Raw genomic sequence first — 144,179 nt, 5'->3', positions numbered from 1 at the left:
CTTTTACAACAGAAAAGCTTTACCAGCATCCATTCCTGAGCTTAGGGACGGCACTACCCCCTTGGGGTGGAAAACCCCTCAGGTTCCTTGGTGAACGGAATGAAAGCAATGCATCTAAGGACTGAGAAACATCCTTGCGTCCTTGGTGAAATCCAATTGTCTCCAATTCCTGGTGCTCTACAAAATGAAGAAAGAACTAACTGAACTGGTAGATCATTAGAGCAGATTTTGAAGAAAGAGCATCTTGTTGTATTTTGGCATATCACTCAGAAGGAGTTCAAATCATTGCCAGATTTTGCTACAATAAAACTTCTTTCATTTCTATGTATGTATTTTTGTGAATAAGTTTTCTTAGCTTTTATATCAATAAAAATTGGGAGAAAATTGATGTTGAACTCTATCTCATTCTGGCAGCAAATAAGAACCATTCAAGGGGAAAAAAAGCTCCATCAACCCCCTGAAGACATGCATTTTTAATAAACTTTAGTTTGCTATGTCTAATCATTATTCAATAGCATTTGTAATGTGCTTATGTTATTTTAATCAATTGTGCGTTAGTAATTAATACTTAGTTGATGATATTATAATCAATTGTGTGTTAGTAATATGCTTATGTCATTGTAATCAATTGTGTATTATTGTAATTAATTATGCGTTAGAATTTCTGATAATTCAATCGGAAAAATACTCGTTAGAGGTTTTAGGAGCATAAGAATTTGAAAGAACAAATGCTAATTTTTACATGTATTTTTGATATGGAGAACATGTGAGGATAATCTATAAAAGAACTTCCACCATTAAAATATACTACATTAGGATAAAAATCTGTAGGGAAATGTAATGGAAAGCAGAATAAAAATATGAGTTAAAAGATAAAAAACACTGAGTTCTCTTGTGCCACAGCCAGTTAAGAATCTGGCATTGTCACCGAGGCAGGTTAGGTAGCTGCTGTGGGGCAGATTTGATCTCTGGCCTGGGAACTTCCACATGTCATGGGCCTGGCCAAAAAGAAAAAAAAAAGAAAAACAATAAAACAATTAACTATCATGCAAAAGCTTGCTAATATACTTTTTAAATGAATGTACACATTAAAGGCTATTTAATGTTATAGAATTTAGCTTCAACTTAGAGTTCCCATTGTGGCTCAGTGGAAGTGAATCCAACTAGTATCCACAAGGATGTGGGTTCGATCCCTGGCCTTGCTCTGTGGGTTAAGGATGCGGCGTTACCATGAGCTGTAGTGTAGGCTGCAGATGCAGCTTGGATCCCGGGTTGCAGTGGCTGTGGAGTAGGCTGGCAGCTATAGCTCCAATTTGACCTGGAACCTGGGAAATTCCATATCCTGCAGGTGTAGCCCTAAAAAGAAAAAAGGAAAAAAAAAAAAGAATTTAACTCAACTGAATGGCTTGAAAGGTGTGATATCTAACCATTTTATTTTAAATTGTCAATATTAAACAATTAAACAATATTAAATGAGCAGAAATCCCTTTTTGAGGTAACAGTGCTAAGGTTGAAAAATTTTAGATGTCAACTTAAAAATGTGGGAGAAAACTCATAATTTTTCAATGCCCTGCGTTAGGGTGAATAAGAGAAAAATGTTTGAAGACTACTTCCCTGTAAGAAAAAACCCTTGTCTGTTACATGTGCTTTTACAGTCTCCTCTCACTATTGTCTCTGATTCTGGGCTTCCCACTGCCAGTTCTTTCCTTGCCAATTGTCAGTTCTCCAGTCAGCAAAGTGTTGCTGTTTTTAAGGCTAAATCAGACGATGGTGCTTCCTCCACTTGCAAACTCTCAATGTCTGCCCATCAAATACAGACTTCTTCTCTTGGTCTACAACGCCCTTTGTAGCTTGGTATCTCTTATCTTTTTTTTTTTTTGGTCTTTTTGTGTTTTTAGGGCCACACTCACAGCATATGGAGGTTCCCAGACTAGCCACAGCCACGCCAGATCCAAGCCACATCTCACGGCAACACTGGATCCTTAACCCACTGAGCGAGGCCAGGGATTGAACCCGCAACCTCATGGTTCCTAGTCGGATTGGTTTCCACTGTGCCACGATGGGAACTCCCAGCATCCCTTATCTTCTAACTCCCTTCCCCTTATCCACTTGGCCCTAGCCATTTTGGACTGTCTGGGCCTGATACAAGCCAAGCTCATTTTGGTCTCTGTGCCTATGATCTGCCTTTCTCATCAGCCTTGAGCCTTGTTCGTTCTCGTCATTCGGCTGTCACTTACTCAGAGAGATTGTCTCTAGTACTTTCATCACTTCTAATACTTCTCTTTGAAATTGTTTCTTTACTCACTCCCTCTCCTGTTACTTGCTTAATTTTCCTTCATAGCACATGATATTATCTGAAATTATAATATATAATATTTCTTCCTAAGTTATTCATGTGTCTCCCTCTACAGAATATGAATGCCATGAATGGACTATTGTCTATCTTGTTACCTCTTTGTTCCCAGCTCTTGGAGTAGAACTTGGTACATACTAGGCACTCGATTAATATTCATTAATGAATGAATGTTAAGAAATAGTTTGAAATAATATCCACATAGAAGAGAACTATTTCTTCAATAGAATAATGTACAACCTTTAAAATCATGTTTTAAAGAATTTATAATAAGGGAAAAAAGGGGAAAACTTAATTTAATAACAATTTTCTTTCTTTCTTTCTTTCCTTCCTTCCTTCTTTCTTTCCTTCTTTCTTTCCTTCTTTCTTTCTTTCTTTCTTTCTTTCTTTCTTTCTTTCTTTCTTTCTTTCTTTCTTTCTTTCTTTCTTTCTTTCTTTCTTTCTTCTCTCTCTCTCTCTCTCTCTCTTTTTCTTTTTTTCATGGGCTGCAACCATGACATATAGATGTTCCCAGGTCAGGGGTCGAATCCCAGCCACAGCTGTGACCTACACCACAGCTATGACCTACACCACATCTGCAGCAATGCTGGATCCTTAGGCCATCGCACCTGTCTGAGGACTGAACCAGCGCCTCATCAGTAACCTGAGCCACTACAGAGACAATGCCAGATCCTTAACCTGTTGCACCACAGCAGGAACTCCCCAACAACAATTGACCATTTTCAGTAGGAAAAAGACAGGATTTAACTATTTATATCTAAATCTCTATATCATCTCACAGGAAAAAATAAGGTTCAATACCATAAAAGGGATAGTGGTAGTTTTGTGGGCTTGAGTATTTTTGTGGCAGTGTCAGAAAAGAGTATTAATATTATAGAAGGAGTTTTGAAATTTGAGAACATTAGAGAAAGGAAAAAGACACTATGTGGCAATAACTTGAAAAGAATCATATTAATGTGCAGGTACTCTTAGAAGTTCTAGCATCCATTGAACTCAGTTCCCAGGAAAGGGTATGAAGTCCACATATATCAGTCAGGATAGACCATAAGAGCCAACAATCTCCAGCTATCAGCAGTTTAAAATGGGTCAGCAAACTATGGTACATGGGGAAATCATTACGGGTTGACAGAGAACTGTTTTCATCTTTGCCTTCCTGAGATTCAGGCGGATGGGGAAGCTGCCATCTTGAATTTGTTGGTTACTGGACCAGAAGGAAGGAGGGAGACACAGGAGTCACGCCTCCAAGGAAGCCTTCAGCTCAGAAGGGACACATGTAATTTCTCCTCACAGTTCATTGACTTCAAGGAGTCATGTGGCCCCTCGAGCCATAAGAGGGCCAGGAGGCAGAGAATAATACCATAACCATGAGAGGAACCTTAAGACTCTTTGAGGGTCAGAGAGGTTAAACGACTCTTCAAGGCCTCACAGCCAGTTTTAGAGGCAGAGAGAGGAATTCTAAGTCTTATTCTATGGATTTCTGGAGAACATGACTATATGTCAGAGCATGGAATCAGGCAATTAATTATTGGAAATCACTTAAATCTCCACTGTTTCTTTAGCCACTTGGGAAACAGAGTCTTTAAATAATTAAAGCAAATGACAAACTGGGATCAGAACAGAAATCATAAACTCTAATATCTTCAGGGACCATCAGGGTAATAGGGATGATGGGAATTTGCAGCAATAGAGAGTGGTGGAGACTGCAGTGCTAGAGGGTCAAGCCTGGCTGAAGAGGGTGATTGATCATCTTCACCTGATTCTGGAGCTGGACTGCTTTTATTTTATTTTATTCTGCAAGGGAAAACATTAATCTGGATTTTTTTTTTTCTTTTTAGAGCCACTGCACCTGCAGCATATGGAAGCTCCCAGGGTCCAAGAGGAGCTGCAGCTGCCAGCCTACACCACAGCCTCAGCGACATCAGATCTGAGCCTTGCCTGTGACCTACACCAGCTCACAACACCAGATCCTTAACCCAATGAGCAAGGCCAGTGATCAAACCAGCATTCTCAAGGGTACTAGTCTGATTCATTACCACTGAGCCACAATGGAAACTCCCTAATTGGGATTTTTAAATGAGGGGGTGCAAAGTTTAAAATCGGGAACAGATTTTGAAAATTTACAAAAATGAATGGACTCAATCAAGCATGTCTGCGGGGGACCCTCCCGGCGTTCACATGGGTGCACAAGAATTATTCCTCAGGGGAATCTTTGACTCTTTGTGAGATGGGGCTATGGACTAACACTCCCTTCCTCAGTACCTCATGAAAGAAGGCTGAAGAAGATTCTAGAAGCTCCTCAGAGGCTCCTAGGGGGAATCAAGCCCTCAGTGGAAACCATTCTGATAGAGCACCTTCCTATCAGCCTTCCTTCTTTTTCTGCTGCTCTTTGCAGTCCCTCATTGTCGTTCCCTGAACTCAGGTCCCATAATAAATGAACCACACACAAGTCCTGTCTCAGGCTCCTCTTTCTTGGGTAAACCAATTTAAGACATAAGGCACTCAGTAAATGTTGAATAATTGAAAGATCCGTAAATAGAAATAAGGGCTTACAATTTGTCGTAACAGTCATTGATGGAAGCCCCCTCGTCTCAGTAGGGAGGCTGTGGTTAAACCCTTCAGGAAAATCTATAGATTATAATTCTAAATTACATAAAGAAAAACAGGCCTATCTGAGATTGTTCCACTAGGATAGATTCTCAGCTTTTTCAGTAGAATACGCTTCTCTTGTCTCTTAGCTCCATCAATCCAGGCGTCTATTTCTCTTTCTAACCAGTTAAATCCTCCGCTTCCTCCAACACATTCCTTATTGGCAGAAACCTGTGAAGTCAGCGGTAAAAAGTAAGGATCACCTCCAGTCTCCATTCCACTAGGTTGGTCATGGCAGCCTGGAGACCCGGACGGAAGCTCCTGGGCCTGTGTGTGGACTCAGGGAGGAGCGATCGGATTGCTTAGCTGTGTCTAGTCCACAAAGACCCAGGAGAGGGGTGGTGACAGTCCTGCCAGACGGCTTTCCATACCCAAGGCTGTCGGCTGAGTTTCTTAACTGCCGTGCATGCTCCTTATAAACACTCTCCTTGAAAGCAGAGTTTAAGATTATTTTTATCAAATCATATATTTTAAGTTCACTAAGGACAGCCTTAGACCTGCTCTGTCCTAGCATTTTGCCCTTTACCACTATCATTGCGACATCTCCCCCCCAGCTCTCTATTACCATTTGAACCCATTTTTTTTTTATATTCCCTAAAACAGACTGCTGAGCTTAAAGAATTACAGTATTTGGTCCAAATAACCCAGGAAGAAGCCACATGCATTTATGTGTTATAAAAACAGAGGTTCCTAGAATAGCATGCTCAGAAATTAGGGATGGCAGACATCTAACAGGTCATGGGTGGCCCTGTACAATTTAGTTAAATGCCTGGTATTTTTACAGAATTTCTTCTAACATTTCCTATTTTACTATTTCAGTCACATCTATTAGCAAACTGCATTTGCATCTTCTATGCAGACATTTAGAAGGCCACTGCGTCACTGAGCTGAAGCTGGCTCCTTGCCTTGACTTTAGTTCTCAGAACATTTTCTAAAGCATCACCAACTTATTCCTCTTGAAGAGCAACAAGAACACTTTTTGTTTGTTTGTTTTTGTCTTTTGTCTCTTTAGGGCTGCACCTGCGGCATATGAAGGTCCCTAGGCTAGGGGTCCGATTGGAGCTACAGCTGCCGGCCTACAGCACAGTCACAGCAACACAGGACCCAAGCCGTGTCTTCGACCTACACCACAGCTCATGGCAATGCCAGATCCTTACTTAACCCACTGAGAGAGGCCAGGGATGGAACTTGTGTCCTCATGAATACTAGTCAGGTTCGTTAACCACTGAGCCATGATATGGGAGCACCAGCAACAATAACGCTTGATGTAAATATTTGCCCAGAAGGTGGTTTACTGAAGCAGTTTACAACACATAAAAAAGATAGAAGCCATCTGAATGTCTTAAAAAAAAAAAGATTGATAAAATAAGCCTTTGTATATCTTTTGACCCAATAGGAGGCCACCATTAAAAATGATGTAGATGCAAATTTATCAATTGCAAGTAATGGCCACACTAAGGACTCAAAGATGACAAAAGTAGATGACAAAATAGTACGTATTCTTGCCCTGATTTTTGTTAGAAATGATTCGTGTGTTTGCTTTTCAAGTTTGCAGTGTCACGGACCACAGTGAACAGTAGCTAAGGCTGAGATGATGGATGCTTTGGGTTTTTCTTTTTCTATTATCTACACGTCCGAATTTGTTTATACGACATGTAGTGCTTTTTATAAACAGGAAATAAAAAAAATCTTTTGAACAGGGAAAAAAAAAAAACCTCCGTCTCTTTTTTCTTTAATTTTAATGCCTGGTTAAGAGGGGTCAATCCCCGTGAGTTCATTGAGAGACAGCCACTGAGATAGGAACTTTACAAATCAATATTTACCTTCCTGCTCACCTCAGCATGTGTTAATTGATTACCCCTCTGAAGAATTTTCTGGAGTTGAATTGCAAAGGCCCCTGTGGGGGGTCTTGCCTGCATCAGCAAAGGTGTCTTCTAGTTTTGTTAATTCTACCAGATACATATTCTGACTCTCTCAAGCCCTGGCGGGTTTGTATCCCATTGAAGTAACTGACATCCAGGTGCACACCAGGTAAATAACTGTCCCCAGAGCGCCCCAAAAGGCAGGGTTGCAGTCCTCAGGCTGCCTGCAAACCCAATCCCTCACTCCAAGGATAAAGGAGACAGTTTCCCCTATAAAGTTACCCTATGGGACTGCAAGATCGCTCCTCTGTTCCCCTAAGCTTTGTTTATATCCCTTTAAACAAAGGCACAGAAAGCCACCCTGGCAGAAAGGTGTGTCCAGCAGTGAGTGTTTCTCCCGAATCTCTGTGCTGGGTGTAAGGTAACTCTTTCCCCTGCCCTCACCCCCTCTTTTTAAAACCCAACTGATTACAAGTGTTGTTAAAGGTTACTGAACTAGAAAAACAAACCGCGCCATGGTTGGTGCATGGCTAATTACAGACGGGACTGCGTTGAAAACAATTGTTCTGGTACCTCTACATTTCTCTGAGCCTCCAACAGGAAGTGGGCTGTTTCTCTTTGGCCACTCTTAAGAAAGGATTACTGACAATCTAGAAACTGCTATCAGCTTTCTTTTCTATCCCGATCTAATACGAAACCATTTCTCCAGTATCGGCTTTCCCAACACAAGTCTTTAGCGGCTGACATTGCATCATAACAACTGACTCAACAGATTGGAGCCTGAGGTACCTGCTCTCTCCTGATCATATTCCAGCGAAGGATATTGTCTGGGGCTGATTGCGAGAGGAGGATGGAAGAAGGAGACCAGGGCTGTGCAGCATGGCCCCGACTCAGAGCAGAGCCTATAAGTTAGCACCTTGATTCTTCTCCTTGTCATTTTCCCTTGTGTGTTTCATGGTGACGCCACTTCGTGGGTTCTGCCTCATTGGGTCTGCTGCCATCTTCTGAAGTTTAAAATGAATGGGCTGAAGAAATCAAGCTGGTTTGACATAATTCATGGTGTGCCCCCCCCCCACCCCGCCGTGAGAGGAATCAGAAGTTATCTGTATTTTGTAACCTCTCTGAGGAAGCTCCGTTACCAAGAACAGCAGAACCACCCCTCACCTGCTTGGTGTCGCCCTGCCATATTTCACTTGTCCACGGATCCCCCAAGCTTTGAAAGTACCAGCTCACCCTTTCCGCAGCCGTCCTCAACCTCAGATGATTGTTAAAAGAGGACCAAAAAGAAAACGAAAGCCCCCTAGTCCTCCCACTAACCCTGGAGGTGACATGGAAAATGCGGGAACACCTGGCCTTGGGCTTGCTGCACGTTTGCTGTGGAAACAATCTGTTCGGATTTAACGAGAAATGATGTCATCAAGCCTTTGTGGCCATCCCTTTCAGCCGCTTGATCCCAGGGGTCGGACTTTCTCAGATCAGAATACAACTTCAAGTCTGACAAAGGACATTTTCTACACACCAGGAAATCGAGCTTATGGAGATAAAAATCGTCCCCAGAATAAGGCTGCTGACCACTGCAGCAGGGCCATCTGGTCATCGTGCCAAGCCCCCATACTTTCGGAACACCCCATTCTTGCCAAAGGGCCAACGCGCTATAAAATGCTTTAAAAACATTGTATTTTAACAATGCTGAGCAGCCAAAACGGTTTGCTTTTAATGGCCATCTGTAGAAAGTCTCTTTTTATTTAGGAAAAACTATTTTAAATTAAATATCATAAGCCCACGAGCCATAGCAAACAATATTTTGGACCATATGCTCTGAATTAATATGCCAAACATTGCAACCTCTATTTTCTTCGTAGAAAGGGGGCCCGCCCTGACGTGGGGATGGGGGAGCCCAGAGGGAAAGAGAGGAGGAATTTTCAATAAGGCCACGGAGGAGAAGATGATGGCAAGGAACCAGAGCCAGGCTTCACTAGAGTCATCTCTCTGCTGAATTATCTCAACACAGATCCACTTCCTTTTTAAAAAAGAAATTCCCTTTGGTCCATTTTTCTTCCTTGTCTGGAAACTTCATACCCGGGACTTCTAGCACTGTTGGCCATGCTTTCAATGACTTGGGAAAGTTGTGTAATTCTTTTCATCTGTTGCTGGCCTCCTTCCTGGGTGATAGGGTTTGGAAATGAGTTCCTTTCATCAGGTGCTGGGCAGAAATGGAAACTTGGAGACTGAAGTCTTCCTGTGGGTGACACTGCCCCCAGGGAATGTCCTTCCTGCCCTCCTCCAGTTCCTTCTGCAGCTCAGGGCAGCCAGGCTACCTTGGGAGGCTGAGCCCCATGGCCACCAAGAGTTCAGTGAGCAGGAGTTCCCGCTGGGGTTCAGTGGGTTCAGAACCTGCCAGAGTGTCCATAAGGATGTGGGATGGATCCCTGGCCTCTCTCAGTGGTCTAAGGATTTGGTGCTACTGCAAGCTACAGTGTAGGCCAGATGTGGTTCAGATCCGGTGTTGCTGTGCCTGTGGCATCGGCCAGCAGCTGCAGCTACAATTCAACCTCTAGCTTGGGAACATCCATATGCTGTAAAAGAATGGCCCTTAAAAAAAAAAAAAAGAAAAGAAAAAAAAGGACTCAGAGTGCTGTTGGCACTTGTAGGGGACTAAAGAGGATTCATTTAGGAGGGGGCATGCTGCCTTTTGTCTTGGCAAAGGGAGCATAGGATAGTTTGGGGACTGGTTTCATGGGGGCTACAGGGGCTCTAACCTCTAAGCAAGAATGGCTGATCCTTCACAAGGTCACAGGGCTGGGCTGCACGGGGCTGGCATCTCTCCTGCAGGGGCAGTGGCGCCAGGAGCTGCTTCAGGCTCCAGAGTAGCCTTCTGCATGGAGACTTCAAAATCATCCAGCATCAGACCTGATGTTCTTTGTGCCTGCTGCCCAAGCTCCCTCCCTCCAGCAGTTCCTTCTTTCTTGTGTCCCTTCTGCCCATTCTAGCAGGTTTCTTCTCCTTTTTCCCACTTTTCTTCCCCCTCCCCACTCTTTTGAGTCTCTGCAGCCTTGGGCGTTACTGTAATTATTCTTAAAATCTAGGATGATTGGTGACATTTTGATACCCACCAAGCACCATCCAATTTACAAGTACCATGGTCAAACCTTACAACAGAGACCTGGGGCTCCTCACCCCCCATTTTAGAGATGAGAAAATGGATTCTGAGGGATCTCAAGACTGAGATCACACATGTCATAGGAGTAATTTCTGAATCCAACCCGCATCAGTGGCCCTGGAAATTCCATATTCTTTCTCTTACCCTTTAATGTGGTCATATCCCACCCTTGAATGTGGTCTTTTTTTTGTAAAGTGAGTTTTAAGGCTCCATAATAGTATTGGGTCTTTCCAACGAGGCCATCCATGCATATCCCCCTTATCATTCTCCCTGTACTCTATTCTCTAAGTTGTAAATCTTCCACTGGCCACACAGCAGATGTGTTAGGAGGGCAAGCTTTGGAGGAAAATAGAGCTGGATCGAATTCCAGGTCAGCAGGAAACAGTGGTCCCTGAGTTTCAATTTTATTTTCCCTTAAATGGGTACTCTGTGTGTGTGGGGGGGGTGTGTGTGTGGAGGTGGCCAGTTGCTTAAGAATAGAACTTTCCTCTTATTGCTAATATGAGACGATATGAGACGTTATGTATTATGTGTTTGGCCTGGGCTTGGTGCACAATTAAGATTAATTTAGTCCCTCTCAACCTCACCTTGAGCCATGTGCCCATTCACTCACCACACTCCAGCCTCACTAACCATCCTAATTCTTTTCAAAGTCCAAGACTTGTCCTTGAACAAGAGGCTTTAGACTTATTGCTACATCTCGGTCGATGTTTGTCTTTCTAGCCTTTTCTGGGGCTATATGTCAAGGTTCTTTGGTGACAAGCAAAAGGAACAAATTTTGGTTAAATAAGAATGCATTAATCAAAAGGAAACCAAAAAGCTTATAAAACTGAAAAGAGACAAGGATCCAGGCCATGGAACAAAGGAAAATCAGACTGGTTGTTCCAGTATTCAAGCCAGGTAATGAACTGCCCCCAAACTTGATGGTACAAGGCAACAACCATCATTTATTTTGCTTATGAATCTTCAGCTTGGTCTGGGATGCCCCTCTGTTCCATGGGGTATCAGTTGGCATGGCCCCAATAGAGGTCAGAGGACTCACTTTCAATATGGTGCACTCACAAGGCTGTCAGCTAGGAACTTACCTGAATTGGGCAGCTAGAGCCTTGGTTCCTCTCCATGGGCTCTTGAGCTTCTTTACCGTATTGGACAAGCTTTGGGTACTGGCCTCATTGCGATGAGCCTGGAGTATGGAAGATAGGTAGTTACATTCCCTGGTGGCTGGATTCCAAGTATCCCAAGAGAGTCAGATGGATGTTGTATTGCCTTTTGGGATGGAGCCTCAGAGGTCACAGAGCATCATTTCCACCAGTCCTAAGGCCACTTAGGCTGCAGGGAAGGGAGCTGAGACCCTATATCTCAAATGGAGCAGAATCAAAGTCAGATCATTAGAAGGGCAGGTCGGATAGGAGATACTTTTGCAGCAATATTTGGAAAAAAATAAATCACAACTTCTCCCGGGCAGTTTCCTAGACAGTTCTGGGACCTGGGAAAGCTCAGCATCTATTGATACGGATCTTTTTGTTTGATTAAACTCAATTTCCAGGGGAGAAGAGTCTGATTAGCCTGGGTGGTGTCACGTAACTTCACATGGTCCTCTGATTGGATGTGTGATGGGGATCCTTTCTAGGATGGCAGGAAGGAAGAAAAGTCAGTTCTACAAAGGCAGGAGTACTGAGTAGATCAAAACAACTTAGGTCCGCTACCCCTACTTGATACTCAGTTTCAGGGTCACTTCTTTAAGGAGCCTGTCCCTGAATCCCCACTTTAACTTTGAGCCCATGGTTACTCTTATCACTCACTCTACTTTTCTCTCAAAGCACTTGAATAAGTTTAAATTTTAAATTGCATTTATTTAATCTCTCTCTCATCCACTAGACCAACACCTCTATGGGCAGTGCTCATGTTTATCTTGTTCTTCTCTCTGATTGGATACTAATGGTCGCCACTTGAAGAGCAACATGGGACCTGAGCCCCGTCTGCAACCTACACGACAGCTCATGGCAACGCTGAATCCTTAACCCACTAAGCAAGCCCAGGGATCGAACCCTTATCCTCCTAGATAATAGTTAGATTCGTTTCTGCTGCGCCACAATAGGAACTCCCTTAGAAATAATATTTTCATACTCACTCGGGCTAATGCCTATCTTTCCTTTCCTGTGAAACCATCCGTCAGAGCTGCATTTCTCACTTTTTCCTTCTCCAAATCCCTTTCCAGTTAAGGTCTCTCTTCAATCGTGTTGAGACTCCAGGCAGATTCCTGGTGTCCACACCAATGATGATAATTGTGCAAAGGACTAGTACATGTTTTTCTCCTAATTACATCATAAAGTTCAACACTTTTTAACACACTGGTTGTATGTTCCCAGGTTTTGTTAATAGATGAGTTATTAGGTTTCAGGACACATTTTTCCTGTAGAAACAGCCTTTTATAACAGAGTTGGTCAAACTTTAATGTGCATGCCAATCAACTGGGGGCCTGGTTGAACAGCAGATTTTGACTCACTAGGCCTGGGACGTGGCCTGTGGTTCTGCATTTCTAAGCAGAATGCCCATGGATCACAATTTGAGAAGCTGGGAGTTTCTCATCATGGCTCAGAGGAAGCAAATCTGACTAGTATCCATGAGAATGTGGGTTTGATCCCTGGCCTTGTTCAGTGAGTTAAGGATCCCACATTGCTGTGAGCTGTGCGGTAGGTGGAAGATGCGGATCGGATCCTGCGTTGCTGTGGCTGTGGCGTAGGTGGGCGGCTGCAGCTCTGATTCGATCCCTAGCCTGGGAACCTCCATATGCCCTGGGTGCGGCCCTGAAAAGACAAAAACAAAAAACAAAAACAAAAACCAATTTGAGAAGCTGAGTTCTGCATGGCTATTCACCATATAGAATGCCGTCCCGTGGGCAAAGGCAATAGGTCCTAATATGGGGAAAAGGGGTTCCTCAAATACCAGTTATAGGGACCACACGTGGGGAAAATGCTTCCAATTTCCATCAAAACTACAGGTCATCGGGAGTTCCCACTGTGGCGCAGCAGAAATGAATCTGACTAGGAACCATGAGGTGGCAGGTTTGATCCCTGGCCTTGCTCAGAGGGTTAAGGATCTGGCATTGCCATGAACTGTGGTGTAGGTTGCAGATACGGCTTGGCTCCTGTGTTGCTATGGCTGTGGTGTAGGCCGGCAGCTGTAGCTCCTGTTGCACCCCTAGCCTGGGAACCTCCATAGGCCACAGGTGCAGCCCTAAAAAAAAGCAAAAAACAAAAAACTACAGGTCACCTGTGTCAAAGGTTAAAAAAGCTTTTGTCCTCTAGGAGCCATCCCATCCAGCAAGACCTGTCTCCATGGGGAAATAGGCGGCATTCCGTGAGCACCATACTCACTCGCTGTTTAGGATCCCAGAACCTCCCACATGGTGCTAAGAGGGGCTGAATGTTGGCTGTTGCTTTAGTTCCCAAATGGGTATATCTGATGCCGATTGGCTTGATAGTGTAGTAAGCTCTCCAATGACCTTAGAATTAAATCCAAAGCCCTGCTCATAGCCTCATCCTGCATATCTGACCCCTGCCTGTCTCTCTGGCCTTCTTCCCCACCACTCCCTCCTTTGCTCATGGCACTCTGGCCACCTGGACTTTCATTCTGCTCAACTATCTTTTTTCTTTTTTGGCTGCCTCCCAGGGCCAAGGATGAGATTCGAGCTGCAGTTGTGACCTATGACAAAGCTGCAGCAACACCAGAGCCTTAACCCATGGAGCCCTGCTGGGGATTGAACCCCCATCCCAGCGCTCCAGAGATGCTGCTGATCCCAGCTGTGCCACAGTGGGAACTCCCACTCCTCAGATATCTTAACAGTCACCCTTAAAAAGCCCCATCCACTGGTGAGTTGCCCTTGCTGTTTCATGGCCTGGGGGGATAGTGCCTTAGACCTTCACCTTGCTGGCTTCTGCTTGTCATTCAGGTTTCAGCTCAGACGGCTTCTCCAGAGAAGCATTTCATGACCTGTCCATCTGCTACTGACTATCCTCTTATGCACAGCACTACGACTAACTCACAAGCCTGTATTTATGCATATAGTGGAAGTTGTGTGCTCTGATCAGATCACCATGCCTGGCTGCTAATAGCTCACACTGCATCCTTCTCCCAAAGATCACTCTTGGTCAACAGAAGCCACCCAGCCCAGGGATGCCTAGGCCACTATGACAGTGAACACTGGCCCCCACAAGGCAGCTTGCAACTGATGACTGACTCATCACCGAGCCCCAAAGCCCAGGTCCAGTGCAGTGCCTCAAGGGGGGTCACTCTTGGGGCCATTCATACTTCTAAGCTCTCCTGGGATCAGGTTGAGGTTCGACTGAGCTTTGCTGAGCCTTATCCCCTGCCCTCTTCTGCCACCCACACCTCCTTCTGTAAGGCTCCTTTTTTTTTTTTTTTGGTCTTTTTAGGGCCAAACCCGTGGCATATGTAAGTTCCCAGGCTAGGGGTCAAATCAGAGCTGCAACTGCAGGCCTACACCACTAGAAACAGGGTCTGAGATGGGGATTCTTGTGAAGGTGATATATTGAGGTCTTCCTAAAGGAGTCTTACAGGGGCTCCCCTCGTGGCTCAGCAGTAAGAAACCTGACTATGAGGATGTGGGTTCAACCCCTGGTCTCAATTGGTAGGTTAAGGATCTAGTGTTGCCATGAGCGGTGGTGTAGGTCACAGACGCGGCTTGGATCTGGCATTGCTGTGGTTCTGGCGTAGGCCGGTGGCTACAGCTCCGATTAGACCCCTACCCCGGGAACCTTCACATGCCACTGGAAGAGGCCCTAGAAAAGGCAAAAAGACAAAAAAAAAAAAAAACTCCCCCCTACCCCCTGGCCCAGAGTCTAAACTCTAATCCTGTTCCCTCCATGGGAGCAGAGATTTGGTTTATTTTATTCTCCACAATGCCTATTACATAGTAGATGCTCAATAAAGATGCACTGAGTAAACGCTGAATGAATAAATCTGGGTTTACATAATCAGCATCAGAGTAAGGGCAACTTGGTATTAAACATGAGGGGTACAATCCCCCCATCCACCCAACCCCCAAAACGGATATACCCTGCTGTATGAAATACATGTGTATGTGCTTTTACACGAAGAGCGCTGCAAGCTTGCTTCTCTTATTTTTATGCTTATGAAAGGCAAAGCCATAAAAAGCGGGGGGTGGGGTGGAGATGTCAAATCCCGCCCCCGAGTACGCCTCCTTCAAGTATCTGATTACACAAAGTCCTCAAAGAATATGATTAATGTAACTAAGCCATATTCACACTCTGACATTCTTCCCAGCCAAACACATATTTTAACCTCACCCAGTCCCTTTCAACAAATAAGCTGTTTTGAAAATGATTTCCAGGGCGATGTCTGTTGCCATAGGAATGACATTAAATGAAAAGGACAGAAAATATAGAGGGTGATAAACTGCATGCTTGGATGACACACTTGACTTGGAAGCCTGTGTTCAAATGAGGCACACATGCCAAGATTTTTATGAAAGACAAAATTAAAATGTATCACTATCAAGCTGTAACTGACAAGGTATTGTGTGGCGGGCTGTTAACATACTGCTCCATATATTTATTGTTTGTCATTTTACTGGCCCTGACAAAGGTCTCTCAGTGCTGTAAATCACACCATTAAATCTGCCACGAGCAACAGAGGCTGTTGGAAAGAAGAGAAAGAAAGCGTGGTGTTGAATCTCGGTTTCTGATACACGCTGGGCGAGTTAGCCTGTCCTCCAAGGAGACGGTCCCCTTTGGGCTTGACACTTTTATAAGTGTCAGATTGTTGGCTTTTGACCCCTTGGAAGGAAAAAAAAAATAACAAAAGCTTGGACCCTTCCCCCACCCCGCTTCCAATTGCATCTGCTTTTGCTATTTAAGAGCGATGCCCAGAAATGGCTCCCCACTCCAGTTCCTCCTATATGATGCTCTTTTGGGGTACAGGACCTCAGAGGTTCTAGGGTGCCCTGTGCATGGTTCCCTGCTGCAGCTGGCTTTTGCTGTTTTCTTGGAGATGTGCTGGGGTTACCACGAGACTTTTCTCTACACCAGTTAAGACTTGCTTGTTCTTGGACTGGTAAATTCAGAAAGTCTCTTTACACCTGCAGCTGCAGTCCCAAGTGGGATGTGTGAAACTGTTAACTGCAGGACAGGACGTCAGGCAGCTCGGTACTGCCTCTCCACCTCGCTGGGTCTCCAATGACTTGAACTTCCTGACCTGCCCCATCCCTACTTTCCAGATGTGGATGCTATGGAGACAACTTGCCTAGTCTGAGAGCTATGGTGGGGTTAACACTGAAAGGCAAATCAAGATCTGAGTTGGGATCGTGGCTTCTCTGTAATGAGATGTGTGATTTTGGCAAGTTTTTCAATTTTTGTTGGACCCTAGTTTCCTCATCTGTTTAGAGAAAGGGGGTGCTGGATTTCAATTACTTCTAAGTTGTCTTCCAGGACCAGTTTTAAATAAAATTAAGGGAGTATGAGAGGCTATCTGGGGCATTTTACTGCCTCTGGGAAAGGCTCGCCTATTTTATCCAGAATCCATCTCAATCAGAGGAGAGACTAAATGAAGAACAATCAGGCAATGTGGTGTTCTCTTAGGGGGGAAAAAAAAGGAAAAGAAAAAACACCACCTCCAGCATCTAAACTTGGGAGTGGGAAGATGAGAATTCAATCACTGGTTTGGAGTGGGGACACTGTTCTCAGGATTCATTAAATATGGGAGAGCTCCCTGCCAATGCTTGTCTGTAATGTCTGCATTTATTTTTATAACACAAATGGATGTTTTAGGCAACAGAGTTGAAAAGATCAGACAGCTTTCATCTACATACTGGGTGCAGAGTATCTTTTTCCTGAAACCTTCTATATTTAAGAACTATCTCTATACTATTTGAAGATCTTCCTGTGCAAAAATTAAGAAGTGGTTTTTAAACACTTTTTCAATGCTTAGACTGTGTTTTTTATTAAAGTATAGTTGATTTATATCTTAAACATTTTTCGAGGCACATGATTTTTGTATTGTTCAGTTACTGTCAGAATTCTGTACATGCATGCTTCAAAATTAGCAACCTATGTATTGAGTTCGCAATAATTCTATAATTACAGATTTGAGGGAACGTTAAAATTGCTTATAATTGGGAAGAGTCTGACCAATGAACCATGCCAGTCTTTCATTGACTGATTCTCTGTTATAAGCAAGCCCCGCCCTAGCCTTAGAACTGCTTGGAGAAGCTCTTTTAAGAGGCTCTTGTGATACCGAGAGGCAAACAACAAAGCTCTAAGTTGATGTTTGGAGTTGATCACCGGGCCTTGGTTCTGGTTCTGTATGCTAATACTGATTTGCCACTTTTCCAATAGAGTTAATTAGTGTTGCTTTAAGAAATTAGGCTCTAGGAGTTCCCATTGTGGCTCCATGGTTAACAAACCCGACTAGTATCCATGAGGATGCAAGCTTGATCCCTGGCCTCGCTCAGTGAGTTAAGGGTCTGGCGTTGCCATGAGCTGTGGTGTAGATCACAGATGTGGCTCAGATCCCACATTGCTGTGGCTGTGGTGTAGGCTGGTGGCTACAGCTCCAATTAGACCCTTAGTCTGGGAACCTCCATATGCCATGGATGTGGCCCTAAAAAGACAAAAGACCAAAAAAAAAAAAAAAGGAAGAAAGAAAAGAAATAGGGTTCTAGAATATACCAAGGTTGGGTTAAAGTCACAGCTCTACTAGCAGTGTGGCTTTAGAGAAGTGATTTCACCTCTCTGAGCTCCATTTTTCTCATCCCTGAAATACAGTTGTTATGAAACAATGAGATAAAGCATGTTATAACTGATTTATTGCATAACTGAGGCATGGTGAATCTTAAATACCATTAATTATTATACTATTATTATTCACAGCGATTCTAAAAAAAATCATGCAATGTTTCAAAACTTTAATCTGTCCCACCTATATAAAAAGTGATGATATATATGCTGTCATTATTATAAGATTGATATTAAATCAGCTGTGAAAACAGGACTCAAAGTAATTTGAGATTTATGAAGTATAGACAAAAATAAAGAAGTGATGATTATTTTGATTTTTATCCTGTCTTGTGTTCCAGACCAGGAAATCTTCAAGTGAGATAGAATGACAGCTTTAGTTATCTTTAGATTTCTTTAAACATTTTTCAAATGTCATTTAAAAGTATTAAGAATAAAAAAATTAAGCTGCATCTACTATCCACAGCATTGGTCAATTAACAAAAGCTTGAACCTATAGTCTTTTCTTTGCCAATTGTGAGCAATTTTACATAGAAAGTTCAATGAGATCTCCTGTGTTAAGAATAATAGGTATTGTTGGCTGAACTGAGCTCCCTGCAGTGGGAGAAGACCCAGATGTGTCTCATTTCTAATCCTTATGCAAATTCAACCAATTAATATTTTCCCAAGCTCAAAAAAGCTCTATAAGGAAGATTATCTAAATAAACCTATTTCACATTATTGAAATATTCAAATATATTTAGAAAACACACACATATAGAGAGAGAATATTCAATTTATTTTCTATTTAGAAAATCCAAATTCATATTCTATTTAGAACTTTTAAGGAACTGTTAAAAGATGAACATGCCAAAAGAAAAAAAAAGCGTGCAAAAGAAACATATATAATAAGCCAAAGGAGATACATATACCAATACTCACTGATAATCAAAAAGATAAAAGTTAACACAAGATGTGATGTTTTTCTCTTACCATGTTGGCAGATGATGAGGCCTTCCAGGATCAGTGGGGACTGATGGGAATAAGTATCTCATATGGTCTACTACTGGTGGAGTTGCCTCTGGGTGGTGAGATAATTTTTTTTTTATTACTCAAACGAATTTATCACATCTCTAGTTGTATAATGATCATCACAATCCAATTTCACAGGATTTCCATCTCATAACCCAAGCACATCCCCCCACCCCCCAAACTGTCTCCTCCTGAGACCATAAGTTTTTCAATGTCTGTGAGTCAGCATCTGTTCTGCAAAGAAATTCAGTTTGTCCTTTTTTCAGATTCCACATGTCAGTGAAAGCATTTGATGTTGGTGTCTCATTGTATGGCTGACTTCACTTGGCATGATAGTTTCTAGGTCCATCCATGTTACTAAAAATGCTGGTATTCTGTTCCTTTTCATGGCTGAGTAATATTCCATTCTGTATATGTACCACATCTTCTTGATCCACTCCTCTGTCAATGGATATTTAGGTTGTTTCCATGTCTTGGCTATTGCAAATGGTGCTGCAATGAACATCAGAGTACATGTGTCTTTGTGAGTCGTGGTTTTCTCTGGATAGATGCCCAGGAGTGGGATTGCTGGGTCAAATGGTAGTTCTATTTTTAGTTTTCTGAGGCATCTCCATACTGTTTTCCACAGTGGTTGCACCAATTTACAATCCACCAACAGTGTAATAGGGTTCCTTTTTCTCCACACCCTCTCTGGCATATGGAGGTTCCCCAGCCAGGGACTAAATCTGAATTGCAACTGCTACCTAAGCCACAGCTGCGGCAACACGGGATCCTTTAACTCACTGTGCTGGGCCAGGGAGGGAATCTGCACCTCTGTAGTGACCCAAGCCTCTGCAGTCAGATTCTTACCCCACTGTGCCTCAGCAGGAACTCCATCTTTTGTTTTTTAAATTTTGTGTATTCTCTAAATATTATTAAAGGATACATTCCTCTTGTGATGAGAAAAAAAAAATCATATAATTATTTTCATTTTCAAAAAGCATCCTAGGAGTTCCCATCGTGGCTCAGTGGTTAGTGAATCTGACTAGGAACCATGAGGTTGTGGGTTCAATCCCTGGTCTCACTTAGTGGGTTGAGGATCCGGCATTGCCGTGAACTGTGGTGTAGTTTGCAGACATAGGCTCAGATCCCCTGTTGCTGTGGCTCTGGCGCAGGCTGGCACCAACAGCTCCGATTGGACCCCTAGCCTGGGTACCTCCATATGCTGTGGGTGTGGCCCTGGAAAAGACGAAAAGGCAAAAAAAAAAGAAATCCTAAAATGTATTTGAAAATATTATATAAGTAGAATACTGATTCATAATTGTGTTTTCCAGTTTTTCTTGACAATCCTCTGTGTGAGTTTTTAGTTGGGATAGAGATGTTTGGATGAATGTGGACACCTCATATTGTCCCACTTCTCACTGCGGGTGGTCCTTTAATGTCCTAAGATTTATGGACCCCCATATACTTGCTTTGATGTTAATTTACTTAGAATTTCCTTGAGGATGAAGTTACCTCCATCAACGGAATTAATGAAATGCCAAGAACAATTTGCCTTGTTTACATTTTAAGGAAAAATAGAGCCAAAATGTAAAATATGCCTATTGAGTAAGGGCTGGATCACACACTGTACTTCAAAACAGACAAGTGAAAAAGTTTGAGGGCACCTTGGAGGCCTATCCTATTAGGATAATCTCATTTCAATGGTTTAACTTAATGCATGTTAATTTTCCACTCACATTAAGTCCAGCTGACATAGGAGCAGTTACAGTAATAGGAAGAGGCTGCTCCATACAGTCATTCAGGGGCCCAGGTGGATGGATGCTACACCATCTTTAGAGGCATCCAGGGGTGTCCACAACCAGGGCAGAGGATCATTCAGGCAGTTCCATGGCCCAAGCCTGGAAATGGAGCTCATCACTACTGCCCACCCTCCACCAGCTAATGAAATACTTATCTCCTGGTCACACTCCTCTACAGGGAGGCTGGTTAGGGCAGTATGGCCCCGTGCCAGGAGGCAAGGGAATTAAGGATGGTGAATAGCAAGCCACCCTGCCCCATCTCTAATAACTAGTAGGCTTCATTAAGCTATTCCATTCAAGACTTTGGTGACAGAGGATTCAAATCAGTTTCCCTTCCCACCCAGGGTTCTAGATGTCTTCTCCTAAAGTTTTGGATCATCTCCCACTTTCCTCCTCCCTGATCGGCCTTGGTCTTGTGTCACTGTTCACGATCGTTCATTTCATAGATGCATCCCCTTAACCTTTTCCCCCAGCTTGCCCTATCATTTTGGATACCCTTTATTGGAGCAGCACAACTCACAAGAGTAGCTCTTCTTTGTAAAAATACCTTCAGGTGCTACATTTGGACCCATTATATGCTATTCCATTGAGGACATCAGGACACGCTTATAAAATAAGTTGCAATAATATTTTTATGAATGAGGAACTAGGCGCAGAGATAATACACCAAATGACGAAGACCATACAACTCATAATGGGCTGAAATGGTAAATGAGCCTCGGACTTTCTCATTCCAAAGAATTTCCCCTCTGCCATTCTGCCTCCCAGCCCCTCTTCTCGTTTCTAGTTTCTGCAGCTTGGCTCTTTTCTCCACAGTTCCCCTCACTCTGCTCAGCTCAGCTCTCTTTATACCTGCCTTGAGTCAGCTGAAAAATATCCAAAGGCAAAATATCTTAGTGCTGCATAAAATGCCATGGCAGTCATTTTTGCAACCTCTGGCTTCTCTCCTGTCAGCCTTAGGAACTCAATTCTACAAATGTTTGCATGTACCACATCTTCTTTATCCATTCCTCTGCCAATGTATATTTAGGTTGCTTCCACGTCTTGGCTATTGTACATAGTGCTGCTATGAACACTGGATTGTATGTATCTTTTTGAATTATAGTCTTCTGCAGATATATACCCAGGAGTGGGATTACAGAATCATACAGTAGCTCTATTTTTAATTTTTTAAGGAACCTCCATACTGTTCTCCATAGTGACTGTACCAATTTACATTCCCACCAACTGTGTAGGAGGGTCCCTTTTACTCCACACCCTCTCTAGCATTTACGATTTGTGATACACACACACACTGGAACATTACTCAGCCATGAAAAAGAATGAAATAATGCCATTTGCAGCAACATGGATAGACCTAGAGATTAGCATACAAAGTGAAGTAAGCCAGACAGAGAAAGGCAAATATCATATGATATCACTCATACGTGGAACCTAAAAAAATGATACAATGAACAACATACAAGACAGAAATAAACTCACATAAATAGAAAACAAACATATACCAAGAGGAAAAGCAGGGGGAGGGATCAATTAGGAGTTTGGGATTAACATATATACACTGCTATATATAAAATAGATAACCACAAGTACCTACTGCATAGCACAGGGAACCCTACTTGACATTATATAATAACCTATAAGGGGAAAGAATCTGAAAAAGAATATATATATTCCTAGAATATAAATAGAATATTTTTATAAATATGAAACCGAATCACTGTGTTGTACACCTGAAATTAACACATTACAAATTAACTATACTTCAGTAAAAAATTAAATTAATTCAAAGAAAAAGAATCTATAAATGTTTATAAGTATTCCTGTTGCAATAGTTAATCCTGTTTATTGAGTTTATACCACATGCCAGGACTCGTATTTTTCACAAATTGTCTGAAATGATCTTTCAAACCACCCTGTGGGGGTAGCCACTATGCTCATCTCCATTTTACAGGTGGAAAAACTGAGGCTAGGGGAAGTTTTTTTCCCAGGCTTGTCAGTCACAAGCTAATTTTCAAATCGAGGCCTTTTCACCTTCAAAGCCTCTGATTTTCATGGTTTCCATATTCTGTAGGACCTGTGGCTAATGTTAGGATAGAAAAATTATTCAGCTGGATTAGCAGGGCACACTGGTGTTGGTGATTCATACAACATGTTTATACTTCTACAAAACTACTTGTTTTCCCCCCAAATGACATAAAGCCTGATTAGGAGGGATTCAGATATAGCGTCACGTGGCCTCTTGTTTTCATACGCAGTTGAATGCTCAAATTTGCTCAAAATTCTTTTTATGGAAAAGTGGGTTTTTTTGTATAGTATAATTTTCAATAGTTCTCAATGCAGTGGTGAAATTGGATCGGTACATCACCTGCATTTATTTTCTTTTCCCAGGCAATTTTGAAAGAGGTGTAAAAGATCTTTTTTTGCTTTTCTTTTTTTTAATGTTAATCTTCAAAATTCTTCTGGGGCATATAATCCTGAAGTCAGCTTAACTGCAACCAATACTGAGTTTTCATTTTTTCACAAGACCATGAAAACAACCAACAAAAAGATAATTGACCAGTGGAAATCCCTTTCTGCTGATCTCTTTTATTTGTAAACATATTTTGGGAAATCTTTTGCTTTTAGTTGGATGAAGTTTTAAGAGCTAAATTTTGAAGGGATCTAAGTTTTCTATACAACATAAAAAAATCACATAGAATGTGGTTTGGGAGCACGATTCCTTTTTTTCGGCGGGGGGGTGCGCACTTGAGGCATATGGAGGTTCCCAGGCTAGGGGTCCAATTGGAGCTACAGCTGCCAGCTTATGCCACAGCCACAGCAACGCCAGATCTGAGCTGCATCTGTGACCTACACCAGAGCTCCAGGCAATGGCAGAACCTTAACCTACTGAGCAAGGCCATGGATCAAACCTGAAACCTCATGGCTCCTAGTTGGATTCGTTTCTGCTGTGTCACGATGAGAACTCCAGCACCATTCCATTTTTAAGCAACTGTAATGTCTTATTAAATTTGTTGCATTTTTAAGCTTGTGCTTAAAGAAGGCACCCCACAAGGCCTTACTAGAAAGTATATCTAAATATAAGAGCAAACCTAATTATTTAATTTCTTTAAAAGAAAAAAAAAGAAGAAGCTGTCAAATGAGCACATTTGACAGCAACTTCCAAATTATCACATTTTAAGGGTGTCTTGAAAGCTCGGGTAACTTCCGGCATAAATATTACATAGATATTTCTCATTAATTTAAACCAGCCAATTTGTTATGATGCAAAATTCCATGAGCTTTCTTTCTTTTTTTTTTTTTGTCTTCCTACTGACTGAAAAAGTGAAATCTAATTATAGAAGCAATTAGAAGCTCTGAAATCATGCATTTCTCTTACCGGTATTCTTTAAAAATTTTCATTGAAAAGCAAACAGAAGCCTTGAAAACGTTGACTTAAAAATCATTAATGACCATTTGTTTCAGGATTTAAGCAGACTCTTGACCAAAATGTCAAGATTTTTATTCCTTTATTTTGTAGGGTTCTTATTTACGAGCCATCAGTGAAAGGTGGACATTTGTTAGGAAACACACCAAAAGAAACAAATATTGAGCAGACATTTTTGCCAGAAAAATCTCTCCTATCAGAAAAGTACCTCCTGCCAAAGAAACTGCACGAGAAACTCTTCCCTTGGCTCACTGATGCTAAAAGTAGAAACTTTCTTTCCCACAGGCAATTGCTCTCCCAGCTCCAAATGAGTCTTTTCCACATTGGCCAGGTATTCCCTACCATCTGGGAATTTTGTGGCCCAGATTTGCAAGAAAATCAGAGGATCTTAATCTAATCATTTAATGCCTCACTTTTCTTACCTAGTAGAGGTATTCTTTGGGATTTAAACATTCCATAGGTAACCTTTTAACAAACAGACCAAGAGAAAAGAAGCAAAAAAGACCACAAGGATCAAGATACTATTGAAAATAAAAAAGGAAGAATGTGGAGTTCCTGTCATGACTCAGCAGAAACGAATCTGACTCGTATCCGTGAGGATGCAGGTTCGATCCCTGGCCTCGCTCAGTGGGTTAAGGATCTGGTGTTGCCGTGAGCTGTGGCGTAGGTTGCAGACGCGACCTGGATCTGGTGTTGCTGTGGCTGTGGCGCAAGCTGGTGGCTACAGCTCCGATTGGACCCCTAGCCTGGGAACCTCCATATGCCTTGGGTGCGGCCCTAAAAAAAGACCAAAAAAAAAAAAGTAAGACTGTAAACATCATGAGTGTGTAGTCATCAATCCCACATGTTTGCTGATGATCATGTGTGACAAAGTCCACCTAACTCATGGGCTTTTTTCCCCCACTCTAGACATTACCAAAGGGTCTATTTTAATGGCGGGGACTTGCCAATAGAAATATCCATGGGATGACACTTGTGCTGTAGAAGTAACCGGATAGAAATGAGAATAGAGAGGAGGCAAGTCCTTGGACAGGCTGGCAACGTGTTTCTTGGCGACGGTGTATCCTGAAACTAGCAGTTTCAGAATGTGAGAGGAATTCAGTCCCTGGAAGACAGCCCTGAATGTTCTCAGCAAGAATCTCAGCAGGGCTACAACTCCGTGCGCTTTAGGCCCAGGAATGGCTGGTCCCGCTGAAAGGGCTTCTGAAATCTTGCCTCCTTTGTCGTCTAATTGGCTGCATCAGTAAATTGCTGGTGGCGAGCTTTAAAGGTTATAGAGCAGGAATGGGCTGCAGCTTTACAGGAAGGCAGGTGTGAGGCCATTAAACCCGCCCTGTATCCCAGCATTTTTAATCCCACTGACCAATTACTAGGACTTTAACTTGAAGCAAGTAACAGAAAACTGGGTTCCTACTGCGTCCGTGTGTCCATTTCAAATACATACGTGTAACATATACTATAATTGATCGTGAAAAGCCATTTATACATTTTATTTCTTTCTCCTTTCTTTTAACCCCTTTGTTTGCTTACAGTTTTTGCAGTGACGATGTATCTTATATTGGCGAATGCATGCTTCTTTCAAGAACTTCTTAGGAAAAGTCAGGAAGAATTCGAGATCGGATGGAGGTTTGTACCAGATGAGGCATTTTCAATTCTAGTGATTCGATGTCATTAAGTCAAGGACTCATGAGATGGTTTCACTTAAATGAATTGCTCTAGAAGTATCTGATTTTTCTTTTTACTTCCCCTTATCTGAGCTGTCCTATGAGAATACGTAGAATTCATGAAAACATTCATGACAGATACCCAATTTAGCCAGTGTTCATTGGCTATCTACTACACGGCCAGGATTCTTTTGAGAGTAAGAGTGACCACATGAAGAACGGAAGGAATGTAAGATTTGTTCTCAGTTTGGGGGACATCTACATGCTAAAAAATTCTTTAGAAATTAGCATAATGCATGATGTTATAGAATGACCAAAATGAAGAAAATGCATGCTCAAGACTCTGAGATGCATCCACTAGGTAATTCTGGCAAGATTTTTAGGGGGGAAGAGACTCGAAGGAAACCTAGAGGAATGCGTTTTGAATAGAAAGCACGAGATGAGCAGGAGCAGGAATGGGGGTTCCTGAAAGGGTATAAATAACCTGAGAAATGGCATCTCCTGAAATTTCCAGCCAAGAGAGAAGGTTTCTTTTCAAAGCCAAGCTCGAGAACAAATGAGGCACTGTGGCTTTTTCATCATGGAGAGAAAAAAATAAAAATAAAAAAGAAAGGTGGTTGGTTCATTTCTCTCATCAGCAGGGCTGTCTTGTGTTGTAAATCTTGGTAAAATTTTAGGGTAGGGAAATGTATGATTTGGAGGCCTGTGAATCTGCTGTAAAATAACTCTTGAAAGGATGGAAAAGAGAAGTCCATAGAAACTTGACGTTGGCTCGAGTTCCCTCCAGCATGTCTCGTTTGCTCCTTGTGTCTAAACTGGAGGCCAAAATAAGACTGGGGAGCGTGCCCAGTGGCAATCAGGGAGACCCAGCTAAAGTCAAACTGGTTGATCAAGATGAGGATCCTATAAGAAGGACTGGGGTCTCTGTAATTAAGGAGTCTTTTCCTCCCCAGTAGTTCATTCAAAAGAGGGGCTAAGAAGAACGGAAATACAAGGAGAATATTGTAAGCCTTCCTGGGCTTTAAAAGGAGAGGGCAGAGCTAGCAGGACTGGAGCAGCAAGCCTGGAAATTGCAGGAAAACATTCAACAAATTTTATGAGGACCTTTTCTCTATAAAAGAAATGTCCATCTACACATACAGGGTTTGGGGATGAAGAGCCCCCCTTCTGCCATGGAGTAACATCCAACGTTTGGGCTTCCCTGCAGCCCCTCCCCGCTTTCTAGAGTTCCTGTGTGGCTGGCTCATTAAAGAGCAGCAGTGGGAATGCATTATCAATCATTGGGTCAGAAGGCATGGATTTTGGATTTTTTAAAACATGGGTCTGAATTGAAGGGATTGATTGGATTTTTGTGTGTGTGTGTAGTTTGTTTGCTTGGTGTGTTTATTGAATCTGATATCAAAAGGACAAGAATGGGAGGGATCAAATCTTTCTAAAGCAAATAACAAACAGGAATTGGAGTTACCCAGCCAATATTCACTAAACTTTGGACCAAAATTACCCATAGAAAATTCAATTAAGATTTGAAGTTGGCTACCCGGGAGGGGAAGAATGCTCTCTTGTAGGATTCAGTGGTTAAACAACTGTGTGATAACTCCAGATTATTTTCAGTCAAAAAGAAAAGATCACAATTTCTTTTTTTTTTCCTCTTCTTATTTTCTTTTTATGGCTGCACCTGAGGCATATGTAAGTTGGTGGGCTAGGGGTCGAATCCGAGCTGCAGCCACAGCCACCACAACACCAGATCCAAGCTGCATCTATGACCTACTCTTCAAAACACCGGATCCTTAACCCCTTGAGCAAGCAAGGCCAGGGATCAAACTGGCACAGACACTATGTTGGGTTCTTAACCTGCTGAGCCACAATGGAAATTCCAAAGATCCCAATTTAAACATCATTTTAACTCCGTGTATCCTACAAAATATTGTTAAATTATGAGAAGCACCCAGAGATGACCTAGAATTTAAGATGAGTTTAGAAGCTATCATTTTTTTTTTTTTTTGGTCTTCTTAGGGCCACACTCATGGCATATGGAGGTTCTCAGGCTAGGGGTCAAATAGGAGCTGTAGCTGCTGGTCTACGCCACAGCCACAGCAATGTGGGATCTGAGCTGCATCTGCAACCTATACCACAGCTCATGGCAACACCAGATCCTTAACCCACTGAGCAAGGCCAGAGGTCAAACCTGCATCCTCATGGATCCTAGTCAGATTTGTTTCCTCTGAGCCACGACAGGAACTCCTAGAAGGTATAATTTTAACTAGAGATTTGGAGCCTGGGTTTTATTTTAAAACACCAGAATAAAAAAAAAAAAATTAGAACATGTAGTCCCAATACAACCTGGAAAGGTATATTTTGTACTTAGTCCAGTAATTATAATTTTCATTTCTTTGGTGTTCACTCTGTACCAGGTAACATTCCAGTGAGTGGTCCCAGCATTATATTATTTCCTACTCATTTTCTCTTACCTTGAGGGAGAAACTATTATCCTCATTTTTATGTAGAGATGCTGAGGAAGAGCAGATGGATAAGGTGGCCAGATCTTAACAAATAGCCCCTGAGTTGGCAAAGGAAGACAACCCAGGTCTATTTGATTCTTAATTGGGTATTTCTAACCATTGACCTTATCCTCCCAACTTCTTGACTCTGATTTAGAATTAAAAAAAAAATTCTAAGGTCAAAGAATAAGGAAGATGAATAAAAATTCCCAAGGATATGTAGACAGATAAGATATACAGTTAGTGGTAAAACACAACAAAAACAAACACACGAAGAAACAACTTTCAAGGAATGTTCAATCTTTCCAAATGACAGTGAAATGCCGATAACACCTGCACATGTGAACATCTAGATGGACCCTTGGAAGGATCCATTTGTCATCAATTTCATTACAGGACTTGTTTGAATGGAAATGTGTTCATAATCAAAGATAATGGCTCCCCACGGTTTGGGAATGAGCTGGTCTAGAAAAATGAATTTTCTACGTGGTTGATATTGATCCATCTGAATACTAAACCTAATCACTTATGAAAGAAATATTACTAAAATGTACTCTATATTATCCATGGCTTCTGAATAAGATTATGCTAAGTATTATTTAATTTCTCTGATGATTTGTGGTCTTAATTATGAACATAAGCTCCTGTCCTGGATGTAACTTAAGCAGGATGCACTCGGAGGCAATCCAGATGCATCAGATGACTGCTGCTGCACTACCCAGTACTTAATCACCATGATTTCTATTTCTCATGTTTGTTTCTTGGTAATTTTCTTCCATTTTCCTTTCTACGTTTCCCCCATCATTCATCTTCTTAATCTACACCTGCCCTTTCTACTTCTCTTTCTTTCTTTCTCCTTCCCATTCCTTATGCCAAAAATACATACTGGAAATATAAATTGGTACAGTCACTATGGAAAACAACATGGAGGTTCCTCCAAAAATTAAAATTAGAGCTACTGTATGACCCAGCAATCCCACTTCTGGGTCTATGTCCAAAGGAAATGAAAACAGGATATAAAGAGATATCCACACTCCCATGTTCACTTCAGCATTAGTCACAATAGCCAAGATATGGAAACAACCCAAGTATCTGCCAACAGAAGGAATGGATAAACAAGCTATGGTACACACACACACACACACACACACACACACACACACACACACAATGGAATATTATTCAGCCACCAGAAAGAAGGAAATCTTGCCATTCATAGCAACATGGATGGACCTTAAAGGCATTATGCTAACTGAAAGGCAGAGAAGGATGAATACTGCATGGTATCTCTCATATGCAGAATCAGAAAGAAAGAGAAAAGAAAGGAAAGAAGGAAGGAAGGAAGGGAGGGAGGGAGGGAGGAAGGAAAGAAGAAATGGAGGGAGGGAGGGGGAAAGAATCAAACTCTTAGAGAACAGAAAAATAGGGGCCAGGGTTAGAGGAAATAGGGAGAGGGTTATAAAAGGATGCAAAGTTTCAGCTATAAAAAAAGTAAGATCTGAGGAACTAATGACTATAGTTGGTACAAAAAAAAATTAAAACTTGGTTTTAAAATTAAAGTAAAACAAACAGTTATTGAGCCTATCATGGGCCAGCAATGACCTTAGCAGCAGGGCTGTAAGAGGGAACTGTGACATGCAGTTCCTGTCCATCAGTGGCTTGCAGTCTTACTTCGCTGGTTCTAGATGCCTGTCTGTGTGCCTCCAGAGTTAGCACCTTCATGTTCTGATTGACTGTTTAACCATGCTTCATGTAATTCTATCTAACATGAGAAGAGCCTCTAATGTGAAAGCTTGAGAGACCTACAGATATATGAATTTTATGGGATTTTATGAGAATCAGTAATTTAGGATGACTTTTAGCTTCAGTCACAATTTCACACTGGAATCAGCACCGCCGGATGAAGAGAATGGAGAAGTTTACTCTGTTGTTTACTACCTGTACGACCTTGGCCAAGTCACTTCACTTTTCTTTTTTTTTTTTTTCTTTTTTATTTTTGTCTTTTTGCCATTTCTTGGGCTGCTCCTGCGGCATATGGAGGTTCCCAGGCTAGGGGTCGAATCGGAGCTGTAGCTGCCAGCCTACGCCAGAGCCACAGCAACATGGGATCCGAGCCGCGTCTGCAACCTACACCACAGCTCACGGCAACGCCGGATCATTAACCCACTGAGCAAGAGCAGGGATCGAACCTGCAACCTCAAGGTTCCTAGTCAGATTCGTTAACCACTGCGCCACGACGGGAACTCCTCACTTCACTTTTCTAGGCTTTGATATTATCATCTGTAAACTGGGAGTGTGGTGAGGATTCAACAATAAACATCAATTTTCCAGTGTGATGCCTGGCATATAAGTATTACTATTTTCACAATGCTGAGGGGGAAGACCTTTTTTTGTTCTCTGCTTGTAAAATTAGATGTTAAAAATTGTTTTGTTTTGTCTTAATTTTTGGAATAATGAGAAGAAAGACATGGCTTCTTATGGAAAATCTGGCAACCACAGGCTGGTATAAAGAAAAAAACAGGGTGAAAAATTTCCTTCTGGTATTTGTCTCTCTATATATTTTTTTCACTTATAGGAAATATACTGTTCACTCAACTTCATTTTCTAGATTTTTTAAAAACAAATTTTAAAGATATTTGAGGTCAAATGTATAAATATTTCCCATTGTCAATGGTGTGCTGGTAAACCAAGTGTCAACAAAATAAAGAATAAAAAATAAATAAATAAATGCCCCAATTTGTAGCATTTGCCAATTAATATAGTATAACTAGCCTTACTACAGAGAATATTAAGATACCACCATTCTAATAACCAGCTATTAAAATTCTGAATATTTATCAAATTCAGCATGACCATAATATTACTGATTGTGGTATACATAATTTTTCTATATATTCAATATGGAGTGAAACCTTAAGAGTGTTTTTTCTAGTAGCTAACTTTTCATTTTAGTACCATGCTTTGAAAAATATTTTTATTATATTTTAAATGCCATTGATAGGGTTTGGGGCTTTTAAGATATACTACATGCTTATTTTTATTGGGATATGTTTCTAGACTTCCTATTCTATTTTTTATTCATCTGTTTCTCTTGAAATCCCAGGCTGTCTAAATTATTTTGGCTTTATAGTCTACTAAGTTCTTTGAGGATAGTGATTATATAGTTTTTTATCAATGTCACCCTTAGCTCAAAAGAGATTCCTTAGATGTAGTAGGCTCTCAGAAGATAGGCAAATAGGTGTTTTTGTTGGTATGTCTTACTTCCTGGCAAGATAAGTCCTGCAAGGACACTCAGTGTTCTAAGGCATATAAGCGATTGCTGGACTCAGATACTTAGTAAGAATTGTCTAGAATTTTAGCCTTAAAAGAAGACTTCAGACACATGTATCTGTCATCTATTGCTATGTAACAAGTCCTCTAAAACTTCGAGGCTTGAAATGAGGATCTGTTAATTCCCATTGCTTGGACTCACTCATGAAGCTGAAGAATCAGTGTGGGGCTGGGCTCAACAGGAAAAGCTATGAGTTGGGTCATTCTATGTGGTCTTTTATCGTCAGCGAAGCTGGACCTGGCTGTCTCACATGGTGGGAGCCACATTTCAAGAGGGCAAATCCTAATAGCTGTGATAGCTTATCGAGCATCTGCTTGAAGCATATTTGCCAATGTCCCAGTGGCTAAAGCAAAGTCACATGGCCGAACGCAGTGTTCACGTGAGAGGAAGCTACATAAGGATGTGGATACCGGAAAATGTGATTCATTGGTTCATTCATTCATGGGGGCCTTAGCTTATGAATCTACAACATAGATTCTTTTTCTGATCCAAGCAAGTTGCGTGGTTGGCCTCCATGTAAACGGAAAAAGTATCCAGTGGGCTATTCACAAATGTTATTTTTTTAAGGTAAATTAATACTTATGTTCTTGCCTTGTATTATTTTATGTATATGTGCTATTTACACACCAGTTCCAAAAGGACTAGAGGATGCTTGCAATAAAAAGTAGATATAAGATTAAGCATTAGAACTCTTCAAAAGTCTTAAAGGCTAACTTTGCTGAATCGAATGCTCAATTTAATGTTGAGCTTCCTAGGAATCAAGGCAGAAATGGAGAAACATGATGGATCAATTGCTCTTTATTACTTACTGAGAGAAAGCACATTGTTTTTAGGAGTGATCACCTTTCTCTTGTCTCTAAATACACAGAGCGTCCTAGAGAAAGAGGTGTTCCACAGAGCATTACTGAGAGTGGAGAAGCCTTCTCCCGACATCCTGGGACAGAAACCAAGGCACTAAAGTGAGATTCACTGAAGAGGTCTCTGACGTGGGACACACCATAGGATGAATGAATGCCGGTGTGTTGACGTAGCCTAGGTAGAGAACGTGGAGTACTTCAGATTATCAATACAACCTTCGACTACAGAGACACCGTCAGAGATCCCTGGGCCACACAGTTCCACTGTGGAGCCCCAATCCTTCCTGTTCGGTCACTCTAGAACAGTCCTCCAAAACATTTCATAGCTTTTCTCTGCCTCTGCTGATTCAGGTCTCTCCACAAACGCTCTCTCATCAGAATTCTTCCCTGACCACACAGTCAAAATCAGTGTCTCTTCCCAACCCGCTTTCCTGAAGATACGGCCTCCCATTCACTCACCCGGCTTTACGTTTCCTTGCCTTGGGTTGTCATCCTACTTGGCAGCCACCACTGCCACTGAATATTGCATGACTGCAAATATTACTGCACAGGGTCCCAGAATGACTTTTTTCTGGGTAGAGACTTAATGTCAGTTTTGTTGGATGCTGGTTGATGATTTTCAGGAAGGCACTAGATGCATGAAATTCAAAACAAGGTAAAAGTGAGTCCACAGCTCTTTTGCACAGAGCAGCTGCTGCCTGTGTAGACTGGGTCTGTTTGAGGGTAGGCGTAAGCAGTGAGGGAGATATTAGAGGAGCTGTGTTTCAACTGGATCAACGTGGATCCATTCCAAGCTCTGTCACTCACTCGCTGTGTGACTTCTGGTAACTTTGGCCCCACGTTTATTCAAAGGTGAGCCAGGGATGATGATCTTGCTTGTTCCCAACGGGGTTGCCACGATTTAGTAACAACCTCAACAGTGTTTAGCACAGACGGACCCACACTGTGCATTTTCTCTTTCTTGCCACATATATACAGAAGAGGCAAGCGTTGACGAAGGCTGTTTTTTTTTCTGAAGGCAATTTATTGGACTATCCCAGGGATGTTTATTTTCTTAACTAGAGGTCACAGGACTTGAAGACCACTAATGAAGGAGATGGTAGCTGGGGGAGCCGAGGAGTTTCCCCATTTCTTCCAAGTCTCTTCTTAGACTGAAAAAAAAAAAGTCCCCTGTAAATTTTATGACTGCAGTGTCAAAAGTCTTCTATCCAAATCGCAGTAAATATTCTAATGAAGTCTGGAAAGAAAGCCATTTGTAATGGCTTGGGGCAGAGTATTAAGATAGCCTGTTTCTCGTTAGTCAGTCATTAGAGAGATCTAACATGCATGGGAAATGGTTTCCTGTTGTAAGTGCTTTAAAACCAAGTTTTAGGAAACCCCATTTCCTGCCGGCTCATTTGGAGACAGCAATGTGCCAACTGGTCAGACTTTTTAGCTGGTCAAATGGTGGCCTCCTTGGCTGCAATTGAGTTCAGATGCAGCAGCCTCAGAGTGGGCTTCGCTGCTCGGGGGTCTTGGCAAGAAGTAGGCAGGTCCATGGCGTAAGGACATCTGGACTGGGCACCGCTGGGGGCATTTTGCCTCCTGTTTTAAGTGTTTTGATTCACGGCATGAATCAAATGCAGGAAGAGGAACTTCCAGCCTGGGCCTGGACACGGAGGTCTAGATCCTGCTGATGGAGCTGACGGGAAAATGGTGGATGTTTCTCTCTGGTTTGGGAGGGTTTGGACGGCCGATGGGAGAGCACATTCTTTTAACTACTGTGCTGTGTATTAAAACGGAATTTTCTGAAATGAGGAAGTCCCAGAGACGTCCATTAGGATGCAGATGCGAGTATTTGCTAATCAAATCCATTTGCTTCTTTTTATGTGTGAGATGAGGGTCGCTACTGTACGTGGAAGCCAGAAACTGATGGATGCGGGAAAACCACACAGGTCCTCACCTCCAGGAGACGCCTTCTGTAACAACTGCCCAAATCAACAAGGGAAACCCTCATTGCCGCTTAATCCACCATTGCTGCTTCACCCAGGAGAGGTCCCCAAGTATACCCACCTCTAGGTATACCCTGCTGTTCTAAGCGGGCACAGACAGCACAAATATATGCACTTTCTTAACCAACTGTCAGAAGGATGCAGTGAGAAAGTACTTTTACTGTCCTCTATGATAACTTTCTTGACTCCTTGCTTCCTCCACATTTCCTCCACACTCTTGCTATAGCCTCACTGGGGACAGAATTTACCCCTTGACTTGAGGTGTGGCCACATCCTTGTTTGGGCCAATGATAGACAGTTGGAAGTGCCAGTCTGAGCCCAGGTCTTGAGAAGTCACACATGTTTCCTCCGGCCCTGTTGACACTCCCACCATCATTCTAGAAAGAACCAGCTAGTCCGTTGGTCCCAGAAAGACACTGAGAGATAAAAAGAGCAGAGCCACCAGTACTCACCCACAGAAAGCAGTGGGAAGCAAAGCCACCACAGCTGACCCTGAGCCATGTGAAAATAAATAACTACTGTTTTAAGCCCCCGCATCTTGGGGCAGTTTGTTATAGCCCAATAGCTAACAGATACATCTCCATTTTACGAGTAAAGAAAGTATGACTCTGAGATCTTAGTATGGATTTTTCCAAGACACAGAGCTTTTAGCTGGTAGAGTCAAGAAACGAACCTGGAGCTATTCAATTCTTAACCAGTATGCTAAGCTGCCATTCCCAGGGACCATGTTACTGGGGCTAGCGATTTCCAGGAAGCATCTCATGATTTGATTTTTTTTTTCTTTTCTTTTAAGACAAACTCTATTGCCATTTTTTTTTATTGGAACAACTAAGGGGTAGAACTGATTTGCCAGAGAGGTTCTTACAGTCAGGGAGAGCCAGTGACCTAGGGAAAATCACTATCTTGAGACAAATTGAAGACTTTGTCTCTGTTCCCCTGATCAGCTTATTCCCACCAGGACTTGACCGTCTTTTCCCCTTTCCACCTAAGCTGATTTCAAGTGATGAAATGGGTACTTTCATTTTAACAAGGGAAACCTGATTTTTGAAAGCCTTCATAATCCAAAGTAACCGCACTCGAATGGTAGAATTCCAGGTCAGCTGTTAGGCTGTTGGGATGAAAGCCTTGGTTTGCCTAGAACACCTTACACCCAAATCCCTAAGTGGCCACTGGGCAGATAGGCCCTGGCAGGAAGATGCTTTGAAGACAGCATCACAGATTGGGAGAGCCTTGACCAAGAGATCAGGCAATGTTTGCTGAGGCCCGTTTGTGCTACAGACTCTCTGTGCAAACTTGAAAAGCTCACTCTTTCTCTGAACTTGAACTTCCCCAGTTGTCAGAAGAGAGGGTGTCAGGAAGGCACAATCTTTTTGGCCCCTTTCCCCTTTCATGTGCTCTGATTCTCTGTCACAACTCACGATGCCCAGAAGATCCAGGCAGTGTCATACGCACGGAGCTTGAGTCAAGTTTCCCTGCTTCCAGAAAAGCAGATCTGAACCTGTTATTTTCCTGATGGGCTTTGAACAACCCAAGATTTCATGTCACTGGGTAGAGCATAGATATAATTTGGAAAAGAAGAGATTTATAGAAGTACAATAACCGTCCCCATTATTTATTTTAAAAAATCTTATTTAAATAAAGATTGTGCATTTAAAGTTGCATTTGATTGAACAACTGTCCTTTTTTTTTAAAAAAAAATCCCCCTGACAAAAGCTATGAATTATTAATTTCTGTCATTGTATTCACTGAACAAATGTAATTGCAAGTAAATGTCTGAAGTTAATGAAAAAATTAAGAAAAAAAGATTTCTTTATAAGAATTAATGAAACATTTCCCCAAACCTCTTTGAAATCATGATTGTGAAGCCTGGCGACATTTCTTTGGAGCTGCGCATCCAGAGCAAAGGGGGTTGAGCTCTACTCTTTCTTTGGCAGGAAGGATGAAAACATTTTATTAGGATTGTACCAGCTGTGGAAATTAACACACACAACCATTCTAACCTTAACCCTCTCAGATCTTTCTGTTCTCTTTTACCTGTTTTTCATTCATTCTGGGCCACTGATGGGCAGTCATAAGAGTGGTCCATCTTGCTATCCTGGCTGATATTATCATTCATATTTTTATATTAATATGACATAATGAAACTTCTGCTGTAATTTCCTTTTTTTTTCTTCTTTTTTTTTGTCTTTTTGCCGTTTCTTGGGCTGCTCTCGCGGCATATGGAGGTTCCCAGGCTAGGGGTCGAATCAGAGCTGTAGCCGCCGGCCTACACCAGAGCCACAGCAACGAGGGATCCAAGCCGCATCTGCAACCTACACCACAGCTCATGGCAATGCCGGATCCTTAACCCACTGAGCGAGGCCAGGGATCAAGCCTGCAACCTTATGGTTCCTAGTTGGAATCATTAACCACTGAGCCACGATGGGAACTCCCCTCTGCTGTAATTTCTTAAAGCAAAGAAAGGAAGACCAGGGCAAACAGGGATCAGACCTCTGAATGAGGCTGGTGTTTAGCCTCGATGCAGAGAACGGAAATAATTTCTTGCCCTACCCCTCAAATATCCCACTAGTAAGTCTTAACCAACACTTAGATGGAACAAGACATTGTCGCTCCAGTCCATCTGGTTTCCAGCTCTCTTGAGATAATGCTGGCTTCCCACGGGCAAGGACCATTTATCCCTACAGTTTCAGTACAGGAATAAAAACTGCAAATTCAACACTTGGAAACCTGGGACCTGATGCACATTTTGTCTCTTAGGAGTTCTGTGACCTGAGGCACAGGCGAGTCCCTGCCCCACTCAGAACCCCATTTAAAAGCAGGGATAGCAAGACCCTCCTAGGATTGGTGTGAGAGCTAAATGAAATTAAGCCCATTGTCAATAAAGAAACACAAATGTCAACAGGGCTACTTTTGTTTTTGTTATTTATCTCAAGTCCTTTTGTCTCTGAGGAAATCCCAGAAGCCATCAACAGTGCAATACCATGCCTTCTGCAGCAGGAGAGAGCTTGGAGGGAGTTCCCATTATGGCTCAGCAGAAACGAACCCAACTAGCATCCATGAGGATGCCGGTTCAATCCCTGGCCTTGCTCAGTGGGTTGAGGATCCGGTGTTTTTGTGGGCTGTGGTGTAGGTCACAGATGTGGCCCAGATCCTGAGTTGCTGTGGCTGTGGCACAGGTGGCAGCTGTAGCTCTGATTTGTCCCCTAGCCTGGGAACTTCCATATGCTGCAGGTGTGGCCCTAAAAAAGCAAAAAAAAAAAAAAAAGAATAGACGTTGGAAACCAGCCATCTGCATTTCCCAGTATCCTTTGCAGATCCTTTGCAGTGATCCAGTGTGTCTAATGATGTATTCAGCCTTCCAAGTGGTTCTCCTGACTTCTCTCTCTCTCTTTCATTTTCCAGCTGAACACAGAGTATCTAGAAGACTCCAAGTTTTTGCAGATGGCAAAGTCACGAGATGGAAGGACATCAACTACTTGAGTCACCTTATAGAAGGCCCATTCTAAACATCCAAGCAGGCGACAGTACAAGCAACAAAGAAAGCTTGAGTGTGTTAAGCCACTGAGACTCGGGGCTGTGTGCTGTATAAGTGTGACTTACTCTTACTTATTCACCAGAGTGAGCAGACTTATAGGGAAGCTTGGATGTAATCTACAGCCAATAAATGTCAAAACTGAAGTGAGTCATTTTTCCTGGGACTACTTCCAAATCATTTTTCTGGGCTGATCAACCACCAACTTGTATGATAGGAAGAGACGTTTATGTTTAGAAAATTTAGTCCCTGGAGGATAACTGCTGCGACTGTGCGGATCCTACAGGCATTTGATAGGAAACCACCAGGATGCTCCATCTTTGCTTACTCCCTCTAACCAGCGCAACCCCTGTGCCACCAAGCGACGCATGGGAGGGGAGAGGGCCCCTGTGTGGTTTATGATGCTGAGGTTTGCGGTGCAGGATCTTTTCTTTTCTCTCTGCTATTGCCAGAGCAACATCAATGACCAAATAGGGGCAAAGGAGAACCATCTCCTGGATCCTCTCTCTCTTTCTCTCTTAGGTACGGGTCTCCCAGATCCGAAGAGTTTTTAAACATAAAAAAGAGATTAAGTGCAAAGGCATATTCCTATAATTTGCCCAAATGTGCACATTTCAATCTACGGATAACAGAGGCTGCAAATTACCCCCAGACCAACACACCATCCTTATTTAAGAAATCCTCTTAACTTTTACCCTGAAGTCTCCATAAATCTGCCTGATATATAGATGTCAGGCATTTTCTGGCTGTTGAAACATGAAACATGACATCAGCTGGGGATTAAGTTACAACTCATAAAGACCATGTTTATTTGCTGGTTCTGTTTAAAAATTTTTTCCAACTATCATTTTACTCAAATGGCCTCCTATTTTATGGGAAATAAAGTTAGAACTAATGAAGGAAACCCTTTCTGAGCTCAGATAGACATGCAGGCTGTGGCTGTCTTCATTGTAACCAAATATTTAAATTATTTAGAGCTCCTCGTGAACCATTACTGTTCAGTGTTTTGACAAAATGGTACCATGAGCTGATACAGAGAACTTCTAATGCAGACATGGGAAGAGCCATCCAAGAATCAAAGAGAGAGATGTTAAAAATTAGACGAAGAAGCCAAAATGCAAGCAAACAGCTAAGGGTGACAGCTTGCCAGCTCCTCCTCTTAGCAACCCTCCTTTCAGGGGATGCTCTGGGCTGTTGGAGGGTAACCTGTAGGCATGCGCACAGAGGAGGCTGCCTGCTGCACCCGCCTGTCCATTGCCTAGCTGGTGAGGCCTGAGCACCTGACCAGAGACCCCATGTCCAAACAGCTGTAGCCGGTATAAGAAGAAACTCTTATTGTTTAAGGAAAATGCCAGGGGATAGATACAACCATGGTAAGAACAAAGCTCTTACTGTTAGAAACGCTGATATTTATGCTGGTATTTATACACTGCAACCCATCTCCCAACCCCATTCCCTAAACAACAACAACAACAAACCCAAAACAAAACAAAACAAACAAAACAAAAAACAACTCAGAATGTGAGTTTCTCAAGACATTTGTATCCCCAGTGCTTAGTTCAAAGTCATGCTTAGCAAAATTTGTTGAGTAAATTCTGCTCATCCAACAAATCTGGGCAGTGCTGGGAAGCTCTCTTGCCTCTTTCCCCTTTTTAGGGCTGCACCCGTGGCATATGGAGGTTCCTAGGCTAGGGGTTGAATTGGAGCTGTAGCTGCCGGCCTATGCCACTGCCAGCAACGTCAGATGCAAACCGCATCTGTGACCTACACCACAGCTCATGGCAATGCCAGATCCTTAACTCACTGAGCGAGGCCAGGGATTGAACCCACAATCTCACGGTTCCTAGTTGGATTCATTTCTGCTGAGCCACAACGGGAACTCCCCAGAATCCTTTTTAAGACTGATGGGTATTCCGTTGTAGACCTATACCACTGGGCATCTTTATTTAGCCAGTGCTGTGCCATGTGGGGTGTGGTTTCTCCAGATTCTCAGATGTATGGCCTCGGTGGGATTCATAGATAAAGGCCATCATGCTCAGAGTGAGGTTAAGGGCAGGTCTGAAGGTGTCCATTTCTGGACATAAACACTTCCATCCACTTTGGGATAAGACCAGGTGGTTCACGGAATTCTTTGATCCAAGCACTCATTTCTCTACGTATGTTTATAATGCCTTAGGGAGTGAGGAGTTGATAGGGCTTTAAGGATTTTCCTAGTTGGGGAGAAAATACAGGAGCATCAGAGATTGCTTCTCATCACAAGAACTATCTAAGAAATCTCAGTAGAGATGACTTTTCACCAATGTCCTTTTTTTTTTATGCTGAATACTTTCTTCATTTCAAATTTTTGATTGTATGTCAAGGTTTGTGGGAATTTTTATAATTTTGATAGGTATTATAATCCTTTCCCTTGTATTTAATAATGCATAAACATTGTTAAAAATAAAATAGTACACAGTTTATTTATTGCAGAAAACAGTATTGCCATATTCAGTCTTATTTTCTAGACGTAATAATTTGTAAACATTGTGTTTTAAAATATAACCAGTTCCTCTGTTTTTAACTAAATAATATATTTATACAGTGAACTTTCACTTCGCTATTTACTATTTTATATAATCAATTACTTCTGTCAAAAGTGAAGATTTTTTTAGTGATATAGTCCTCACCTGTCCTTTCTTTTTTTTTTAATTATTCAAATGAATTTATCACATCTGTAGTTGTATAATGATCATAACACTCCAATTTCACAGGATATCCAATGTCCTCTTCTTAAGCCCACTGAGTAGGTGCAAGAAAATACATCGTGTTGGCAGGGACTAGATACATAGATGTATTATTTAATTCAAACATGGTCATATTTTGAATTCAAATGATCTAAGCAAGGAAAGTGTTAACCGGAGTTCCTGCTGTGACACAGTGGGTTAAGGATCCAGCATTGCCACAGCTGTGCCGTAGGTCAGAGCTATGGCTGGGATTCAATCCCTGGCTCAGGAATTTCCACATGCTAGAGGCATGCCCCCCCATCCCCCGCCCCCAGTTAAGAACACAAGAAAGGAAAAGTGCTAATAAAAAGCACCATTCCTTAAACAATGTCTGTTGACTACATGAATTACTGTGTTAGACATTGAGAATGTATGATGGACTACACAGATCCCATAATATTGAGAAATTTAAGTCCAGTGTCATGGTTACCAAACTGTGTGCCAGTGCACCCAGGGTGCCACAGTGAATCCACAGGGGCCCTGACCGATACTTTAACATTTTCAGGGAAACACAGCAATAATTCCGAGGCACCTTGCAAACTACTAGCTTGAGGTAGTTCACAGTCTCAACATTAGATCACACCCCCTTGCTTTCAATGACATCTTATCTCTGCGAAGCTGGATTCTCTGTGGTTGCTGTGCTAAAAAGCAAGACCCAAAGAAACATCAATGTAAAACAGGAAACGAAGGCGCCAGGGTCCAATCTGGTTCCAGGACTTGAGAAATCGTGCAGAGCCTCAGAGGCACAGACATCCCACTAGAAGTAATTGTGGGTAAAGAAAATAAAATAAACCTAACATGTTTTTCTTTCAATCCATGTTTTTTTTAAATATACTTACTAAGCTGTTAGGACATAAATACTTATTAAGTTGTTTGGACCTGACTAATAAGTGGAACTGTTAAGTATTCCTTTTAAAGTAGGAGCACCCTGGAAGAATTTTTGAGACATGAGAGCATGTGAATTAAGAAAGTTGGTATACTCTTGATCTTGTGAATCAGGTATGCCACTCATGATAAACATGAACATTTTTAAACAAAAACAAAAGACTATGTGGTATATAAACAATTTCAGCAACGAGCAACGTCACTGCTGTTATAATTCAAGGGTGATCAATGTGACGCCAGGGGCATTCATAACCCAGAGTCGATGTGCAGGAACGTCTAATATCAGCCTAATTATGAGTGTCTCTTTGCATGAAACTGAAAATATTGAAAATGTTGACATTGGGGAGGTGCCCTTGGATCAAAACTCCTGAAGAAGTCAATAATCTATTATGATTTTCATTTTGCAGAAGTAGCGCTATCATTTCCTAAGGTCTCAGAAATCAATTTGGCATTCAGTATATCTGTGTAATAATGACATCCTAATTAAAAATCCCAATCTGAGTAGTACAAAGGATGATGTTTAATCTCTAATCAATGAACACCAAGTGCAGAAGTTATAGATGCAATAACCTTTTCTAACGAACTTTCCTACTTTTCTCACAATGGGTCTGCCTTTCTCCCTGCAGTTTTAGGAGTCTTTTCTGTCTGGAATTGTATCTGAGGAAGCTGAGACAATTTGGTGCACTGAGAACATAAATTAAAGCAAGAAACTTCAAAGAAAAATATTCAGAATTGTGTGGGTTTCTTTTTAATTGGAATTTATAATTGCTCCTAATTATAGGACATATTTTAAATGTTACTTTGAAAGGCTGAGGGAGGAGGTGGAGCCCTGTCCACTCCAGCCATATGAGCTATAACCTTGACATTTTAATTAGGTATTATTTGGAAATATGTAAAAGGCATTAACGCACTCAGTAAAACATATCATTTATTGTGTAATTTGCCCAAGAAGACAAAATGATACACACTTTTAAAAAATAATCAACTACTCAGAGGGAGAGTAGAAATTCTTCGAGGGGTGGAAGCAATACAACATGTCACTACTGTGAACGCATTAGGGTTTTTGGATATTTTCTCTAGGCAGTCTTGCCATCCTGTGTCAGTGGCAGCATCAGACTAGATGAAGAGAGGTGGGTTCAGTTGATTTATGGGCCTCACCCACACACCCATCCTGCAGATAAAAAGAGAGGTCATGGAAGGTCAAGAATCTTCTCTTTGGAAGGATTTCTGGTGCCATATTACCTGGCTGCAGGAGGATGATTAAAACAATCCATTAAGTTGCCTTCTCATGAGATGCCTGGCACTTTGATGCTTCAATAAATTAACAACTTAGGATGGAAATTAGAGGACGGGTAAGACAAACTCATCTTCTAAGCTTTGCCATCATAGACTAGCTGGGGGCTGGATGAGATGAAATTTACTGCTGATATCCAGCAGTTGGGAAATTTTATTTATGGAACACTTCTAGGAGGGAAGGGACGGGACGAGGAGCGCCGTCAGTCTCCCCAAGTTTAAACCTCACTGTAATCTTGCGGAATCGTGGTCCTACTTGAGACTAATAAATGAAAGAAGCAATGAGCTTTGTAAAATAAAATCTCTGTGAGGTTTGGAAGAGAAGGCGGGGTAAGTGAAAGGGGAGCTTTGCCATTTGTGAGGACCTGGACGCCAGGCTCTGCCTCAGCCATTCTGGGCACTGTGCCCTGGAGACTCTATGAAAGAAGATGCCTACTTGGAGTTTGGATGTTCTGGCCAGAGTTGGAGGGAATTCCCTGGTTGTCAGCCTCCAATGCCCATTGAAGAACTTACTGCCAAGGTGTGGATCTAAACTGGAGGGTGTGGCCACAACTGGAGTAAGACACTCTACCTGGGCCCCCTTATTGGAATCCTGCAGGTACCACATGCACATGGCTGCACCAGGGGGAGGAAGATTTCTTTCTCCCATGTCAGGTGTGGGGCCCTAGCTTTGCTAGGCAATCCCACTTTCTGGGCATGTGTGTCAGTGGCATCCTCCAACCCCAAGGGGGCGCCCCTGGGTTATGTTACTGCATAGGGAGTGGCCCACATGGGAGATTCTTGGCATGTTCATGGGTGAGGTGATGGCAGGGAGGATAAGAATAAGAGAGAAATGGGATACAGATACTTTAGTGGACCCTTAAAGGAGATGTGACCACACTCTCTTGACTCCACATCCATAAAGCACATAAATCGCACTGGTCTAAAAATCCCAAATCTGCAACTCTAAGTAGCTGGGGCACTGGTTGAATGGAGGAAGGGTGACAATTGCCCTTCTGATGACATCTTATTGTCTATATTCGATTTGCCACACAGCCCTTGGAAAGGCAGGTGTTCCCCTAGTTAAGGGAGGAGAAGACCCGGGGGTACCTAGTCTCTAGGACTGTTGAAGGCTGACACTTTCAGTGACAGCAGCCAGAATTCTGATCCCCATTTCTTGCTTTTAACTGTTCACCACATGCCACCCCTCACCACCCCAGGACATTCCCTAATAACACCCATGAGCTAAGTGCCTTCTAGATTACTCCATGCCCTCTAGCACTGGTTACTAGTTCTTCAGCGCACACTACATCCTGAGCTTGACCTTCCAGGCATGGAGATGTTTCCTGTGGGAGGAGGAAAAGCTGTCTCGTCCCTTCTTGTCATCTTTGTGGCCCCTCCCCATCTCACACATGGGAAATTCTCTCCATTGAGGACAGAGGCATTGGAAAAACACTCCCTATGAAGATATCAGGGTGGGGGGTGCATCCCTCTTACGGAGGGCTCATAAAAACTCACCCTGTGTCTAGGATGCGACTGTATTTCCTCCATGCACCTCAACCCAATTTCCTGTGGATTTCGGATCATCTTTTATTTCCAATTATGCTGCTGTTCACATTATCGATTTGGAGGATACAAATGTTGAATGACAAGAGAGCGAGAAGAAGGGGGGGCAGGGAGGGAGAAGAATTCCATTTTGCCTGAAGGATAAGATACTCGAAATGCCACCCCGCACAGCATCTCCGAAGCGTTCATCAACGTGGCAGAGGCTGGCTCAATTATCTTTGTGTCAGATGATTATCTGAGAGCTTAATTTAATCTCCATTATCCTCCCCCGTCATATTTCAATTAAATCTGCTATCAGAGTGTTAACACATCTTTGAACCTGCTATTTCTTCAGTTAATTTTCCACTAAGAGGTGCTGGAGAGTAACAGATGTCATAATTATGCAATTATTAAGTGTATTTGACACTCGTTCTCTCAGGATTTTGTGGTTGGGGTAGGAGCGTTGGAAAATTAATCCGATGACAATATGCTTCCGTTGTGATCCGTAACACCACTGCAGGCTGGGGGACTGTCCTCCCGCTGCTTCAGAGGCTGATGCCAAGGAAGAGGAAGGATTAACTGTGCATCAGATTTGTTTCACTTTTGTACATCTGGTAAATCGGATGAGTTCATTAGGAGAGGAGAAGTTCAGAGGCAGGTTTTTTATTTTTTATTTTTGGGTTTTATTTTTTTTTTCTTCAAGACCTCAGAAAGTACAGCAGGTACATGTTAGGGTATAGTGTAAAGTTAACAACTGTAGTGATAAGAGTGGTTAATTTTGACTTTACAGACTTGGGGTTGGGGGTTGGTTGTCAATGGACTGTATGGCCTTGGTTACATCATACCCTCTCCTGAGCATCAGTTTCATGAGGAGTGAACAAGCTTGACTCTACAGTTCACCACCGCTCTCAGCCCTACCATCCTATGAGAGTGGTTGAAAACTACCTTTTTGAGAGAGAGAGAGAAACATACATACATACATACAGTTAGATACACAAATATAGATAGTAATCTCTCTCTCAAGCTGTTTCCCTGGAGATGATATGGAGATTTCATCTATATCTATTTCTATAGATATAGATGTTGATTAAATATAATATTATATCTGTCACAGACCATTTCTATTCATATATCTGATTCATATCTAGCAAAAGAGCTGAAAATATATAAGGAAAAGTTGAAATGAGGAATGAATGTGAATATGATGAGTGTGAGTATTTTTGGAAATTATTTTTGCTATCACACAGGCGCTCCATAGTACTAAGGAACACTGGTGCGTCCACGAGGACATAAGGGGTCATCCAGGTGGGGCCCTTTGAGGTTGGAGATAGCTGGGCCCCAGTCTGGGTGACCTTGGCCAGTCTCCTGATGACATTTTGAGATGACACCTACAGGAGCAGTAGGTCCCTGCCAGGTGAAAGAGGGGGTGATCACAATTTCCTCTCCCTCTCCTTTGGCTGAGAGGGACTTTCCAGCCCAATACATGTTGCAGAGAGGGTCCTCAATCTAGGGAGGGGGCTTCAGGAGAGGGCAGTCGCCAGCTCCTAACTCATCCTGCCAACTTCCCAGAAACCTTCGTGCTGAAATCTATCTTGGCCAAAAGGTGCACGAACCTACCAGGAAGGACCCTAAGTCTGACCAAATATGGGCACAAACAAGATAGCTGGCTAGAGACAATCCACCCCCCCCAACGAGAGGACTGCCCCCCACATGAAAACAATGTAAGCCACTCCTATTGTGCACAGCTCATTCTGCAAGCTCACCCATGTGTGCTCTTTCACAGTGCTGTGCTCTGAATAAACTCTGCACCTGCTTCACAGGCTTGGTCTCCTTCCTAAATTCTTTCCCCGGGGAAGACAAGGACTGAGGTCCTCTCACTGCTGAACTCCTCTGGTGCCATGACTTGGATTCCCAGGTTCAAGGTAGATCATGGGCCTTGTCCGGCTGTGGCTGAAGACCCCAGGCCTCTTGTCTCTCTCACTCCCTTGTTCTCTGCCTTGCTTTCTTTTCCAAGGCTTCACCTTGACCTTTAAGGATAAGGGTACCATAGCCCAGACAGGACCTACCCAAGCACACTGCCTGCTGGTGACACCATGGGGCCAAGAACCCAGCCCTCCCCACTCCCGGTCTAGGGTCTTTGGTCTCTTCACTTGGCCTCTACTTCCACATGGATCAGTTTTACGTGAGCTCTGAGTCCACAGTTGGCCACAATCATTCTCAGAGCTTCAGCTCCCCATCAAACCTAGACTCTTTTGCTCTGTTACTTCCCCAGTGCAACCCACATGGATAAAACATAAACAATAGACACCTTCAACCCAACTGACATACGTTTGGGTGTTGCCGAGAACTTTTCATTCCATGGAAATCCTATCCAGAAGCCAACCGGATAAAAAGATCAAAGTAAAATACTCTGGTTCAATCAGGATTATGGTTTCCCTAGGTCAGTGTGTTTACTCACACATTTCCACTTATGAGGGGGAGAAGTTCCCTTGTGGCGCAGCGGGTAGTGTGGGTTTGATCCCTGGCCTGGGAACTTCCACATAGTGTGGGTGTGGCAAAAAAACAGTCTCTCCTGTCATGAGAGGTTCTGAGGAAACCCCTAAGGTCCTGTGGAGGACATTCAGAAAACTGTCATCCCAAGTCATATAATTTTTGCTTAAATGGAAATGCACCGAAAGGATGTAGAAAATTCATTTGCCTAATTCCTTTACATTGTGTATCTAAGCTGTGTATGGTTTTTCTTTAAAAAGATCTGGTTTTATAAAAAAGTTTCATTTCCTATGGGTTGGGTCCTAACAAGTTTCCTGTCTGTAAGGTGTCATTTTCTTTCCCTCAGGAAAGATATCAAGATTAGTCAGGAGGACTTGATGTGAAAGCCTACGTTGATCAGAGCCATGAAAGTCAGTCAAACATATTACCATTCTCTGGCATTTAGATGAAGTCAAAAAGAAGAATGGCTTCAGGTATTGCTGGATCAAGAGCTTAAATTAAGTCATCGGGTTTATCACATCTGCTATCTTGCTCTCAATGTCCTATCCCCTCTGTGTGCTCACGATACTACAGATAGACATATTTCTTTCATGCAGCCAGAGAAGAGATCCAGCTGCAGCCAGGTTTAGTAACTCTTGCAAAAGGATAATTTTTGTTTTTTTGTTTTGTTTTGTTATTAATTCAGTAGATTTCTATCAGTCTATTCTAATAGACCCTGTCTGTTGGACACTCATTGTTTGTTCCTTTAGATTCATTCTCTATTTTTTCCACCTATAACTCACTTCAGCCAGGTTCCCTTGTCCTCTGCTTTCCAACTGGGGACCATATCCCTTTCTTAGGACTGTAGTGACACAGCACCACAAACTGAGTGGCTGAAAACAAGGTAAGTTTATTGTAGCACAGTTCTGGTGAAGTCCAAAGTCAAGGTGTCATCAGGGGCTTGTTACCTCTGAAATCTACACAGAAGAACCCATCCTTGCCTCTTCCAGCACCTGGTGCTTGCTAGCAACCTTCGGCTCGAAGATATATTATTTCAATCTCTGCCTCCATCACTGCCTGACCAGCTTCTCCCTGGGTCTGTCTGTCTCTGTCTTCCCTATTTTTATAAGGACACCAGCCATATTGGCTTAAGGGCCCACCCTACTCCAGAGTGCCTTTATCCTAACAATTTACAACCTCAATGACTCTATTTCCAAAGAAGGTCACATTCTGAGGTATTGGGGGTTAAAACTTTAACATATATTTTGGGGGACACGATTCAACCCATAGAAGAGGCGTTGCCAGCAAAGAGAAGGGGATAGAGAGAGAGGTGGGGTATTTATTTCCCCAGGGTTGGAAGGATGTATGCTTGCCTGTTCCTCTACTGAAGGCCTGACCTTGGTAAAGCAGGCCAGCCCCCATCAGGGCTCTCTCCCACGGCTTCCAGGATGCCGGGACTTCCTCTCTTTGCCCTTCAGGTCTAGGGGTGCCAGCAGCTTTCTAGTTCTCTGGCCCTTTGTCTTCCCTTATTGGTTCCCTCTCCTTTGACTCCCTACGGTGGTCCTGTCTATACCCTCTCCCACGTGCCAGAAGGTAGAGCACACGTTACATGTCACTGTCACGGCTTCACAGAGCAGCATGTGGATGGAAACCACTTGGGGATACTGTTAACATGTGGAATATAAGGTAGGCTCGGGGCATTGTGGGGCCTGAGATTCTCCATTTCTTTTCTTTTCTTTTTTTTTTTTGCTTTTTGCTTTTTAGGGCTGCACCCACAGCATATGGAAGTTCCCAGGCTAGGGATCCACTGGGAGCTGTAGCCGCTGGCCTGCACCACAGCTCATGCAATGCCAGATCCTTAACCCACTGAGCAGGGTCAGGGATCAAACCTGTGTCCTCATGGATACTAGTAGGGTTTGTTATCACTGAGCCATGATGGGAACTCCAGATTCTGCATTTCTAACGAGCTCCCCGGGGGGCGAGGCGGGCACTGTCAGACTGTCCAGGAAATGGCATCAGCCTAACACCTGGAATTAACAGCAGGGAAGAGAGGAGTCACGCATAGCACAGGCTGGACCACGTATAACCCAGGCTGGACCACGTATAGCCCAGGCTGGACCACATATAGCCCAGGCTGGACGTGAGCAAGAGTGTGGTGAAGTTAGGAAAACTACATCCTGTAGAATGTCCAGAGGCAGAGGCCCTGCCAGACCCTGACTTCAGAACAGTAAATATTGTGTGAGGTGGGGCTGGCACCACTTTTGGGTGGGGAAGTAAGAACTTTAAAAAAAAAATCACCTTTCTTTGCTTCCTCTAACATCTTTTCATTATTGTCTTACCCACAGAATATTACCTTTTAAAAAGAGACATATGTTACCTTAAAAAACAGTACTTAGTCCTCTATGGCCACCCTGGCCATGCCCGAGGACTGGTCTCCCCCAGGACCTCTGAGACTGTGGCCGAGGGTGGGTGATAGAGTCAAGCACTCTTTTCAGGCTAACTGGGCTGTTTGCAAACACAGGAGGCCAGGGAGGTTCATCTTTTGGGGGCCGAGCTGCTCTTTTTATTTTTTTTAATTTTAGTTTTTTTGACCATGCTCAAGGCAGGTGAATGTTCCCAAGCCGAGGATCAAACCCATGCCACACAGACACCCAGGTCGCTGTGGTGACAACGCTGGATCCTTCAACCACTGCACCGCAGAGGAACTTGCTCAGCTGCTCCTTTTGTATTTCTGCCCTTGGAAAGATGTGACAGCCTGTCAATGGAGTCCTCTCTCAGAAGGGCCCATTTTATTTATTTATTTGTTTGTTTGTTTGTTTGTTTATTTATTTATTTATTTATCTTTTGTCTTTCTAGGGCTGTTCCTGCGGCATATGGAGGTTCCCAGGCTAAGGGTCAAATCGGAGCTGTAGCTGCTGACCTACACCACAGCTCACAGCAACACCAGATCCTTAACCCACTGAGCAAGGCCAGGGATCGAACCCACAACCTCATGGCTCCTAGTTGGATCCCTTTCCCCTGCGCCACAACGGGAACTCCAGAAGGGCCCATGTTAATTGCATCTCATCTCCTTGTGGTTTAAAACATGGCTGCTCTAGGGCTGGGCCATGGACTGGTCCTCACTCAGCCATTCAAAAGGAGATAAGCCTAGAAATTAAGAGAAGAGGAAACATTGAGACATTTTTTTCCCCAGCAATTTGACTTTATTACAACATCCAAAGAAAGAAAAAAAGATGTGATGAGAAAAGAAATTCTTTCTGCAGTGGGCTAGAAACAAAAGAAAACAGTTTGATCTTTCTCAGTGTCTTTGGGAAGCACCTGCTAGAAGACCTTATCCCAAGGGAGGGCATTGTGGGCCATCCCTGGGTCAGAGGAACTTCTAAGAGCCCAGGACCTACCTTTCCTTGGCCTCTTCAGCTGGGGGGTGTGGGGGGTTGTTCACTCTGGCCTCCCCGTGAGGACAGGCTGCTGGAGAGGGGCAGGGGCTATGTACACATCACCATCACTGCAGCTCTCCAATTCCACAGCAAATCAAAGAGGCACAGGATTCAGACACAGTGGGCACTGACGGTGAGAACACACACCAAAGAGGGGGGTGTTTCCATAGAAAGTCCACCAAAGAAGAGCCCCGTTGGTTGTCCTCGTACGCATGGAAACCAGACGGCTCACCTCCAACCCCAGAGCCTACCCCCCTTCTCTTTCTCATTTTCATCCTTTCCTTCCCTCTCCTTTTTCCCCTTTCCATTCCTTTGCCTTTTTTCCTTAAAGCCATCGTGTGAAAGACCGCCCCTTGGAAGGTTTCATATACGAGAAATTACTATTTTTATGCACTCCCCCTTAGGGTACGCTTCGGCACAATCCATACTTTTGTGGGCATTTTTTTCCCCCTACAATATGTTTGTAGCCAGAATATGGAACCAGCTTCAAGAAAATTAAACAGAACAAGAGAAGCCATGGGCCCCACAATGAAAGAAAACACTCCAAGTAGCAATAGGAACCCAACAGGACAGTACACTGTGCCAAGAGAAAAATGTGCAGCCGGAAAATTTGCCAAGTGTCCCTGATTTGTAAAGATTTTTTTTTCCATATTTAGGTAAATTAATGTAATTATTTAATGCCTCCTGCGAAGGTAATAGGATTGTGCGTGGGCCCTTTCAACATATGGTGCTGGCTGGCATCAAAATCCTCTTTGAACGAGGGAAAAGGGGGGAGGGTATATCAAGGCTCAGATCTCATTTGCCAGTTTTAATGCTGGAGGTCCACCTGGCTCTCGGCCAGCTTTGGGAGAGCAGGGGATGTGGTGAGAACACGGGGCAACTGATTCAGGGCCTTTCCCAGGCAGATGGGGACAACAGGCACCCCTAGCATTCCCTGCTCAGCAGCCCTGCTTATTCATTTGGGGAAGATTTGGGACCCACATCCATGCCATCTCTTCTGCAAGATTTCCAAAAGTTACTAAGAGGGGAGGAGGCGGAGTCCCTTCACTTTCTCTTAAGTCACCTCATCTCTAAGGATGTCACCATGTCTAATCCTCAGAACCTATAAGCCAGGGGCTCCTTGGAAGGTTGGGCCCAGGGCCCCAGGTTTTCCCCACGTGGCAATCTCATCTACTTAAAACTCTTCGTAGCAGATGGCAAATCCACTTAGACCCTAAATTGGGATTATCTTTTAGAAGACAGCATCTATTATGTGAGACCAAAGGCCTTCGCCCATTGCTCGAACAATAATAAAACAAGAACATTTAATTTTTTTAAAAAAGCAGAGTGCTTAATTTACACACTAAAGAGTACAAGATATATTGCCTCTTCCGCACAAGGTTTATAATCTCAGAGGAAATATGGGATCAACACACATAAATTTAATGAGAAACAGGGGGAGCCGTGATGAATGGGGTGGTGTGGGCCCCTTTCTCCAGACCATAGAAAGTTTGGGGGGAAAGACGTGATTCCCTCGCCAAACTTGTATCTGACTTAGCAGAGGGGCAGGGCTTGCTTCAGCAGATAGAAAGAAGAGGTATGTTTCAGTTTATTTATGCAACATTGGGGCAGCTCGATTAAAACTGTGAGCTTGGGAGTTCGTGAGCAGTGGAGTGGAGAACACCTTATGGGAAGGAGGGGAAAATGAGGTCGAAGAGAAGTCTTGGAGGACTGTAAAAGTGAGTTTTTCAAGGACTTAAAGAAAAAACACTGTTATGTGTTCCAGGATTGCTAATACCTTATCCATCTATGACAATTAATTTTCTCCTTATGACATCACTATGCCCTTTCCAGGAGAATTCCTACTTCTCTCTAAGGGTAAGAAATTGATGTATTTGTGAGTCTAGCAGGGATTGAAGGAATGGGCCTCCTTTGGTCATCCTTGGCCCCCAATGAAGGCCAAGGGAAAGCTTTCCTGCTGGGCTGGAAGAGGAGGGCCCTGATGTCTGTGGAAGTGACCGGGCAGACCAGTTCCATGTTTATCTCCGATGCTATGATGGCTGAGAGCCAGCAAAGCTGGACTGTGGTGTTTATAGATCCAGGCTCTGAGCTGAGAGCTACGTTTCTCAAACTGTATATCTGAAGCCTAGGCTAAGACATCGAGGGCACGCATTTAGGCCTCAAGGAAAAGCCAAAGACATTAGACCATCCCTCTGTTCCTTCCAGTCAAATTCTAGACTGTACATATGTACCAGAGTGAGGTCCAATGTCTTCCTGCCATATGACACCCTTCCCACTATTTTGCCCTGAACAGTCCAATAGAGTGTGGAAGGGAAAGGACAACGCATTATGAAAAACCAAGCATGAGGAGGAAATACGTGTCTGCGCTGAGGAGAAATGGTATGAGGGCGTGTTAAGCAAGACCCAGGAGCTAATAGTGCTTGACAAATAAGTACTTAATGAATATTAGCTGAATGAATAAATGAATGAATGAATGGATGAATGGAATTTTAAGAGTCCTGGGTTCCCGGCTTGAGCTTATCTTAAACATTTTGTGATGTCAAGTCATATTCCTTCTAGGATTCTCTCTTCATCTGTGAAATGGGTAAATTCCCCTCTACTTTCTTTACTTCAACAATGATCAAATGAAATGATGGGTACAGGAATCCTGCTCCTGGAGCTGGTGCTGGGAAGGAAAGGGATGGCCACCAACATGGATCTTCCTAATTGGCGTTAGCTCGTCTCCAAGTGGTGACTCCAGGACCCAGGCTCCTTCCACATTGTGGCTCTGTCATCCCTTCTGTCATTTCTCACTGCTGTCCACACAGATTCCTGGGGGGACTCTAGGGAAATATCTGTCTAGCTATGATATTTAAGACATTAGTGATATTCTGAACAATGGGGTGAGTTTTTTCCCTCACCTCCTGACCCTGGGTCTCCAAGCAGATCTGAACCATTTAGATTGCTTTCTCAATGCAGGCAAAGTGAAGTACAGAGGTGAGAAATTATCAGGGAATATGGATGGACCCTGGGATGGCCACTACAAGGTCATCAGCAACCTTCATACCTTGAGGGGTTTTGTTGTTTGTTTGTTTGTTTTTTCTTTTTACGGCTGCCCCCACAGCTTATGCAGGTTCCCAGGTTAGGGGTCAAATCAGAGCTCTAGCCACAGCCACAGCAACACAAGATCTGAATCACGTCTGCGACCTACACCATAGCTCAGGGCAACACCGGATCCTTAACCCACTGAGCGAGCCCAGGGATTGAACCCACAACCTCATGGTTCCTAGTTGGATTCGTTTCTTCTGTGCCACAAAAGAACTCCAAATACCCTGAGTTGAATTATCCTGATAATTGTCTCAATGCCCCACCCAAGCTTCTGGGGTAGCTCTGTGGCCTAAAGATGGTTATACGTATAGAGAAATAGATCTTTGTAAAACATCTCTCCTTCCTTCCTTCCTTCAACAACGTTGAACTTCAGTATGATAAGTGATAGATGTTAAACCTTCATCTCAAGAAACTTACAATCATGCCAGTATAGCAAAGAGATATTCTGAATCCCAAATTCAATCATTTGGTAAAAACAGCCTTGTTAAGAGGGTTTCTGAAACCACATAAAGACTGACAAAAACACTATCATCAAGCAACAATATTTCCATTGGGCATGGCGGGGATGGGAGCAACATACTTGCTACATATTCCTGAATGTGAAGAAAAAGTACTAGTTCAAATTCTAGGGCTGAGTGTCACGCTATCGGATAATACTAGCTACTCTAAAAAAATTCCCCAGTATATCAACTTAAACAAAATAGAAGTTGATTTCTCACTCACCTAATGTCCAACATGGATCCTTCTAATTGGTGTTAGCTCGTCTCCAAGTAGAGACTCCAGGACCCAGGCTCCTTCCACATTGTGGCTCTGTCATCCCTTCTGTGATTTCTCGGTGACGTGCTCTTCTGCAGGAAGCCAGTGGAAGGGAAAAGGGGGCTGGTGCAGGCACTTGCTTCCCAAGTTCATTGGTCTAAAAGAGTCACAGGACTTCCGGTCCAGTTCCGTCAGTGATATTTCATGATCCCATCTAGATGCAAGGGAGGCAGGCCAGTGCAGCCATGGATGAAAAGTGGCTTCCTCACAAGTCCACAGCACTTTGGTTGGACACGGAGTCAATGCTCCAAACAACATCTCCACTTCTTTTAATCGAGCCCTGCTTGAGCTCATTTTCTCCTTCCTGGCGATAAGCCTGACTCCCTGGAGAAAGTCCAATCTGTATCTCTACACATAGGAACTATCTTTACCTCATTTTCAAGTAAAGACAGTCATTTCTGATTCCTTTCCACCTTGCTGCAAAAGAGCAAAAACCCAGACAGATCAGACCATTTCTCATGCGGGGCTCTGCCAGGTGTTGTCAGGAGGGGTTATTTAAGGAAAACCATCCAACAGGGTGTGCAGCCATAAAGCTTTCCGAGACGTCGCCCCAGGGGGAGTACAGGGACTTGGCTTTCTCCTCACCAAGCTGCTCCTGAGACTCAGCCTTTATAGCCCAATGTTTGAAGCCCTGGGACTGCTTACATAAACACACTCTTCTAACAGCGTCTGGCAGCCCGACATAAAATTAATTTTACTGTATCTTGCAAGCCATATAGAGCCTTTATTGTAGAGGGCTGCATTAGATCTTTTCATAAAGACTAGCAGATAATTTTATCTAATTTCATTGACTGTGGTTAAACAGCATTGCTTTTTTTTTTTCTTTTTAATTTAACCCCTTTTGTTGCTATTTACAAGGTCCCTCCTTGGAAGGAACACAGGAGGAAACTCAGAGGCTTTCCTACTGATTTCTCTGGAGTCTCTCTCATTGCTAGCTGACTCCAGCTTTCCCTGGAGTAAGAAGACTAAGGATAAAACCAGCATCCGCACCCTCCCTGCACGGATGCACCAAGGTCAAAGCCAGGAGATGCCCCCTGTTGGATATGTGCCTTTTCCCACACTCAATTCCCTTCCAGTCCTCACTCTGAGGAGGAGATGGAAAGACTCAGTGCAAAGAGTAAGATGGTGCGTTTACATCTGTGCTCACTTTTTATTTGCTGGGTGACCTTGGGCAAGTGACAACCTCTCTGAGTCTCATTCTATTCATTTGCTAAATGGGAGTAAAAAAAATCCCTTCTTTTTGTGTTGTTATGAAGTTTACATGGGAAAACCTAGCAAGTACTTGTGGAGCATCAAAGGCTCTGGTCTTGGTTAGGGTATAGTGATGTTACTTCCTATAGGAAACACCCCCAATTTCTGTGCCTAAAAACCATTTACATTTATTGATCACCTACTCCAAGTCCAGTGGGGCTGTTTCTGGCAGGATCGCTCTCCAGAATGATGGTCTTCTAGAGGGTGACTTGAGGACTCAAGCTTTTTCCACCCCACGACTGTCCCAGGCCATCATCTACGGCCTTGGCGAACTTGGCTTCTCATCCCACAGCTGTGGGGGAGAAAAGGGGTTGGGAGCATCTACAGAGGGTCCTCTGGCCAGATCTGGAGGTGATGTGTATGTCACTTCTGCCTATATTCCATTGGCTGCAATCTGCCACATGCTCCCATCTAGATGTCATGGGTGGAGGTGGGGATTTGGGAAGTGTCCTTGACGGTCTGAAAGAAAGCACAATAGAATACAAGTAAATGCCAGTGGCTTCTGTAACAGGTATCAATAAGGGCGAATGCCCATGTCTCTCTGCCTCCAGACTCCCTTCTCTGCCTGAGTCAGGTTGCCGGCTCTGATGGCCCCTCGGGCCCCTCAGCTGCTTCTGCCTTGCTCCCTCTTGGTCTGTGCCCCACGGGCTGGGTCCTCCCTCCGCTTTCAGACTGGCACAAACCCTGCTTCCTGGTAAGGGGGCCCTGGCTCTCTGTGTGGTCCCTGAGGAGCCAGATGAAATAAGCTGGAATCGTTCAATTCCGGCCAGTGGGAGATGGGAGAAAGAGCTGGGCAGAAAACCCTCCTTTGTTCTCCCTCTCAGGGACCGCCTCAGCACGCAGTCCCTCCATGCAGCCTGGGGAAGCCTGCTCTGTCACTGAGTCACAGGACAGAGTCGCGGTCTGTGTACCAGAGCTGAAGACCACAGAGCCTCACGCCTCCTCCGCCCCTCCCCCTCACTGTTCTGGGCTTGTACGTCCCCAATAGAGCATCACGATCCTTGCCATAGACCATTTTATAGATGATCGGGGCTAAGATGCCATCTTTTTATTATTGTCTATTCTGTGATTCACTCCCCCCAACCCCCAGTGTCTTGTTCTGAGGACACCGGCCTTCAGGATCCTCTAAGGAAGCATTGCCTGCTCCCCTCTGTCTCCAGGCTTTTGCCTACGCCTTCCTTCTGCTCAAGGCCCTCTCCACTCTGGAACTGGGTTTCCTTCACTCCATCAGCTCAGGCTCGACCTGACCCTGAGTGCTGCTTCCTTAGGCAGGGACTGCCTCTCCATGTGCAAATGCCATTAGGGCCTCTGGTTGCGCTTTTTTTTTTTTTTTTTTTGGTCTTTTTGTCTTTTCTAGGGCCGCACCTGCGGCACATGGAGATTCCCAGGCTAGGGGTCTAATCGGAGCTGTAGCCGCCGGCCTACACCAGAGCCACAGCAACGTCAGATCTGAGCCACATCTGCGACCTACACCACAGCTCGTGGCAACGCCGGATCCTTAACCCACTGAGTGAGGCCAGGGATCGAACCCACAACCTCATGGTTCCTAGTTGGATTTGTTAACCACTGAGCCACAACGGGAACTCCCTGGTCACACTTTTGTTAACACCCTATATTTTACCTTGAGGGCCCCCACCACGGTCTCAAATGATACATTCGTGGGATGCTTTGAATGATATGTTTTCTCTTCTAGACATTAAGCTCTAAGATGCGGAAAATGACATTACTCTGTCTTCAAGTCCACTCTGCTCCTAGCCCCGAATTTACTTTCTAGCGTGAGAAACATTCGTTGAGCATCTACGGCTTCCTGTCTCCAGGACCCCTGTTCTCCTCCAGCCCACGGTGAGACAGCACAGAGGAAAACTACGGGCCTCCGGGTATGTCTGCAGTGCTGTGATGAGACACCAGTTAATTAATAGAGAGGAAGAATTTACCTTTATATGCTGCTCTCTTAGAAGTATCTGCCCTTTAAGCCTGACTCTGGAGCATTTGGGGGCCAGATCAGAAAGGCTCTCAAAGAGGCAACATGTGTAATATCTCCTTTCTCTGCCTTAGAAGGAAGGACATGATTGTGATAAGCATGTCTGACCACAGACATGATTTGCTCTTTAGGGGCAGTGTGTGTGTGTGTGTGTGTGTGTGTGTGTGTGTGTATACCAAAGTTCTTATCAATTCAAAATAGGAATCTTCATGTTGGGGAATTGGACAACACCCAAAGTATTGGAGTCCTTAAGAGGAGGGAGGCGATGGCGGATAGCATCTTCCATTTGGATTCCAAAGACATTCACAAGGTGCTTGGTTGCTCAGCTCCTCCCTGTACCATGGCAGCGCTTGCTCCAGGTGAGTTAGCAGTCATTATCCTTAGGCTAGAGCTAAATGGGGGCCAGAAAGGAGAAAGGACCCCTCAAAGTCCCACAACCTGGAAGTGTTGAAACTGGATTGGGAGTGGAGGAGACCTGCCCCTCCCCCCCCCCCGACCTGCGTCTTTCCTGTTGTATTGTCAGAGGGCACTGAGACCCTGGGGTCCCAGTCAGACCCTGGAGCCACGATGTGGCCTGAGGCTCAGTACCTTCCAACAGCTGGCCAAAGTTTCCAGCAACTTCTTCCAACACTGGCTGCTCCTCCAGGGCAGAACACCCGTCCTATGAAACGTCCTAGTACTGCCAGGTTATCTTGTTGGCAGCCGGGTGCTTAACAACCAGCATATACTGGGAACATAGTAGGTGACTTAAATTATTTCCCTTGCTCAGAAATTATGTTTTATTATAGAGTTTTGTTTGCGTCTATAGATAGTGCCTGTATTTCCGAACTCTGGGATGGGTTTCCAGTATGTAGGGGTAAGACAGGCTGCAAGGATGTGCAGTAGTACAACACAGGGCATATAGCCGTATTTGGTAATAACGTTAGCCAGGTGAAACCTTTAAAAATTGTACAAAATATGTTTTGAAAAGACAAAATATTTTTGAGTAAATATAAGTGATGCTACTGTTCTGTTTCTGTCCACTCCTCTTACCTCCTTACTTAGGAGACCCTGCGTATGTGGACTGTCTCCATATAATTAAACACTTAGAGGTATAACAACAACAACAAGAAGTATAAATCATATTTATAGAGCATCAGCTATGCTCTGAACCTCTGCTGGATATTTTATGGTTATTTATTGGCCCCCAGTTGCCTAGTAAGGTAGATAAGTGACAGTGATTTGCTCAAGGTCAAAGTTAATAAGTGACAGAGCTGGCGTTTGAAGCCTGCTTGGTTTGACTCCCAAGCCTGTTCTACTACTTTTTACTCCATCCTGCTGCCTCCATTCAAGGCCCTGAATTACCCAACAGCATCACAAGCCATCACGGACGCCACGGAGTCAAGTGGAATGGTCAGGAAGGCTTGTTGCCAACCTGCCTGTGTGCTTTTGGGTGGTGTCTGTCTGGTGGGTGCCCTGCTTTCTCACACGGGCTGTGCTAACTCTCCTTCCCTGTACGGATCAGGATGCATGATAGACCTCCGTCCTCCCTCCCCTCCGAATCAGCCCGTTCCTCCTGGGGCCATTCAGCTGACAGCTGCAGAAAGGACAGTGCGCCTGCTGAAAAAGGGTCCATAATTTCCCTCTGGCAGGAGACTGCAGTCCAACTTTGGAGAGGACAATTAGCGTGCTCTCAGCTGGAACAATGGAAGCAGCAACAGATGCTTCCCGTCCCAGGGATGCTCCAAGCTGTAGCCCTTGCTAATGGGAGGCTTTCTTTCCCCCCGACGGAGGAAACCTGGCAGCCATGCCAGCAACCCGGAGGGGCATTGGCTGCCAAGCCGGTAGGAGAGAAGCATCGCCAGAGCAAAACAAGGGAGCAAGGGCTTGTAGAAGTCGAGTCACCACCATCTTGACATGGCTGGGGTGTCACTCCCTCTTCCTCCTGGACCAGGTGTGGTCAGGACCAGTTCTGCTCTGAACCAGGGTTTTAACAAAACTACCCATATATTACCAAATGGTTAAGAACAAGAAATCCAGAGAGGACAGATATGGGTCTAAGTCCCAGCATTGCCACTTACTAGCCATTGTCCTTGGAAAATTCTTAACTTCTCTAAGCCTCAGTTTTCCTATTTATACACAGGGGAATAATAGCATGTGCATCACAGGTTTTTTAGGGGGATGAAATAATTTCTGAAAACACCTTGCAGTGAAAGAACTGAAAAATGCACCATATAAAACAGACTGTTCAGACTGTAATCATCTCTCTCTCTGGGACTAGCACAGAGTCAACAACCAGAGGGACCTCCAGCCTAACGATGTTCAGGTTGTTGAGCTGGTGGTGTTTCAGGGGATCTGAAAACATTCTTTTTAGCTGCTTGTGAGTTAATAAAATGTATTTTAGCTCTTTGGTGACCTCAAATGTTAAATTGTGTTTCCAAGTTCACTCCCTTCTCTGAAGACCTTGGAATAAGGTTTAACTTATTAAAGTTAAGAGGTCTTGGAGATTCTGAAGTTGAAAAATGAGCATTTACCATTTATGAGTGCTTGCCTGTGAGCATCTCCTTGTTTTGCCATGACAAAATTAAAAATAAATCAGAGGAATTAAAAATAAATCAGATTAGGCAGCTATAAAGCTGCATCTTTCTTTCAATATTCCTGATTTTAGAAGTTGGGTTATATTAAGGCATATTATTGTTCTTACCTGTATACATAAATGTTACATATTTGAATATATAATATGCATATACCAATCAAGTTCTACTACTCTGTTTATATATACTGGGATTCCTTGCAAGATGCCACTGCTTAAAAATAAAGCTTGAGTGCCACTGATTTTCCTCCAATCCCTTAATTTTGAAGATGAGATTTCAGGCATGGAGAGAAAGAGGTTTGCCCAAGAATCACTGGGGCAGAACTGGGGCCAGTAACCAGGACACCCCAGTTCCATCTCTTTCTTTGTTCACTCCTCCTCTTTCCCCATCACAATCAGTGTCACCAATTTATCTTGGACCCCTATGGTGCAAACCCCAAAGACCACAACATCCAGATGCACTGTCAACTCAGTGATGTAGCTTAATGCTCAGTTCGTTTTTGATAATTCTGGTCACATTGTAGCCCCGGAGCCACATTTTGACTCAGTAACAGCAGAGAAATATTTCCGGATGTGGGACTCAATGCCAGCTTGATCCTTAGCCCCCTGACCTCTACAGAGCCCAGATTTCAGGGGCCTTGAAGCCTCTAAGGCTGGTTCAGTGAAGAGTAATAGATTCCTTCCTCCTTGCTCCTTCCTTTCCTCCCTCCGTCCTCCTTTTCCCTTCTCCTTTGCTTCTTGCCTTTTATCTTTCTTCACTCAATGTCAATCGAGTGCCTACCATAGCCAGGCACTGTTCCAGCTAGGCTCGCTCATTACCAAAGCGGTTCTGTTCCGGATGCCTCCTCGCAAGGTGTTTACATTCTACTGGGGAAGATGTGTAACATCTAAATCAGGAATAATAACACTAGTGTAACGTATTGCACATGAGGAAGATGCTCGTACCTGCCTCAGCTGGGCACGGTCTTCTCCTGACTCCCCTCACACTGGGGAGAGGGTCCCCCAAAGCGACTCAGTGGTGCCATGGCCACTGTGAATAGCAGACAGCTCTCTGCCAACAGGAACCTGTCATCACTCAATGGTTTACCAGGTGCTCTGGTGGGAAGAGCGGCTGCTCTCAGCTCCATCTAAGGAGCAGCTCTGGGTGCTTTTACTCCCTGCATGAACCTGAGGTCTCTAGCCTCATGTCCTCAAAGGTTGCTTTCAGGACTCCACCCTGGCAGGCTTTCCAAGGAATTCTGATTTGGTCTTGGGACAGCTGCTTGAGTGAGGTTGAGGAGTCCAAACCTGGGAGGGCAGAGGTTCAACTTTACACATTGAGGGGAGAGCGGGGTCCCCATGGCAGCTGGCCAGGCCTACCATGAGCTATTCGGAGACCTGGCTCCGAATCCCAGCTGCGTTTGAGAGAGAGGGGATCAGTGGGCAGTGGCTCAGGAACCCTCCAGCAGATGCCACCTTGTGGCCACACTGAGATGTCACCTGGGTGTATCTGGGCCCTCTGGAGAAAAATGACTGCCTGTCACTTCCCTCACTTATGCAACAAGGTACAAGAGATACAAAGTAGAAAACCCCTCTTCTCATAGAACCCACTTTCCCAAGGGGGAAGAACAATAAATAAGCCGCCAGTTTCCTGTGTCACCTTGGCTAAGTTATAGTACACGGTTCTTCAATTAAACACGAATGTGGGAGTTGCTGTTAAAGTATGTGGTAGATGTGGTTAATACTTACAATCAGTTGACCTTAATTAAAGATTATTCTTAACAGTTTGGGTGGGCCTCATCCACCCATGTTGAAAGACCTTCATAGCAAAACTGAGGTTTCCCAGAGGAAGGAGAACATGTGGGCTGCAGTGTTAGTTCCAGCCTGAGAATTTCCAACCTGCTGGTCCACCCTACAGATTTGGGACTTGGGAGCCCTCACAACTACATCAGCCAGTCCCTTGAAATAAACCCCTTTTTATTTATCTACGCATCGGTACATATATCCGATCATTCTGTTTCTCTGGTAGAGTCCCAATAACATCACAATCAGTATCACCAATGACAGCAAGAACAAGAAATGTTCAGATGTTGGTGAGAGCTGTAAAGGAAATAAAAAATGCCATGTGATACGGGGTGATGAGAGGCAACTACTTTGGGTAGGGTTACAGGGAAGTCCCTTTGAGAAAACAATATTTGAGTTGAGATCTCGAAGGTGAGGGAGAGACAGCCAGCTAAAGATCAGGAGAATATAACACCAAGGCTAAAAATCAGCTGGTGCTGGTGCAGGCAGAGTGGAAGGGCCGCTTCTCCAGGGAGGCTGGACAAAGAGGTGTGGTGAATCAGGGGTGGACCAGGTGAGAAAAAGTCAAGGAGGCCAAGGCCAAGCATGTGGATGCCATTCAAATATAGATGGTTATCATGGCAGGGTTTTCATCCAGGACCTTAGGAAAACCACTGGACCTCAATTGATATATTTGTAAAGGGGGAAATTCTCATTTCCTACCAGGCTCTTTTACAACCAGCTGTAAGGATCACATGCAATACAGTGTATGCAAATGTTTCTAAAAAATAAATAAATAAATAAATGGAGTGCCTGTCATGGCACAGAGGAAACAAATCTGACTAGGAACCATGAGGCTGCGGGTTCGATCCCTGGCCTCGCTCGGTGGGTTGAGGATCTGGTGTTGCCGTGAGCTGGGGTGTAGGTCACAGACATGGCTTGGATCTGGAGTTGCTATGGCTCTGGTGTAGGCTGGTGGCTACAGCTCCGATTGGACCCCTAGCCTGGGAACCTCCATATGCCGAGGGTGTGGCCCTAAAAAGGACAAAAAGACCAAAAAAATAAAAATAAATAAATAAATAAGAAAATGTTTCTAAGACTAGAGTGCATTGTACTCAAGGGTAAGAGAAGACTTCTATTGAGCAGGGGAGATGAACCAAAGATGTGGAGGCAGGAGCTCAGTTCCTCTTAGATTAAATATAAACCTACTACAAAAAGCCATAAATGTTGGCTCCCTTCTCTCTGGGGTGAATCTCCATGTACATTAGCTTGCCAGACTCACTGCAGGTGGCATTCCCCAGCTTTATTACAAAAAGCTTCCTCTGAACATCCCTCCTGACTCTGGGCAACAACCCCATCCCTAAAGAAGTCTTCTGATCCCTGGAGATAAAAACCTTAGTCCAGGTCCACCACCCACTCAAAACAAGGCAAGCGAGGGTGGCCCTCACCTTCCATTCTCTCTACCTTCAGCCCTCAGAGATCTATGAGCTGGTCTCAATTGGATGGATGTATTAGACAGAGCATATTTAGAGGCAAAGTATTAAGATTAAAAGGAAATTAGTTGCTCACATAATTCAAAAGTCCATGAGTGTTTCTACATTAAATCATGGTGGTTGGATCCAGAAGAACAAATCAGCACTATTAAACATCTGTGGTCTTCTTTTTACCATGTCTTTTTTTTCTGTTGTATTCAGTTTCGTTTTCAAACATCTCTTCCTTGAAGAAGCAACATGGCCACCAAGAGTTTCAGCAACTTGAAAGGAAAGAGAGTTCCCTCCTTCTCAATAACTCTGACCATCCCATTTTACACTTGTATATCTTGCGAGTGCATCTGCAGTCCACGGGCAAGATTTCCCATGGGAGAGACTGGAAGATTCCTAGTCTAGTCCATGGGCCTCTGATCTATCCAATATTCTTTGACGCTCTTTGCTGGCTTGGCCTTTTCGTCATGCCTCTTCCATCTCAGTACATCCATGGGTGCTTCAAGAATATATTGTTGACTCAAGAGATTTGAGGAACGTGATGAAGGGTTGTGTGATACAACACAGAGGCGATTCCAAGCTAAGAGATACTGAAGAAGCAGAAATCAGTGCGGCCACTCTAATCCTGCCACAGTTTGATTTTGCCCCTTTGGAGGCATGAAAAGAGGGGTGGGAAGACGCTTTCATCATATGACTGTTTCCTCTTTCTAAGAATCTTCAATGCTCAGAATCATCATAGGAACTCAAGAAGAGAAGCCTCAAAGAGCATGGAGCAAACCCTACTTACATATTGGATGGGTTTAAGCCTAGAGCTCAGAAAGTTACATCGCTTTCCATTTGTTTATCTACTTAAATTTTATAAGTCGTGCACAATATATTTATAGAAAATGAAGGACATATGTAATCAAAACTAAGGTATAATGCCCCTTGAAAATATTTTCTCTTCATTTCTGGTCTCCTCTTATCTCCACAAATGTAGTCAGTGTTAACCAATGTGGCCTGTCACTTCCAAATAAATCTTCTTCCATGATTTGCATATAAAAATAATGCATTCCTGGAAAATAAATTGTATTATTTTATTATCTATTGATTTAACATACAGAATATGCAGCTGTATATTACTCTGAAATCAGTTTTTGTGCTTTTTTTTTTTTTTTTTTTGCTGCACCTGTGTGATGCAGAAATTCCCGGGCCAGGGATCAAACCCTCGCCAGAGCTATAACCAGAGCCACAGCAGTGACAATCCAGATCCTTAACCCGCTGAGCCACTGGGGAACATATGAAGTCGGTTTTTATTTTTCCACTCACCCTATGTCTTAAGGAAGATCCTAGACTGACAAACGCAGATTTGATTCATTATATTAACTGCTGTGTATGTATCATGGCTTGTTGAACCATTCTTGTGTTGATGGACATTTAAAACATTACCCATTTTTTGTTTGTTTTTTACAATGAGCTTCTTGTACATGATTTTGCATAAACACATTTTTTTAGGATAGATATTGAGAAGTGAATTTCTGTACCATAGCGTGAGCCAACTTTCGATTTTTAAAGATGCACTGAAATTAATCAGTTACACTTTGACATGATACCAGCGGCCACTCCTGCCGGATTATCAATTTTTTAAGAATCATTTTCTCTATATTTTGGCCCATGTGGGTCTTTAGGCCTGATTTTCCGTATTTGCTCTCCTGCCCAGTTGCTTCCAGTCTTGGCATCTGTGTCGATAGGGCTCAAGGTAGGCGTTAGGTTTGCTGAACAAACAAAGGTAATTGATTAGAGAAGTAGCTGACAGCTCGACTTCCCTGGCACAGATCTTCAGAAGGATGCTTTGCCTACTGTCTGTTTTCTGATACAGTGAAAGCTGCTGAAAATCAGGTGCTACTGGCTCCAGCTTGGCAATCTCTTTGCTTTGAAGATATTTGACTTAAAATACATTCCTGCCTTTATATTAGGTGGTCATTCATCTCTTGTGTAGCTTCCTATACATAAAATTTTTATTCTTTTCTAGTTTTAAAAATAACAATTTTCTAAAAAAAGAAAAAGAAAAACCATAAATGACTCTCTAAACAGTGTAGGGAAAAAATGAAAATTTAGAAGTTTACTTTCACAAACAATCACAAAATATGTCAGCTCTCCAGGTATTTCTTCTTCACACAGACATGTGGGGGTTAGTCTATATTCAGCTGTAAAGAAACCACTAATAATCCGGCTGGATAAGCAGGTGCACTGAACTGATCGAAGAGAATTTTACATCTGATTTCTGGTACACATTTTCCTGTTAACTTTTAACATATGTAGCCTGCAGGCACACTTCACACACATCTCCAGCATTGTAAGGAACCAAAGATCAGTCAGAGGAATGTGTAAAGATTTGAGAACATGCGCAATTTTCACTTTATATGTTGTGAGTGCGTAACTATTCCAAAGGTACTTTTCTCACCACTTGGCTGTAAAAAAAATCCGCAATGTGGTGGCACTCTGACAAAGTTACACATTTAATGAACACACCACCCTAAGGACTATTTCATCAAATTTGATAACTGCTTCACTTGCATTCAAAGACATGCGAACAAGAAACGTGGAGTTGAGTTGGAAATAATTCTGCAATTGATCAAATTATATAGAGAAAATTTTCAACAATCTGTTTTACCTTAGTTCAGCATTTATGGGACTCAAGTACGGGCTAGGGTGAGGTTTAACCTTGATCAATAAAGAATTTGGTAACCAAGCAATCAATGGAAACACACATTCACTGACAATGTTTACAGGATGGTGCTTGTTTTTTTTTTTTTTTTTTTTCTGACTCCTTACATAATCTGTGTGTGTCTTCCTCATTATGTTGCATGTTATTATTATAAGTCTCATCTCCCTAGTTGGATTCCTTAAGAGGAAAGGCCCACTATTACCTTCTTTAATAACCCCCATAACTCCTATTGTGGAGTATGATAGTTAACAGATGTTGAGTAAATGTTGGCTAGAATGGAAGACCCTTCAGAAATTCCTCTTTACCAATCCAAATCAACAGACTACCTGAGAACATATTCTTATGAGTTCATAAAGAAATTCCCTTCAAGTATTTGTGAGTATATTTAAAGCAACTTTATTCTGTATACTTGGAGGTATCACCATGAATTACCCTAAAAGTTACACGAGAGTTCCTTGTTGGTGCAGCGGGTTAAGGATCTGGTATTGTCACCGCTGTGGCTCAGTTGGCAGCTGGCATGATTTCAATTCCTGGGGCACATCCCCACCCCCCAGAAAAAGTAAAAGTTACACGAGTCTTGAGAAAGCTTTAAATTTAAGATCGTGTATGTGTTACACTGACACCCTATTCCAAACACATAGTAATAAAAGACATATGTGTCAGGATGTCTTTATCTGCAGATAATAGAAAACTCCCAACTCACAGCAGCTCAAAGAACAAGCAAATTCTTTATATCCGATCATGGAAATAACAAAGGAGGATGACCTCTGAGTTGGCCAATTCTGTGGCTGAATCACATGGTCTTGGGCCTTTCTTTTCCTTTTTCAGCTCCACTGGCATCAATGTTTAGGCTTGGTCTTCAGGTTGATTCTCTCATGGATACAAGCAGCCACTCCCATACCTTCACATCCACTCACTTCAACATTCATATATATATGAATGTGTGTGTGTGTGTGTGTGTGTGTGTATGTTCTTTTGCTTCTTTTTAAGACAGACAAAGACTGTTCTTTTGCTTCAAGACAGACAAAAATCTTTCCCCAAACGTCTTCTCCAGATTCCTCATCTCATTGGCTACAATGTATCACATGACCAATGTAAATTCATCCCTCTACCTGCCCATATCAGGGACCGGGGCTAGACTTCCCTGAAAAACTTGGCCTTGAATAGGAGAGTGGATACATCCCTGTCATAAAACAGGAAGGAAAATGATATTAGAAAGCAACTGCTTATTATCTGCTATGGCATGCACAATTAAAATAAGAAGATTGAGCTCTTGCTGCATAGCACAGGGAACTATATCTAACCATTTGTGATGGAATATGATGGAGGATAATGTGAAAAAAAGAATATATATATGTATATATATATATATGTGTATAATTGGGTCACTTAGCTGTACAGCAGCAATTGACAGAACACCGTAAATCAGCTATAATAAAAATACTTTAAAAAGACTGAAAAGATATAACTGTTCCCCCAAACAGCATCATCACGTCCACAGTCTAAAACCAGAACAGAAGCACAGAGAATGAGTGGAGATAAATGCATTGGAGGTATGAATTTTGACTTTCGTGAAGTTTCTCAAGTAAAGTTGAGAACCAAATCAGTTTCATTTTTGAAATTAGGACCTCAGATAGGGTGTCTCTTCCTGCAAAAGGAGGCTGAAAAAGAAATGCCATGTCTGCTCCCGAGGCTGTGGTTTCCAAAAGCTGATAACCTAGAAGTACATGGTGTCTCCCAGCCCAAGACAGTAGCTGGATCCCTGACTGGACCTGTAAAATCCTCAAGGTCCTTTTCCCAAAAGCCATAAGTCCAGGCGTAATGTGGTGCTCAGCTGATTCCATTCTGTGGTCTGTGTTGCTGGTACATGATTAGCTAAATACAAAAATTAGGAGCAAGCTTTCAGACTTTTTATAGCAATTTGATAAGCTTAAGGTATATTATCAGGTGATGATGTTTCTAGTTATCCATTTTTACTGAATTTTTACAAAAGCTTCAGTCCTTGAAGGTCTGGGGGGAACATGCTCCATCACCACAGGTCATGTGAGGAACACTGTCCCCAGCCACCTGTGTAAGACCTGGACTTTGTACCTAAACAACCTCTGGGGGACTGGAAGGAAATAAACACAAAAAATTTGGAAAGAGAAAGAGGGAGACAGAGAGAGAGATTGCCTCATAGACTTAGGTAAGCATGAAAAATAGAAATAAGAGATTGTCCTTTTTAAAATCTGTTATTGATTTCCTCTTTGATCTTTATGATTTCCTTCCTTCTGCTGCCTTTAGGTTTCATTTGTTCTTCTAATTCATTTAGGTGATGGGTTAAGTTGTCGATTTGAGATTTCTCTTCTTTTTTGAGGATGGATTGGGAGCTTGGGGTTAATAGATGCAGACTATTGCCCTTGGAATGGATTCGCAATGAGATCCTGCTGTGAGCACTGGGAACTCTGTCTGGTCACTTCTGATGGAGCATGATAATGGGAGAAAAAAGAATGTATACATGTATGTGTAACTGGGTCATCATGCTGTACAGTAGAAAAAAAATAATGTACTGGGGAAAAAAAAAAACCCATGACTCTCATACAAAAAAAAAAAAAAGAAAAGAAAGAAAGAAAGAAATAAGAGATTGTCATTCAAAATGAGTCTGCAGAATACAATCTCAAATGTTTATGGAAAATCAGTAGCCAACAAAATCAGTATTTGAAATAGGAATGTATTAATGGGGAAGTAAAAAAGAGAAATACCTGAAAATGACCTTAAAATAAGTGTACTTAAAAATCATTAACAAAGTAAGTTATTCCTGTAAGAAATAAAATATAATTATGAAACAAAACAGGCAGAAATGAAATAGAAAAAGAAGGCTATGTGAAGGAAACCATTAGAAATTTTGAAAATAAATGTGAAAAGACAGGAAAATCTTTGCCTGGAAACAATCATAAAAAATTGATGGCATAGAATTGAGGACTTCAAAATAGTAGTTAAACATGATGCACTGACAAGCTCCAGAGTTTCAAAAGGGAAAAACATGGACTACGCAGTGAAGATGGAATTTTAGCAAAGACGATGACTGAGAATTTTCTAAACTTGAAGAAAGTTAAACTACCCTCAGAGAGTAGTTTATCTAAAACGCTGAGAGCATTGATATAGACCAAATTACTACACTCCTGGGCATTTACCCCAGAGAAATAAAAACTTCTTCATACAAAGAACATGTACATGAATGTTCTTAGTCGTTTCCATAACAGCCTTTAACTGGAAATAACCCAGACCTCTTTCAACAGGTGAATGGCTAAACAAATCTTCATCTCTCCATTCCAGGGAATACTACTCAGCAAAGAAAAAGAAATACTGCTACACAAAACAACATGCATGAATCTCTAGAGAATTATGTTGAGTGAAAAAAGCCAATCTCTAAAGACTACATATACTTGACTTTATTTCTATAATACTCTTAAGTGATAAAAGCATAGCAATGGAAAAGGAATTAGTGGTTACAAGGAATTATGAAGGGGATGGAGCAGGAAAGACATGGATGTGGCTACATAAAGGGCAACTTGAGGGATGCTTGAGGTGATGGAGATGGTCTACATCTTGATGGATAGGTCAGTACCCTGGGTGTGAAAATGTACTACATTTTGCAAGAAGTTACCATTGGGGGAGCCTGGATAAAGACATGTGGCATCTCTCCCTATTATCATACCAGTTGAACGTCAATCTCACAGTGATCTCAACCTAAAATGTTTAATAAAACAAAATGAATCAAAACAGACGACTCATAAAGAAGCCATAGAATGATGTCTTTGAAGTGCTGAGGAAAATAATGATCAACCAGATTCTTACATCTCTCTCTATCTTTAACAGGGAGCCATTAGAAAAGTAAGAGGTAATTGATAAATTCCAAAGTATCTGAGGAAATTAAAAATGAACAAAGATGTCATTAAGGCAATAGAAGATGTTAAAGTAGAAAGGGGAGGACAAAGAAACTGCAGACATGCTTTGTTGTCACTGAGTATCTTTCCATATTAAATCGCCTTCTATATAATCATGATTAATGTTTGTGATTATAAGCACTACTGAATTGATATATCATAATTCATCTAACCAATCTCCTATCATATTAGACATTTAGACTTCCTCAAAGTTTTCTCGATTATAAACAACTCAATGAATATCCATGTGCCCGCGAATACTTTCACTTCCTCTGCTATAAATACCAAAATAGGCGCACATTTATAATGTCTTTGAGATGTGTTACTGTATCATTAATATAGACTTCTCCTAATGGCATATAAGGGTGCTAATTTTATTATCCACTTATTAACACTGGGCATTATCTTTCTTCCTTTTTATTTTTTAATTAATTAATTTTTTTTAACAGTTGCACTTGTGGCATATGGAAGTCCCCAGGTCCAAGCCACATTTGTGACCTATGCCAAAGCTTGTGGCAATGCTGGATCCTTAACCTACTGAGTGAGGCCAGGGCTCGAACCCACATCCTCATGAGCACTATGTTGGGTCTTTAACACGTAGAGCCACCTCGGGAACTCCCTTTCTTTCTTTTTTTTAAGGAACATAAAAATAATTTTATTTTTTCTGGGCTTTATGAACAAAATAATCGATTAGCTCTAAAAAGAATTTATACAATTTCAAGAGATCTAAAAAGAAAGTCAGGAATACCCATTAACTACCGCCCGCTATAGGAACCAGTAAAATTCTGTGTATGGCTTTCTGGAATATTTTCTTTTTCACAAGACTCATAATATTTTCACAATCTCACAAAACTGAGATTATGCTAGTTTTACCTCTTTAAATTTAAAGTATAATTTACCTGCAGAAAAAGTCACCACTTTTAATGTCAAGTTCCCTAAATTCTAACAGAAATATATAGCTGGGAAATCGCCACCACCATCAGGATAAAAAACATTCTCCCATATTCCTACGCAGCCACCCCCTCTCCCTGCCCCTATGGCTTGGTGGCCCTTAGGTTTTGCTTTCTCCTTATTGTCACATAAATAAAATCAAGCTATATATAACCTTTTGAGGTTCTTTTCATTTAGCACCATGCATGTACATACATCTTTGTTACTGCAGTTATCAGCAGTCTGTTCCTTTTAATACTATACGATATATATCATTTTCATTTTTTATATTTTTTACTTTTTGTCTTTTTTAGGGCTGCACCCATGGCATATGGAGATTCCCAGGCTAGGGGTCCAATCAGAGCTGTAGCCACCGGCCTACGCCAGAGCCACAGCAAGTGAGATCCGAGCAAGTGGAATCTGCGACCTACACCACAGGTCATGGCAATGCCAGATCCTTAACCCACTGAGTGAGGCCATGGATCAAAGACTCAACCTCATGGATACTAGTCGGATTTGTTAACCACTGAGTCACGAAGGGAACTCACCTATTTCTTTTTAATCATAGCTAATTTTATTGATAAAAATTGGTATATTCTTCTTTTAAATTTTTACATTTATTTTATTATTGGTGAAATGAAATATGTTTTATATGCACTGGTTATTAGGCTTCTCTCCAGAGTAAATTATATTGTCCTCCTTTTTTTCTTTTTCTTTTTGTCTTTTTAGGTCTATACCCACAGCATATGGAAGTTCCCAGGCTAGGGGTTGATTCGGAGCTATAGCTGTACAGCAATGTGGGGATCTGAGCTGCGTCTGTCTACACCACAGCTCATGGCAATGCTAGATCCTTATCCCAGTGAGCGAGGCCAAGGATTGAACCTGCATCCTCATGGGTACTAGTCAGGTTCATTAACACTGAGCCATGATGGGAACTCCTGTCTCCCTTTAAAATATACCAAAAAGCCGAACACGTAGAACCAGAGGGATCAGTGGTTGCCTGGAGTGGGAGGGTGTGGGAAATGGGGACATGCTGGCCAAAGGTACGAACTTTCAGGTAGAAGATGAACACATTCTGGGGATCTTATGTACAGCATGGGACTTGTAGTTAATAATACTCTATTGTATACTTGAAATTGATAAGAAAGTCCATCTTCAGTATTCTCACCACAACCAAAAAATCACTATATGAGGGGATGGATGTGTTCATTAACTTGGTTGTGGTTAATCATCTCACAATGTATATATATATATACATTAAATCATCCTATTGTATATCTTAAAATACATTATACAATCTAAATATATATAATTTTTAATTTGTCAATCATATCTCAGTAAAGCTGGAAAAAATACCCAAAAAAGGAGTTCCCTGGTGGCATAGGAGTTAAGGCGATCTGGCTTTGTCCCTGCTGTAGCTCTGGTCACTGCCTGGCAAGACCTGACCCCTGGACCACTGGCCTGGGGGATTTCTGCATGATGTGGGTTCTGCTAAATACACACACACACACACACACACACACACACACACACACACCCTCCTCATTGCTGCCCATCAGAGATGTGGTCTACATTTACTGCCTAGCATTTGGAGGTTTAATTGACCAAGAAATCTCATCTCTTCTCCAGTTTATATGGCCACTGTCTGTGTGATGGAGGTTTAAGATACCTGCCTCTAACAGGCGTTCAGCCAGAGCATTCAACATCATGCTGGTAGAGATGGAAAGAAGATGGTTCTAGTTTTTTCCATCTGAGCAGCAAGATGGGAGGGGGGGGGGAGAGGGACTGGAAAGTGTAGACTCACTTTCTGAGACCTTCTCGGCCCTTCTGCCTTACTCTTACCATGAGAACTGCTTCTCTCTTGCCATCTCAGAACCAATACAATGAAAATTAATGAGCTTGTTTCAATAAACATTTATGAGGCTAGTTTCAGGTTAACAAACTAGGCCCTTTAGGCAAAGTCCGTCCACCTGTCTGCCTGAAAAAAGGGTCATTTTTCCAGAGGTTTCAGCCATCTTGCCCTAGACCATACAGCTCTGGGGTTAAGGGCAAAATCTTCTAAAGCAGTTGGTCCTGGGTTTAAATGGTGGCTCTGACAGTAGCCAGTGAGACCTGGTACAAGTTGCTTAACCTCCTAAAACCTAGATTTCCCAGCTGTCAAAGAGAATAATCATAATTGTACCTACTTTCTGAAGAAGCCAATGAGATTAGGTCTGTAAAACATTTCATGCAGCACATGGCTCATGTTGCAGACCATCTGCCTGATTAATAATTGTCATCATTCTAGGAAGGTGGATCCAGGGCCCAGGAGCTGCATTCATGCTTTTTCCTCCCAACTAGACCCAAACAGAAAGAGAGCAAGGGAAACCGAACATGCCCTCATCAGAATTAGAATGTCCAGTGCTGTCTTTACAGTCGTTTTTGGTTTCCATGTTTCCCCCCATTAATCCTGAGCGATGCTCCATGGTCACCAAGCCTTGATCCCTGTTGCCCGTTAACCAAACTATGTGGATGTGTTAGTCTGAAATGGTTCAGCGGCTGTTGCCCTTCCCAAAGAGGATCTCTCTCAATAAACCCAGAAACTGGAGCAGTGGAACCAGTGTATTCAAACCAAGGCACAACAGGTGCCTTGACAGGCATCCCTGCTATTTCCTTGTGAGAGGTAGTGTGCGCTAGAGTTGAAAGAACATGGGATTGGAGATCTAAAGTTTACTTACTGTCCTGAAAACTCAATTTCTTCATGTCTACCCTCAGAGAATTGTGACAAGGAGCAGGTTGAAAGAGGTCAGCCGCAAACATTTCCCTTCTGTCTCTCTTCTCGGTCACAATTCTTTAAAATTTTGGTGCTGGTTCACATCGCTGATCTTGGAATCTGGGCATCTCTCTTGGTTGTCTCCTTTACCTTTTCCCTCTGGTCTATGACCAGAGCTTCTAGCTTGGTGCAGACTCTTGAGCGGACGGGTTGCGGAGGATCTGGGGCATACGCGTCATCAACTTTAGATAATTACTTCCTCGTACAACGGAGTGCAGTCTTGCTGCTGGCTCATGCTTTCTCCTAGAGGGATGGCTCTCCTTGGACATGACAGTCTTTGAGGGATCTTCTCAAAAATGCTGTACCCATCTATCATGGGCTCCTCTGGGAGGGGAGTTTCAATGCAGAGCCGGCCAAGTCAATTTTCATCAGCCCATCCAGCATGGAGCTCAAATGTCCGAGGCACCTTTTATTCTTACCAAGACACTGCCCCTTTCTTTAGGGGAAAGCAGGCCTTGGTGGTACTAGTCTATTTTCCCTGGCTCTCTGGTTGACACTCCAGGCGCCATCTTCAAAAGCAGTGTGTGCTTTTGTGTGGTAGAGAACCAGGAGGGGTCCAATTTTGCCATCAATCATATTTAATAGCATATGCTATTAATGTAATTTTGTTATTGAAGATTCTTAAATCTATTCAGTGGCTTGCACAAGACAATTATGGTTTTTAAAAAGTACATGCATGCAATCGGATATCACCTTTAATTAGAGCTGTAGCAATTAAATATGGTCATTATACAGGGAATATAAAATATTCCCTCAATAACAGTCGACGTGGCATTTCTTTCCTTGAAAGGAAAATGACATTGGACTCAAACAATGAGAATTCCTATTAATTATTTGGTGTCTTATCAAAGATTGTCTGCTTGGAGGGATGATGTGAGAGAGCGCGTGGAAGGAAGGCGCTGACATTTTGAATGGCTTTCCTTTGCTTCAGAGCCAAGCTCAGCTCGGCACTCACATGGCTCATAGTTTTAAGGTCTACTCACTGCCCAGAGACAGACGGTTTGAGCTCAGGTTTTGGACTTGCTTAACAACAAGGCCCCCACAGCCCCCTTCTGAAGGGAGGGCAGGGGTCTGAGACATGTTTGCAGCCAATTTGCCTCGTGAAATCCATATCTGTCTCATGGAGTGTTTTGGTTTAGGGTTGTGACAAAATTAATGTGGGCCCAATGCTAAAAACGCTCCCTTGGAGGAAGTCTGTGGGAGGTGAGAACGGGTAGGGGGAGAAACACCCCAAGTTCAACGGCAGCCTAATCACATTTTAGATGTCAGGAGGCAAATTTATTGAGCATTAATCAAGCGTCAGAATGGCCTGATTATTTTTTTTAGTAATAAAAAATTAAGACAGAAATACATAAAATAGACTACATAAATAAAATGGTAATTCTTCTTCTTCAACTCTGCCTTACTGCTGGTTTGTGTTTTGATGTAATTAAAAAGTGGAGAGATTTTTTTTTTTCCTTCCTTGGAAAAACTAATGGTCTCAGTTTATGTTCCTTTATTGTATGTTCTCTGGTCATTTTGTGACTTGTCATTTAAGAGCCGGGGAGAGAGGCTGCTTTGTATCAGGAGAAGGTTTCAACTGGTTCCCCAGCCTCGTTGCTACAAACATATTGGCAGGGGAAGGATATAGAAAGAACTACAGAAGGTGAATAACGACTCCTCCAACAATTTAGAATGTTTGAAGTTAATTATCCTACTCTGATGACTGGTTGTCTAGACATTTTAAGTATTTATTTTGTGGTGTCCCCTACAGTTCATAATTAAAGACCTAAAGGAAGGCTCCCGGAGGTTTTTACTGGCCAGACCAGAAATTACCCACACAACATACTGTGCTTGGGCAAAACACAGGAAGAAGTTGCATTCCTTTTTTTCATGCAGTCTGATGGGAGGCAGTGGCTTTCGTATTGACTGTCTTTGAACCACAATGGCATTAATGAACCCAACCGAGATCCATTAGGCTCAGCGAAGGATCTCTGCATGGGACTCAGTGTGTCAACTGTTCCTAAGGGATGGAGTGGGAGTGGGGCAATCTGCTAGGGTAATGAGTTCCCTAACTTCTAGCCGCACCCCCCCCCCACCCCCGTATCACCTATGCATCAGAGGCAGGAACACTACAGGAGACACTGAATTGATGAGAAATTCACAAGGCGGAATTGTTCATTCATTCGTTCATTCCCGTAGCAGTTGTTTCCTTGGTGCCCCACGTCAAAAGCATTGCGTTCACATTGTTGTAAAGAGGACAGTGATCGGGTTTTGCTCCTAAGGAGATGTGTGACCTTGGGCAAGCTGTTTGACCTCTCTGATACTTTGTCAAGTGAGGATGCTATTTATTCTTGCATGACTGTTAGATGGGTTGTTAGATGGATAAACAAGAGAAGATACATCCGATTCACTCCACATAATGCCTAGCACGTGGTCAAAAGTTTAACCACTGGAGATTTTCAATGTGTGCAAATATTTGCCAATGATGCAACTGATGCAAAGGTGGTGTGGAACTTGTGGAGCTCTACATACTTGTAATGGTGTCTTCAGTTCTGTGACTTTTTCCCAAGTTGGAAAAGGGTCAGTGAGTGTCCTCTGTGTTAGACTTTCCCTTTCATCTGGCAACGAACCAAATCTCCCAAATGGAGTAAAGTAACACTGAAGAGAGGCCACACCAGGTTTTAAGGCATCCAGGCTTCTATGGATCTCAAGGGGCTGGAAGGACCCAGCCAGGTTTCAAGGAGGAGGAGGCAGCATTTATAGAATAGGCATCCTGTTGGCCCTCAGAGGCTGCACTTGCCTTTGTTTGCCCTCTTCCTGGACCTCTGGGCTCCTTCTACTCTCAACTTTCAGAAGCATATACAAGAAAAACACACACGCATATAAGCTCAAACACAGGAAGAGCTTAGATGAAGCTTGGGGTGAGCCCACAGTGTATTTAAATTTCAAAGTTTTGTGTGTGTGTCTGTGTGTGTCTGTGTGTGTGTGTGTGTGCGTGCACGCATTACAGTTCTCCTTATTTGGTCTCCAGGCATTTCATCCCCAGCTTCTTTGGGAACTTCCTGCCTTCACTGCATCCAGCTTTAGTACCACATGGAACATTCCAGGGCTATGCTCTCCTCAGCGGCATCTCTGTGCTCGAGAGGATCCCGAACGTCCTTGTGTCAGCGAGCGGTGAAATTTACACTTCAAACTCTTCATCTTTCCTTAGAGCCACTGCCTGTCTTCCATGCCTTTTGTCATTTTGGCTGGAAAACTAAACCATTTTGAGGACTCTCTAGAGAAGTAAAAAACAGCCAGGTCACCCTGAACCGTATTTGTTTTGCTGCAAGTATGGGTGCTTGCAATAGCTGAGCTTGTGGGCTGTGTTCTCTGAGCATCAGAAAGAAAAGAACTAGCTTCAAAAGGAAGGTGAGTTGACGTGCAGGCTGTGTCCCAAACTTAGCACGCGATAGAAAGTGGGACAGAGATGGGCAGATTGACCAGAAGACTACTGATGGATCAGTGAACAAGTGAGAGAGTAGAAGTTCTCTTCCAAGACAGAGGACTCAATTCATGGACTTTTGCTCCCCAGAGCTCTTGGAATAGAGAAGCCATTTTTTCCATGGGTATTACTGGCTAAAAAGAGGATTTAATGCAGAGGTAATGGGACCCTCTACATGGCGAGAGCCTGCCTGAGCCAAAAAATGAAGAAAAGGATTGAGAGAGGGAGGGAGAAAGTGAAATAGTGCCTTTTTTTTTTTTTTTTTGTCGCATTTGAAACATATGGAAATTCCCAGGCCAGGGACTGAATCAGAGCTCCACAGTGGTGCTGATGTGGCAACACTGGATCCTTGAACTCATTGTACCTGGCCAGTGATTGAACCGGCACCTCTGCAGTGACTTTACCTACTGCACCAGAGCAGGAGCTCCAAGAAACAATGTCTTGATGACATTATTCAACCACCTGCTTCTGGTCCTTGCCCAAGCTTATTACACTCCTGGACTTCGCTGCCACATACTCCAAAAAAATTCCTTTTTCTCCCTAAGTCTTTTTGATCACTCGCAAACAGTAGTCCTTATTAATACCATGATGGGGGTCAGATATCATTTTTACTTTTCTTTTGAAAATACAGGCGACCATGATGAAGAAAAAAGGTAAGAAAAAGAAAAAAGGTAGGGAAATGTATGTTTGATGGTATGTTCCACAGCAACTCATATTCCACAGTAACTTCTGAGCAATTAGAGAGGGAATCCAACAAATAATAATCCTGCCTTACATTAGGATAAGCTTCTTTAAATGAGGGAGTTTTGCCCTGCTTGACCAAAAGTCATAACGTGGGGGAGGGGACATTGTTTGGGAAGGGCTATCAATAAGATGCAGCTAAGTTGGATTCTGGTTCTCTTTTATAGGGGGAGGAAGGAAGATGTGTTGTAATGTCTATTGTTGAGCAAAAAGGTCAACTAGTAACTTTCCTTTTTTTTTTTTTTTTGAGTAACCTCCTTGAAATTAATATCCATCTGTCCCTCTGATTTAGGTTTTGGGAAAAATCCTCTTAAGGCAAGAAAGTTGACTGAGGTCAACTATTCGAATATCCTCCCCAAATTACATCTGAAATATTCCTCTAGGTAGGAAAAAGTGGGTTTTAAATAGCTCTGATATTTTCCCCTTTGTTTTATCAATACTGCCTCATTTCAGCGTGGGCAGGCCAAACGGTTCTGGCTTCATCCCATGAATTAATGATTCTGCAAATCAATTTAATCTGGAGCCTAATAAATTTTCCTAATGACAAATCAATGTCAAAAATAATGAAAGAAGGAGTGATTCAATGTGTTTGCCCCCCAATCTCTACTTCCCTAAGCAGAGATGTATTATCTGAAGGGCAGATTTTGCATTTTCTCTTTCTACAAGGCAAGACACTTTTTCCTATGCATGGTAAATTGTCAGAGGCAAGAATACAGATTTCTTTCACCTCCTACAATTAGACATGAGTATCTACATGTTATCCTTTCTCATGCTTTTTAAAGCTTAGCCAGAGTCCACAGCAAAGAGCCAAGTCCCTTAATGTTCCTTGCAGAGGCAAAGAAACAAACAAGAAGAAGGTGAATGTGAGTATGTGTGTGTGTGTGTTTCTGGAAAAATTTTAAACTATGTTGATAGGTGAAGGTATGTAATATCTTAATGTAATGGAGGATGTAATAGAGAAGACGGTCAGGAAATGAGCAAGTTTTTTCCTCCTGGCTTGAGTTCTGTTGCTTGAAACAAATACATAATGAAAGCGTTACTTTCATCTCCAGACACTCAGTTAAGAGCCCCAAAGAGTTAACCACGACTTGCTGAAAGCCAACTCTGTGTTCGTTATTGTCAGGGACTGTAAGTGATCAAGGAGACTAAGTATCAGCCAAGGTTGAGACTGGGATTTGTAATCAAGTTTGTAATTTATGAAATTTGTGATCATGGAGGGATGGAGACCATAATGGAAGATAATATGAGAAAAAGAATGTATATATAGGTATGAGTGGGTCGCTGAAATCAACTATACCCTAATAAAAATAGATTCAATAAAACAAAGATGAGGGATGAAAATCTAACATGCACAAAACAATTAGAAGAAAAGGTGGCTGCTGATAATGATGACAGGGGCTCTTCGAATTCAGACTTGGGGCAGAGGTCAGTAGTGAAGGAAAGTAAAAGAAGAAAACTCATGTTTAAGAGGATGAGATGCAGATTTGCTTGCCTAAGAGCTCTCTTCGGTGCTGACTCTTGAAGGATTGCTGGGCTGGTGAAGGTATTTGTGACTGTTCAAGGTCATGCTTCACGGCACTCCATTTGTAAAGGGCAGTGGACATGTATTCTCCATGCATTTATCTTAATTCTTTAGACTGCCTTCAAATTGGGCTGCAAGATATGGGAGTAGAAGTGACCAGATCAGATGACCCCAGGAAGATTTCCAGATAGGTCTCCTAAAAGTCTCAGAGGCATTCTCTTCCGGAGTCATAAACTCACACCTCTTATGTCCGCTGTAATGGATGTGTTTAATAATACCCACTGCCCTTCTGGGAACAAAGTTCAAAACAGCTCAACCTTTCCCCTCTCAGAACTGAACATCATCAAATATTTAAGAATGGGACTCTGCCTTACCCTTGGCCATTGTTTAAGGGAGGGAGGGAGGAGAAATCCCAGTCTCAACCTTGGCCACCTTGAGATACTGATTTTTCTCTTAGACAGTTAAATAGAAGCCAGATGGATTAATGACAAATTAGGATGAGCTCCCAAGACTTGGAAGCTGGACTTGGCAGCAAAATCCTCTTTTATACAGTATAACTTTTTGAAAAAGGAGAACTGGTCTATGTGATACCATTGATAGCTGACTTGCCCTTGGATCAAGATGTTGTCACTAATGTTGCTGACACCTCTTGATTTTTCCTGGTGAGAGTGGTGGGTTTGCATATGTTGGAGACAGGGTTTGGATACAAATGGGAATGAAAATCAGGAAAGATGCACTCAGAAGATATTCCCTACACCATCAAGTCTTAGGGAGCCATTTTTAGCATTTTTATTGCTCATCAAATAAAAGCTCAAAATCATGATTTGAAAAAAAGGTAGTATCATATGGCTTCTTCTGTAGTAAGTGTAGTTGAATTAAATTTTATTTTTGAGATACTTGGATGTTCCTTGAAAAAAATGCCACTGGGGCAAAACGGATTGGAGAGAGGGCTTCCTTGGCTGTTGCTCACCACTCTCAATGAATATAACTCCCACTGCCCAGGACTGCAAATAACTGTCCCCCTTTTCATTTAAAAATTGCTCTCCTTTGTGAGTTCCATGAGAGAAATGAGAAGCACTATCTCCTTTCAATATCTCCAGTGTACATATTATATGTGTTGAGGAATTCTGGTGACCCTGTATATCCCACATGTGGCAGTGGGACAGGTGTGTTCACGTGACCTCCCTTCACTTGGTTCTTTGTGGACTACGGTTCGGGAAATAGGCCATCATCCATACCTTAATCCTTTGACACCATTCCCACTCAACCCAGCCACCTTGCACAGTGCTCAGCATACACTGGGTGCTCACCATAGCTTTAGGAATCCCTTTTCAAGGTGCTTTAATACTCATGACTTAATTTGACCCTTGAAACAAAAGCTCTCTATCTTTCAGACAAGGAAATTGTGAGGCAGAGGAGTTCAGAAACTTGCCCAGTGGCAGCATAAGAATCTTCATTAGGGGCTGCTCCCTCCAGAGCCTGTGAGTTTTCTATCCCACTACTCCAGAAAGCATCTGGGTGAGAAATACAAAGTTATTCCAAAGCCTGAAGAATGCAAGCCCCCTGAACCCATGAGGAGTTTAGACACCTCTCCATGTCTCTGCTCACTCTAAATGCACAATATGAATGTCTCTGTACCAGGCTAAGTAGTCTTGACCTAGTGCCTTCAAGTTTGTAATCTAAACAGTAGAATGCCAACATACCAGCTGAATGGGCTATCAGGTTCCTGACTTTTCTTGCTTTACATTCTCATTGTTCTGAAAGTCCTGGCTAATGAACCAATCTGGGCCCTCAGAGGAGCCTTGGGCTACACTGAAGCTAGGCTAAACCTGGCTGAGATTCTATGACGCCAGGATAGATACAGTCCATGTACCCCAACCAAGACCAGTGGGGTGTGCAGGAAATGCACGGGAATGGAGAGTGATTCCAGGCTTACCAAAGAAAGAAATCCCTGACTCAAAGATTCATGGGCTGGAAAAGATGGACTGAGCCTTGGTGAGGCAGGACTCCCAGTGGATCAGATCCCAAGGGCATCCCCGTTTTTAGTCCATCTTCACCCTGTCCATGTGGCTTGCACCTGTGAGCTTCCTTCAGCAGTCTGGAGTCACCCTCCTCTTTGGCACAGCCGCCCATAGCTAGCACCCCACTGCTCTGGGAAGCACACACTTTTGCCTGAATTTCAAGACCTCCCAGAATATAGCACTCTGCCCTCTGTGCCCGAACCACCTGCCAACCCTCCATCCAGGCTGGTCTCCTTATCACCCCTAAACCATCTCCAACCCAAGTTTATTCAAGTCCACTTGATTCTGGAACACTCCATGGGAGGCCGCACTGCCTCCCTAACTTCTAGTCATCCTTCAAAACCCAGACCCAGTCCCACTTCCACTCCGACATGTTTCTTAGCAACCCCAGGTCTGACTGATTCTGAGTCTGACTTGAGTAGACTTCATTTTGGCTGTAGTGGGTACTTAGGCCCTGAATTATTCCCAGACAGCTCCTTGTGAGCACTCACGGTCTCACCAGGCAGATTCTGACTTCCCCTGATCGTTATCACACATCTCCATGATCCTATGAAACCATGCCTTCCCCCAACCCCACTGGCTAGCACCATGTGAGGCTCAAACCAGCCCTCTAACCCTGCTTCAGTTTTTGTTCATTATATGACATTCTCTAGGTGACCCGGAAGGTGAGCTCACTTCTTTATATGGTCACAGAATAAAAGGTGGCACCTTGAACGATTGTTTTTTTAGATTGGTTATCACTGCCTTTTTTTTTTTTTTTAAAGTGCTTACTATAAGCACCAGCTATTTCTCCTAGGTTATTCCCATAAATTATCTCATTTAATCTTCCCAAGAATCCCATGACATCAGGGAACTGAGGCTCAGAGAAGTTAAACAAACTCGCCCAAGGTCACACTGGAAATGGTAAAGATGGGATTCGAATCCAGGGAAGACCATTCCCTAAGCCCTTTAGTGGGATTTATTCTTTATCCATTCCAGCCTCCTGATGTTATGATTGAAACCTGTTTCTTCCTTGTGATTCTCGAAGGTAAAAAACGGACGCTGGCTGCCCTATACCAGTCCCTTGGGGTCAGAAAAGCCAGCCTTTGACAAAGGACCCTGGGAAGTGCGGCTTCCATCCAAGCTGCACCCCCCATCCCTTGCCTGTGGTCTTGAACCTCTGTGGTTGCTGCCCCTACCGCCTGCATCTCCCTTCTCCCCAGCCCCCCTCCTCTGCCCTCAACCCCCAGCCCCACCATTAATGAGAATCAGAAGGAGGGAGAGTGAGGACTTGAAAGAGTAATTCCTTTCTTATTTATAGGTCTCCACCGGAGGACCAGGGGCAAGGAGTGTGGTCTCTACCCTGAAGCGAGGAGCAAAGCTCTCATAGGGGGCTGGGTCCTGACTGGGCTCGGCCTGTGACCCCTAGTGCCTTAATCTCCCCAGCTGTACAATTAGGTAAAAGTTGGGCTACAATGAAAACCAGATGTTACATCAGGAGCGAAGTCTCCTGGGCAAACAAATTAAATAATAAATAAATGCTTTCGGTTTTACTAGCGACTGGCCATTCTGTACCTCCTCCCAGGCTCCAATTAGAGTACTCCTGTTGTCTTGCGGAGTTTTAAAACCTGAGTGTAAATAAGAAGGGGTCCCAGAACGCCAGAAATGCTTGCGAGGTTTGATTTTTATCTTTGTTGATTGTTTGGCTTTGGTTTGGTTTTCTGCAATGTTGCAAGCCCATTTTTGTACAATTATCATGCGTGTGACTTCACATTCAGGTTTAAGTTGGGGAGGGGGTGGCAGTTAACCAGGTTGTAACCTGCCTTTGGTCATTTGGGGAACATTGATCCTGGGACATTCTCGTGCGGGAAAGTACTCTGGGGATCACAGAAATGTAATGTGTATTTCTCTCAATCTGCCAAAAACCCACACCAAACCCAAACCAGAGGAATTCCAGCTCTAGGAAAAGCAACACTGAGCTTGGAGTTTTAACTACAGCCATTCCCTAGAGAATCTTTGTACCATGTTTTTTATCTGCCTCCCTGCCTTAGCTTGGAGTTAGAGATAATCCTACTTGGCTGAGTTAAGAATCCAAGAAGCCTCAGACACATTAGTTTCATTCATCCTTTTACTCATGAACTCATTCATTTATTCATTCACAAAGTACTTATTAAGCACCTGCTATGCCTCCCACACCTTTTCTGGCACTGAGTGCAGAAAAGGTGCACTGTTTGCAAGTCAGCAAATAAGAGTTCCTGCCAGTAAAAGGACTGACAGAATAAAAATCTGATCGTAACACCCTTTTGGCATTAGCGCTCTGATCATTCTTATTTAACCCCTGGGAAAAATTCAGAAAAATGTATATTGATGGGAGGTGATGCAACCCCATGTGCCACCTATGACCAAACATTGATCTGAGCTTTCCCTCGACACAGTTATAGCCAGGTGTTCTCCTTAACTGAACACCTACTTTGTGCCAGACATGGGGGTAAGCATGCCATGTGCATCACCTCATTTGATCCTCACTGCTTTAGAGTCAAGGAAACAGAGCCTTTGAGAGCCTCATCCTACCTTGGGCAAGTTCTCCCACTCTTGCTGGCTGCCAGGAAGACCAGGGAAAGGTCTAGGAGAAGTTACAACAACATCTAGATATTTATTCAGAACCTGTTCGGTGCCAGACGCTGAGCTGGCCACTTTCTACGTGGTAGCTTATTCCATCCTCACAGTCTTTCTGGAAGGTCACTATCATGATCCCCGTTTTACAGCAGAGGAAATGGAGGTTCATGAAGGCAAAGTTCCTTGCCCCATGTCACACAGCTCATAAGTGTCAGAGCCGGGATTCGTATTCACATCTTTCTATGCCTAAGTCTGCACTCTGTCCCCTGCCCTCCTCCCTTAAGCTTCATGTTTTATAAGCAAATGAGCAAAGATTAGAACTAAGAAATAGTTCAATGGCTTGGCTTCGCTCCCCTTGACCTTGTCAGGGCTTGAACTCCCAAGACATGCTTGAGGGAGTCCCACATTTACCCCTAGAGGGTCAGAAGAGGACCCTAAGGCCAAGAGTGGTTATACTTCTTACTGGAGGTCTCAGGGCAAAGTCAAAGCCAGAGGAATTTCTTGGCTCTGTCCTTGACTGATTTCCATCAGAGACACTGAGTAGAAACACTCTCTGGGCCAGCACTCCAGTGAAATTGGGTGGGAAGGACACAAGGGGGACCCTCCCTTGCCTCCTTCCCTCTTGTGTCCCTCAGTCCCGCTCCAAACTCAGAGACGAGCCTGGGTCCAAGTCTGATCAGGATATGGGGTTTTAGTGCCTTATGTCCTGCCTTGCTCTTGCCTTTGCATCACAAGGAACAACTCATGAACAACAATGATTTGTCAAATGGATACACTCATATAACCACCACCATTTTGCCAGAAAGTTTCCTTATGCCTTTTTTTGCAGTCAAACCACACCCCAACTCATGCCAGGTAACCATCAATATGATTTCCATATTTTCTTCTCTCTCTCTTCCCTGCTCTAGTTTTTCTTTCCTTTTCTTTCAATAGTAATGCTTTTCCCTTGTACAAAAACTGATAATTGCAAATTGCACATATTCTTGGGTCACTCTCTTATCAGCTTGTTTTTATCCAGCATCCTTATTTGGCAAAATAAAAAGTTTGCAACCCTAGGTCTGTAAATTTTACTGGTCTATGAAATTTAAAAATCTATTTTTATAAGAGCAGATATAAGTTGTTTGATTGAGGATATAAGAGAAAGGAAGAAGGCGTTAGGAATTAGGGCTCAACATTCTATGTACAAGATGGCAGGGCCTGAACTAACCAAGTTGACCAGTAAGCTGTGTCTGAGGAAGAGGTTGGCAGCTCGCTCTGAAATGTGGCCGTGGGTGTACCTCTGAGTTCCCAGGGGGACCGAAGATGGTGGCTGCTCTTTTCTGAGCTCATTCTGCTCATCTATAAAGTAGATGGGATTGGTTAAATTATTTCTGTGGTCTGATTTCTTCTTGGGCCAGTTTTGGATTAATTGGCACTGATTTCCCCAGAGTCGTTCAAGGTCTGAACTCCAGGCTAGTATTTCCAGCCCAAAGCAAACACGGTTCTAAACATCAGGCTTCGAACGAGTTCTGTCTAAGGTTTCCCTCCACCTCTTTCTGGGAAGCAATCAAGGAGTCTCTTTTCGAGGAGACTGTAATTTGTTGAAAAGCATTTGATTGTGGCATTGAAAGGTGCACTGTATGTGTAAAAAGGTGTTTATGAGGCTTCGTACAGTATAGTTAATAACCAACCACGACCAGGGCCTTTATAACAGGGACCCTGGCTGCGAGCGTCTATACTGTGCCTTTCTGGGGCCACTAATGCATAATTATGGTGGCTGGTGGTCTGGAATATAAACCCAGGGTGCTTGCTGCAGGCCTGCGGGTCAGCCTTCTCCTCTACCTCTGGTACTCTGTACCTTTCTCAGACTCAGCAGAAATATGCCTCCTGAGCCTCTCGGTCCAACTTTTTGGACACCTGCAGATTCTAAGGTAGGCTGAGCAAGGTGCATTTTTAGATACATTGGAAGTAAAGAGCTGGGCAGTGAACCTCATGGCTGAAGGACCAACTAGCTCAAACTACAGCCTTTTTTTTTTTTTTGTCTTTTTGTCTTTTTAGGTCCCCGGCATATGGAAATTCCCAGGCGAGGGGTCAAATCAGATATAGCTGCCGGCCTACACCACAGCTACAGCAACTTGGAATCTGAGCCACATCTGTGACCTACACCACAACTCAAGGCAACGCTGGCCCCTGACCCACTGAGAGAGGGCAGGGATTGAACCCAGGTCCTCACAGATCCTCGTTGGATTTGTTTCTGCTGAGCCACAAGGGAATTCCTACAGCCATTTCTTGCCATGAATAGGACAACAACTTCTTAGCAGGCCTCCTATTCCCACTCTGCCTTCACCCTGAGCCATGCCCACAGGACAAGTAGCCCACTGTCCTAAATACACACTTCTGACCAGATCTTTCTCTCCTTAAAGCCTTCCGATGGTCCCCACGGTTCTCTAGGACCCAACTCCAACTCCTCATCATGGACTCTGGGGCCTGCGCCATCTGCCTTGTTGGTTCCCTGGTCTCTGTGGGTCACATCGCCCTTTGGTCCCTGTGTCCTTTCTCACTGACCTTGGGCATCCCTTCAACCTCTGACTCCCCGTGTGACTCTGGGCCTTTCGCCCAGAGTGATCCCTCCCTCCCCCTTCCTTTCCTCCGTGCCACTGACACCGGTGTCCAAGGGGGCTGTCAGCAGCGGGTTCCGAGATTCTTTTCCAGTTCAACCTCTGATGACTATTTTATTGAACCATATTTTAGTGAACCATAACCTCTTTCTCATTGATGGTAAGTTCCTGCCCAGGCCTCAGATCCCAGAGTCAATTGCCACTTCTTCTGGGAAGCCTTCCCTGACCTTCTGGGCCAGGCCAAGTGCCCCTACTTGGTTCATTCTTTCTTTCTTCCAAAACTACACATTCTAGAGTGCCTCCTATCTGCCTGAAATTGAGGTATACAGTTTCCATGAAATAATCCCCTGAGGAAGCAGGTACTAAGAATATCCTTATGTTACAAATGAAGAGCCCGAAGCTCAGGTGAAGAATTGTACTTTGCCCAGCATGTCAGAGAGCCAGTAAGTGACTCAACCAGAATTCAGTGACTCCAAAACACAAGCCCTTCACCCAAAACACAAGCTCGCCAACGTCTTATTGTTGCACGGGGGAAAACGGCACATAGAATAGTCAAGTATGTAAAATACCTGTCCCCAAAATATCAAAACAAAATAGCAAGATTCCAATGAAAGATGCAACCTATTCATAGTGATTATTATTTGGCGATGGTTCTGGAAGTAAATTTCTCTTCCTCGTTGTTTTTCTCATATTTCCTAATTTTCTATAATGAGTACTTTTTTTTTTTCCTAAAGCAGCTGAAGTACATAAAGTGTAGATTGCCTGAAACATTACAACAGTCCTAAAATGAAAAAAAAAAAAAATCACCCACAGTATCACCACACTAAACAAACCAACTGTTTTCAATTTCGTGTTTGCCTCCCAGGACCGATCTCTAAAACTATTTCATTTCCTTATAGTTGTAGGCATCATGTACATTCTAGGTCGGCATTATGTTCTTTTCACTTAATATTTCACCCTGATGATCATGCAAATACCAGGCCAATAGTCCATCAAGGTGAACCTCATCTATCGTTCTGGAGTTATTAGCATGGTTCTGGCATTAATGAGGACTCCAAGACCAGCACCATCTTCCGGTTTAACCCAATCCTCCCTGGCACGCCTTCTTCCCTTCCGTGGCTTAGACATTCATTCCACACCTATTGTTTGAATGCCTGATATGCGTCAGGCGCTTTGCTAGGTATGTTTCCATCTTCCTACTCTCTATGACAGTCAGCTACCGCAGAAAGCAAAACAATTTCTTTCTCAAGACGTCTTTAATAGGCTATAGGAGACTTGAGGAATTAGAGAGAGATCCGATAGGAAGCTGAAGATCCCTGCCCTCCAGTGAGTATCCCCTTAAAAGGATGAATTTTAAACAGGGAATTATAGAGAATCTTGCAGTTTATAGGACCCTTTTGTCCCCATGGTCCCTTTTAATTTGCCAGCACCTGGGAAGAGGGAGGCGTTCTCTCCAAAGGAAGAGCCTGAGGTCCCAAGAGGTTATTTGGTTTTGCAACATCAAAACTTTTCCAAGTGTTTCAGTCCATGAGAAATGGGCTCATACCACAGGCATGGTGCTTTGACTAGATTTCCTCACATTTTAATAGGTCGTAGGGATATTTTGTGTCAGAACAAGCTTTTATTAAACAAACAAACACACACAGTTGCAGACTACTTCACAGTATGGATGAATCATAATTTATTTGATTCCCATAGATGAACACTTATATTGCCTCATCTGTTTCATTATTCTGATGGTGCAATTAAAGAATCCTTGTAATACATCTACACACCACTGTATATAAAAGAGATAAACAACAAAGACCTACTTTGTAGCACAGGGAACTAAAAACCAAATCCTTATAATACATCTTTGAGCAAACGAGTATATTTCTGTAAAATAAGCCCTTTGAAACATACATGGCCTAGCAGGTAGGCACCTTACGAATTTTGATAGCTAACCCCATAAAGGCCTCCCTAACTATGTAGTGGACTGACACCCATTTGCCAGTGTCTGTGCCAGCTCCTGAAACTACTGATCTTTTAAATTTTTGCCAATAATAGGAGACTAAGAGGATGTCTCACTGTGGGTTTCAATCTGCATTTTCCTGATTAGCAGTGAGCTTGAGTATTTTCTCATATAGATTTTAGTGTCTCATCTAGAAAGAACTTCCTACTGTGCTTGGATGAGCACTCTCTGGGGTGGGTCCTGGGGCTGGGGCAAGCTGGAGCAAGCTGGGGCAGGCTTTCTTCATGAAGTCTGTGGTTTATGCAGTCAACTCTGGAGGGCAAGTGGAAACAAGGAAAGAATAAATCCCAAGGTCAGTGGTTAGAAAGAGAGAGAGAGAGGGACAGGGAGAGGATGGGACCCGGGTATGCCAGGTAGTTTATGATATAAGCAATAAAGGGAAAGAAGTCTCTGGATCCTCCCTTTTCACGATTTCCAGGACAAATCACAGGAGCAGTTCCTTCAAGGAGCCATGCCACCCTGGGCATGAAGCTATCTTAGGATGGAAATGCATGTTGGGAGAGCTCAGGAAGGACTGCACTCACCATGAAGTTACTGAAGCTTAATTCCAGGGCCCCTTCCAAGGTCCAGAGAGGAGCTTAGCAGTGGGTTCCCGTGATCACGTGTGCTGTAGATCAAATGTTTGTGTCCCCCCCAAATTCCTGAGTGGAAATCCTAACCCCAAGGTGATGGTGTTAGTAGATGAGGCCTTTGGGCAGTGATTAGGTTTTGAATGGGATTAGTACCCTTTTAAAGGAGGTGTAAGGTAGCTCTTGTCATATGAGATGATGCCAGAAGATGGCCAGGAAGTGGGCCTTCACTCAACATTCAATCTCCAGGCAACTTGATCTTGGACTTCCTAGCCTCCAGATCTGTGAGGAATAAATGCTATTTTCAAGCTACCCAGTTTACGGTTTTTTGTTATAGTCACCCACATAGACGTGTTTCTGTGAAATTTGCAAAATTAGGTATTTTAACTCCCCTTGGGTAAGACGGCTGTTTCTTTCTGTTCCAACTCTCCTCTCATTACACTTACCCATGTGTTGGGTACCTCTGACATTTTTAGGAGCTGGTCAAGAGGACATTGAGTTAGGGATACTTTTAGCCTGTACTTAATGAGATACATTCATGTGGCTTGCAGTGTCCAGGGAGAGTAAGCCACTGATGGCTGTGTGGGTTCAGGAATTCAGCTCCTACCTCTGGGCCCACTCACTGCATCGTGACATGACAGTGCAAAGACAGACACGGTATTGAGATAGGAATGTGGCCTGTGGTGCCTAGCCCCAGAATCAGGAGGAGAGAAGAAACACATTCCAAAGGCAATGAGCCAGAGCTGGGCTATGAAAAATTCTATTCTCATCAGAGGTGCACAATTATAAGCAGAAATTTCTGTTCGCACTAATTCCTAGTCAAAATAGAAGCTCTTTCTTGTCAGAATATACTAAATAAAGCAGCATTTTATTGACAATATAATTATAAACCCAGCACAATTTATATGAGCATCTCATGAAATACAATTTATCAGAAATATTGTATTTGAAGACTGCAAACCTGTATCTTTCAGTGAGGACATTTATTGGTGAAGTTGCATGTTTTACACGGTCCAAATATGATGTTTATTGTTTTGTTCAACCACAGAGAGGAAAGACGGAATTAACTTTCTGTTGTCTTCATAGAAAATATTACAAAAGCATCATCATAGGAAGAGGCAATCAGAGTATGAAGCCAAAATTGTAGGGAAAATGTATTAGAGAGGTGTCCCAGGCAGTTCATGAATTAACGTATTTTTGTTTTTCTGGAATTTTTTTAATTAAAAAAATTGTAGGCTTTTTAAAATTAGCATCTTGTCATAATTTCTCCTCTTATTTTAAATAAACATGACTTTAATGCCTAAGTTTGTGTTCATCCCTTTGCATTCTTTTACTTGATGAGGACTCCAAAACTGAATACAATTCAGGCACTACAATTTGTAGGAGACTGGCAAGTTGGAGGTTGGCCTCAATGACCTCTTTTTTTTTTTTTTTTGTCTTTTGAGGCCCATGCCCGTGGCATATGGAGGTTCCCAGGCTAGGAATCTAATCAGAGCTGTAGCTGCCAGCCTGAGCCAGAGCCACAGCAATGCCAGATCTGAGCCACGTCTGCAACCTACACCACAGCTCGTGGCAACACTGGATCCTTAACCCACTGAGTGAGGCCAGAGATCGAACCAGCAACCTCATGGTTCCTAGTTGGATTTGTTTCCACTGTGCCATGACAGGAACTCTGAAAGACCTCTTTAGTCTAGATTATAAGCCCAAGAAAGAAAGGGTCATGTCATCATGTCATTCCTTTTTTTTTTTCCAATGGCCATACCTGCAGCATATGGAAGTTTGTAGGCCAGGGATTAAATCTGAGCTGCTGCTGTGACCTACACCAAGCTGCAGCAACACTGGATCTTTTTTTTTTTGTCTTTTTTTTTGTTGTTGTTATTGTTGTTGTTGTTGTTGCTATTTCTTGGGCCGCTCCCGCGGCATATGGAGGTTCCCAGGCTAGGGGTCGAATCAGAGCTGTAGCCACCGGCCTACGCCAGAGCCACAGCAACGCGGGATCCGAGCCGCGTCTGCAACCTACACCACAGCTCACGGCAACGCCGGATCGTTAACCCACTGAGCAAGGGCAGGGACCGAACGTGCAACCTCATGGTTCCTAGTCGGATTCGTTAACCACTGCGCCACGACGGGAACTCCAACACTGGATCTTTTAATCCACTGCACGGGGCCAGGGGTTGAACCAGCGCCTCCACAGTGACTGGAGCTGCTGCAGTCAGATTGTTAACCCACTGCATCACAGCAGGAACTCCTTTTTTAAACATTTTTTTTTCCATCTTTTGTTTAAACACTTAAATCACAATGACACCTGCAGTGGCCAGTGTAAAGCAGTCATTTGATAAATCTCTACAGCATGAATGAACAACCCTTCTAGCTTTGTTCTTTTGGTACTCATGGTAGATCAGATTATTGTTCAAAACATTCACTCCTTTCCACCCTCACTGCCATCAAAGGAATATACTTTCCCATCCACTGCTATTGAACTTGGCCATGCACATTGCTTTGGACTCACCATGGGGGTGGGAGGAATACTCTTGTCCTTGGTTCTGGATGCTGGAAGACGTGATGCAGGCAGAGGCTAGGTATGAGCTGCATGGTTAACCCTGCCCTCCTGTCCTTCCGCTCTCACCATGAGAAGGACGGGCCATGCTAATCCACTGATCCGAAGAGGATGAGCGACACCTGGTGTGAACCTGAACCAACCTATAGCCTTTGGGGTCTCTGAGGGCAACCAGACCCTGACTTCCGGCACTTTTCCTGGTTTCTGTCTTCTGTCTGAAAACTCGCCAAGAAGCCATACCCCTGTGCAGACAGATACATGGGCCAGGGTAAGATGAACTAGCCAAAGTGAGAGGCAAGGAAAACAGCCTTGCAATGCAACCATTTAGACAAAGTCAAATATAGATTTAACAACTAATTATAGGAGAAAGCTGCAAAGTGCGTTATAAAATCAAGTGTTTGCACAGAAACATTTTTGCTAGAAAGCAAAGTGGTAGCTCATTTGCATGTTTGGTATTGTTAGCATACAAAGGAGCTGAACTGCTAAAATTAAGATAGTGAGTTGTTTGAAAACCTCATTTTAAAATAGAATAAATCATGCCACAGACAGATGTTTAAGAGGGTGCCTGATGTGGAGAGAGCCGGCCTCCAGTGCGAGGCTTGGTGGGGTTGAGCCTTCATTCCAGAAAGGCCAAGCAAATTCCTCTCTGAACATCAGGGATCAGGGAGGCACCAAACTCATTCTCTGTGGCTTCCTGGGAGAGTGCCTTGGTTGGAGGGGAGGGTGTCCCAGTCTGGGGCTGGGATGAGAGAGTGAATATCAATTCCAAGGGCCCCAGTGACCAAGCCATCTCTGTGCCCAGTGCTCAGTGGATCCTAGGGTGTGAAATGTCAGGGGCCAACCACATACTTACACACCCTGAGAGCTCACCCGAGCCCCAGATCTCACAGGCAGTATCAATTTTAACCCACATCCAAACTCATGAGTTAAAGGATTAGTATTATTATTGTTATCCCATTTCACAGATGGACATGTGGAGGATGGGACAGGTTCCAAAACATCTCCTGAATCCACTTGGAGGCAAGTGGGAGTGTTATTATAGAAGTCCATCACCTTGGCCTTTCTTTTCCTGAGGTATCCCTATATTAGTTTTCTGCTTTTGCTGTAACAATTACCACAAACTTCCTGACTTAAAACAGCACATATTTATTCTCTACAGTTCTGGAGGCCAGAGGCCTGAAATCAGTCTCACTGGGCTAAAGCCAAGATATCAGCAGGCTGGTTCCTTCTGGAGGCTCCAGGGGAGAATCCATTTCCTTGTCTTTTTCTGCTTTTAGTGGGGCCTGCATTCCCTGGCTCGTGGGCCCTTCCAATGTTGTCAAAGTGCATCACTCTACTCTCTGCTTCCACTGTCACGGCATCTTCTCCTAACACCCTGACTTCCCTGCATCCCTATCATGATGCTTGAGGCTACGCAGATACTCCAAGGCAGGACTCCTAACTAAATCACACCTGAAAGGTTGCTTTTTCCATGGAAGGGATCATTTGCAGGTTCCAGGGATGAGGCGGGGATGTGGGGGGGGCCACTGTTCGGCCTTCTACAACACTCTCACAATTCTTGCCTAATTGCAGCCTTTCATGGACTCAAAGCTCCACAGGGTCAGAGGCCAACACACAGGTTCATCTGGGGCTTTCCTGATGTTTGCATGGAAAATCCCATATCCCAGGAAACTCTCAGTCCCAGACACACTAGGACAATGTTATCTGTGGGTATGTGGTGCTTTCTTTAAAGTAGGTGTGTGATGAGTGGTAAACTGATGCTTCTTCCAGGACTGAGTGACTTTCCCTTTAAATCTCTATAATTTTCTTTCTTTCTTTGGTCTTTTTAGGGCCGCACCCATGGCACATGGAGGTTCCCAGGCTAGGGGTCCAATTGGATCTGTAGCTGCCAGCCACAGCCACAGCAGTGCAGGATCCGAGCCACATCTGTGACCCACACCATGGTTCACGGAAACACCAGATCCTTAACCCACTGAACGAGGCCAGGGATCAAACCCGCATCCTCATGGACGCTACTCAGGTTCGTTAACCACTGAGCTACAATGGGAACCCCTCCCTATACTTTTCTAATCACTTTAACTTCTTTTTATGGTCCAGGTCACCCCCAAATCCTGAACTTTTGTTTGTTTGTTAGCGCTGCACCTGTGGCATATGGAAGTTCTGAGGCTAGGGGTCGAATCAGAGCTGTAGCCACCGGCCCACACCACTGCGACAGCAACGTGGAATCCAAGCTGAACTGTGACCTACACCACAGCTCACGGCAATGCTAGATCCCTGACCCAGACCCACTGACTGAGGCCATGGAACCCGCATCCTCATGGATACCAGTTGGATTTGTTTCCACTGCACCACAGTGGGAATTCCCCATAGTTTTGGTTTTTGACTCCTGACTGGCAATGCCTAAAATATTATATGGCCATTTAAGAAAAAGTTGCCAATCTCTGCTCTAAAATTTTGCAAAACTCCAGAGCCAGCACAAAGAGGGGATCTTTGAAAAGAGGTGAGTTATGTTGTTATTTTAGAAAGAAAGTGAGAGAGAGAGAGTAGTTCCCATTGTGCCTCAGCAGAAACAACTCCGACTAGGATCCATGAGGATGTGGGTTCAACCTCTGGCCTCGCTCAGTGGGTTAAGGATCGGGCATTGCCGTGAGTTGTGGTGTAAGGCCACAGATGTGGCTTAGATCCCACATTGCTGTGGCTGTGGCGTAGGCCGGCAGCTACAGCTCCAATTAGACCCCTAGCCTGGGAACTCCATAGGACACGGGTGTGGCCCTAAAAAGGACAAAAGCCAAAAAAAAAAAAAAAATAGCGTGTTCCCATTATCTGGAAACTATGTGTGAGTGGCTTAAAGGGAAAAGAGAAAGTGCAAGTGCTCACTGCAAACCCTTTGTCTAAGAAACAGAGAAGAGAGGGGTGGAAAAGAAAACAGCTTCAAAAAGAAGACCCAGGGGCTCAGAACTCTATAGGAGGAGAGGTCAACAAGAAGCAGACACATCTTTTTTTTCTTTTTCTTTTTTTTCCTTCTTTTTTTCCCCCTCCTTAAAGAGAACGTAACTCACATCTTCAGGAAGAGAGAAAAGATTGGAAGGCTTTTCCCGAAGCACTGTCTGGAGAAATACTTTCGGGGGCATGCCACTGAAAACAGAAAAGAATGAACCTGAAAACCTGAAAACCTTAGAACCTACGGCCAAATTATGAATCCATGGGCATGAAAGGAGGGAACAGAACTACCTGGAAGAGAAAAAACTTTCACTGTCCATAAAAGAAGAGCCTTAACATAATAACAAATATCTCTAAGACTGGAAGAACGGGGTGGAAGAAGTGTCTGACTGGGCTGAACTCTCTCAGTATCTGAGGATAGCGTTTCTTTTTTTTTAAATTTTTTATGATTTTTATTTTTTTCCATTATAGCTCGTTTAAAGTGTTCTGTCAATTTGCTACTATACAGCATGGTGACACAGTTACACATACATGTATACATTCTTTTTTCTCACATTTGCATGCTCCATTATAAATGACCAGACATAGTTTCCAGTGCTACACAGCAGGATCTCATTGCTAATCCATTCCAAAGGCAAAAGTCTGTATCTATTAAGCCCAAGCTCCCCATCCATCCCACTCCCTCCTCCTACCGCACCCCCCCCCCCCGCAAGTGTTTTAATTGATGTCATACCATTTCTTTCTGTCAGAGAACAGCTTGGAGACAGTGTTGTGGTTTTTTTTTTTTTTTGCATTTTTAGGGCCACACCTGCGGTACACGGAGGTTCCCAGGCTAGGGTCTAGGGTCGAATCCAAACTACAGCTGCCGGCTTAAGCCACAGCCACAGCAATGCCAGATCTGAGCCACATCTGCAACCTACACCACAGCTCATGGCAATGCAGGATCCCCAACCCATTGAGCGAGGCCAGGGATTGAACCCACATCCTAATGGATACTAGTTGGATTCGTTTCTGCTGTGCCACAATGGGAATTCCAGAGACATCTATTTTTAACAGCTCATAATTCTTCTTGGAATTGGGTTGAAACAAAGGAATGTATTCATGAACATGGGAGAGCCGTTAACCCAGTTATTCTACATCCAGGTATTTACCCAAGAAATATGGAAGCATATGTCCATACAAAGACTTATCCACAAATGTTTATAGCTGCTATTTGAAATAGCTGAAGGCTGAAAACAATCCAATGCTCATCAACAGATGAATGAGTAAATAAATTGTGGTATATCTAGATAATTGGATATTATTTGGTGATTGAAAAAAATAGTTTATGGGAATTCCTGTCATGGCGCAGCAGAAACGAATCTGACTAGGAACCATGAGGTTGTGGGTTTGATCCCTGGCCTTGCTCAGTGGGCTAAGGATTCAGCGTTGCCGTTGCCATGAGCTGTGGTATAGGTTGCAGGCATAGCTCAGATCTGGTGTTGCTGTGGCTGTGGCATAGGCCGGGTGGCTACAGCTCCGATTAGACCCCTAGCCTGGGAACCTCCATATGTTGCGGGTGTGGCCCTAAAAAGAACAAAAGGCCAAAAAAAAAAGTTTATGGACATGTATTATTAATAAATAATAATATATGATATTATTTTTACAAAACTAATGATATCCTACCATGTGACACAACAATTGCACTCCTAGGTCTTTACTCAATTGAGTTGAAAACTTATGTCCACCAATATTTGCACATAAACGTTTATAGCAACTTTATTTTGATTATTCTCTCGAAACTGCATGAAACTGTGATGTCTTTCCGTGGGTGAATAAATTGTGGTATATCCATACAATGGGATGTTTTTCAGTGATAAGAAGAAATGGGCTATCAAGCCACATAAAGATATGGAGGAAACTCAAATGTAGATTGCCTGAAATAAACCGTTCTGAAAAGACTGTATTCTGTATGATTGCAGTTATACGTCATTCTGGAAAAGGTAAAATAAGAAATAAATAATATTAAAAAGATCAATGATTTCCAGAGGTTCGGAGGGAAGGAGAGAGGAATGAACAGAGGCAGCATGAGAGATTTTTAAGGTGGTAAAAATATTCTGTAGAGTACTGTATGGTGGATACATGACATTACATATTTGCAAAAACTCATAGGACTTTATAGCACAAAGGGTCAATCTTATGTATAAAATTTGAAAAAATAACTTAGGAAGTCAGGGGATCCCAGGAAAGAATGTAGACTGTAATAAGAGAAACTTACTATATTATAAATGTATGAAACAATATCACAGAAGGGGATGGAGGAAGAAGAGTTGACCTAAGTAACCTTGAAATGGAATCCGTAAGACTAAAAGCAAAAGGAACTTCACACAAGCATGGTACTCTCATTGATAGAGCTGTTTCCAGTGACGGTACAGGTTAACAATTCTGATAAGGCTATCCATGTATATGAGAACTGGACAGTTCATTCCATGGGTGGCAGATGGAGGCAGGTTTCTTGATGTTGAAGTGGGAATTTACGTAAGTAATAGAGACCCGAATGATCCATGTGGTAATGGATCAGAGTTAGAGACACCAGGAAGAACTCGTGTTTATCTTAAAATAGAGAGAGATGGTCAGATAGAGAAATGTTTATAGATATGCGTATGTACATGGGTATTTATACATATATAAATATATGCATACACACATACATTTCTTTGCCCTTCCCAACTTAGAGTGTTGAGATGCAATGACATCCCAGGAGGGACAAACCCATCCAGTGCCCAGATCTTGGTTTCCAATACTATCTTCCAATCAAAGTCATCAGGGTTCTTTAAAATGATGGCTGATTCTTGGATTGGGAGGAAGAAATAAAGATGAACCGGGAGCATCTTGCATCGCCACCAAGTAAGGCAGTGCTAAAAAAAACGAACAACAAACAACAATGAAAAAACTCAACACTGATGGCCATATGTCAAGGGGGCATAGGCCAACTGAAAGAGTCCCCAGTGGTCCAAGCTGAAAAAAAATCTGAACCAAAAAAAAAAAAAAAGGGGGGGGGAATACTGGATTATAACCCAAAGCAAGAAATAAATATCCATGAGTATATGGTATAAATAAATGAGTCCTTATATAAAGAAATATTGAATAAATTAATAAATGAAGAAGAGCCTAATCTACCATGCATTAAAGATTCTAAATAAATTATGTAGATACTTCACCCTCAAGGAGGGGGAACATAACCCCCCAGTTCCTAAGTGGAGGCTACCTAGGTTCTTCCAAAGAGGACCATATAGAAGGCGGGGAAACAGTAATTTTGTAGGAGAGAAATCTGACAAGGTGATTTGGTCACCTGCCTGAGCCAGGTGACCAAGGTCAACATCAGGAGTAATGTCATGTTGATCGTATGCATCCTTGATATGATGTGATTGCAATGATACTTTACCTCTGTGATTGTCTTCCCTCAAACCCATGACCCCAATCTAGCCATGAGAAAAACATCAGACAAATTCCAATCAAAGGGTTTCCTACCATATATCTGACCAGTACTCCTCAAAACTGGTAAGGTCAAGAAAAACAAGGAAAGTCTGAAAAACAACTGTCAAAGCTGGGAATCTAAAGAGACATGACAACCAAATGTAACACTGAATCCCAGATGGAATTCTGAAACAGAAAAGGAATACCAGGTAAGAACTAGGGAAATCTGAATGAACTATGGACTTTAGTTAGTAATAACAATATATCGCTTTGGGCTCATTAACTGTCCAACTATACCACACTAATGTAAGATGTTACTAATAGGAAAAACTCTGTGTGCGTGTGTGTGTTTGTCTGTTAATATGGGAACAGCCAATATTATCTGCTCAATTTTTTTTGTTTTGTTTTTTTGGTAAATTTAAAAACTACACTAAAAAAAAAAAGCCTACTAATTAAAAAACAGAGTGACATGACTTGTGAGATTCAAGATAAGGCCCATCCCCAAGGTGTCTTACCCTCTTAAGACCAAGAGTGTAAGACATGTTTCAGTTGCCTTGCCTTTTGCCTTGAGTGACTGACATGACTATTTCAGTCAAGGCTGGTGCTGTCTGAGATGAGCCAGAAAGCCCATCACATAAAGTCAGCCGGGCCAGTTCTACATGTGCTGCCCATGTCTCTGAATGGTTAACACTGCCCATGTGCGGACGGGGGAGGGGGGAAGAGATAGCCTTACCCCCTACAGAGTTTATGGAAGCTCAGGAACATAGACCATATACAACTTAAGCCTCATGTTTATGTCTGGGAATATATTAAATGCCATCTGCCTAACCATTTGCCATGTTATAAATTAAGGCGACATCAACAAGGCTACAACGCCACAGAGCACTCTGTTGTCTTCCCGTTTGATAGTAAATGGGTTTTGTTACCAAACTCTTCTTACAGACATGAAAAGAACAGTTGCAAGCCTTCTGGAGGAGCAGATGGTCTCCGAGGCTTCCCAATGCAGCCTCTCTGTGAGTTACAGGGTTTACATTTTCTCTGCTGTAAAGAGTTGACGGGGTTATGGTTGCTATGGGGTAAGAGTAAACATTTTGTGGATGAGTTTAAACCCTGGCCCTGTCACTTTCTTGCTGTATGAACTTGTGTTGGTTATTTAACATCTTGGAATCTCAGGTTTCTCACCTGTAAAATGGGAATAACAACATCAATTCTCAAGATTTAAGGAAGAAAACTCTGTCTTCCTCTAACTGCCCTTGACTTATAGTGAGAAATGTGTATGACCCAATGCGCATGCATGCGCACGCGCGCACACACACACACCACACACACACACAAGCACACACACACAAGCCCGCACACACACACAATTGAAACAAAGCTTTCCATTAGCAAAGCTCATCCTTGCAATGGATATTTTCCATGCTGATATAATCTATTCTAGTCTATTCTCTTTTGTCCTCTTCTGTTTCACAGGCAACCCAGTAAGTCATTTCAGATCCACTAAAAACTTAACAATCTGCAGTTTGAAACCCACAAAGAGAGTGTACTTAAATACAGAAAAAAGTGCTGGATAGACGAAAGTTATGCAATAAATGTCAGCAGATAATACTGTTATTGTTAACAGTATTATCATTGATTATGGCAAAGTAGTGTGAAAAGGTAGAATATAAAACCCAATTTGTCTGTTCCCACAAACCTGGTCAGTAGGCTAGTTGCGCCTAATCCCGAAATACCATCTACATCTGCTAACAAACCCAACAGCATTGCAGCAATCCAAATGCTCAGCCCTATGTAGTGATCACAGCCCCACTGCTTACTCAAGGAGGAGCTTCTCCCCTCCCTCAGTTCCCACCAGGAGCTGCCTCCCATGAGGTCAGCTTCTCTCTGCAATTTCAGGGTCCCCAGCAGGGCTGATCCCCAGTGCCCATGGCAGTGATCTTCACATGAATGCATCCTATATTCGATTTCTGGCTTTCCCTGTCTCACTTCCCTACTCCCCTACTGGTGGCTTCCGGGATCATCTTCAAAATAAATTACTCACTTGCATGCACATCCTTACCTCAGGCTCTGCTTCTGGGAGAACCCATCTGTAGACTGTCCCTTGTGCTCCATCTCTCCTTACAGCACTGCCAAATCAGCCTCAGAGCAGACAGAGGGGTATGAGGACATATAGACCTATCAAGACTACTCCTGCTCCTTCTGGCTCTGGTCCTTGTTGGGAACAAGGGTCCCCCATTCCTCACTTTCAGCAGGAGCCACCCTCAAGGTCCTAGTTGTTTTTTGCCCTTTGTAATTTCCTCTTTCTGTGGATGAAAGCCTCTTATTCCACACAGGTCCAGGTGGCTAAGGGCTTCTTCCAATAATGCGGGACCTCTCTCTGCCCATCTTTTTCTGTTTCTTTGCCAACTAAATAAACAAAGAGCTCTGAGCTCAAACATGGAATGGACTTATTGGCCCATCTTTCTTAAAACATATCTAATATCCTCCAGGTCCAGAGGGTCAAGTCCCCCCCTTGTATAACTCACTGGAGCACCCACAAAACTACATTTTCTTCAGACAGAACATATCTTTTATTGGGCTTGTGGCTGTGATAATGATGCAGGTGAATTTTATCATTCCTTTCACCCTACTAGTAATGAACAAATTCACTGCGTATTACTTTGGACTTGATCTCTGGCAAAACACTACTGGAACAAACAATTTGATTTGTCAACACCTTTACAAGGGCTCCTCAATCAATGTCACAAATCCAAATTTAAACAGCAAAGTACATTTGACTGCAAGACCCCAGACTGATTAGAGCTCCGAGTTCAGAGAATTGCTCCAGACAGGGCAGCAATCAGATTATTAACTCCACTTGAAAATAGTCTCTGCTGCCCAGGATTAGCATGCATATTTTGATATAGATCGATAAGCAATCTCCTTTCTATAAGAAATGCCTGCAACATTCATTTGGCTGATCAAAGGCAGATATCAGCTGGCTGTGACAGCTAGCTATTGTTTCCCCGCTTTCTTTACAGAAGAGCCTCTATTAAAAAAATTCTCTGGCTCTTTTTCAGCTAATAGTGGAAGCCAACAGAGAGGCACAAAATCCCATCTCCTTCTTGATACCGAAACACAATTAGCACAGAAGGGACTTGAGTCTTTTTTGAGCCAACTTAACCCATTTCCACTGTGTTCACTGACAAGAAATGGCAAGTTTCTTCTCCTTCCTTCCCCCATTCCCTTCTACTCTGATTTATTTTTCATGGGCCTAATGGTCCCAGTCTGGGACTGTTAGAAGGGTGGGCCCCATCCTTTGCCACCTAGTTGCTCCCTTGGTAGGGTCAAAGTTCATATATGAAATCTCTGATGCTGTTTTGTTGTTGTTGTTGTTGTTTTGGTGTTTTTTTTAGGTTTTTTTTTTTTTTTTTTTGTCTTTTTGCCATTTCTTGGGCTGCTCCCGTAGCATATCGAGGTTTCCAGGCTAGGGGTCCAATCAGAGCTGTAGCCGGTGGCCTATGCCAGAGCCACAGCAACACAGGATCCGAGCCAAGTCTGCAACCTACACCACAGCTCACAGCAACACTGGATCCTTAGCCCACTGAGCAAGGCCAGGGATTGAACCCGCAACCTCATGATTCCTAGTCGGATTCATTAACCACTGAACCACAACGGGAACTCCCCAGTCTGGTGCTATTTTAAACTAGTTAGTTCAGCTTTGGACTTGGGTTGCAGGCACGGAAATGACTTCTCTCTTTGAAGGCTGTCACTCAGTCCCTTAACCTTTATCCTTCTCCCTGCTTCTGTTATAAAATGTCATTTTCTTGTTGAAAGTATTTTTATTCATAGTCTTTGCCTGTTTTCTCCATCTCAAACTCCTCTCCCCTTACCTAAAACTTTCCTGTACAACTAACACAGTAACGAAAACTTAACTTACACATCAATTGTTTTCTTCTATCCAATAAACAAAAGCAAAATACATTCCCTCTCAAGACAGATTGCTACGTGACAATGTTGGCTAAAGAAGCATTTGTACAGCATGATTTAGCTTTTATTTGAAAAACAAAAATACACTTGCATATATGTATATATTCAGCAAATATATACTTATTCACTATGTGTATGCATACACACATAAAAATAAACACATATATAAACACACACTCACATACATAAGTTAAAGGGAGACTTTTAGATTCTGTTTACCTATTTCTGTTCCATTTGAACTTTGAAATCTTTGTGTTACGATTCAGGAAAAGAATTGCTTTAAAAATGAGAATCATAGGGAGTTCCCATTGTGGTGCAGCAGAAACGAATTTGTCTAGTATCCATGAGGAGGTGGGTTCGATCCCTGGCCTCACTCAGTGGGTCAGGGTTCCTGCGTTGCTGTGAGCTGTGGTGCAGGTCACAGATGCGGCTCGGATCTGGTGTTGCTGGGGCTGTGGCATCACAGGCCAGCAGCTGTAGCTCAGATATCAACCCCTGGGAACCTCCGTATGCTGCCGGTGCAGCCCCCAAAGCAAAATAAATACATAAATAAATAAATAAATAAATAAATATAATCGTAGATGTCTCATATAGTCCCACCATGTATATGTTCTTATTTGTTCTTAAACTTCTTGTCATGAGATGTCAGTGTGTTTGTCTTAGACCATAAGGTCTCTGAAAGCCAAGATGGCACATTTTGATGGCTCACTCTCTGCGAGCACATCACCAGGCTTGTGTCGACAATACAGCAGCTGCTAGTTTTGTGCTGGGGGGTGGAGATGTCCTCTTAAGGGTTATTTGATTTGTTTTAAGACCTCACTCATCTGCATGGATTGTGGGGGAGCACAACCTCAAGGAGTGAAAATCTGCATTTGGGTGTGGTTTAAAATAAATGCACTTGGAATAGGGTCATTCGAGGTATGCCTGAAACCACGCAAATAGAGAATATTCAGGTAAGTGTCATTAAACACTGTTTTTTTTTTAAAGGTCAAAATATACAATAACTTTTAATTTTATAATACTTCCATTTTGAAGTACTTAGCAGGGGGTATTGTCTCGAATTTTTTTTTTTCTCTCTGTCTGGTAAAGGGCTAGGATAAGCCTAAGCTGTGTCCAAGTAACTTCAAAGGCTTTGTAGTAGAATTTAGGGACATCCTTTGAGTTCCACCTGATAGATATCATTTACAGGTTTTACATTATCTCACTGTATCTTCGCAACAACATAGTGGGCTAATTCTCACCTTACAGTGTGTGCATGTTTATTCCCATCCTACAGGTAAAGACACTGAGGTTCAAAAGATTGAATTAATTGCCTGGGTAATTTCCATTCAGATCTCACTATAAAGCTGGGGAGAAAAGAGACTTAAAGTTCCATGGCATCTGGAATCATGTTATAGTGAGCTGATATAACTGGGTTTTTTTGTTTGTCTTTTTAGGGCTGCACCCATGGCATATGGAGGTTCACAGGCTAGGGCTGGAATAGGAGCTGTAGCTGTTGGCCTATGCCACAGCCACAGCCATGCCAGATCCAAGCTGCATCTGCGACCTACACCACAGCTCATGGCAACGCTGGATCCTTAACCCACTGAGCGAGGCCAGGGATCGAACCTGCATCCTCATGGATGCTAGTCAGATTCGTTTCTGCTGAGCCATCAGGGGAACTCCTGATGTAACTGGTTTTTAAAGCTAGTGTCAAAAACCAAGTTGTGAAAGTGACATTTGTGAAAATATCTTTCTCAGGAAAACAAGAGATTTGATTCTAATGACTGATGCGGTTGGAATCTTGCTCAGGGGTCTTAATTCTAACATACTTGGAGGAAGGGAAGAATGCTACCATTACTGAGAGACCCTAATTATGTTGATTTAGAAAATCTAGCTCCAATAAATAATTATATTTGACAGAAATGCATGTAAACATGAATCTTACTTGGGGCATGCTTCCATCTCTTTCTGATTAAAACATGCATCCAGGCTGGACCTCTTACAAGTTGGGTGACCTTGGTCAAATTTTTAAACCTCTCTGCGATTTCTCTGTTAAACATGACGGTAATAATAGCGTCTACTTTACAGGGTTGCTGGGAGGTTTAAATGAGATGACCTATGTGAAGTACTCAGAATAGCACTGGGACACGGGAGGTACTCAGTAAAGATTAGGTGTTACCAGTAATGAGAATACATTTCCTCAAGCCTTGGATTTCTTATCTAGCCAGCCAATCAGGAACTTGGGGGAAAAAACATGGATTTTGTTCCTTTTTTTTTGGCCTCACCCACAACATATGGAAGTTTCTGGGTCAGGGATCAAATCTAAGATGCAGCTGCAACCTAAGCTACAGCTGCGGCATGCCAGATTCTTAACCCTCTGTCCTGGGTTGGGGATTAAGCCCATACCTGGCTGGATCCTTAACTCTCTGTGCCATAGTGGGAACTCCTTTTTTCCCATTTTGTAATGGATCCTTCTACTTCTAACATTTTCTGATCTATTAAGGTCTTCAGCTTTTCTCTTTGCTGTGAAGACTCAGGTGTCTAGCTGTAGATATTGAAAATGACCACATTGGTTCCCAGCGTTCTTAAATTTTCAAAGGGATTTCATGCACTTTATCTCTCACAAAATATCCAGAGATGAGATCAATGCAGAATTGTTTAAGAAATATTTATTAAGCATCTACTGTGTGCCGGATATTGTGCCAGGTGCTAGCAAGCAAAATATCTTACCCTCTGGAACTTCACAGGCTCATAAAAAATGATCAGTCTTGAAGGTTCCATCGTGGCTCTGCAGAAATGAATCTGACTAGCATCCATGAGGATGTAGGTTTGATCCCTGGCCTCGCTCAGTGGGTTAAGAATCCGGCGTTGCCATGAGCTGTGGTGTAGGTCACAGACATGGCTTGGATCTGGCATGGCTGTGGCTGTGGTATAGGCCTTCAGCTACAGTTCTGATTCGACCTCTAGCCTGAGAACCTCCGTATGCTATGAGTGTGGCCCTAAAAAAAAATAGATAAAATAAAATCAGTCTTATTTGAAATAAAGGCATGTATAAATGAAGTGTATTTCCCTTTGGGTATCGGAACCTAGGGCTTCTTCATCCCCAGTTTTGTATCAAAAAGATAGTGGGCTTGTGGCCTTTGAGCCACAAAGGTCTTAGGGAGGGAGGAAAGAAAGGAAGGGAACTTTATTCATGATAAGTTGACGTAGTTAATTATAACATGACCCTGGAGTTCTAGTTGGAATTACACATGGGAAAACAATCTAATTATCATATTACAAACACAATGGTATTAGTAGAAAGACCTGTCCAAATAGTCTGTCTATGGGGAAAAAAAAAAAAAAGGAAACTACTAGCTTGACCTTTATCATCCTTGACCTTGATTCGTATAGGATAGGCTTGTTTTCAGTATGTTCTCCCCATCACGGGTTTTTGGTTTGAAAATTCAGCTTTCCATCTTGCCTGAACATGTTCCTGGAACCATCAGCTCTAGCAGCCTCAAGAGCCATGAATTTACAAAGGAAAATAGTTTTTCCTATAGTCTTCCCATGTAAGAAACAACTAAAGTAGGATCTCAGCTCTAAGCAGCAGGTGTTAATATTCCCTAGACTTCCATGATGCCTATTTACTTGTCAGTAATTTTTGCTGGCTCTCTAAGTGGCAAACCCTGATGGTGTCATCATCTGAGAAGACATGGCAAATTTCCCTTACCATGCCAATTAAGTTCTGCTGTCTTGGTGTTGTGGTAACTGCCTGCCTTGGGCATTTTCCTAAGCACCTTCCTGCCTCAATCGGTTATATATAATGACTTGGCAAATGTGTTTCTTTTTTTTCTGACTGAGCAAGAAAAATGGTTTTCATTTCTAGTCCAAGAATATAGGACTTTTGCAGCAAGAAAAATGAATCAAACTTTTTTGATCCACCTAGTCAAGCCAAAAAGGACATTAGGATCATGTTACCAAGCATCAGGCCTGCGTCCTATATCAAATCACTTCTTTTTCCTTGTGAGAAGGATGCTGTTGACAAAGATTCGGACAATTTCAGGGCATGCTTGATGAAAAATCTGGTTTTTCTCCTTGGCTTGCCACAGATAAATCAAATGCAAAGTTTGTGAGATGCACAATGGGGGTCCTTTTTGTGAGGGCACTTTCTCCTTCTCAAGTGAAAGATTAAGTGCAAGAGGCAATCCAGATTATTGGATAGCTGCAAGAATCAATGAATGAAAAATATTCTTCCCCATTGAATGGGGTAATTTATTCTCATCGATGGCACAAGAGGTCAGAGAGTGGCTCTTGCTTCATTAGCTCCCTCACCGAAAGACAGTTCCGACTGGGGCCCCCAGAGAGACTGTCTATGCCAGCGTGTGGTCCACATCCCTACTTTGTCGTGTTGCTGGAAGTAAAAGTTGAGGAAAGAGAGTAAATAACCATAAACTTTTTAAATACTCAGATGATTTCCTTGGTGTGTGGAGACAAGTGCCATCCTTCCACCACCTGGTTTGCTTTGGAAAATTACAGTGATTGGTGAGTCTGCCAAACAGCGGTAGGTCGGTTGGCAGAGTCACATCATCTTCCCTTAGGACCACTTTCCCAATGTCTTTTCAAGGACATTTTCTATATACTCTCCCAGAGTCCAACACGTAACTGTTATTAAATGTTTCTTAAAATTGTCTCTCTATTAAAAATACAATGTGTGTTTGTATATGGCACATTATCTGTATTCAATAAACAACAGCTATTGCTAATAAGTAAATTATAGCATTTGCTATTAATTGTAATAACGTAATTTTTATCCTAAATCTTGTCTTTATCACCTAGTGGGAGAAACAGAAAAAACTATACACATAACTTCACATGCTATGACACAGAGGATGAATGTATGTACAATGCATTACAGTCATGCAGAAGAGAAGGCGGTAGCCGAGGAAAACCTTACAAAGGAAGTAATGGCTGAGTAGTTTTGATAGATGAACGGGAGTTAGTGGGGGAGGTGAGGACAGTGAGCAGGGAAGGGTATTTCATGCCAAGGGAACACCATGTGAAAAGACACAAAGGTACAGATACTCAGAATTTGTGCACCAATCTATGATAAATTAGTTTGGGGATAATATGGTTTATCTTCCTAAATATTTCAAACAGCACCCCAAACAATGTGAGTTCTGCTTTTGTTGTATAGTTTTCTCTAAATGTCAGTTAGATCAAATTGGTTAGTGATACTATTAAAGACTTTCTTTATATCCTTACTGATTTTCTCTCCACTTGTTATTTCAATTATTAAGAATTATTGGGATCTCCAAGTTTTATTATGTATTTCTCTTTTTCTTTTTGTAGTTTTATCTGTCTTTGCTTCATCTATTTTGAACCTCTGCAATGTATAAACTCTCAAGATTGTTAAGTCTGCTTCATGAAATTACAGTTACTTTCTTGTGTTTGGTAATATTCTTTGTTGTGAAATTTACTTTGCCTGGTATTAGCATAACTACTTCAGCTTTTTTTAAATAAGCACTGGCATGGCAATATTTTCCCCCATCATTTTACTTTTAATATATTTATATCTATATTTAAAGTGCATTCATTGTAGGCAGCATAAAGGTGTGTTCTTGCTTATTCATCCAATTTGAAAATCTCTGCCTTTTAATTAGAGTATTTAGACCATTTATATTTAATATGATTACTGACAGTATAAATACACTATCTTGCTAATTGCCTTCTATTGATTTCATTTATTCTTGGTCCTTTTCTTCCTTTTTTTTTTCAAGTAGTTTTATATTAAGTACTTTTGAAGATTCCTTTTTTATCTTCTTTGTTGGTTTATTAACTGTAACTGTTTTGTTATTTTATTGGTTGCTTTAGAATTTATAGAGCACTTTAAACTTATCACTACCTCCCTTCAAGTAAATACCAACTCATGTGACACAAAATAATTTTTGAATAATTTACCTTAATTTCTCCTTTCTCAGTCATTGTGCTATTGTTGCCATAAATTTTATTTCTAAATATGCTATAAAACTTACATCACATTATTATTAACTTTCACATAAAGAGTTAGTTACTTTTGGAGTTCCCATCATGGCTCAATGATAATGAATCAGAGGGTTTGATCTCTGGCCTCGCTCAGTGGGTTAAGGATCCAGCATTGCCATTGGTTGTGGTATAAGCCATAGATGCAGCTTAGATCTGGTGTTGCTGTGGCTATGGCGTAGGCTGGCAGCTGTAGCTCTGACTTAAGCCCTAGCCTGGGAACTTCCATATGCTGTGGGTACAGCCCTAAAAAGACAAAAAAAAAGTTATTTACTTTTTAAAGATATTTAAATAACAAGAAAAATATTATTTGTCTATGTAGTTACCATGTCTAAACTTTTCATCTGTGTATGTGTGTAGATCCATATTTCCATTTGGTATAACCTTATTCTGCTTGAAGGACTTATAGTGTAAGTCTCCTCCCAGCTTTTGTTTGTCTGAATTTTTTTTCACTTTATAAATTAAACCTTATATTTTATGGCAGTTTCAGATTTACAAAAAAAAAATGTGAATATAGGTGGGAGGAGAGACAGAAAGAGAGAGAAATAAACTAGCACTTAGAGAATGCCATTTAAACTGCACTAGCAATAGTCCAGAAAATGCATTTCAGACCAAGTGCATGGGAATAACAGTGGGGAAGGAGGAAAGGTAGACTTTAAAGAAGCTTGAGATGTGTATTTGATAGGAATTGGTGAGTTGGTGGCTAAATGATTGTGGTGGTGTTGAGATCAATCTATGTCCTATCAGGAAAACAGGGACCACTCTAGACTTTTAAGCTGAGAAGAATTTAGTTGAAGTTATTAGTTAACAACATTTTGGGAAGAGCTAGAATAGCAGAACAGGAAATGGATGTTACCTGGTGACTGCAAACCTGCTACTGCCTCTGGGATGGAGTCCATGAGCCCAGAGTTACTGGAAGCATAAGCTCATGGTACTAACCAGTGACTTATACAGTTGACCCTAATGCTAGTGGAGCTGCTGCCAAGATGCTGCTGGAAACCCAGATATTGATGTTGTGCAAGAGTTATCTCCACTAGTGTTTGCAGAGATGTCACCAGAAGTAGACAGGCTTCTAGCTTCTCTCTGCCTTCTACCCTATTGAGAATGCTGCATCCAGAAACCCAGGGGGCAAGGGGATCTAGGTGATGGGGTTTGCCGGTTTTCAGATTCAGAGGGATAGAGCAAACAGAAGAATGGATATGAATTGACAGGCCATGATGCATATTTGGCACAGGGAGTAAGACGGGATCAGGGGGAATATATGGTTTCTATTTGTGCTGAAGAAGGGGATACTAGCAGGATATCCCAGGGGTCTGTCAGTTATACCACTTTTTCATTCTAAAGGAAGGTCAAAATCATCTCTTAGCTCAAAGAGAGAAAATCTGGGAGCTGGCCTCAAGAAATGTGCAATTCCAAATGGTTCAGGCTTCCATTATTTCCTGTCATAACAGTTTTGATAATTGTACTTCTATAATTCGTTAGGTGAGACTATAAACTCTGTGAGGGCAGGTTGTGTTTGCCATGATTACCCCTAGAGCTTCATGGGCTCTAACACATCGTACATACTCAATAAATATGTGTTGACCAAATGCATGAGTGAGTGCATGGGCTCTAACACATCGTACATGGGCTCTAACACATCGTACATACTCAATAAATATGTGTTGACCAAATGCATGAGTGAGTGTTGATGAGTCCTGTTAGGGAGAGGGGATACATATGTAAAACAAGTGCAAAGTGCAATGTAATAGTTAGAACAGGACAGAAGAGGTTGCAAAACTTTGGATGATCAGGTGGATCTGGAGATGTGGGAATGTGGTGGGTAAGGGGGAATCAGAGAAGCACTGTGTAGATAGAGCACGTCCGCCTGTCTGGAGCTGGAGTGGGGAGGAGGGAAATGCAGGACCCTGGGCTTTCTCTGGGAATTCCTATAAAGGAGAGACTGTGTGAGAAGGGTGCTGGGCCTCTCTGCGTACAAGGAGGTTTATATTTCTGCCTGGGGCTTCTAGAAGAGGATGATTGCCTGTCTTCCTTGAAAAATACAAAGGTTTTTCCTATGATAAGAGAGCAGAGGCTTTGGGGTGATCGGTCAGTTTTAGCTTGGATTATGGATGTATAATGATAAAGACCATTAAAAAGTGATAATAAATGTTTATTTTTAAAGCACTAAAATGCCGAAGCCCCATGCTCAACTAGAGAAAAAAGCTTAATTAAAAGCAGGACCTTTCTAAAGGGCAATCGGACCTAGCATCCACATAAAACCCCCACACTGGGCATAGGAGACACCAACAACCCAAAGGCCAACAATAAATGCACCCCATTAAAACCAGAAATAAAATGAGCTCTGTCTGAGGCATGAGGCAAGGGGAGGGGCAACCCCGAGGCTGTATAATCTTCCAGCCCTCACCTCATTGAGGCCAATTACCTAGGGAGGGATTAGAAACTGACCTGGAGGTGACCACTTGTGCTTTAAAGTGAAAACCCAGAGTGGAAAGAGCTCAAAGAGACAAAGGGTGGAGGTGTGATAAGACCCAGCGGCATGGGCACTGGGGAGTGTTCTGGCTCCTTCTACCTTCCACCTTCCCAGGAGAGGCATCTTGGCGTTTTTGACTCATCAAGGGGTGAGGTCAACAACCCCATCCCCATGGGCAGGACCTGCTGGAGTCAAGAGCTGGATTTAAGGAAAGCCTCAGGGTCTCTGTAGGTCCTGGGCAGAGGCAGCACACAGAAGGTTGTGCCGTCAGGCAGGGGGAAGGGGAATGAATCAAAACCCTCACTCTTCGGTGTGTGTTCCCAGAACAGCAGCCTCAGCATCACGTGGGAGTGGGTGAGACACATTCAGTCTCTTCCCCAGCACTGCTGAAGCAGAATCTGCATTGCAATGAGATCCCAAGATGGACCAAGACTAACACTGCCCCCAGAATCTGTATAATGGGTACATTTACCCCAGCCTACTCAACTCTGATGAGGGAAGGTTGAGGAGGAAATAAGAGGTGCTGATCAGAAAGTGCCTTCAAAAAGCAGATGTGTTAGACAGATGTTAGGAAACAATGACAGAGATATTCCTACTGCATAGTAAAAGGAGCTGCTATCAAAGGTGACCCAGGACACCCCCCACCCACACATATACACACCTACCCCCCACCAACCTCCTGAAACTGAACTGCCAAGGCACATGTCCTCGTATGCAGAGACAGCCTGGGTGGAGCTTACGAGTGTGATTCTGAGTCAGACTTCTCTGGGAGTTACTAGCTTGCCACTGGCTGATTGGTTGTCTACCAAATTGCATCTCCTTTTTGTGCCTTCTTTTCCTCATCTGCACAGTGGGGGGGCATTATAGGATATTACGTGAGTTAGGCCATAAAAATATAGAGAAGGGTGCTTAGTCCAAGCCAAGTGCACTGTAAGTGATAGCCACTCTTGTGATCTCATGTATGTCCTGGGGATTCTTTGAGACAGGACACCTACAGGAACAATGGTATCACTTATCTTGTTGAGTTGCCAAGTAAATAAGCCAGGGACCTGAAATTTCAGCCCACAGAAGAGTGAGGACTTTAGCGCTGTTTATAGAAGTCCTCATTGTTACTCTTGCTGTGACTGTCATTACTTGTAGATCATGTGCACAAATCTCCTGCATTCAGATCATCCTTAAGCATCCATAATCCCCAGCTGAAGCTCTGCAGATGAAATTCTCAGTAGGGCTAATTCATAAAAGAAAAGCCACCTCCTGCACACACACCCACACACCCACACACACACCCACACATGCACACGCGCACTCACGCACATCATATTCAGCTTCCTTCCTGCTAAGGGCCACGTGGGAAATGACCTTCATGAGAACGGATGGGGTGTTGAGGTCAAGCATAGGGCATTTGCCCACACAGTCAAGGAACAACAACTCAGAGCAGCAATTCTACAGCAGGTTCTACTGCCCAGGATGGCCCGCCATCAGTGGGGGGTGGGGAGGAAGCTCGTGTTAAGGAGGAGGAGCCTCCATGTCTTCTCACTAAGTGCCCTGTGTGCACCCAAGCCTGCTTGCTCTCTGGGAGGTCACTTGGTAGAAACTCTGCCAGAAAAAGGGCTGTTCAGAGGGGCCTTCCGAATCCCTTTGCTTCCCAGAAGTCTCTTGCCTTCTGAAGCTCTTCCCACAAAGCAAAGCTCTCATGTGATCCTGGCAACTGCCCTCAGAGCAAAGGAGGTTGAGACCCACCTTATATAAGAGGAAGCACAGGCTCAGAAGGATGAATGAGCTGGCAAAAGCCACACGGCATGTTGGAGCTCTGGCCACGTGTTTTGATCCCTCGCCCAGGACTGCTAGGGAGTGAGGAAGAGCACACTGCCCCAGATGATGTTGACAAGGTCACTGTCCAGGGTCCCTCCCTAACTTGTAAGCTCTGGTGGTCAGGGACTTGTGTTCTGCCATTGCCATTGTCCCCAGCATCTAGTACAATGCTCCATATACATATGGTTTTTAAAAAACACTGGTCGAATAAACACCAGACAAACTCTTGAACTGGATGCCACCATCCCGTAGTCTAGAGAATCTTGACACTCCCCTTAGAAGAAAGCACAAGAGTGAAGTGGCACTCAGTGGACTGTCACAGATGTCCATGTCTGCCAAAGGGCACTTTGAGCAGACACCTGCTAATGTTTCCCATTGTTCACATCTGCAGGGTAATATTTATAGAAATTAGTAATAGTAACTACTCTTGACTGAGTACAAAGCCCTGTGCTATCAAATACATGTATTTTGTCTCACTTAAACCATTCAGGGAGTTCCTGCCATTGGCTCAGTGGTAACAAACCCAAGTATCCATGAGGATGCAGGTTTGATCCCTGGCCTCTGCTCAGTGGGATCCAGCATTGCCATGAGCAGCTGTGGTGTAGGTTGTAGATGTGGCTTGCATCTGGCTTTGCTGTGGCTGTGGTGAAGGCCGGCAGCTGTAGCTCTGATTCGACCCCTAGCCTGAGAACTTCCATAGACCATAGGTGTGGCCCTAAAAGACAAAAAACAAAACAAAGCAAAACAAAACAAAAACCTCTCAGCAACAGTGTACTACAAATATGATCCCAATTTTACAGGGTGAGAAAGCTGGACTTCTGAGAGGTGAACAAGTATAGGTCATGGAGCTAGGAAATGGCAGAGATGCTATTCCAGGTAGGTTGTGCTTTTAGAGCGGATATTAGAGAACAGAACAGGATTGTCAGTGATGCTACTCCTCCATCTGAATGCACAGCAGACATTCCTAACAGACAGCAACACTGCTTCAGCATCCTTTCAACCCAGCCTCTCCCTACCCACTAACAACTGATAGGAGTTTGTATACGAAATGCATCCCATTTGCCCTCCTTGTGATAGTGTGTAAAGTATTCAGAGAGAAGTCTCCAGGAGTCAGATAATCTGGATATGAGTCTTAGTTTCATTGCTTCCTGGCTTTGTCACCTTGGATTATTGGGTTGACCTTCTGACTATTTGCTTAGGCATTTGCAGAGGGGAAGACTATTTTGGGGTTGCAGTAACAGAGACTGTGCTACATGTTTGCTTAATCTTATTTCCTTCTCTTCCTGGATGCATAGCAAAACAGTATTTCCTAGCCTCCTCTGCAATTAGGTTAGGCCAGGGGGCGCGTGTGGAATGCAGATGGAAGTAATAGGTGCAACTTCAGGCTGGATCCCAAGCTCCACATCCTCTGTCTTCTCATCAGCAGAGGGCTGCCTGGAGGACTCTAGGGCCCTCGAATATGGGGGAATAACCAGATGGAGGGAGCCTGAGTGCCTGAGTCACCACATGGAAGGCTACACTCTCAACTGGAGCTTATGTGAATGAGAAGTCAGCTTCCATCTGACGAAGTCACAGGGACTGTGGAGTTTTCCATAGAATTTTCTATTTTCTGTCCCAACTCATTCTGGTGCCAACACAGGACTCCATTTGAATGCTTTAACAGCTCCCTCTGGAAGGTATAATTCTCCCTATTTTGCTATTTCACTGATGACAAAACCATGGCTCAAAGGGGTAAGGCAACATCCCAACAACTTCCCTTTTGGAAGGCGATAAAGTTTGAAAATCTCCTCCACCCCAGAAGCCCTTAATCTCTACACAGCACCTGGAATCTTTTGCTTAGCCTCCATAGTACAAGAATTTGAGGAAACTTTGAAGGTTTCCTCCATGAGCTTTGAAGGTCTCCATGGAGATGAACAGGTTTAGAAACATTTAAGAAGGAAACCTGCAGAGGCTGATTATGACAATAATGGTGGGAAGAAGGGGTAGGACAGCTTTGCCTGCAGGAGAAGCAGGCTTGGGTTCAGGCTTTCTCCAAAGCTCAAGTACATAGAGGGAGAGGTGAAGAAGCATTGGAAGCAGGAGCTCTGTACCCTGGTTGAGTCAGTGGGATTGGGAGAAGGTGGGCTGGGGAGAGGGTGAGTAGAATAATAATAATGGCACAGCAGTAAATGAACATATGTTTAAATATCAGCCTGATTTACAGGTCCCACTCACTTAACTGCTTCTTTCATAAACTCTGCACCTTCCATATATCATGCGCAAACATTCAAGAAAGAATCCTCATGTAAAATATGAAAAGCGAATGACCTTTTTGAGGGACAGCCAGATGTGGGGTCTAGACGGGGCTGAGACCTTCTGTGGGGAAGCCACTTCTCTCCCACCTCTCCAAAGCTGGCCAAGACTGTGCCTGAGGCTGAAGGGACAGGGAAGGGATGCCTGGCTCTCAGCTGCAGCCCTGGCTTCTGGCCTTATTCCCATTTGCCAAGATTAATAAAGCCTCCAGAACAGGCAAAGCTCTGCACAAGAACTTTGCTTCAAGCCCAGCCCTGCAATGATGAGAGGGAACCTCATCATAAATCCCCCAAGGCAATCATAGCTTGGCATCGAGGAGACCTTGTTGGGATGTTCAAAGACTTTAAAGATGCTGCTTAAAGAGGATTTTGGTTTACTTTAAAGAGTTATAAAACTGTCCCTCACATCTTAGGTTTGAGTATCTGGGTACTGTCGACCATAAAGAAAAAAAAAAAAAGAAAGAAAAGTGGATCTTCTGTTTAAAACTGGAGGATGTTATTAAACTCCTTCCTGTCATCAATGGAGAGTGAGTCCTTACTGACCACCTACTATGTGCACTGCACTCTTAGGCAGTATAAAGAGCGAGACACAGTTTCTACTTTTAAGGTGTTTTAAACTTGGGAGGAAAGGTAAAAACTACAGGTGGCTTTCAGCAGTCATTCATGTAATTACCAAGGGCCTTCTATGCACCACCCAGTGCAAGGCCCAGGGTAGATACGCAGATGGATAGATGGAGGTCTTAGTCAGTTCAGGCTGCAGTAATAAATTACCAGAGACTGGGTACCTTATGCACAGCACATATTTATTTCTCACGATTCTGTAGGCTGGAAGTCAGCATGGTTCAAATCTGTGAGAGCCCTCTTCTAGGATGCAGACTGCTGCATTGGCATTGTGTCCTCAGGTGATAGGAAAAGGACCAGAGAACTCCTGGGGTCTCTTTTTAAGGGCACGAATCCTCTTCATGAGGGCCCCACTCTCATGACCTAATCATCTCTAAAGGCTCCACCTCCTAACACCACCATATTGAGGGTTAGAATTTCAGCATATGAATTTTATGGGTACGGACACCTTCAGTCCATTGCAGATAACTAGAGGTAGACACAACCACTGTGGTGTTGGTAAATGTTTACCAACCTGCTCGCAGAGAAGGAAAAGATTCCTAGTTGGTAGTATTTGCTGTGGCGTAAATACCTCCACCATGGACATGGCCAACTTCAAGCTACCAGAGGGATGTCATTGAAAGGAAAGTTGGGAAGAAAGCACACAAGAGGCTCTCTTTTGAGCCCCACAGTCTCTGGTATTTATTATAGCAGCCTTGAACTGACTGCTCCCTGCATTTCTAGAACATTGCTGGTTGTTTCTAGAGGTTTGATCAGACTAAAGTTTTTCTGTAGGGAACTGTACACCATAAGACCTAAATTAAGCATAAAAATTAACTTCAGCTTCCTGGTTGCCAAGGTAAAAAAAAAAAATCAAAAGAAGTTACTTACTGTTTATTATCTAATTATTATCCAGATCACTAGGAAACAAGATTTTTCAGAGCTTTGATCTCTAAAAGTAATTTATAATGCAGAAATTTACAAGGATACTGAAAAATAAGTGAATTATGTCTTGGGAGTTCTCTGGTGGCCTAGTGGTTAAAGATTGAGTGTTATCACTGCTGTGGCCTGGCTTTGAGCCCTGGCTGGAGAACTTCTGCAAGCTGTGGGCATGGTCAAAAAATAAATAAATAAAAAATAAAAAATAAAAAAAGGAACTATATCTTAAGAGCAGTTTACAAAAATTTCAGGGACACTCTTATTATTTTTTTTCCTTCACTCATTTCCCTGACTGCTCACCCCTGCCTCTGGCAACCACCATTCTGTTCTCTGTATCTATGAAGACATTAAAGAACAAAAAAAAGTCATTGTCAAGGTTACTTCTTAGGAAATGCTGTATTCTTCCAATAGGAGGCACCTAAAATCTGGTGTCTTCTTTTTTGTGTTCTCAGCAGCCATCGATAACTATTGTCTAGACCCATTATCTCATTAGGGACCACAAAATAGTGATGTTTGGATTCTATCATTCCCTCTTCCCTTATCCCAGAAACTGTAATACATCTATACAGAGAACTTTCCCTTACTATTAATTATTAACTATTTGATTACTTTAATGAATAGTTTATAGAGGAAATGTAGGATAAATGCTTATTTTCTTTACTATTTTTCAAATTCATGTGGTTTCTATCCATGTTCAAAGATGGACACTGAGACCTTTGTTGTTATTGCAGTTTATAAGTTTGGTTGTTTCCGGCTTGACCCATACAACCTTCCCCTGCAGACTCCTCTATGCTCTCATCTGTTTCTGGCTAAATGCACGGACGCCACTATCACAACATTGAAAATAATGGGCTGAAAGTGAAAGAGGCTCCATCAGCCTGAATCCCTGCATGTCTTCAAGGAAGAGAGCTGTCTTCTTTCACCCGGAATGTCCACCTTGGTCTACACAAGGGAAAAATATACTTCTACTAAGTTTGAGCCTCTAAAGATCAATCTATCATCTATCTATCTGTCTGTCTGTCTTTCTGTCTAACCTTAATCTATGTCTCTCTGTCTGTCTATCTATCTATCTATCTATCTATCTATCTATCTATCTATCTATCTATCTATGCTTAAGTCTATTTGTTACAGCAGCTAGTGTTATCTGACTACACCAAGTGCCCCTATAGCAAAAAGGATCAACTCTCTAAAAGGGTCAGATGCTCTGGACTCATGTGAACCCTGCCCATATTGTCCATTGATTCTTTTAAATCTTCCTAAAGTTAAAGTTTCAAGCACATTAGAAGGTTTATATTTCTACTCATAAGATCATATTGGTTGAGAAAATGAAATCAAGCTTGAATAAGTATATTCCTAGGAATATGCATAGCCAGTACAATACTATAGTTCAAATAATAATACCTCAATTAAAAAGCCAAAATCCAAAACAAACACAAAAAGACCAAAGCAAATGTTTTAGTCAGATTGCCTGGGTGCCTGGTTTCATAGGTCAGCTCCAACTTTTACTACCTTCAGAGTCAAGGAAAAAAAAAAAACTTCCTGCCTTGGTTTTCTCAAGTGTAAGATGGTAATAAAGTTTTGAGTTAATTCATATAAAGTACTTAGACCAGTGTCTGGCACATCACACATACTTAACACAAGTTAGGTGCCATTTTTGAAAATTTATCAACTGATAGATTTATCTAACAAATATGTACTGCATGCCACCTGTGGTGGATCCCTCTTGTTGGCACTGGGGTTTCAGAGGAATGAGTGTTGGGTGGAGGGAAGAGCCAGGTGCCATCGTTAGAGCAAGAGGTGGAAGGAAGTCTTCAAGTAATATATTTTCAAATACCTACCAAGTGTAAATTCTGTTAGTCTCTGACAAGAAATTCACTCACTCACCATTCATTCACTTATTAAATCATAGAATACCCATAATGCATGGAACAGTATCCCATGTCTGGGGCTGGGGGAGGCAAAGATGAAGAAGTTATTTCTAATGATCATGATTATGAAATTTCTCCTAGAAGAGTTAGACATGGCTGGGAAAGGGAGTCCCAGTCACCTTCAAAGGAAGGAAGGAACAGGAGTTCCCTAGTGGCCTACTGGGTTAAGGATCTGATGGTGTAACTGCTGTGGTGAGGGTGTGATGGCTGGCCTGGGAACTTCCACATGCCACAGGCATGCCTTTTTTTTTTTTTTTTTAAGGAAATATGGTACAAATTGAAATTTAGATACCTATTGCTTAATTTCCTGCCAATTCAACAATAAACAAACTTGCTGATAATATATCTGATACTTGTTTCTAGAACTGGTTATTTCAGGGCACCAAATTTAGTCCCTATTAAGGGGCCAGGCAGGTACCTCAATGATTCAACAAGGGGCCTACATTTCAACACCCTCTAATGTGCAGGATGAGGTGGGCTGCCATGTGGGAAGGTGGGTTCCAGCTTGTTAAGTTCTTCCGATTTTTCAAGAGAAAAACCTTCATATTGGTTTCCATGGTCAGGGTGAAAAGACCTATCAACTATTCTCTAAACCCAGGCTTTTATGTGAAAACTTAAACATTTGAAGCATTAACAAATTCTTTAAAACATGTTTTTCACTGTGCACACCCACCAAAACCCCACTGTGGGCCAAACCTGGTACAGAGGCCTTCAGCTTCAAACCTCTGGTTTGTTTACTGGAGAAGAGTTAAGGGGATTTTGGCAGGTCGAAGTGAGACTCACTCATGGCAAATCTTTCACTGAAAAGAAAACAAAACAGAACAACAATGGGGAGGAGTCCTGGGCTCTGGGAAGGAAGCCATCCCACTCCGCCTCTGCGCAGGAAGCAGCCAGCCTGCAAGGGGGACCCAGCTACACAAGAGCACCCTTCATCCCTGGCACGCCCTGTCAATCAGCAATTTTCTCAGAGGCGAGAACCCTTCTCAGCCCTTTTACCAGTACGAATACTGTCCGAGTGATTACTGGAGAGAGAGAATACACACACAGACTGCAATAAAAATCAAAAATAACTTTTGAAGGGAATAGTACATTGGAAGGATTCATTACAGAAGTTCAAACGAGGGCCCATATGTTTCCCTCCTCTTGATGGTGGGTTATACTGAGTGCCTGTAATAAAATGAGAGCAGCGATGGGGGTGGAGAGGAGCTTGCTTGCGGAGGCAAAGGATAAGATCCAAACAGCAGATAAATAACCAAGCCATCTTTATGGTTATATAGGCACATGCCTCCTGAACCAGCAGCAGTCTCCTTACTGATATACACTGGCAATGATGTTTTAATTAACACTGGCTTGCTGTATTAAGAAATGAATAGTTTGTCTGTCTTTATTTTCTGTCCATTTCCCCACTCCCTGCTCCCCCCACTTTGTCTTTAAGTAAACCTATGAATTTGGTTCCTGGGGATATAGGTCTTTTTCAAAGTGTATTATTTAGAATCAAAAGTCCTTGTGATTTCCGGGTTGACTGAAGGTTACATGGCAAGGATACAAGAACTTACCCAGAAGTTATGTTTCCTTATGATTTAGGAGAATTATGTTTGTTCTCAGAGTGTGTCCTAGGGAGTATACAACGTAAAATTTCATTTTATCTTTAAGATAACACATTTTCCTATAAATTCCAGAACACATTAGCTGTTTTAGACAAGTTTTGGGGGGTCTGAAGGGATGAAGAGAAAGGAGGAAATTTTTCTCTATCACACACACACACACACACACACACACACACTCATGCATAGCCAATCATGCTCTGTTTAAGTCCCATCACAGCATATACATTAATGCTCTTTAAATGTATGCTTTGTCCGACATGCCTTGGTTCACTGGAGATGATGTCAAAAGCTTAGAATGTACAATTCAGGCTTTTTGGAGGATAAAGGAAGGCTGAAGTGAGCTGCACCCTGAAATATTGGAGGATTAATTAATTTACTTCTGTAAAGGAAGGAACTATCCTTCCTTCTTAAGCTTATTTTCCAGGAGGCCCTGGATGAATTCCATATGCAATCCTATTGATCATGAAAGGTTTAAGAACCTAAATGTAACAGAGTGTACACATTTAGAGCAAGGAAGGAAGGAAGGAAAAAAGAATACACGCCTCGTCTTAGCTAAGGAAATATGTGATGTTGCCATGATCTTCCTTGGACCACCGTTAAGGTATTCGTCTCTTTCTTCCCTTCTCTTTCCGGTTAACCTTAAGTTTAAGCCCTAATAAAATACAAATTTATGGGGATCAAGCTTGTCACCAGCTTTTCATTACTGTCAGCTTCTCTTCAATTTCATCTAACTCAGTTTGGGACATTTAAAAATGTTCTATCACACTCGCTAGAGACATTGTGTGTAGTCACCTCCAAGCCCAATAATGGCCCTTTTGAAATAAACCAAGACCTAAGACTAAGATCAGGGACTAAGATACAGACAGTGTTTTAGAGTAAGAGTCGGCTGGGCCCCAGCCCCTCATGTTTTAATCAGGAAAAGCGGGTGGCAGGTCACAAAGATTAGGTTTAACCTTCCTGATACACATCAGATCTGCTGCCCTTTCAACCTTCCAGCAGTGTGAGGAGGCATTCTTTCTGAAACCCATAAATTAGAGGCCAAGGTTTCTTTGCAAAGTGTAATGACAAGATGACAGAATCCCCATGAAGCCGGACTCTTTTCCCTAGACATGAGATTTTTATTTATTTTCTTTGGAACATTAAGCCATGATCGGTGGGTCAATGGGAGTCCTGCACGTATTTTTTTTTTTTTTGGATGAAAAAATGCTCTGGTCATGAGTGCATTGTGCTAAGATTTAAGATCCCCCAAATCCCAAATGACCCTTCCTCGTTTACATGCTTGTTTCAAAAACCACTAAGTAACTTATTTAGGTTCTGAAAGTTACATACAATATAAATCCATCCAGGCTGATGTAAAAAAACCCAGGAGCTGTAAAGCTGGTTTCTATATTGTTTGGACATAACACTGTTCTCAAGTGAAATCATAAGGGAATAGGGCACTTAAAATAGGGTGTCACATTTCAAGGTAATAAATAGCAGATTGATTCTACCTCCCAATTGATCCTGCAGTTTACTTATACACAAGATGGAAAATAAAGTACCAAAGCCACTGTGATTTACTTTGTCGAAATGAGACACTCAGTATTAGCTTAAGTGAATGCAAAGGCCAGCTCTGACAATTTATTACAGCCTCAGTCCAAATGTAGTTTGGTTCACATTGCACTACTGGCACAGACATTTTGCCATGCTTTTAGCATCTCGGCAATTAAACACATTTAGGTCTCTTTACTTCTCGACATACATTTTGTGATGCTCTTCAAACTAGCCTTGTCATTCAACAACAGATAAAAAGGAAATTCATTTCCTTTCTTGGCTGAACACAAACTATGTGAAATAATGGAACATCAGCTTGTCCCTCTCTAGGCAGGCGTGCTTTCTACTATTTAGAAATGGCAAAAAGACAAAAAAAAAAAAAGAATAAAAAAAAGAAAGAAATGGAAGTAGTCTAGCCATTTGTTTTTGCAATTCCCTTCAATGTTTTTCTCCATTTCAAGCACAATGTCTCACGATGTAGTTGTCTTGTATTACATATGGATTGAAAACCTGTTTACTCCCGGGATGTTTGGGGAACTGTCCAACAGCTTTTGGGGCACCCATAATCACTACTGTGGATTGATGGGCATTAACAACCCTCGCTCCTGTCCAGCTGGGGCACCATTGAAGGTGTTGTTGACAGTATCTCTTCATTCTGGACAAACAATCCTGAAGCACAATTATAACGACTTAATTTTTTGAGCTCGCACAATAGGATATCAACTGTCCTAAGTGCTTGTCAATTCTTGTCAAATACAGTGTCGTCAATGCTCACAACGATCTTATGACACAGTTTCTGATAGTATCCTTATGTTCAGAACAGGGAAACAGAGGCTCAGAGAGGTCAAGCAACAGAGGAAGAGATTCAAATCCATGCTTTCCCGATTTCAGAGTCCATGATTTGACAAACATGGCATAAAAAGCAAGGCGCATTGATATTGTCCCAATTTAGGAAAATTACTAAAGACTACAGATTCCTTGTGGAGCCACTGTTCTTAATTCTCTACTAATATGTTTCATTGAATCAAATGACTCACTTCAAACATGAACCTGGTGTGAGGGCTCAAGATATTGGTATAAAATTCCTGTTCTCCTGTATAACCACCTCCCCTTTTGTTTATCTGGTGCCATATGGGATATTTCAATTTTTTCTTTTTTTTAACTTTGGGAGATCTTCCTGGCTGCTAACAGACAGCAAGATCAGTTTCAGAACCTGGAAGTTTCCCTGTATCACACCACAGATCTGTCTTCCCCTAGGCATTAGGGGGTGAAGTTATAGGCTGCAGGAATAGCACACTTGGAACCCTACAGTAGAAAACTGAACACATTTTCTAGGAAGTCTGAGAGTTTAATTTTTCTCCTAATTTACTTGGCCAATGAGAATACATGAGCATGCATCAATGAAATATAAACATGATCTTACACTGTGGTGCAAGGGATACTTTCAAAAAAGATAAAAGAATCATATTCTAAAAGGCTTCCTATTTACAGAAGTATGGTGGAATAGATTATTGACTGTATGTCTGTGTGTGTGCACGCGTGTGGGCACACACATATAAATACACACAAAAGGATGTAAAACAAAAACTGTGCTGAAAAAATGGGGGGAAACTCCTCATGCTTTTTAATAAACTATTGAGCTGCCTTCTTTTAAAAAGTGAAGATTCCCAGGGAGAAGAAAACAAAAGAGAAAGAGGGACCTCGAGAGGTAAGGCAGCACTTGTTCCTTTTAAAATGGCTACAGAAGACACGAGGCATGAGAGAAAAAAAGATGTTAGAACACCTTATCGTTCCTGGAAGAGGAAAATAGAAGTAACCCATGTCTGCATGTGCTACATCTGGAAACATCAAGAAAACAGAACTGGATCGCTCCACGTGGAGAATGGATAGAGAGGGTTTTTAATCACGAAACTTGTTTCATTGTTGTTCAAAAGTCCCTCCAGTTGAGAACTTCTTTTAAATGGATCCCAAGTTTATGGACCCTCAGACAACAGGCAGAAGCAAATAAAATATTCTCTGGAAGGGTGGCATTCCCAGAAATATATGCTCACAGCTGAACGTTATGGCAACCAGTAGAATTTGAGCTAATGAAAATAAAAGCCATAGAATAACAACAACAAAGCTTGTAGTAATAAAATCATAAAGTGCAAAATATAAACAAAGCATGTTTAGTATAATTAGAAAAATATAAGAGGGAATTAAAATATGAAGTAGGAGCAAGAGACAACACAAAGAATAAAGTGGATGTGGAAAAGGACCAATAAAATTTCTAAAACTGGAAAAAATATAGTATTTGAAGTTAAAAACATAATGGATGTTTTTAATTGTAAATTCTAAACTAGACTCAGTCTGAAGGAATTATCCAGAACGCAGCATGAGGAGACAAGGGAAATAAAAGAAAAAGGAAGCTGTTAAGAGGAGAGCAATCGAAGTCTAACATGTGTTTAATCAAGTTTCCAGAAAGACATGATGAGAAACTGAGGGAGAGGCAATGTTTGAAGGTTAAGATTTTTCCAAAATTTATGAAAGACACAAATCTTCGATTTGAAAAGCATGACTGCACTCAAAAACTAAACATTCAACTTGCTTTGACAAAAATATCCAAAAATAGAAGGCTGAAAATAATAAAGACAATAGCAGGTATTAATGAAATGGAAAATAAATTTACACTATAGAGTCTCAATTTCTTTAATGATTATAAGATTATTCTAATTTTCTAGTTCTTCTGAGTCAAATTGTGAGTTACACTTTTTCTAAGAATTCGATTATTTTCAAATATTTTAGAGTAAACCATTACAAATTTTATTATCTTTCTAATCTTGACAGCTTGGTGGTTATTTCATTTTAATTTCTAATATACTTATTGCTCCTTTCCTGCCTTTATCCATAAATAGTCTTGTCAAAAGTTTGTCGATTTTATTCATCCTTTAAGAAAACAAATATTTGGTTTTATTAAGTGTAAATTTATTTTACATCCCATTAATACCTGCTATTATTTTTATTTTCAGTTTTCTATTTATTGTCAAACCAAGTTGACCAAGTTTAGCTTATTCAGTACCAGTTTCTTACTTTGTAAATTAACCATTTCTATCAAAATCTACAACTTTTCATCTAATAAAGCTCTCTCTAATCTCACAAGCTTTTTATAAAGTATTTCTATTATTTAGGTCTAAAAATATTCTAGTTTCTATTAAGATTTTCTTTGATTTCATGATTATTCAGAGTATGGCTTCTAATGTCCAATCATATGAAATTTGTTTAGTTTCTTTTCATATAAAAGTTTTACTGAGATATAATTCATATATCATACAATTTACCTGTTAAAGTATAGAGTGATTTTCACTGAGGTGTGCAACCATCATTGCATCACTTTTATAACTTTTTCTTCCCTCTACAAGAAACTTCATACCTATTAGCAGCACAGCCCATTTCTCAACAATCCCCTACCCCAGTCTTAGGCAACCAATAATCTAGCTTCTGTCCCCACAGATTTGCCTATTCTAGACATTTCATACAATATAAGCTTTTTATTTATCAAAAACTACAAAAAAATAATAAGAGTTTAACAAGGCTGTATTTTTTTCTCTTTTTTTCTTTTCTTTTCTTTTTTTTTAATTAGGGCTGCACCTCAGGCATATGAAAGATCCCAGGTTAGGGGTCGAACTGAAGCTGCAGCTGCAGCTGTATACCACAGCCACAGCAATGCCAGATCCGAGCCACATCTGCAACCTACACCACAGCTCACAGTAATGCCAGATCCTTAATTCACTGAGCAGAGCCAGGGATTGTACTAGCATCCTCATGGATACTAGTTGCGTTCGTTACAACTGAGCCACAATGTGAACTCCAAGGTTGTTTTTTTAAAAACAATCAATATAAAGAGGTGAATAGCTTTTCTAAACATCATTAACAGCTAGAAAGTATAACCAAAACCAATATGATTTACAGCAGCAACATAAAACAAGTAGATACAAATCAAACAGAAGATGTGCCAGATCCTTATGGAGGAAATTAGGAAATCATACTGAAAGACATACTTTAACTACATGGCAGGATAGAAAACATTAATATAATAAAAAACGTAATTTGTCCCCAGATTTCTCTATAGATCAATGTAATTCAGAATTCCAGTGGGAGTTCAATTTGGCATTCGGTTAAAAATGAATGAATACTCAAGACGAAGAAAGAATAAAGAAGGGGGCGATTACCCTACCGGATATCAATTTCTTAAAAAGATCCAGCAATTTAAGACACTATGATATCACAACAAGGATGGGCCAGTAGATCAATGGAACAGAAGGGAAAATACGGAAACAGACCCATATCTAAATGGAAATTCGTTTTATGAGAGAAGTGGTACACTAGATTAGTGAAGTTATTCACTTGCAAAAATATGAAATCAGGCCCCTCCTTTACTCCCTACATAAAAATCAAGGCCTCATGTGAAAGGTAATATCATACAAATTTCGAATTAGAATGTACCCTTTGAAAGAGGGTAGTATTTTTTAAACAAAATTTTAAAGTAAAGCAGACATCACAAAGGAAAAAAAAAAAACCTGATAAATTCTGGTTATCAAGTGACTCTATAAAGAGAATTAAGTTGTTAAACAGGAAGATGCTTGCAATACGTATGATCAGTAAAAGGGTGGCACCCACAATGTTTAAGAATCTCTTACAAACTGATGAGAAAAAAGACAAGCGACCCAATAGAAAAACTGGCAGAATTCTTGACCAGACTTTTCAAAATAGGAGTCATGAATTGCCAATAAATCCAGGAAAGGATGCGGATGTTCATTAGAAATTGGGAAATTTCAAACTGAAGCCAAGCGATATTATTCTACAACTAATGGATTGGCAAAAATGTTACACCTCTGACTATTAAATTTGTTGATTATATGAAGGATTACACACTTCTGGTGGCAATGTCAATTAGTTCAACCACTTTGGAAAGCAATTAGGTATTTATTATTTAGTAACGTTACAAACCAAATACCTAAAGATCAAATTTTACTCCTGGAAGCACAGTCTAGAAACCCTCCCACAGTAGACAAAAACAAGCTGATTGCTAGCAGCAAAGTTTGTTTCAGCAAAAGTAAAATAAAACAAAAATCTTAAGAAACGTGAATGTCTATAGATAGGAGGATGGAGATAGGAGAATGGGTTCCTACCACAAACAAAGTGAAAATTATATTGTCAATCGCTGCACATCAACATTGATAAAGTTCAGGACACAATGCTGAGGGGCGAGAGTAGCAGATGGCTGTCTCTGGTGGGAATCCCTTTTCGGAAAAGCAAACAAGAGTCAACAGATTAGAGATGGGCAGGAAAATGAGAATGAGAAAACATTTAGATGGTGAGAGTGTCAAATGCATTGCGAATCTATTTCTTAGGTTGGTGAGTACCTGCGTGCGTATTTTATTCTTTTTCCTGAATCTTAAAAATTCCATGTAACTGCTTTGAATTATTTAATGTAAACAGTTTTGAAATGTTAAAAAGACAGAGACGGTTTGAAATACCAGAGAACCGTGATAATCTTGTAGGGTGATTCTCAAATCATGCGACAGCAGTCTGTTGAAAAGGGGGACGATAGTGACAGGAGGACTGGTTTGCTCTGTGCCGGGCTGAGCGAAGAAGTTAACTACTCCTGATAGTGATATCCCAAAGCTGTTGAATGGTTTACCTTCAAAAATCATCCAGTAGAGCCAAGTTCTAGTTTCTTTATATTAGGTCACCACTTTCACAGAGTGCTTTTAACATCCGCTTTGTTCTTTGGGGAGAGAGGGCATGAAGATGAAGATGGAGCCGCAACAGGAATTATCCACAACACACAGACCGCTTAGGCACGCCTTGCTGGATCTGTGATTTCTGGTAAAACCTGAGTAAGGGAGGTGTTTCTGGTGCACAATTAGGTTTCCTCTCCTGAAATTCTTTTTGGATTTTTTTCTTTTTCAGAATCTGGTTGCATCCATGGAACTATGTCACATAAGTGTCTAGCATCCATCTCGTCCGTTGTGACATAACAATAGCTATTTATTCACTTATTTGTTTATTTTATTTTTTGCTATTTTAGGGCCAAACCCACAGCTCAAGGCAATGCCAGAGGCTTAACCCACTGAGCAAGGCCAGGGATCAAACCAGCATCCTCATGGATGCTAGTCAGGTTCGTTAACCTCTGAGCCACAAAGGGAACTCCAACAATAGGTATTTAGAAAGTGGTTAACATTTATTGAATACTCTGTGTCAGGCAGTCACATACATTATCTCATTTAATTTTTAGGATAACCTAATAAGGTAGAAACTATTATTCTCTGTATTAAAATAATGAAGAAGCACAAGCCATAAAAAGTTAAGGACATACCAAAATTTCTCACAAGTGATTTATCCGGGTTTGAACCAGATCTGGCTGATTCTAGAGTTTGGCCCTCATTCTATTTTTTTTCTTTCTCAAGACATTGAAGAGCTCTGGAGAGTTCCCTTGGGGCACAGTGGGTTAAGGATCAGGCACTGGCACTGCAGCAGCTCAGGTAGCAGCGGTGGCTCGGGTTTGATCCCCGGCCTGGGAACTTCTACATGCCTTGGGCACAGCCAAAAGGAAAAAGAGTTGATGAGTTCAAAAGACAATCTCATTATTTTAGAGGCAAGGAAACTAGGTCTGTAAATACAGGTAATTACCCAATATGGGTGATTTTCGGACACCAAAATAGATAACAGAGGAGGATAAGCATGATATTATATTAAAAACTGGGAAAAATCATTTCCGCTGATTTCTATCTTTTTTCACATCCATAAAACGAGATTGGACTATCAGGACCTCAGTTCTTTTAAGTCACAGAATCTCTCCCCAGAAGAGATCATGAGAGTATATGTTCACGCAATATTTGCCTATGATGCCAGGAGTTTCCTATCCCCTTGAACCTCATCCCCAAGTCTTGTCAAGATGTGTAGATTTCAGGTCAGGAGTCTCTGGACCCCTAAGATGTAAGAAGTCCCTTCTAGCTGAATCTTCAGAGACTCTAAAATACCTCTTTAAAGAGCTACAAAGGGAGACTTCACAGCCAGCCACGGGGAAAGGAAGGCGCCTTTCCTCCTCAATCCTCTGCTATCTGCAAACTGAGAAACTCAGTGGGGCCTCGCCAATATTTTAGTGTCTGCCAAGGAGGGCTTTGTGTCAGGCTCATTGGCAGTAAACCAGGAAATGAGGACGGGGCATTAATAGCCTTTGTAAACAGCACCTTAGAGGTCTGCAATCACCAACTGGAGGGTGTTCACCACCAGGGTGGAAAAAAAAAAAGAGAGAGAGAGAGAGGGAGAGAGGAAAAAGCCAAACAGGAAATGCAATGAAAGGAGATGAAAGCAGATCAATAAAGAGCGAAACATTTGGTTTGAAGTCTTGCCTTTAAAATAATGGGAACCCCCCCTGGCCACCCCCTCCAGAAAGTAATTTGGGGCATTACTGCAGGTCTGGCCCTTAGGTGTAATTGCCCCAGATTCCAGCCACAGAGAGGTTTAGAATTCCAGGGCTTGAGCAAAGAATTCAGTGTGAGGACATAGATTTATTATCACATTGAAATAGATGTGGTTGTTTTGAAGGATGTACTTAATGATAGAAGACAATACTGTGGATTTCATTTTATTTTTCTTCTTCCTGAATTAAGAGGAGGCAAAAAGATAACTAAGAGCAGTTAGTTATCTTACAGCGGAGTTATTCTTCGGGCCCGTGTTCCAAGGACAAGGCAATGCCACCATATGGGACTGAGATGTAAGCTGAATTTCTGAAGTGAATGGGCAATAGGATTTTCCTTCAGAGCCTTGAGAGAGAGACACTGGTCCCCCTGGTCCCCTAGGGGGAATTCACTCAGAATCCAACAGCCTCTGCCTAAGGAAACATGAAGCACTGTCCTTAGAGATGGCTGGACTCTTGGAAAACCAAGCAAGCATTAGGGAAGCCTGATGGAAAACTGGTCCTCCTGGCCGTGCAGGAGTGAGGGGAGAAATGGGAACACACTGCATCTCAAGCCTGTATTTTTTTCTTTTTTTTTTTTAGGCATTCATTTGGTTTCTAAGACCTTGAACCAAATGCCAATTTCACGATCACACTTTTGCCTTTCTGTTTTGCAGAGATGAGACTGGAGAATTGAAAGGATTCCAGAAGGAAGGTGAATAGATTGGAAGTTTAGGAGAAGATAAGGAGACAGAAACACGATGCAATTACATGATGGAAGGGGCCATTATTTTGTGGCGTGAGAAGATGGACATTTCCAATCCTATCCCTAAATGGCTTTCAACTCCCACCATCTAGAGAGCTCACCCCCATCTCTGTGACTGGGAGGGTCTCCAGCAAGACAGTGCAATGATGAAAATCCCCAACGGTTTTCCAAATCCTATTCTGCCAACCAAAGAGGGAGAAAATCATCCTTTCTGCTCATTTTATAATGCCAGCTATGTTTAAAAATAAGCACCTGTCTTTTCTTAACTATTATCATTCTATAAAAGGAAGAATACCATTCTTTGGAACAAAGGATTCATTCACTCATTAAATGTTTTTTAAACATTTGCTTTGATTTAGGCTTTCTATGACACACTCAACAAATAGGGAGTGGACAGCCCCAAATAGCTTTTTTTTTTTCCTCTTGCCTTTTTTCTTTCCCTGCCTTTTAGACTTCTAGCACACAGACAAGGGGACAGAGGGATGTTGGCAAGCTTGAATTGCAAGCACCTTAATTTTAATTCTTTTTTTTTTTTTGGGGGTGGTGGCAGGCACATTTTACAATGGATGCTTTATGACATCAAAATTACTTGCTCCACTCTCCTTTCCAAATCCCAGTGATTTACAGATCTTAATTTTGTAGATATTCCCGCAAGACCTCCACCCTCCTGGAGCCGCATACGTTCTTCACATTCTTCGACTTGAGTCCCAGTTTCTGTGGTCACCGGGGTTACAAAGCACTAAGTGCCACCATAAACCATCAAGCTTGCTACTTCTCTCTTGGATCTGCTTGAAGGACGCCTGCTCCTATCGGGGCTGTATGTCGCCCCTGGATGCCTGAGGTTCAGTCAGGTTGAGAAGCACCCATGACAAAGCCATTGAGTCCTGGTTCTCATTCTTGGTGGCCCCTTGGGCTTAGCTGGAGAATTCTGAAAAATCAACCTGCCCAGTCCCCACACCCAGAGATTCTGAGATAAATGGTTTAAAAATTCCTTAGTAGATTCAATTTTGCAGTTGAGCTTGAGAAATACTACAGCCTTTTATGCTTTTGATTCCTTCCACCCCCACCCCCCACCCCATTGAAATTAGAATGAATGATACACCCACATATGTGAAAACTTCTACACTCTTTCTGCAGGCTTCTGAGATTGGGAATCTTAATAGTCTTCCAAGAGCTCCCCTGGTCCCCATCCCCCAGGCCTTGGAAGCTGCTCACAGGAGAGGGATTATTTATGAAAATAGTGTACATGCTGAGATACAAATGGGAACCTTACCTTTAAGATCCCAAGCCAGTTCTTTTTAACAAAATGTACTCTCTTCTCAGATTCCCTAAAGTCTGTATCAAAACCCAACTCCTCAAATATTGTGATGGGACTTTGCATCAACATAAGAATCCCTTCCTGTCACGGCTCAGTGCCTCAGCTCTGTGGTGTCTGGTGGCACCTTTTGTAAGAAGGCCTCGTCTTTGTCAACCTGCAATTAAATCAGAGCAGGAGTCTTCACATTCAGAACCCGAGCTACGTGGTGTTTTAAGAAATGACTGTTCAAGCTTGGTGGGAGTGGGAGAATTCTGAGGTTTAATCGCAGGAAATTTCACATGAAAGGCAATCAGTGAATTCATCAAGCTCTTCCTTCCTAAAACGCTCTTCTTTATGCCAGGTGCAAAGTGGCTTTAACACTCAGAGGCAAAGTATCTCTTACACCATAAAACACTGTTCTGGGTAAACATGAAGAGGTTTACTAGAGAGAGTGTAAACTTCCCAGAAAAGATTAGATAATGGCTCCTCGGCAGGTGCAGCGCAGACATCTATGGCCATGGATGGAAAAATCTGTGCGTGACTTGATTTAAACAGCAACCTGGGAGCCCTCTCCTCGAATTAGAAAGATGTGGAGGGAGGATGGGGGTTGGATGAAAATGTGGAATTTCATTTGATCCCAGGATACAGTGCAGATCCTAAGACCCATTTCAACACTGAAAAATCCAAGCACATGATGGCAGATGAATGTGCAAGTGGAAAGTGCAACTGATACATTAGTAACCATAGCGGAAAACGCTCTCTGTAGCACACTCTTAGGACTTGCAAGTTCTCAGATTTTTGAAAGTTGTACAAAGGGGGGGAAATGGTATTGCTCACTTGCAAATGGTTTGGCCCAACACCAACAAATTACTCATTGAGGCTCTGGCAGACAAGGCAGGTTAAAACTGTGGCTTTGGCTGAATATTCATGACCTTCGAGTAGACTTCCGGGACACGTGACGTTACTCTTACCCAATTCCCTCCCCCTTCACCACCTGCAGAATCTCAACCAGAACCTCTATTTGGATGAAAATGCCATCCCTTTATTACAATGAGGATTTAATCTAATGAAATCATCCTTCACAATAGTTGCCCTTGGCTTTCATTAGTTCCAATTTCTTTTGAACCTTCAGGTGGGATGAGTAGAAAGAGTGACCTCGTCTGTGTGAAAAATGTGGTTAAAGAGGCAGAAGAAGAAAGGCAAAGAATGCAAAGATACAGGAGAGGTTTCCATGCCTAGGTTGACAGAAAAATGCCTTCTCCAGCCTAGAAATGGCTGCAGTCACCGTGCTTCTTTTTATGAGCAGTGATATAAACTGAAGGAAAGAGGGGCTAAAGCTAACTAAGGACACGGCACCTCTCTGGGGAAACCAAAGGTCTTTTCTGACACTGGGAAATCAAGATTCTACGAGATGATGGTTTAGCCATCTGAGAATTCTGATTAGCATTCTTAATCCTGTTGTCTTTTTTTTTTAATTGTTATTTCCCCAGTACAATTTTTTTTCTACTGTACAGCATAGTGACTCAGTTACACATACATGTATACATTCTTTTTTCTCCCATTATCCTGCTCCATCATAAGTGACTAGACATAGTTCTCAGTTGTACACAGCAGGTCTCATTGCTAATCAAAGACATAATACAGGTCCATGGAACATTCTAAATAGAACAAAAGGGCGTACAATTAAAAGTAGGCTCCTTGCCATGAGTATCCTCCAGACACCATCTGAAGGTAGGTACACCTTCATCTTGACATCCAGCCTTAGGACTTGGGGCCAGCTGCAAAGACCATGCCTCAGTGTTCTTCAGACAGCTGGTGATACAGGACAGGCAGTTCGTGGGCTCCTCCCACAGCCTATGGAGAGGGGGACTACTCTTTACTGAGGGCTGTGGGTCCTATACTTGTTACCACATTTAACTCCATCAACACAATGTCAGGACCAACTATGTAATCTATGGGGCTCAGTGCAAGTAAAAATATGGAACCCCTTGTGCAAAAATTAAGAATTTTAAGATGACTCTAGCAGAGCCCTAAACCAATCATGGAGCCGTCTTGACTGCAGGGGTCACACCCTCATGGAGCCAGTAGTAGGGGAGTAATGTTATCCTCAGTGAACAGATGAGAGAGGAGGTCCACAGAGACAATATGACTTACCCAACGTTGTTGGGCCAGTGAGTATTGCAAGCCACATTCAAGCCAGGTGTATTGGATCAAAGATGGTGTCTGTCTGCAATCTTGAGAGATTTAGCCCCTGAACATTTCAAGGACATCTTCTTAGGCCAGTGGGTCAAACTATTACGCAGTCATGTTCATACGGTTCACTTAGAAAGGAGTCTGCCTGGGAAGTGTGTAGGGTGATCGGCACATTATGATAATTCAAACCAAATTACAATTCTTATCTTGGATTATGAAATGCCATTCAGGGTGCAAGTTCATAGATGAATCGAGTTTATTTATAATAAGTAGGTTTAGTCAAAATAGGAGAACTACTTAACATTATAATTAAAACCGATACATATCTAGTTGAAAAACTATCCAATCCCTAAAACACTTCCACAGGAGATGGCTACATACTTTGGCACAAAATCTTCCTGCCCTTTCCAAAACATGTAATTTTTTTATTCTGAACAGGAGGTTGTAACTTTTCCCACAATATCATATCAAACAAAAGTGCAGCATTATGCATTCAATAAACCTCAGCACCGGGCAGCCGGGCATCAATTGCACTTGTGTTGTAAGCTGAGACTCAAGGAAACATTTATTTATTTAAAATATTTTTGCCCATAAGTTAGACAAACAGTGATATTTCATTTCACTGTTTTCAGACGGCCCTGTAGACAGAAATCCTACAAACCAGGGCTATGATCACACTTACATCTGTAGACAGATTTAATTATTTTTTTCTTTGAAGTCAGGTATCTACTGAGAATTTTACATATGAACCTAGTTCACTTGCAAGCGGGCTGTATACTGACTATGGAAAACCATACGGCATTTTTTCCATCATATTCCTTAATCTCTCTATAAACCTGGCCACAAACATGGCAACTCTCAGATGGCAGATACGGGAGTCAGAGCTAGTAGCAGACAGAGCCTTGTGAGTTGTTTCAAGGACACACGAGTAGGGGAGATGCAGGAGGATGGATGATGATGTCATTATGATAGGAAGGGTTTAAAGTCATCTCTTAGAGGTGTCCCTGCAGACCTGTTGGGTGGTCCCACTTATAAAACCTCCAAAGGTGGAGCTTTTATGTCACAGTTGATTATTTATTTTGTAGTATTAAAATTTCTTCTAAATCTTTCAGCATTTTTTTCTGACTTCCTTCATTTTGTAAATAATTGGCACCTCCTTTCATTGCTGTTATCAGTGAGCATGAACTAGACCGGTGGTTCTCTAGGTGTGGCCCCCCCAACTCAGCAGCATCACCATTACCTGAGCGCTCACTGAAACAGCAACTCTGGGGCTGGGGCCCTGTATTTAACAAGCTCTCTGGTTGATTCTGATGTGGGCTAAGGTTTGGAAACCACTGAGCAAAAAGCTGAATACCTAAGTAGGGATGAGTTCTCTGGAGAAGCAATGAAATTCTGGTGATTCCATCACAAGGACAGATCCTGTCTGGCCTCAAAGTGAGAGGTTTTGTCCCACACAATGGGGAAGGATGCAGAGTCACACACATTCTGTACGTTTTCCATGTGCCCAAAAAGCAGGTTATGTTTTGAAAGTAAATGTGACCTCTGTTATTAAATCAAAAGTCATGTGTTCCATGACAGGTGCCCATCAAAAGTCTTGGGTCTAGACCCTCACTGCATCACATCAGGATCATCTGGAGATCATCTGAAAATAGCCCTATATCCTCTACTCCCATAATACTTACATGTAATTGGTTTGGAGGGGTACCACATCTTTTGAAGTTCTTAAAATGATTCTGATGTGCATTTGGGGTTGAGGATTATTACTACAAATGTGTGATACTCCTGCTACTACTACGAACAAATATTTATTGGTACTTTTAAAGTAGAGATCTGAAAGTTAAGTCATCCCTTTATTATAAGGAGATCCGGGCTCTAATCCTATCTGAATATCCAGGAAAAAGTCCCATTCTCCACCCTGAGTCTCAGTTTCCCTGTCTGTCCACTGAGAATGATGCTCTCTTGTTCTATGTCCTATACCTGTCTTCCCAGTGTCCCAGAGCCTTCACAAATGAGGGCCACACTGGGAACTGGTGCTGGCCATCCCTGTGAAGGAGAACCAAGGAGGAGAGAAGGCTTAGTCCTTATCTGCCACTGGCTCCAGCTGAGTCCATACGGCACCAAACATGTGGATGAAGAGGAAATGATTTAAACATCCCCAGGCTCCCTCCTCCACCTGGATGTTTGGCATCAAGAATGCTCTAATATGATATATTGTTTGCAGAGATCTAAGGTGGTCCCAAGACCCAGTAAAGCAGGTTGGGGGCCCTCAGTCATTAGCATCTCCACTCAGGCCTCTCATCTTTAAGATGACCCCCTGCCTACATGTCCTCTACTGAGTCCCCTCACCCAAGAACTCACTTCAAAGCTCCTGTGGGAGGAACGGAGTTCAATTCTTTGCTTGTCACAAATGTTCCACACACGGTTAATGAGTCAGCGACTACATATATGGTAAGTTCTATTTTTAAGAAAAGAGTGATGGAAAGAGCTGATAATGTTGATGACGGTGGAGAAAGCTAATGTTTGCCGAGGACACTCAGTGTGATGCGGATTTACATACCTCATTTACTGCTCACGACATGCTTATGAGGTGGGCACTATACTTAACACGCTGTACAGGTGAGGAGATGGGTACCCAGGAGGTTATGTAACTTGCCCCAGGTCACCAAAAGCGGTGTCAGTGGGGATTCTGACATGGTCCTGTCTGCCTTGAGACTTTCACCACTCTGCCGAAGGATTAAACCCTCTTACTGGCTCTCAAGCCCGTTCTACTTTTCTTGGAGCATTCTTATACAACATTTTAGTAGAATTCTATGTCTATAAATATTTGTGCTCAGATTCTGTGCCAGCCCTACTTTAAGCCCTAGAGTCAAAAAGAGAGAAGAAGTGCTCAAAAGACGTACAATCAAAGATGTCATAATCCGGAGTTCCCGTCGTGGCACAGCAGAAACGAATCTGACTAAGAACCATGAGGTTGCAGGTTCGATCCCTGGCCTTGCTCAGTGGGTTAAGGATCTGGCATTGCCATGAGCTGTGGTGTAGGTCCCAGATGCGGCTCAGATCTGGCGTTGCTGTGGCTCTGGCATAGGCTAGCAGCAACAGCTCCAATTGGACTCCTAGCCTGGGAACCTCCATGTGCTGCGGGTGTGGCCCTAAAAGGACAAAAAAAAAAAAGTCATAACTCTATGGGAGAGACAGACACGTAAGTTATCAATACATTATATACTTAGAGTAGAAGTATTACAAAGAGGAAGAAGCCTTTAATTTGCCTAAAGTTTTCATAAAAAGTCAGCAAGCTAGGATAACCAATCTTCAACAGTTACCCTGTCTCACGGGGAATATTAATGTTACACAAAGAAAGATAAGAATGTATATACACATATACATATATAAGCATCAGCACATATATTTACATATATAATATTGCATAGGTAGGCATATTTGCAAAGTTTCCTAAAATTCTCTGATTGTAAGAACTTGTTAAAAATCCTCAAATGCAGCTATATTTTATCAAGTACCCTAGGAGATTTTTTTTCAGCTCTGGAAAGACTGGGGAACATGCATATATGAATAATGACCTTCATATCTCCTCATTTTAAATGTGCTTGTAATTTTCAGGATATAATTTTTAATTACAATAGAATCCCTTTTACTGAATTTAGTGTTCCTTGGAAGTCTACATACAAAAGGTCAAAATATTTTACCTGAAATATAACTCATGTGTAAAACACTGACGGAATAAGCTTACAACTGAATCTTTAACACCCCCCCACCCCAACACACACACAAATATAAACACCAACACACACACACCCCTAAACACAAATGGTCTAAAGATGTTTGTTGAATGACTCAATGAATACAGTTATCTCTAAGCTGATCAATAATTCCTTAATACCGCCATTAGGAGAAAACCACACACAAACAACGGTGCCTCATACAAGCTGTGTATGAACAATTATGGGTGACTCTGTCAAATATTATTTCCTCTCTTTTGGCAAAAGCCTTAATGGGACTCATTTTTCAGCACTCAAAAGTCATATGAACTAGTCATAACATACCCCCCGTAATCCAGTTTTCCAAATGTACTTTTCTCTTCCCCATGCGCCCTGTCTGTTTACAATTTCCAAACATTTTTACGTGCAATTAAGGAAGGCCTGCATTAACATCAAATATTTATAACTCTGTGATTCTGATTTAGAACTTAGGTTTGGAGTAAAACCCACAGTAAAACAGCTTCTGTTCATCAACTCTAAAGGGGCTTCATCCATCTCCCCCTGGGGTTGACATGACAACAGACCAAACTGGTGTGCCTCTGTAGGCCTGTGGCTAGAATGACAGCAGTGGCATCTCCTAGTTTGACACCAGAACCTTCTTTCCATGGTTGGGACTTTGATGGAGTAAGTACGGTGGACTGTGGGAGGGATGCTGGCCAGGAAAGCATCTCAAGTTGCCATGTGCAGCTCCACTCCACTCCATACTCTACTGAAGCTAAAAAGGGTTGGCTGCTTGCTGTAAGCCAGGCACGTCAGAGTCAGTACCACTCAGTTCTGGAATTTTGGTTTGAAGGGGAAGTTTCTGCCTGTAGTATTTACAGAAAGAATAATAATCATACAGTAAGAGCCTTCTTGCTACCACATCAAGCTGAAAGCAGACATCCTGTGGCTCTAAGTAAGCAAGCTTCAGTTCCTATGGTTTAGCTTCATGAAAACGGATTCAGCAGGACTCTTCCTCTTGCAAATGACAGAAACCCATTCACCAGTTCAAACACAGTTGTCAGGACCTGGTTGCTCTCTGCCTCTCTCTTTTTTCAAAATCTCCATTTCTTTCCCTGGGCGGCCTTATTGCAGGCCGAGTTTTCCCATGTGGTAACATGAGAGTCATCAGCATTTTATAGGCTTATGGCCTAATCTTTCAGTAAATCCATCAGAAATAAGTTTCTCTTTTCAGCCCAAATTCTAGCCTTGAGTCTTACTGTCTCTGGCTTGCCTGGCTTGGATCAAATGATTGAGCCCTATCCAATCGTAGCAGAGAGGGTCAAGGTGACAATCTGATTGGCCAGGCTTTGGTCTCAAGCACACCCCTACATGGGAGGATTTTGCTCAGAAATCCTATCAGAAACACAGGGACTCAAACCAGGGAAGAGTAGCTTTCTTCTTTTCAGAAGATGGGAAAACAGATCCTGGAGAAGACAAGGAGACCAAAAGAGAAGAGATTCGTCCTTGCATAAACTTCATGGGAGAAATGCTCATCCCAGTGTAGACGTCAAACAGTATGATTATCGCTTACTATTTATTGTTGAAAGATCCTTTATTTTAAAAGGGGGGAATCATAACTCCTATATATTCAATGAACACATGTCAAAATGTTTACTTAGGTCATTAGCCAAAATGAGGGAACAATGCAGATGACACAAACCAGTTCAAAAGAGAATCCAAAGAATAGGCTTTTTTAGGTTGGGAATATTGAAATGAATTTGCACATTGGATGCAAAACTGCCTTTTCCACAGTGGGAAAGGGCCATTCCTCCATCCACAAAATGTAGTTGTTGCGGTCCATAAAAAGAATCATTTGCTTTGCCATCAGTTCTCTGTCAATTCGAAGACAATGGAACACTAGAATCAAAAATTCTGAGCTCCAGGGAGTTCCTGTCATGGCTCAGTGGTAACAAACCCGACTAGCATCCATGAGGACGAGGGTTTGATCGTTGCCTTCGCTCAGTGGGTTAAGGATCCAGTGTTGCTGTGGTTAAGGAAAGGGTAGGCTGGGAGCTACAACTCCAATTTGATTCCAGGCCTGGGAACTTCCATAACTTCCATATGCTGCGGGTGCAGCCCTAAAAAAAAAAAAAAAATCCAAAACACCACCACCAACAAAACCCTGAGGTCCAAATGCATAGTTTTCACTAGAGATACTTGATTATTGAATTTTTTTTTTTTTTTTTTTGCTGATTCCACGTTGCCTTATAGTCTCCCCTCAGAGAAAGACCACTGTCATTATAAAACAAGGCTGGTCTTATTATTTGCATAGTTGCAGAATGAGTGTTAGCTAAACTAACCACACAGGGTTTTGTTAAGTTTTCTTTGCGGGAAGTTTCCACATGAAATGTTAAGACTGGAAGTTAAAAGCCTCTATTATTTGCTATCCTGAGGCTAGAAAGCCAAACCCAAATGCTCCACCTGATTTTTAGCTGCAGTACCTTTAAATTTGGGTGAATTCGTCCTTCTAAAGTATCTAAAGTTCTTGCCTTACTAGAAAGTGCCTTTCCTTTGAGCTGAGACCTTCCAGGCCACCAGACTTCCTAGGATACTCCTCTAAGCATTGGCTACATAAAGTCAATCATATTTGCTTCAAAGTGGTTGGCCAAACCTGATTACATGAGCATCATTTGAAACATTCCAGGCAAAGCCTTGATTGCCTAACTGATTTTTCCAATCTTATCCTGATAAAATAATGACAGTCTTACGGAACCTATACAAATAACTGCATTGCCATGAAAAGGAAGGATACTCAACAAGAGTTTATGATTTAGGAGAAGGGGTGTCTGTGAGAAAAGTATTATTTAAAATGTTTCATTTCAGTTTCCAAAAGCAGAAGCTACTAAATTGTCATGGGCTACAGATAGCTTGACAAGAAAGAGAAAGGGCTTCCTTTTACATTTAGAAAAACAAAACGGTAAAATAGTATCTGTACTATTATAACAAATCACTCCAGGAAAACTTCCTTCATTTGTGCATTCAGCCCATTCTTATTCCACAGGATCTTGGGTTAGCAATCTCAAGAATTCAGGAAATCCAGACTCAAGCCACTGGAAGAGCCTAAGTCTTTTTTTCTCTCTTTCTTTCTCTTTTCCCCCTTCTCGAAGTTTCATTAGTGTGAAATGCCTGGTTAAGTCTTTTTCCAAGGAGTTCTCAGATGGTCCTTCTTTGGGTATATCCCTCTTTGGTGGACATGAACTCTAGCCTGAAGCTAATGGCAGAGGCTTCACACAAGTATTAGAGTAAAAACAAACTACCTGTAAATGATGGTGACTTAAAATGGCTATGGTTAATTCATCACTGATAATTTCCAAAAGAGAAAGATCTGAGGATTCACGACAGGAATAAGGCAACTGGCAAGGAAATATGGTTGTTTCTGTGTCAAGCAAAACAAGGTAGTAATTAAGCCATTGCAAAATAGTGTCTTCAAGGAAAATAATTCAGCCTATTCTCAAAGAAGTCAATGCATGTTACATCTGACTTATATAAATGGTTGAGCAGAATTTTTTATAAAGGGGAAAATCTTGGAGCTATTTCATATCATACTTGCAAGACATATGTAAGTATGTTTGAATATCATATAGCAAGAATAAACCAGCCATAAAGTAAGATCATACCAAGATTTTTTTTCATTTTAACCATTTTTAATAAAAGTTGTATAAAGGATTACTTTATTCCTACATTGCCTCAGTTATTTCTTCCTTCTATTTGCCCTTTTTCCTTTCCTACTTGGTGAGATTTGGCTCTCTGGTCAAGGATCTTTTTGCAGTCTTTGTCTAGGTTGAGTCTAGAGATAACCACCTTGTTGGGATGAATGACCACATGGCCAGGTGTGCCATTAACCTTCTCCCATTGCACTCACTCAGCAGATGACATATCTTTTCCCATAAACCTGGACTGCTTTGCCAGTTTGCTGCCCTTTGTAAGGCCCTCACACAACCCCATGCACCAAGAATATCAGTAAGTGTAGAAAATGGCCAAGACATGTATTTGTATGCAACTTCACAGTTCACCCTCAGTCAAAACCTGCTTGTTTAGAAAATGCTAGATTTGCATCAAAGTGAGGTGGTAGCTAAGCAAGGATTTTAAATAGTAACCAAAATCATGACTGAAATATTATACTGCTATTGTCTAATAGCTTCAGGATTCTGATAAATAAAAGCATGACATGGAGAGGGAGGGCACTAACAAATCTCTTGGGACTTCCCATTCAGCATACAATTTCTGAAACGTGACTATTTGCAACACTTTATTTCCACAAATTTAACGTGGCGGTGGCAGAGCATCTCTTCTGAGTTGATATGCCTTCCCATGAATTCATCAATAATAACATTTCAAATAAGCCTAATGATTTCTGGCACCTTCCTTTTTATAGGGGGAAAGATGCCTGATACACCATAGTTGGTTACTCATTTAATAAGACATGATAAAACATTAAAAAATAAACATAGAAGATGAGATGATTGTAAATAACTTTTAACTCTTTTATAAGTGAGGAATCTTGGTTTTCTTAAATGAGTAAGAACTTAATAGTCAGAACAAAGCAGAGAAAATTACTTTGGTAGGACACAGAATCTTTGTTACTGCGGCAAATTACACATGGAAAGAATGACCTCTAGTCATAGGAAAGACAGCAGACCAACGAAAGTCACGCAACAAAATTATGTGAATGTTTGCCAAAATTTTTAATACATTTCATGGCTATTCAGACTCAAGTATTATCTATAAACCAAGGTAAATACAATTCACTTTCCAAGTTTTGTCTCAAATTACGCTTTTTCAGTTTGGGGAACAAATGGACCCTTTAGGACCAATAGCAGAGGGTCTGCAAGGTCAGGACTAATTTCATGGTAACATTAAGATGTTATTCACATGCAGTGCACTAACCATGCTAGGTTCAAATGAATCAGTAAATATAAGTATTTTAAAATGCTGTCAGTTTTAATTTCTAATATGGGAAGTGTCAGTAGTTATAACCTGCAAAACCCAAACCTCGCTGGGGGTCTACATAAGCTTTATAAAGAGGTCTGGAGACAAAAGGGAATGAAACCGAGAATGACTACTTCAACACAAAGTTATTTTCTTTGAAAAATAGAAACATATCCACAGTTGTATTTATTTGTTACTACTGCTTTTAATGTAGTCTCTAACATTTCTCTCAATTAAAATGTTACTCAAAGTAAGTAACTTCCATTTCACAAAGAAAACTGAAGGTTGGATATTTGAAAATCATCACACTAGCATCCAGCTGCCACCTACATCTCTTACACAACTATCCTAAATGGCAAAAATACACACATTCATTAACCTAGCCCAAGCATGCAACATCTTCGCAGCAAATGAAAAGAAAAAAGGAAAAAAAAAATAACATTGAAATCATGCTTAGTATCCAATACTTTAGCATTATATCTAAGAAATGATCCACATATCAAATGGTTATCTATTAATTAACTCACTATCATGGTTTTAAGTTACCTAAAGACCTTATCTTCAAGCTGACACACTATGGAATACAATGACTTTTGAAATAAATAGTTTGTGAGAATGACTCCATTTTTTAAACACAAATTTGTATTAATGTTTTTAATAACCTTAAACACATAGGAGTGATGATACCTTATTTGATCCTAAAAGCTGTATAAGTATAGGAAAACATACTGCAGTATAATAAAAAAAATGTTCACTCGTATCATGATTGACAGTAATAAATAGAGAAGATGAGTGGTTTTTGTTAAATAAAAATTATTAAACTGGTCATGTCTGCCAAAGATTTACCTCAATTATGTGAATTTCAAATATTATAGTATTTCTGAGTTAGCTTCTTTCTTTCTTCCTCTTTTTTGTTTTTCTCCCTGTTTTTGGCTATACCCACACCACATGGAAGTTCCTGGGCCAGGGGTTGAATTCAAGCTAAAGCTATGACCTGTGCCACAGCCGTGGCAATGCTGAATCCTTTAACCCAGTGCACCAGGCTGGGGATCAAACCCACGCCACCTCAGATACAATGCAGATCCTAAAGCTGCTGTACCACAGTGGGAACTCCTCTGAGTTAGATTCTGTAAGAATATTTTTCTTTTGATTATAGAACATTTAAAGTATTACATTTTCTTATATTCTAGGAATATTGGGAATATTTAATTTATACAAGTGCATATTTATCTTCATAAATCAATCAGAGCAGAATTCCTTTAAAACATTTTACAGTCTAGTTTATTAATGTCCCCTGGAGATGTGAAAACCTTACATACTCGAACACGGAGAGGTAAAGTCCTTTCTGAATTACAGACCTACAGACATAAAGACATCTTGGGGTTTCAATTCTGCATTTTCAGTCACTGATCTAGAGAAAACACAGAACACAAAAGTTCACCAGTCTGGCTATTGAGAGCTCTTCTTCTCGGTAGGCACAAAATTTTTATTTGATCTGATCTCAAAAATGATAAACAAACAATAAAGACTAGTAAGTGAAATTCTGTCACCTCTTGCCCAACAGAAACTAGATTTCTATAAACTATATACAAAAATCACCAAATGGTCTGACCACAAAACTAAATTCCCAATCACTGTTGCCACCAGTGGGAAATAACCTATTGGCCATAGGCAAACCCAAAGCAAAAAACAAAACGCAAAATTAGCGGAGAAGAAGAAGAAAACTGGAAAAGCAGAGAGTCAGGTACTACTGCTGATTTAGAGTCACCTGAGTGGCCCCTGAGATTCTCCAGTTTGGCAGTGAAATCGATTAAATTTATCAGGTTGCCATTGAGCATATGAAAGGATCTTTTAAAATTTTCAAACAAAGGTGAAGCCATGGCTCTCTGTAAAGCTGTGATTTATAAGAAATGAACATTTGGTTATTAGATGACTAAAATATATCTTCACATTAAGTTTGGTGTTCATCAAGGGTTCCTGGCTCACAGATCCCAACAACTTTGAGTGATGAGAGCAATAAGAGATGATACTTGGTCTCCTGTCCTCAGTTCCTGAAATGGCTTCAGAGCCATAAAAGTGAAATGGGTGTCTTGTTATTTATAATAAGCCCCTTTCTACCACAACTGCCCTTAGGTAAACAAGATGACTTTTGGAAAGCATGTGAATAGGGGGTTGGAATTTTCCATCCCATCGATTTCCAGGGATAGGAGGATGGCTAGAGGTTGAGTAAATCGCCAAAGGTCAATGATTCAATCAATCATGGCTATGTAATAAAGCTTCCATAAGCCAAAAATGATGGGGTTCTGAGAGGTTCTTGGTTAGTGACCACATGGATATCTGGGGAGAGTGGCATACCTGGAGGTGGGCACAGAAGCCCCACACCCTTTGCCCATATTTTGCTCTGCATCTCTTCCATCTGCCTATTCCTGAGTTACATATGACGTTCTGGGATCATCCAGGTTGGAAAACCAGAACACGTAAATCAGCCACAATGTGTGGCCCCAAACTCCACAAGGACAGAAGCTCTTTTGTTTGGGAACTTGCCCTATGTATCTCTTCAACAGGCTATTGATTTGTATCCTTTAA

This window comes from Phacochoerus africanus, chromosome 8, assembly GCF_016906955.1.
Source record: "Phacochoerus africanus isolate WHEZ1 chromosome 8, ROS_Pafr_v1, whole genome shotgun sequence".
NCBI classification, from domain to species: domain Eukaryota; kingdom Metazoa; phylum Chordata; class Mammalia; order Artiodactyla; family Suidae; genus Phacochoerus; species Phacochoerus africanus.
Note: the sequence above shows the minus strand (reverse complement) of the source record.